The sequence below is a fragment of the Salvelinus alpinus genome, chromosome 7 (assembly GCF_045679555.1).
Source record: "Salvelinus alpinus chromosome 7, SLU_Salpinus.1, whole genome shotgun sequence".
NCBI lineage: Eukaryota > Metazoa > Chordata > Actinopteri > Salmoniformes > Salmonidae > Salvelinus > Salvelinus alpinus.
In genome coordinates, this window is record NC_092092.1 from 10,503,264 (window position 1) to 10,633,760 (window position 130,497).

The 130,497-nt window shown below is 42.1% G+C and overlaps 5 protein-coding genes across 7 annotated transcripts; 1 reads left to right on the forward strand and 4 right to left on the reverse strand.

Moving 5' to 3' along the window:
• Positions 1-13,966: 13,966 nt before the first annotated feature.
• Positions 13,967-49,439, reverse strand: LOC139580424 (tetraspanin-15-like). Its single transcript, XM_071409084.1, has 8 exons — positions 49,314-49,439; positions 37,149-37,334; positions 31,867-31,941; positions 28,985-29,080; positions 25,643-25,759; positions 21,253-21,303; positions 20,853-20,969; positions 13,967-17,244 (listed from the first exon to the last, which is right to left on the reverse strand). The coding sequence occupies exons 1-8, from the start codon at positions 49,395-49,397 to the stop codon at positions 17,071-17,073; spliced, it is 900 nt and encodes a 299-aa protein (XP_071265185.1). The 5' UTR covers positions 49,398-49,439; the 3' UTR covers positions 13,967-17,070.
• On the forward strand, positions 49,438-63,750 carry LOC139580422 (neuromedin-K receptor-like). Of its 2 annotated transcripts, none has more exons than XM_071409082.1 (5): positions 49,438-49,573; positions 56,459-56,653; positions 57,294-57,444; positions 60,064-60,260; positions 61,196-63,750. In XM_071409082.1, the coding sequence occupies exons 1-5, from the start codon at positions 49,539-49,541 to the stop codon at positions 61,353-61,355; spliced, it is 738 nt and encodes a 245-aa protein (XP_071265183.1). In that variant the 5' UTR covers positions 49,438-49,538; the 3' UTR covers positions 61,356-63,750. The 2 variants fall into 2 exon arrangements, with proteins under 2 accessions (XP_071265183.1, XP_071265182.1); XM_071409081.1 differs by lacking the exon at positions 49,438-49,573 and adding an exon at positions 54,116-54,740.
• Positions 63,620-84,712, reverse strand: LOC139580420 (hexokinase-1-like). Its single transcript, XM_071409077.1, has 18 exons — positions 84,453-84,712; positions 80,407-80,569; positions 75,389-75,537; positions 74,304-74,423; positions 73,987-74,082; positions 73,762-73,861; positions 72,667-72,850; positions 72,357-72,512; positions 71,984-72,217; positions 71,244-71,548; positions 70,145-70,293; positions 69,792-69,911; positions 67,715-67,810; positions 67,293-67,392; positions 65,881-66,064; positions 65,632-65,787; positions 65,293-65,526; positions 63,620-65,011 (listed from the first exon to the last, which is right to left on the reverse strand). The coding sequence occupies exons 1-18, from the start codon at positions 84,513-84,515 to the stop codon at positions 64,864-64,866; spliced, it is 2,757 nt and encodes a 918-aa protein (XP_071265178.1). The 5' UTR covers positions 84,516-84,712; the 3' UTR covers positions 63,620-64,863.
• A 21,962-nt stretch (positions 84,713-106,674) lies between these two features.
• Positions 106,675-114,387, reverse strand: LOC139580421 (ATP-dependent RNA helicase SUPV3L1, mitochondrial-like). Of its 2 annotated transcripts, none has more exons than XM_071409078.1 (15): positions 113,901-114,387; positions 112,218-112,295; positions 111,980-112,087; positions 111,746-111,860; positions 111,260-111,428; positions 110,988-111,096; positions 110,732-110,809; positions 110,478-110,569; positions 110,138-110,318; positions 109,828-109,921; positions 109,176-109,395; positions 108,972-109,052; positions 108,672-108,848; positions 107,467-107,615; positions 106,675-107,276 (listed from the first exon to the last, which is right to left on the reverse strand). In XM_071409078.1, exons 1-15 carry the CDS (start codon positions 114,184-114,186, stop codon positions 106,868-106,870), a joined length of 2,346 nt encoding a protein of 781 aa, XP_071265179.1. In that variant the 5' UTR covers positions 114,187-114,387; the 3' UTR covers positions 106,675-106,867. The 2 variants fall into 2 exon arrangements, with proteins under 2 accessions (XP_071265179.1, XP_071265181.1); XM_071409080.1 differs by lacking the exon at positions 113,901-114,387 and adding an exon at positions 112,746-113,200.
• Positions 114,388-116,219: 1,832 nt separating this feature from the next.
• On the reverse strand, positions 116,220-129,406 carry LOC139580423 (vacuolar protein sorting-associated protein 26A-like). The gene is made up of 9 exons (XM_071409083.1): positions 129,302-129,406; positions 122,809-122,958; positions 122,011-122,086; positions 121,345-121,501; positions 120,974-121,138; positions 120,678-120,784; positions 120,402-120,470; positions 120,080-120,222; positions 116,220-117,415 (listed from the first exon to the last, which is right to left on the reverse strand). The coding sequence occupies exons 1-9, from the start codon at positions 129,302-129,304 to the stop codon at positions 117,302-117,304; spliced, it is 984 nt and encodes a 327-aa protein (XP_071265184.1). The 5' UTR covers positions 129,305-129,406; the 3' UTR covers positions 116,220-117,301.
• Between the last annotated feature and the right edge of the window lie 1,091 nt (positions 129,407-130,497).

Sequence of the window (130,497 nt, forward strand, 5' to 3'; positions counted from 1 at the left end):
TGAATGTAGAAGTAAAAGTTGTCAAAAATATAAATAGTAAAGTAAAGTACAGATACCCCCAAAAACTACTTAAGTAGTACTTTAAAGTATTTTTACTGAAGTACTTTACACCAAGGTCAATAACTATGTGCATGTATGGCATTGCTCAGACAGGGACACAAAAGAAGACTGGTGGCTGGTATGACGCATTAGGTCCCAATTGGTTTAGTCATTATATTTCTGGGCACGCTCCATTGTCTCTAAATATGGAAATGTCACTGAGTGCAGTAATTGGTCTTTAGATAGACAGATTTGGTGTGCATATTCAAGTGGCAATACAGTGTGAAAGGAAAACAAAATGTCCCTTCTATCAGACATGATTATCTGTGTAAGACGTCAATACTGTAGAAAAATAGGCTCATATTTGTGATTGTGGTGATGCATTATATTCACATTTTTAGACATTAAACTGGTAATCCTCCCTCTCTCTGGGGTTTGTCTTAAAGTTGTGCTTTACGGAGAGTTAGACAATGCTAGTATAACAGTATCCATAGAGCCCTTTATAAGATGATTATTTAAACAAATACTGTTGATTCTGCTGATGTTTAACATTATTTCAGCTAAGAAGGCACCAGACAGATGCCAACTTGGGTATCATAAGTATTCAACCACCTTGTATTTTTTCCCACATTGCGTTATTGTGATTTTTTTTTGTTCATATACACAAAATAGTCGATAATGTCAAAGTGTAAAGCAAATTCAACTTTTTTCTTGTATTTTTTTTAGAAATTAATAAAAATGTAATATCTCAATTATAGTATTTTTATTTAGGCAACCTAAATTAGTTCAGGAGGAACATTTGGCTTTACAAATTACATAATAAGTTACATAGGCTCATTCTGTGTGAAATAATAGGGGTTGACATGATTTTTTTAAATGACTACTCCTTCCTCGATCCCCCATGCACACAACATCTGTAGGGTCCCTCAGTCAACTATTGAATTTCAAGAACAGATACCACTACAAAGACCAGGGAACTTTGCGAAAGCCTCATAAAGAAAGGCAGTGATTGGTAGATGGGTAACAATAACAAATCCGATATTGAATACCTATTTAAGCATGGTCAAGTTAATAATGATGCTGTGGATGATGTATTAAACCACCCAGACACAAAGTTGTCCTTCTGAACTGAGCTGCAGGATAGGAAGGAAACTGCTCAGGGATGTCACCATGAGGCCATTGGTGATTTAAAAAAACAGCTACAGAGTCCAATGGCTGTGATGGGAGAAAACTGAGGATGGATCAACAACATGGTAGTGACCTAATTGACGGAGTGAAAATCATCAAAATATATAGAATCTAAATATTCCAAAACATGCATCCTGTATGCAACAATGCACTTAAGTGATACTACAAAAAACATGGCAAAGGAATACACTTTTTGGCCTAAATGCAAAGCCTTATGTTTGGGGCAAATCCAACACATCACATCATTGAGTAACAGCCTCCTTATTTCCAAGCATGGTGTTGGCTGCATCATGGTATGGGTATGGTTGACATCAGCAAAGACTGGGGAGTTTTTCAGGATAAAAATAAACGGGATGGAGCCAAGCACAGGCAAAATCTTAGAGGAAAACCTGCTTCAGTCTGTTTTATCTCAATCTCTTCATTCAGACTCAATCATGGACACTCTTACTGACAGTTGCGGCTGCTTTGCGTGATGTATTGTTGTCTCTACCTTCTTGCCCTTCATGCTTTTGTCTGTGCCCAATAATGTTTGTACCACATTTTGTGCTGCTGCCATGTTGTGTTGCTTCCATGTTGTTGTCATGTTGTGTTGCTACCATGCTGTCTTGTCATGTGTTGCTGCCTTGCTATGTTGTTGTCTAAGGTCTATCTTTATGTAGTGTTGTGTTGTCTCTCTTGTCGTGATGTGTGTTTTTTTATTTTTTATTTAATTTTTTATTTTACCCCCTTTTCTCCCCAATTTTCGTGGTATCCAATCGCTAGTAATTAATATCTTGTCTCATCGCTACAACTCCCGTACGGGCTCGGGAGAGACTAAGGTCGAAAGCCATGCGTCCTCCGAAGCACAACCCAACCAAGCCGCACTGCTTCTTAACACAGCGCGCCTCCTGCACCTGGCCCCCTCGGTTAGCGCGCACTGCGCCCGGCCCGCCACAGGAGTCGCTGGAGCGCGATGAGACAAGGATATCCCTACCGGCCAAACCCTCCCTAACCCGGACGACGCTAGGCCAATTGTGCGTCGCCCCACGGACCTCCCGGTCACGGCCGGCTGCGACAGAGCCTGGGCGCGAACCGAGAGACTCTGGTGGCGCAGCTAGTGCTGCGATGCAGTGCCCTAGACCACTGCGCCACCCGGGAGGCTGTGATGTGTGTTTTGTCCAGTATTTTTTTTTTTTTTTTTTTTTTTTAATCCCAGGAGGCCTTTTGCCTTTTGGTAGGTCGTCATTGTAAATAAAAAATTGTTCTTAACTGACTTGCCTAGTTAAATAAAGGTTAAATAAAAAAATCTATATAAAAAAACTCCAGACACTGGGAGGAATTCACCTTTCAGCAGGACACTAACCTACAACACAAGGCCAAATATACAGTGCAGTCGGAAAGTATTCAGACCCCTAGACTTTTCCCACATTTTGTTACGTTACAGCCTTATTCTAAAATTGATTAAAAATAAATGTCCTCATCAATCTACACACAAGTCCCCATAATGACAAAGTGAATTATTTGGGAAAACTTTAGCAATTTTAGACTTTGCTATTAGACTCGAAATTGAGCTCAGGTGCATCCTGTTTCCATTGATCATCCTTAAGATGTTTCTGCAACTTGACTGGAGTCCACGTGTGGTAAATTCAATTGATTGGATATGATTTGGAAACGCACCCACCTGTCTATATAAGGTCCCACAGTTGAGAGTGCATGTCAGAGCAAAAACCAAGTCATGAGGTGAAAGGAATTATCCGTTGAGCTCCGAGACAGGATTGTGTCGAGGCACAGATCTGGAGAAGGGTACCTTAAAAAGGTCTGCAGCATTGAAGGTCCTCAAGAACACAGTGGCCTCCATCATTCTTAAATGGAAGAAGTTTGGAACCACCAAGACTCTTCCTAGAGCTGGCCGTCCGGCCAAATCGGCCAATCGGAACGGCCTTGGTCAGGGAGGTGACCAAGAACCCGGTGGTCACTCTGACAGAGCTCCAGTTCCTCCGTGGAGATGGGAGAACCAGAGGGACAACCATCTCTGCAGCCCTCCACCAATCAGGCCTTTACAGTGTAGTTGCCCAACAGAAGCCACTCCTCAGTAAATGGCACATTACAGCCCGCTTGGAGTTTGCCAAAAGGCACCTAAAGGACTCTCTTGAGAAACAAGATTCTCTGGTCTGATGAAACCAAGATTGAATTCTTTGGCCTGAATGCCAAGCGTCACGTCTGGAGGAAACCTGGTACCATCCCTATGGTGAAGCATGATGGTGGCAGCATCATGATGGGCGGCAGGTAGCCTAGTTGTTAGAGCATTGGGCCAGTAACTGAAAGGTTGCTAGATCGAATCCCCGAGCTGACAAGGTAAAAATCTGTCGTTCTGCCCCTGAACAAGGCAGTTAACCCACTGCCGTCATTCTAAATAAGAATTTGTTCTTAACTTTCTTATTTAACCTTAATGGGAATGGGGATGCTTTTCAGCGGCAGGGACTGGGAGACTAGTCAGGATCGAGGGAAAGATGAACGGAGAAAAGAAAGATCCTTGATGAAAACCTGCTCAGGACCTCAGACTAGGGTGAAGGTTCACCTTCCAACAGGGCAATGACCCTAAGCACACAGCCTTAGACATTAAATTATGTGAAATAATAGGGGTTGACAAGTCTCTGAATGTCCTTGAGTGGCCCAGCCAGAGCCCGGGGCTTGAAACCGATTGAACTGGAGAGACCTGAAAATAGCTGCGCAGCGATGCTCCCCATTTGTATTTGTATTTATTATGGATCCCCATTAGCTGCTGCCAAAGCACATAGCTACAGTACTAAATCCATGTGTATGTATAGTGCGTATGTTATCGTGTGTGTGTGTGTGTGTGTGTGTGTATATGTGTGTATGCATGTGTCTGTGCCAATGTTTGTGTTGCTTCACAGTCCCTCTGTTCCATCAGGTGTTTTTATCTGTTTTTTAAATCTAATTTTACTGCTTGCATCAGTTACTTGATGTGGAATAGGGTTGGCTCTATGTAGTACTGTGTGCCTCCCATAGTCTGTTCTGGACTTGGGGAGTGTGAAGAGACCTCTTGTGGCATGTCTTGTGGGGTATGCATGGGTGTCCGAGCTGTGTGCCAGTAGTTTAGACAGACAGCTAGGTGCATTCAACATGTCAATACCTCTCATAAATAAAAGTAGTGATGAAGTCAATCTCTCTTCCACTTTCAGCCAGGAGAGATTGACATGTATATTATTAATATTAGCTCTCTGTGTACATCCAAGGGCCAGCTGTGAGCCAATTGCAATTTTCCTAAGTCCTTTTATGTGGCACCTGACCACACGACTGAACAGTAGTCAAGGTGCGACAAAACTAGGGCCTGTAGGACCTGCCTTGTTGATAGTATTGTTAAGAAGGCAGAGCATCACTTTATTATAGACAGACTTCTCCCCATCTTAGCTACTACTGCATCAATATGTTTTGATCATGACAGTTTACAATCCAGGGTTACTCCAAACAGTTTAACTTGCTCAATTTCCACATTATTTATTACAAGATGTAGTTGAGGTTTAGGGTTTAGTGAGTGTTTTGTTCCAAAGACAATGCTTTTAGTTTTAGAAATATTTAGGGCTAACTTATTACTTGCCACCCACTCTGAAACTAACTGCAGCTCTTTGTTGAGTGTTGCAGTCATTTCAGTAGCTGTAGTAGCTGACGTGTATAGTGTTGAGTCATCCGCATACATAGACACTCTGGCTTCACTCAAAGTCAGTGGCATGTCATTAGTAAAAATTGAAAAAAGCAACGGGCCTAAACAGCTACCCTGGGGAATTCCTGATTCTAACTTGATTATATTTGAGAGGCTTCCATTAAAGAACACCCTATGTGTTCTGTTAGACAAGTAACTCTTTATCCACATTATAGCAGGGGGTGTAAAGCCATAACACATACATTTTTCCAGCAGCAGACTATGATCGATAATGTCAAAAGCTGCACTGAAGTCTAACAAGACAGCCCCCACATCCATTTTATCATCAATTTCTCTCAGCCAATCATCAGTCATTTGTGTAAGTGCTGTGCTTGTTTAGTGTCCTTTCCTATAAGTGTGCTGAAATTCTGTTGTCAATTTGTTTACTGTGAAATATCATTGTATCTGGTCAAACATCATTTTTTCCAGAAGTTTACTAAGGGTTGGTAACAGGCTGATTGGTTGGCTATTTGAGCCAGTAAAGGGGGCTTTACTATTCTTGGGTAGTGGAATGACTTTAGCTTCCCTCCAGGTCTGAGGGCACACGCTCTCTAGTAGGCTTAAATTGAAGATGTGACAAATAGGAGTGGCAATATTGTCTGCTATTATCCTCAGTAATTTTCCATCCAGATTGTCAGACCTCGGTGGCTTGTCATTGTTGATAGACAACAATACTTTTTTCACCTTTTCCACACTGACTTTACGGAATTCAAAAGTACAATTCTTGTCTTTCATAATTTGGTCCGATATATTTGGATGTGTAGTGTCAGCGTTTGTGGCTGGCATGTCATCCCTAAGTTTGCTTATCTTGCTAATGAAAAAGTAATTAAAGTAGTTGTCAATATCATTCAACCTGACAGAGCTTGAGAGGATCTGCAGATCTGCAGAGAAGAATAAGAGAAACTCCCCAAATACAGGTGTGCCAAGCTTGTAGCGTCATACCCAAGAAGACTCGAGGCTGTAATCGCTGCCTAAGGTGCTTCAACAAAGTACTGAGTAAAGGGTCTGAATACTTATGTAAATGTGATATTTCCATTTTTGTTATTGTAATAAATTTGCAAACATTTCTAAAAATCTGTTTTTGCTTTGTCATTATGAGGTATTGTGAGTAGATTGATGAGGGGGAAAAAATATTTTATCCATTTTAGAATAAGGCTGTAATGTAACAAAATGTGAAAAGTTAAGGGGTCTGAATACTTTCCGAATGCACTCTAGGTACCGGAGTGGTTTATACCTGACGTGGTCCAAAATCTATAAGTGGTACCATATCACCGTATTAAACAACATGATCAAATAAACAATTTATAAGTATATTAACAAATACTCTATTGTCAGATAACATTTTGCATGCCTTTCATTCACATATACAGTACTCCACAATCACCCAACCTCAACCCAATTGAGATGGTTTGGGATGAGTTGGAACGCAGAGTAAAGGAAAAGCAGCCAACAAGTGTTCAGCATATGTGGGAAATCCTTCAAGACTGTTGGAAAAGCATTCCAGGTGAAGCTGGTTGAGAGAATGCCAAGAGTGTGCAAAGCTGTCATCAAGGCAAAGGGTGGCTACTTTGAAGAATCTCAAATATATTTTAAATTGTTGAACACTTTTTTTGGTTACTACATGGTTACTCCGTATGCGTTATTTCATAGTTTTGATGTCTTCACTATTATTCTACAATGTAGAAAAACCCTTGAATGAGTAGGTGTGTCCAAACTTTTGACTGGTACTGTATTTACAGAGAATACATTAACATTTCAGTAATTTAGCAGACGGTGTTATTCATAGCGACATACAATGCATTCATCTTCAGTACTGTAGCTAGGTGAGACAATCACAAATCACAGGACGGACAAGAGACCAGAGGTGACAAAACGGATTGCTCAGGTTGGGGTGTAGGTTTTGAGCATAGCCTGAAGGTACGGAGGGTCTGCTCCGTAGGCAAGCACCATGGTCTTGTAGTGGATGCAAGATTTGACTGGAAGCCAGCAGTGTGCGAACAACCAGGGTGTCATGGGAGAGTTTGGGAAGGTTGAGCACCAAGCGGGCGGCGGCGTTCTGGGTGACTTGCAGGGGTTTGATGGCACAAGCGGGGTGCCCAGCCAACAGAGAGTTGCAAAGTAAAAAAAAACATTGGTTCCTATAAGTTAGAACAACTAACACCATTTATTGATGGGTGACAGTTGATGTTCTGGTTGTGGGGGGATAAGAGATGCATTACCCAACACAATCATCAACCAAAGGTGGTTATCTAAGTCTTGTTAGGTTTTCAAGGACATTTTAGTCTCTACTGTTGTCTGTCGCTGTTTTATCAAACAGCAAAATGCAGACCCTCGATTCTAATTTAACCACACTTGTCATGCCTCTTAATCTCCCAGTTCAAACAGTATGGGCCATGACAATCAAATGTGAAGCAGACAGAAGGCGCGTCTCTCGGTCCTTGGCATCTCGGGGTGACATTGGGACTGTAACGGTTTTCCTCCTCCTCTTCATCCGAAGAGGAGGAGCAGGGATTGAACCAAGGCGCAGCGTAGTGAAATGACATACTTTATTAACGAAAACACGAACTTGACTAAACTAACAAAAACAACAAACGGTGTAGACAGACCTAGACGACGAACTCACATAAAACAAGAAGAACGCACGAATAGGACATATAGACTACACAAACCGAACAAACCGTACACAGTCCCGTATGGTGCAAACAATTACACAGACACGGAAGACAATCACCCACAACGAACACTGTGACAACGCCTACCTAAATATGACTCTTAATTAGAGGAACGCCAAACACCTGCCTCTAATTAAGAGCCATACCAGGCAACCCAAAAACCAACACAGAAACAGAAAACATAGAATGCCCACCCAACCTCACGTCCTGACCAACTAACACACATAAACTAACAGAAATAGGTCAGGAACGTGACATAACCCCCCCCATAAGGTGCGAACTCCGGGCGCACCAGCACAAAGTCTAGGGGAGGGTCTGGGTGGGCATCTAACCACGGTGGTGGCTCAGGCTCCGGGCGAGGTCCCCACCCCACCATAATCCATCCTAGCCTCCATCTCCCCCTAAGAATGTCCACCCTCCTTTTACCCCCACAAAATCTTCTTAGTAACATCCCTGATAGGGACAGCACCGGGACAGAGAGATTGATCAAGACAGAGGGATAGCACCAGACAGAGGGATAGATAAGAATAAAGAGGTAGATCAAGATAGAGAGGGAGATCATGATAGAGGGGCAACTCCGGACTGAAAGGCAGCTCCGGACAGAGAGACAGCTCTGGACTGAGGGGCAGTTCTGGGTATATAGCCTTTTCTGGCTGAAGGGCAGCTCATGGCTGACTGACGAATCTGGACGCTCATGGCAGGCTGACGGCTCTCGACGCTCATGGCTGGCTGACGGCTCTCGACGCTCATGGCTGGCTGACGGCTCTCGACGCTCATGGCTGGCTGACGGCTCTCGACGCTCATGGCTGGCTGACGGCTCTCGACGCTCATGGCTGGCTGACGGCTCTCGACGCTCATGGCTGGCTGACGGCTCTCGACGCTCATGGCTGGCTGACGGCTCTCGACGCTCATGGCTGGCTGACGGCTCTCGACGCTCATGGCTGGCTGACGGCTCTCGACGCTCATGGCTGGCTGACGGCTCTCGACGCTCATGGCAGGCTGACGGCTCTCGACGCTCATGGCAGGCTGACGGCTCTGGCCGCTCATGGCTCGCTGGCGGCTCTGGCAGATCCTGTCTGGTTGGCGGCTCTGGCAGATCCTGTCTGGTTGGCGGCTCTGGCAGATCCTGTCTGGTTGGCGGCTCTGGCAGATCCTGTCTGGTTGGCGGCTCTGGCAGATCCTGTCTGACGGACGGCTCTAGCGGCTCCTGTCTGGCGGGCGGCTCTAGCGGCTCCTGTCTGGCGGACGGCTCTGTAGGCTCATGGCAGACGGGCGGCTTTGCAGGCTCATGGCAGACGGGCGGCTTTGCAGGCTCATTGCAGACGGATGGCTCAGACGGCGCTGGGGAGACGGATGGCTCAGATGGCGCTGGGGAGACGGATGGCTCAGATGGCGCTGGGGAGACGGATGGCTCAGATGGCGCTGGTGAGACGGATGGCTCAGATGGCGCTGGGGAGACGGATGGCTCTGGCCGGATAATGCGCACTGTAGACCTGGTGCGTGGTGCCGGAACTGGAGGCACCGGGCTAAGGACACGCACCTTCATACTAGTGCGGGGAGCAGGGACAGGGCACACTGGACTCTCAAAGCCCACTCTATACCTGGTGCGAGGTACCGGCACTGGTGACACCGGGCTGAGGGCAAGCACATCAGGATTAGTAGGGGGAGAAGAAACAGTGTGTACAGGGCTCTGGAGACGCACAGGAGGCTTAGTGCGTGGTGCCGGAACTGGAGGCACCGAACTGGATACACGCACTACAGGGAGAGTGCGTGGAGGAGGAACAGGGCTCAGGAGACGCACTGGTAGCCTAGTGCGTAGTGTAGGCACTGTAGGTACTAGGCTGGGGCGGGGAGGTGGCGCCGGAAATACCGGACCGTGCAGGCGTACTGGCTCTCTTGAGCATTGAGCCTGCCCAACCTTACCTGGTTGAATGCTCCCGGTTGCCCGACCAGTGCGGGGAGGTGGAATAACCCGCACCGGGCTATGTAGGCGAACCGGGGAAACCATGCGTAAGGCAGGTGCCATGTATGCCGGCCCGAGGAGACGCACTGGAGACCAGACGCGTTGAGCCGGCCTCATGACACCTGGCTCAATACCCAATCTAGCCCTACCAGTGCGGGGAGGTGGAATAACCCGCACTGGGCTATGCACTCGTACAGGAGACACCGTGCGCTCTACTGCGTAACACGGCGCCTGCCCGTACTCCCGCTCTCCACGGTAAGCCTGGGAAGTGGGCGCAGGTCTCCTACCTGCCCTTGGCCCACTACCTCTTAGCCCCCCCCCAATAAATTTTTGGGTGTTACTCACGGGCTTTTTGGGCTTCCGTGACAGACGCGTTCCCTCATAACTCCGGTTCCTCTCTCCGGTAGCCTCTGCTCTCCTCAGTGCCTCCAGCTGTTCCCATGGGAGGCGATCCCTACCAGCCAGGATCTCCTCCCATGTGTAGCAACCTTTTCCGTCCAATATATCGTCCCAAGTCCATTCCTCCTTCTTTTCCTGTCCCTTACTCCGTTTACTCCGCTGCTTGGCTCTGGAATGGTGGGTGATTCTGTAACGGTTTTCCTCCTCCTCTTCATCCGAAGAGGAGGAGCAGGGATTGAACCAAGGCGCAGCGTAGTGAAATGACATACTTTATTAACGAAAACACGAACTTGACTAAACTAACAAAAACAACAAACGGTGTAGACAGACCTAGACGACGAACTCACATAAAACAAGAAGAACGCACGAATAGGACATATAGACTACACAAACCGAACAAACCGTACACAGTCCCGTATGGTGCAAACAATTACACAGACACGGAAGACAATCACCCACAACGAACACTGTGACAACGCCTACCTAAATATGACTCTTAATTAGAGGAACGCCAAACACCTGCCTCTAATTAAGAGCCATACCAGGCAACCCAAAAACCAACACAGAAACAGAAAACATAGAATGCCCACCCAACCTCACGTCCTGACCAACTAACACACATAAACTAACAGAAATAGGTCAGGAACGTGACAGGGACAGCGAGTAGTGTGACTTGAGTCCTGCTTAATCAAAAGCGCAAGCTAGAGCGAGGACACCAAGTGAATCCACATTATATTACATTTTAGAAATGTACAGTTAGTGCATGCATCCTAAGGTAGCTGGGTGAGACAACCACCTATCAAATCAAATGTTATTTTTCATTTGCTTTGTAAACAACAAGTGTAGACTAACAGTGAAATGCGTACTTACGGGCCCCTCCCAACAATGCAGAGAGCAGAATCGATCAGGAGCCTGTAAAATGGCCGCTATCCACTGCAGTGGAATCTCACCATCTCAGTCATAGTACTTCAAATTTTTCCTCAATAGAGTCAGTGCTAGTAAGAAAAGACAAGTGCAGGTGTTATTAATCACACGATTCATCCCACATGCAATGGAGTTAATCACATCTTCTAGGGCAGTCGTTCTCAAACCTCTTCTCGGGGACCCCCAGCCGTTAACTATTCCACACCTAACACACCTGATTCAACTTGTCAACTAATCATCAAGCCCTTGATTAGGTGAATCAGGGTAGCTGGTTCAGGGCTACAACAACATTATAAAACATCTGGGGGTCCCCAAGAACCACTGCTCTAGGGTAGCCCCATCGGACAGAGCAATCTTGTGGAAAACCAAAGTTATAAGTCTCTTTTTCCTACCTGCAGGTCTAATATCTCCCCAGTTCCCTCCTCGTGTCAGAAGATATGAAAGAGGCCCCTTGAGTGAGCTGTGTCAGGAGGACCATAGGTTGAAACGGGTGTTGACTCACACATCCTGGTGCCTGGTGAGGGGGGGGGGGGGGGGGGGGGGCGTTATGGAAAGAGATCCTTGTGCTTGGTGAGGGAGGGTTGTTATGGAGAGAGATCCTGGTGCTTGGTGAGTGAGGGTTGTTATGGAGAGAGATCCTGGTCCCTGGTGAGTGAGGGTTGTAAATGGAGAGAGATCCTGGTCCCTGATGAGTGAGGGTTGTTATGGACAGAGACACAGTAGGTGGACTCTGGGATAAGGGCATTGTATTATCCCAGGTAAGTAGAATGCCACAATAGGACACAGGTAGAACACAGCAACGAGGTAGAACAGAGACTGTGCACGGAGGGCAGACAGATAAACCATCAATTTGAAAAGGCAGATTGAATGAGCCATTTGTCTTAATATCATACGTAGCTTCTACAATAATAACATTTGGTAGCATTGTACTATAAAGGGCCTTGGACAAACACAGAGAAACTGAAGAAACCAAAGAAAACTGAAAAGGATCTCTCGGCTACCAGATGATGTGCTTGATGTCCTTGGACATAAATTAACTGCTAATAGAAATAAATGTTGCATGAGTGAGTTAACCAATCAGTTTTGTGCGCATCTGTACATAGATGGGAAGTGATGGGCATTAGTCCAATTATGTGTAGAGGGTGAAGTGATGGGCATTCTGCCATCCATGCATCCTTTGACGTATTAGCCTCCCACTATTTGTTTTACAGTAGCCATAGCAACATCGCCACAGATGAAGATATCTCTTTTGGGGCACGTACAACATCATCAGACAAAGATCACAAATACGATGACTCCACCCCACTGAGTGAAAAACTCCAGCAGTACCATGGGGATATCAAGCTGTATCGCAACCGGTCGTGATTGGGAGTCCCATAGGGCGGCGCACAATTGGCCCAGCGTCGTCCGGGTTTGGCCGGTGTAGGCCGTCATTGTAAATAAGAATATCTCCTTAACTGACTTGCCTAGTTAAATAATGGTAAAAAAAACTCCTGATAAGAAATATCACATTCATTTATAGCCAATCATTTACATGTTATTTTTCAAGACATGACTGGGTATTTACAGTAGTATGACACACATTGGATACTTATATAAATATGTTAGATGTCATTCTACATGCTTTTTGTCCTCAATGCATTTGATGTCCTCTGAAAGCCCATCAGTATATCAGTGGTGGTTGAGATGAGGATGGGTGTCCTACAGACCGTAATGATGAATAGGAGTCCCCGGGAAGCAGAGCGGATGAGTGCTGTCAGATCTATAACAACCCCCAAAGAGGCACCAAATTTCCACTTTAAGAACCACTTAACTGCAGACAAAACAAGCCATTTGTTCCAACAAACTCTGTTGGTAATCTGGAAAACACCAAGGCTGAATATGATTGAGTGTGTGTAATTCTTAGAGGACACCTCCTTGATTGTGGTGTAAACAAAATAACAATTGTTTGTTGTGCCACAGAAATCCTGTGGGCACAGGGCACCATTTCTGAAATAAATAATTAAATTCCAAAGGAGTATCTCTCAAATGTGACAGCAGAAGGATAGCTTGAGGGCCCAATTCTTCCTCTGGAAAGAAGGGTACAGATTTTAGCTGCAGGCCATTTTCAGAACTTACCTGATTAAAATAGAACTTCCCCAGATGCTCCGTTGTACAAAATCCAAAACCTGACAAAATAAATGTTGTACATGAGAAATGTTCACTCTCATTTTACTGTTTTCTTTTGTATTTCTTTACTTATATATTGTTTACCTAATACCTATTTTTTACTTAAAAATTGCACTGTTGGTAAGTAAGCATTTCACTGTAAGGTGTACACCTGTTGAATTCAGCGCACGTGACAAACTTTGATTTTGAAATATTTTGCGGTTAAAATTGCAGTGTTGCTGGCAGGGCCAAATAATGACAGGCTATCACACACTTGTACAAACATTTGAATAAGTGTACCAAATCCCGATTCATACATTACGTAACATAAATATCAAGTGAAATGATCCTGTCGTTAAGGGGTCAAGTGCTGAATAGTGTCATCACAAGCTATAAAGTACTTTCTAGGTGTCCTTCATGGTCATTTAGATGTTTCATCTGTACTTATGGCCATTTGCCCATTGGAGCACTAACAGTACATAGCATTTTACCTCCAATGTTAATTGTGAGTGAAGGGTAAAGAAATAAAGAACAGTGAAAGACAAGGGAGAGCGAGTGAGGGTACTAGACGTGCTTTGATGTCATGACAAAGACCATGCAAGAATGTCTACAACAATAAAAAAAAAAAAGGCTCAGTACACAGGGCATCAGTATTTGTCTTGAGAAAAACTGAAGGCATCATGGAAAAAAACTAATATGGGTTTTGTGTTAGAAAGGTGTTTGAAAATGTTGAAGAGGGTAAAGTATACTCATGATGACTGTAATGGGTTTGTAGTGGGACAGAGAATAACAATTACACCAAGGGTTATTTTGGCTGGGCTGGGCTCCATGAAAGAGTAAACTATTTTGTGTCACAGCCGGACGCCCTCTGAATAGGCAGACAAACCAGCAGGACAGGAAGAGCAACGAAAAACGCCACTACAGAGGCTGCTCAACAGGACTGTAAATATGATTTATTCATTCACCAGATCACTATATAATGCTCAAAAGTATTACAGTGAGCTCACACAAAAAAATAAACAGCATAAGTTAAAAAAAGACAACTTTATAACCTCCACCACAACTGAACAGTATAAGAAGATTTCAAAGCAAGATCTAAAAACAAAAATCTGATGGCACCTTAAAAGTTTGTCACAAATAAATAATCAATAATGTAATAATGTAAATAATGTAATTTGAGTCAAAAATTAGTTTGAAAATAAGTTGAACATTTGTTTGACTTCCCATTTGGTGTGGATGGATTCAAATATGAAGTCATTCATTGTTCTGTCTCAGGAGAACCATCTCACTCCATGGAAACAGGCTGCGGATGGCACTTGTGGTCTGAATAAGTATGTAACAGTTAGCCTTTAAATCTAGGCATGCAATCCCATACGACCATGCTTTTAACAGACAAACAGTACCAGTCAAAAGTTTGGACACACCTACTCATTTTGAGGGTTTTGTGAAGACTTCAAAAAACTATGAAATAACACATATGGAATCATGTAGTAACCAAAAAGCGTTATACAAATCAAAATATATTTTATATTTGAGATTCTTCAAAGTAGCCACCCTTTGTCTTGATGACAGCTTTGCTCACGCTTGGCATTCTCTCAACCCGCTTCATGAGGAATGCTTTTCCAACAGTGAAGTAGTTCCCACATATGTTGAGCACTTGTTGGCTGCTTTTCCTTCACTTTGCGGTCCAATTCATTCCAAACCATCTCAATTGGGTTCAGGTCAGGTGATTGTGGAGGCCAGGTCATCTGATGCAGCACTCCATCACTCTCCTTCTTGGTCAAATAGCCCTTACACAGCCTGGACGTGTGTTGGGTCATTGTCTTGTTGAAAAACAAATGATAGTTCCACTAAGCCCAAACCAGATGGAATGGTGTATCGCTGCAGAATGCTGTGGTAGCCATGCTCGTTAAGTGTGCCTTGAATTTTAAATAAATCACTGAGTCACCAGCAAATCACCATCACACCACCTCCTCCATGCTTCATGGTGGGAACCACACATGCGGAGATGATCTGTTCACCTCATCTGCGTCTCACAAAGACACGGCGGTTGAAACCCAAAAAACTCAAATTTGGAGTCATCAGACTAAAAGGACAGATTTCCACCGGTCTAATGTCCATTGCTCATGTTTCTTGTCCCAAGCAAGTCTCTTCTTATTATTGGTGTCCTTTAGTAGTGGTTTCTTTGCAGCAATTCGACCGTGAAGGCTTGATTCACAGTCTCCTCTGAACAGTTGATGTTGAGACGTGTCTGTTACTTGAACTCTGTGAAGCATTTATTTGGGCTGCAATTTTTGATGCTGGTAACTCTAATAAACATTCTCTGCAGCAGAGGTAACTCTGGGTCTTCTTTTCCTGTGGCGGTCCTTATGAGAGCCCGTTTCATCACAGCGCTTGGTTTTTGCGACTGCACTTGAAGAAACGTTCAAAGTTCTTGACATTTTCTGCATTGACTGAGCTTCGTGTCTTAAATTAATGATGGACTGTCATTTCTCTTTGCTTATTTGAGCTGTTCTTGCCATAATATGGACTTGGTCTTTTACCAAATAGGGATATCTTCTGTATACCACCCGTACCTTGTCACAACACAACTGATTGGCTCAAACGCATTAAGAAGGAAAGAAAGTCCACAAATTAACTTTTAACAAGGAACACCTGTTAATTAAAATGCATTCCAGGTGACTACCTCATGAGGCTGGTTGGGAGAATGCCAAGAGTGTGCAGAGCTGTCATCAAGGCAAAGGTACTTTGAAGAATCTCAAATATAAAACATTTTTTGGTTACTACATGATTCCATATATTATTTCATAGTTGATGTCTTCACTATTATTCTATGATGTAGAAAATAGTAAAAAATTAAGAAAAACCCTGGAATGAGTAGGTGTGTCCAAACTTTTGACTCATACTGTATACAATCATTGGCAGGAAGACCAGGGACATGATGCTGCTCTGCGAAGAGCTTAAGAGGCTCACTAGCAGATCCCACAACAGGTAAATGTCACTGACTGAGCAAAGCCATAAAACGTAGCTTCCAAACCATTTAACAGTACAAAATCCTAATAAAATGTGGGCAACAGACCATGTGTATGCTGTACATCATTAACAACGTTGGTATTCCTAACTCAAATGAAGCCACATTGTGTGACTGACCATAAACTTACTGTAAGTTAATTAGATTTTTACTCACCTAAACCATTAAAGGGATAGTTCGTGATTTTAGCAGAGGCCCTTTATTTACTTCCCCAGAGTCAGATGAACTCGTGGAAGTCCAGTATAAAAGGACGTTAAAAGGTAGTTTCGCGAGCCAAGGCTAATTAACGTTAGCGCAATGACTGGAAGTTTACGCGAACAGCTAGCATCCAGTCATTGCGCTGACGCTAGATAACAATTGTGCTAATGCTAGTGAATAACTTCCTTAAAACTGCACGCAGGTACATACAAATGGTATCCACGAGTTAATCGGACTCTGGGGAAGTAGATGGAGGGCCTCATTGCCAAAATCCCAAACTAATCCTTTAATGTGTTGAACCCATGACATCTCCAATGATTATGAAAATCAAGGTAGGTACCCTCCATAAAATTCACCATAGAAAATATCTCTTTGAACAGCTAAAAATGTCCCATTTAATTGATTGGCATCAATACAGGAGTCTGAGGTAATAATGATTGAAATACTGGAATTCCTATGAGGGGCTGGCTAGTGAGCTACATATTTGTATTTAGTATGACAGAAAATGTTAAATGTTTTTGCTGTAAATCTATATATAAAATCGACACTTCAGGAGGAGGAAAAAATAATAATAATAAAAAGCGCTGTATTTTTTTACAGGCACACACTGGTATGTATAGCCTTCCATCCTAATAAAACCTTAATAAATGAACCCCTGAAAAAAAAAAAATCCCTGAATAGAACCAAAAACACACACTAAAAGGTCTCTGAACAGTGGTTGTAAAACTGGAGCTGATAGCTCCAGTGTGTTGGAAGGCTGAGGCAGGCACAGCAGTGTTTTAGGCTAATTAGATAACATGAGGCACGCTCAGTCGATCTCTGGCATGCACCTGCAACATTTGGCCATTCTGCCTTGCTTCTTGGGTTCCCTGAAGCCATCACCGTCTCCTGCGTCCAGCAGTCCATCCTGGTAGTTACCATACTCAGCAATGGCATCCTCTACTCGTGTGATGTAGAGCCAGCTAATGATCACGCCCAAGAACTGCAAACACAAGGAGATTCAGAGTCAGAGATGGGAAAGAGAGTCTTGAACTACAGCCTTGGGGAAGATGACCTTGCTTTAGCAAGCACTAGTTCAATGTCAAATCAAATTGTATTTGTCACATACACATGGTTAGCAGATGTTAAAACAAGTGTAGCGAAATGCATGTGCTTCTGGTTCTGACTGTACAGTAATATCTAACAAGTAATCTAACAGTTCCCCAACGACTATCTAATACACACAAATCTAAAGGGGTGAATGAGAATATGTACATATAAATATATGGATGAGCGATGGCCGAGCGGCATAGGCAAGGTGCAATAGATGGTATAAAATACACTATATACATATATGAGTAATGTAAGATACGTAAACATTATTAAAGTGACATTATTTAAAGTGTCATTGTTTAAAGTGACTAGTGATCCATTCATTAAAGTGTCCAGTGATTGGGTCTCCATTTAGGCAGCAGCCTCTCTGAGTTAGTGATTGCTGTTTAGCAGTCTGATGGCCTTGAGATTGAAGAACAACTTCTGTCTCTCGGTCCCAACTTCGATGCACCTGTACTGACCTCGCCTTCTGGATGATAACGGAGTGAACAGGCAGTGGATTGGGTTGTTGTCCTTGATGATCTTTTTTGCCTTCCTGTGACATCGGGGTGCTATAGGTGTCATGGAGGGCAGGTAGTTTGCCCCCAGTGATGTGTTGTGCAGACCGCACCACCCTCTGGAGAGCCTTGCGGTTGAGGGCGAAGCAGTTGCCGTACATCCCGACAGGATGCTCTCGATTGTGGATCTGTAAAAGTTAGTCAGGGTTTTGGGTGACAAGCCACATTTCTTCAGCCTCCTGAGGTTGAAGATGCGGTGTTGCGCATTCTTCACCACAATGTCTGTGTGGGTGGACTATTTGAGTTTGTCGTTGATGTGTACGCCGAGGAACTTAAAAACCCTCCACTTTCTCCACTGCTGTCCCTTCGATGTGGATAGGGGGGTGCTCCCTCTGCTGTTTCCTGAAGTCCACGATCATCTCCATTGTTTTGTTGACGTTGAGTGAGAAAGATTGGGGTACTTTGGATCTACAGTGCATTACCGACCACTGTCTTTTTTCTTTGAGGGAGGGGGTTGTCAATAAGCAATTTGTTCCGTTTCACATCATGACATTTTGTCCTTGATACAAAATACATTTCAAAAACTTTGTCTGAAGCATGCATTTAACCAAAAGCACAGACCTGAGACAGACGAGAGCTGATCTTTGAACAGACAGCCACAGCTTGTGCTGATTCTAGAGCTTAAGCTACATTATGTTCTTACTGCCAGCAGCCCCATAATTCCTATAGCAAATCACACTGCAGAGTATCTGACTTTACTGTTAAGAAGAACCGTGCAGAACGCATGAAATAACCCATACAGTACATCTGCACCATGTTGAGGTAAAAAGCTCAGGTTAAGAATGTATGAAACAATTACTTTCTTAGACGGTATCCTTGTGGGTGTATGTTGAAAGTATTCAACATAACATCAGTATAAGTGCTGTAGCCCGCAAGTCAAGTCAGCTATATCATTTTAGTTTCATAACTCATTGACTGAGGGGTCAAACTCAGACATACATTTTATTTTATTTTTTTAAGTGTCCCCCAAGTCTTGAACAGATAGCTAATTAAATCTAAAGGCTGTCTGTCCACTTGTTCGACCTTGGCCTGTTTCAAATAAACAGGTATCTGACAACTTCTGGAAAACGATGTCCACGCTTCATTAGGGCAGAAGGCCATGTGTTGTTGTGATTCTGGACGGCCAGACAGCTAGCAACAATGACAAGAAGCTGCCATGTGAGGAATCCTAGGTGCCTCCTTTCAGCTAGTTTTATCTTGTTGTTGATGTCTTGTTTTGAGGTGTTTTAACTGATTTTAGTTTTAACTCAAATTCACTAACTAACCACCAATTGTAACAATGTATTTGAGAGACAAGTGCTGATTTGTGCAAATGTATTTACATTGTCAACAATCTAAACCAACCCTGTCTGTTTAGCCCCATAGTCGCACATAAAACCCAACTTTTAACCTAAATCCAATGTCATGGTGACATTTTTTGTTGTTTTGACTTGAATTCAGGTTAGTTGACAACTCAACCAAATGTAAATCAAAAATAGACATCTGATAGACAAATGACATCTGTGCCCAGGGGGTTTTGTTTTGAAAAGGAGATCTGTAGTATTTTGTTAATTGGCTCAAATTATGGGGGTTGAGGGATGTAGCTACCAATAAAGAATTCAAATTATTTAATATTTATAAAAACAAAAGTCTTTCTAGATAAACTTAAAATTGTATTTGTTTTCATTGTTTTCAGAGGAACAGATTGCATTTGGACACATAATTAACATGTGACGTATTCTGCCCTTCACAACAAAGTTTCAAAGACACTGAAGCATACAATTTTCAAACTTATTAGTGGTAACCAAAGAACAATCTCCATCTTTAAAGATCTACAAATGTGTATCCCTGTAGCGCTCTCCATCCCTTTTTCTACAAGATACAAGTGGTAATATTGTTAATAAAACATAGCTAATACACAGGACATTTTATGGAGCATGTAGTGAAGCAAGGCTCGTGGGACCATTATGAAACACCTTCTCATCTGCATTTTCACTGGCTGCAGGAGAAACGGTTTCTTCCGGACTTAAGTACCTAACTAATCACAGCTATGGAAGATGAGCATGTACATTTCAAACAAGGAAGCCATTCAGGTTCACTTACTCATCAAGGTCACACTTCAACATCGAACCTACATGGACAACAATAGATTTCTTCAATGTATTCAGCTCAAGTCAGTTATTGAGAAGGTTCTTGCCTATGTACCCCAACCTCCCTTACCCCAAAACGGCCTCATGATTAGGTCACAGCTGTAAGGGTGGAGTTATGCACTCATCGAGACTCACTGCTGTGGAAATACTGCTCTGTCTCGGCCCGTCTATAGGACACTGTGGTAAACAACATAAATTAAAGCTATGTCTCCATAGGGAATTAATGTGTATGGGGAGATAAACCAAATATGTCTTCTATGCAGTGGAGAAGCATTCCTAACTGGGAGGCCCATCCAGCATGCCAAACCCACTCATATTCATAATGGATATACAGTGCATTTGGAAAGTATTTAGACCCCTTGACTTTTTCCACATTTTGTTACATTACAGCCTTATTCTAAAATGTATTACATTTTAAAACATATCAGACACATACTGACAAAGTGAAAACAGGTTTTTAGACAGGTGGACTCCAATCAAGTTGTAGAAACAGCTCAAGGATAATCAATCAATCTGCATTATAGAAACCGATAAACTCCACCACATAAATCTGTGTAATAGGATACATTTATGAACTAAAACAATTTCTAAAGTGATTTCCTAAATCAAACATGAAAGAGCTCACAATATAACTGAATACTTTCCATCTGTCAATAATCACTGGCCTTTTTTTATACCGTTATGTGGAAACCCGTACCTGCCTTCTGCTAAAGCCATTAACCAAAGTTCTGAGCCCACGACATCGCTGTGTTAATCATTGTGTAATATTGGTGGACATCAGATGTCAGTCTCACATGGTGGTTAACTCTTACCTGGGGGAATAAGATGCCAAGCAGCAAGCCAGCCATGATCTTATAGTTATCCATGAGCCAGATGAAGACAGCATCAGTACAACCTCTGATGTAGATGACTTCCTGCAAGGCCAGCCTCTGACAGGAGGGACAGAATGTACAGTGTAAACATGTAAAGGCCTTTATGGGGACAGGGGTGCTGCAGCATCCTCAGCACCACTACTTCCCGCGGCTATGAATACATGTGATATGGTCTTTCAGATATGTTTAAAAAGCAAAGATTAATTTGACACTTTGGTTATTGGTCGGCACTGTTCCTTTGTATGACAGCGGTACACATACATTTCACATTTAGACTTTCACATTTAGAAATTGAGCCGGTGAGAGACATTGAGACAACATTTTGATCAGACATTCTTACCTCATTTTGAAGGACCTTAAATCCACATAGTGTGTTGGCAACTTCATTAGGCTGAAAAGGAGCAAGATAGTACTATGTCAAAGGGATGTAACATATTTCAGAACATTATTGGCAGGTTACACAAGCATATTTGAAGTTAGGATATATCTTTTGACGAGGATTATCCAAATAATTCAGCATTTAAGAATCTCCTCTACAATCTCCACTTGCTTTTCTCAAACAGAGAGTCAAACAGCTTGATGCTTGTGTGTACAAAGTTGTGGGAAAGTTAATAAAATGTCTAAACGTGGGAACCCTTTGACTTGTCGATCTTCTAAACAGATGTTAGAAATATTAGATCTCATGTCAAAACAGGCTCAGAAGCCCTGGTCTAGTTGAACTATTTTAGAAGTTGGGCCCTTTGGAGAGTAGCCTGGGCAAACATTCCACTCCTTGTCATGCTAATTACACAGAGTACAAGGAGTGGAATGTCAGAAAAACAGGTTCTGGATTTCAGGCTACTTGGCTCGTGGGAGTTCAGCTAATAGCTACATACCCATTATCCCTCAGAGAGAGAGAGAGAGCTCACAAAAATCAGTTATCGCATTAGGGAACGCAAAACTCTGCATGTTCAAATGATTTACACAATGGATATGTAGGCTAATATCCAGCCAGAGGACAAGCTCAAAAGAGCAATCAATAAACCTAATTTAAAATATTAGCTAAGACCTTGATTTAAATATTAGTAAGCAATGTGACAGAATGCTCAGTTTTTCAACATTTGTGAAAGAAAAGGCAAATTGAAACAAGTTGTTAAACATTGCCAAAACCCCCGCCGGGCCCCACAATTTATTAAAAGGTACAAACAGTAGATGATAATAAGTGAGGGAAAACACACAACCCATCAATGCAGCCCTGAATGACCTACACCAGAGAAATCTACTGTCTTCAGCTTTTTTCTCTCAAAAACAGACACCTACCTCTTTTTATAGACAGAATTATGCTGTTAGAACTTGTCCATTATATTTTACTTGAATTAATTCCACTTGAATGATAAAAGGTATACATTATTCAGGGTATTTTGACGGAAATATCCCTGAGCAACTGTGCATGTTCAGAAAACAACAATAGTGGTCTTTCAATCTTTTTGCTCAATAATGACAGCTACCATGGATGAGAAAATGTGATATGATAGCCAACCCATGGGCATTTTGACAGGCATTTATTTATTTATTTTAAATACGTAAACTTCAGGAGAGTTGCCAAGTACAGGCATTTGAACTGTCAATAGACCGAATCTATGCTTGGCATAAAACGTCAAGAACTAAGACAGACATGTTCCAGACTGTTTTTTATTCCCTTCAGAAACCGGATTTTAATTGTGGACAAACAATGCAAGATTTTTTGTCTCACGCTTTTCTGTGAAGTCTTGTGAGGTGTCAATATCTGGAGTTTAGAGATAAGAGAATACATTAAGCCAGCTAGCTGGGGGATTTTCCCTGAAGGTTCTCTGCTACTATATCTCAGATCCCAGCGATTGACTGAATATATATTTATTTTTAAATGCAACCTTTATTTAACTAGGCAAGTCAGTTAAGAACAAATATATATGGAGAAAGGTCAGGGGTGCACAGCTGGAGAAAATCATGAGCTTGAATTAGAAAGCATGCACATTTTGACTTGCTATTTCGGCTACAGGTTAAGACTTGAAATCGTTGAGACAACATTAGACAAAAAGGTTTGCATGTCCATAAGCAGTTTAATAAAATAGACTGAGTCTTTTTTATCTTGCCATTTAAAATCAGGACAACATATTAGGATTGAGAGCCATCAGGACAACATATTAGGATTCAGAGCCAGATCCTCTTACAGCGGCATGGCAGCATAAGGCCCCTGTCCCCACCTGCCTATGTTCTCTTTGTACTTTTTAAGAGCACAAAGTGGTTGTCAGTTCTGCTGAGTGACACCCAGATGGTAAAGGCTCACATCTACAGACCCCATGTTTTGTGAGTGCTGCGTCTCCCCTCCCAGAGGGCCGGCGCACCGTGCCTGAGGACAGCCTGACCTGATGATTCCTGGCAGTTCCTGTTGCCAGTCCACCTGATGATCCAGTGCTCCTTTTCTGACTGCAGCTGTGCACCCCTGACCCAACTTCACATGGCGCGCTACCTTGTCCCGGACCCCTACTGATTGATGAATTGCGTGTACCTTACTTATACATGCAATTGCTTTCTCAGCAAATTAATAATGCAACGTTTTTTCAGTCAGATTTTTTTTGTCAGAGTTCACAACATTAATCTTTTCAATAAATGTTTATATTTAGCTATGACTGAATACAGAACCAAATCACAGCCCTGTGATATTGATTAACAAAGATCCCGACTAGCCTCTTTCCCCATGTGAAATGTTTCTGGCAATGGTTGATGACATAAAAGAAAGTAAATGTTGACTGCTGCCTCTCACCAGATAAATTAAAAGCAATACAATTGCAAGTATTGCAAGCTGTGATATTGAATTGTGATGGCATTTGAGCCCCTCAGCCTCAGAAACAATAAAAAACACTAAAATTACAAATAGTTGCACATCATACTGGTTTGTGTTTATATGGAACTGTTAATCAATAATAAAACATAATCCTTTATACTTCAAAACCTATATTTTGATGCATTGTTTAAAGGGCAAGCAAATTGGCTTGTCCCAGTAGTGATGAGTAGAGTTCTAATGACATATTTTTCAGATTTAGAGATATTTATTTTAAAATGCTAGAAAATAAACAATTAATATATTGTATAGCTCAATAAAAGCAAATAAGGCTATTAAAATAGTTTAAAACAAATATATATGTTTAAGTTGTCATTGGTGTTACCGGGGGCTCCCGAGTGGCACAGTGGTCTAAGGCACGGCATCTCAGTGCTAGAGGCATCCCTACAGACCCTGGTTCGATTCCAGGCTGTATCACAACCGGCCGTGATTGGCAGTCCCATAGGGTGGCGCACAATTGGCCCAGCGTCGTCCGGGTTAGGGTTTGGCTGGAGTAGGCCGTCATTGGAAATAAGAATGTGTTCTTAACTGACTTGCCTAGTTAATTAAAAGGTTAAATAAAATACAAAGTTATACAAGGACCTTGAGCATTCCCTCCAGTGGCAAAGTTATCAGGCGAGGGGTCTATATTAAAGAAATGTATGAGTTAATCAAACTTCTAGTAGGTCATCCATTTGAGGATTCCATTGATAATTTGGTGCCTAAATAGTGCTTTTGGTGTTATTCAATTTAAATGAAGAGAAATTACATTGTGAGAAAAATTATTAAATCATATCACTTTAGTAAATTATTTTGAAATGGATTGAGCATCTGTGGCCTCCATTTAAGAAGATCTTCAATTACCTATTTGTCATTGGTGTTTCTACTCCTACTGGTGGCACAATGTTATCATCATGATAACAATTATTTAAAAGTCATTAAGCTGTCATAGTTGATTTAGAATGGGAAGAGGTACCCAAATAAATTAAAATGAAAAGAATGCAATGCCAAAATGCCACCGCAATTCAAGAACGACCCTACTGTTGAATGTAGGGCTCAGAACAACACAGAGGGGAACAAATGTCATAGGAGGCATCTAGAGATACAGAGATAAAATCTAAGCTAGTGATGAATAGTTTTCGACAAGTATGCAAATGTTTTAGGGGACATGCAGTGCTGCTATGGATGTGGTCTCCAATAAGGCGGCAGGTCGCCTAGCGGTTAGAGCGTTAGGCCAGTAACCAAAAGGTCGCTGATTCGAATACCCGAGCCGACAAGGTGAAAAATATGTCGATATGCCCCTTGAGCACTAATATGCTCCAGAGGTGCCATATGACTATGGCTGACCCTGTCAAACACCACATTTCACTGCTCCGGTGTATGTGACAATAAAACATTCTCTGCTGAAACAATACAATGCTAACCAGTTCAGTTATGAGTGTAAATAACCAAAACCTGATGATTCAGTCTGCTTTCCACCAGACACTTGTCAGAAGAAAATGTGAACTTATGAAATGTTTTGTCACTTGGAGAAAACAGTAGCCTCGAGGTTAGAGAGGCGGGCCAGTAACTGGAAGGTTATTGGTTTGAAACACAGGGCTGATGGATAAAAGCAGGGCGGAGTGAACTGCAGTCGGGGGGTTGCTGGCATCATTATGCTACCTACTGCCGTTTTGTCCTCAAGCAAGAAACTTAAACCCCCAAAACTGCACCACGGTCACTGCTCTGCTGAGTTGACCCTATGTTGCTCCCAGCCTGTCATGTATGTTTGGTTGGGTACTGTGACAGATTTATTATTTATTTTTTCAAATTTGCATTAAAATGGATTTAAATAACAATCTATTATATTGTAATTTGCATAATGAGCTCTCAAAGGAAGAGCAGCAGAGACCTTGTTTTCGAGGCAGCAGGTGTAAGGCACTCCACAAGCCAGCGGTCCAGGAGCTGTACAGTTATGGTACATGTTCACTTCCCAGTCTTTGTACTCCTGCCCTCCACAACATTTGAACTGTAAAGACAGAACAGACAGAAACAAACATAGTTGTATTAACAATCAAAACAGTTATAGAATGGTAGGCCTATAGCAATATTCCAAAACATCCTGTTCGTAACAACACACTAAAGTAATACAGTACTGCAAAAAAAGTTTGTGTTATGTTTGGGGGAAATACAATACAATACTGAGTACCACTCTCCATATATTCAAGCATAGGGGTGGCTGCATCATGCTATGGGCATGCTTGTAATGATTAAGGACTGGGGAGTTTTTCCAGGATAAAAAATAAACAAAATGAAGCACAGGCAAAGTCCTAGAGGAAAACCTGGTTCAGTCTGCTTTCCACCAGACACTGGGAGATGAATTCACCTTTCAGCAGGACAATAACCTAAAGGTTAAATCTACACTGGAGTTGCTTACCAAGAAGACAGTGAATGTTCATGAGTGGCCGAGTTACAGTTTTGACTTAAATCTGCTTGAAAATCTATGGCAAGACCTGAAAATGGTTGTCTAGCAATGATCAACAACCAACTTGACAAAGCTTGAAGAATAAAATAATAATAATAATAATGTGCAAAATATTGTAAAATCCAGGTGTGCAAAGCTTTTAGAGACTTACCCAGAAAGACTCAACTGTAATCGCTTCCAAACTGCGCTACGCCACTGGCCTATACCTTGATCCCTCTTTAAAAACACACAACTTTAAAGGCTTAATTAAGCGGTCACAAACCCTTTATGCCTACACAGATACACACATCCAATACAATATGTTTTTAACAGGTCCTTACATCATGCACAACAAGTGGCATAACTCTTAGCTTTACCACACTCTAGCATGCCATTTGCTTATACATTATTTTTGAAGCATAGAACTATAGCCTTATAAAGGGCTTTAAATTGTTGTTAGTTTGAACTTCAAGTACAATTTCTAACTTTTCTGCTCTGGTACAGCAAGGTTGTTTACACGTTGAGCTTTTGCAATTACTACAATTTACAAGAGCTGAGATACACACTGTGGGTCTGCTTTGTCTTCAAATCTCATACCTTAAAAAGGCTCTTAAAAACACGTAGAGCAATTTGCTAGTATTTATTTCAATTAGCTGGATAGGATTCTCTGAAAGTTTTAAGTGTACTATGCCAGAAGCTATAGCATTATGGGTGTGAAACATCATTTGGTCATTTAGAACCCTGTAAAGTTTCAGTGAAGGGATCAAAATTAACAGTTATTAAGAATGTCCAGAGGTAAATTCCATATTTTACTTGAATAATATGGATATTCACTATTCTGCATTCATTCATTGAGCCAACTGCTCTCATGGGGGAATGTATGAATAAATATTAGTCCACTTTTTAAAATATTTTTTTTACGGACAGCAGGATTCCTATGCCAGTCCCCCAACTCATTTGAATGGCTCTCTGCATCTCAAATGCAGCTAGGGTAATTACTTCAGCATTTCGCTAGTTCCAGTAAACTAGACACTCTTAGTAGAGTGGCTTTTTAAATCGAGATTGTAAGAGAATCATTTAGAAATCTGGGCATCTTTACCTATGAACATATGTATTCCTGAAGAACCCCCCCTCCCGAAGAAACCATGGTTGTGATGATGGAGAACTAATGAGGTGGAGTGGCTCTGACATGATTGAGTTACAAACACATGAGATAGAGAGACCTTGTTTGTGCTTAGGGAGATTAGCAAGTAACCTTTTCTCCAGCAGATTCTACAAGCGCTATGCATGGTTCACCACAGAGACCATGTAGGCCAGTACAGACTAACATCAAAGTGTAAGAACTAACCCAAGCTAAAGCAATACTAGGCCTACTCTAGAGATCAATAAACAAAAACCGGGCCTGTGCTAAATGTTAAATGTTAGTTTTGGACACACACAAAACCTAGAAGCGAAATATCACACCACGAGCTAGAAATCTAATTCAGCCATCTAGTGTTCTGCAAAAGAGGCTTGAGATACGTGCATCCATTTGAGTGCTATTAAAATACCCTGCTATAATTACAGTCATTACATACACGACTTGGAATAGCAGAGACCTTTGCTTAAAAGCGTAAAGACTGTCATTGAACATTCACAAATGTTTTGCATGTGGTTGCAAACTCATTTTAATAGTGTACCTTTTCACAGTCCTGTGAAGTGAACGTTTTTTATGCAAATACATTTGCAGATGTCTCAATCCAGTGGCAGAAAGCCACGTCTCCCTAAAAAGCTGTGCCTCTGACGCCACTTAACCCATCATATGAAAGATATCCTACGGTACACAATACAATCTATCCCCCATAGAACCTGCTTCCATCTGAGTGACCACTTCCAGAGGCTGGCGAAACGCCTCCGAGTTAAAAGCAAATTGAACTACACTTACTCCCTCGCACTCTAAAAATAAGTCTGACGTAGACTCAAACACTGTCTAACCTGAAGCAGTTCAACATCTCACCATAAGCCTGCACTTAAGGGGGGAAAAAATCTGTGAAAACCCTGTCAAAGTACCTAGGGGGAAAGAGCTACAACACACAAACTCTTATTCAATAGTCAGTTCAGAGACAGTTTTCCTTTCTACTGATCTGGAAGGCTTTTCAAGGCTATAAAAAGGGGACAGCAGTATTCACTCAATGCAGTCGTATTGATTTACCTCCCATCAACAAGTCCAAACTAACACCACTACCTTCCTCAGTGGGGATTGTCAAAGCTCCTGTGTTTGATGTGGTTCAGGAAATGTCAAACACGTCAGTTGGAGAGAATTGAGACAGAATGACACATTAATATTCTATTATGGGAGACAGACCTGTCCTTCAACATTCACAAGTAGTTATTTCCTTCAACGTTTTCCATCCTACAAAACGGCTTGGTGTTGCTCATGGAATAAAATATTGTTAGTATAATTCTCAAAATAAATCCCAATGCTTGTGTCTGATTTGACGTTTCGATCATCAGTAGTCCTCCTGTGTAACAACTCAAAGCAGGGTCGCTGGTGAAAAGGAGTTCTCAATAACACATTTGGTCAAGGTTAGGTGTGAGAATGTGAACTCCAAATGATGTATGGACAGCATCCACCGCTCTCCAACCCAGTAGGAATCATCTAAATTACAAACTGCTCTTCGCCCTTGAGTTGGCCAACCACCATGTCACAAAGTGAATAATCCCAAATTACATTTGGTCAACAGCAATGGAGGGAATAGCTGGCAAACAGTTTCAAAGAAAATCCACTTATTTTTCAAACAGAAATCTTACCTTTCTCTGAACAAAGTCCATGATGTTCTTGAAATCCAGATCATCGTAGTAATTCACCATTCCTTTGCGAATGTTTTTGTTTAAGAGATCCACTGTCTATGGTGGAAAAGTAAAATAGAGGGTGAAATGTATTAAGACTGTAGGATTGAGATATTAGTGTGTAGGCAGCATTATAACAATTGAGTAATAAAAAAAAGGGGGACTCTTCACTGACCGACACTCTCCCTTTATTCCTCCTCTCAATAAAAATGACCTAAATTCAGTCATGAGAAATTCCTCAGAGACAAATGACTGTGTAACCTATTTTTTATTAAAAATCATCCTGACTTGAGCCATTTACATTAAATTCAAATCTTTCAATAACATATGCATTTGACCATTGGTGGATTAGTTACTGTTGAGATTTGAAAATGTCAATTCTCTCTACAGATTAGACTAGTCATTGCTGTTTAAACGTTTACCTTAAATATTTATGAAATTGTGAAATGCTGTGCTAATGTTTTTTTTCTATTGGTTCTAGAACTTTCTCCCTTCTTTTTCATCTTCTCCCAAAAAGACTCCTAGGTTTTCTACATCTAATCTTCAATACAGATCAAATAGAAGTGTGCTTATCAAGCTGATCTTGTTCTTGTCATTGACACAACAGGAAAGGGTCATTATGCAAGAAAAAAATGAATAACTCGTTGATTTTGTATTATTGATATCAGCATATCAAATTAAGGGTCTCACATTCTTAGAAGTTAGTGGCTTAACAATGTAAAGGCCAGAAATCTTTCACAAACTTCAAAACGCAATGGTAATTGGAATATCATAGACAATACATTTGAAAATGCCTACATGGAAACCACAAGTGGCAATCTGATATCAAATTTGCAGTTAATATCCATGCCTGATATCAACAACTGATTTAGTCCCACTACGTTGACATATTGTAATGTACACGTTTCATAAACTTGTTAGCTCTCCAATGTAAAGCGGCAACCAGCAGTAGAAACAATAACAAAGCGTCTCCCAGCCACCGTTTCGGTAAAAAGCTGAAGGATGGGGCTGGAAAAATGTAACCACACTCAAATTCATATAGACAGAGCCATGCAAGGATCCATGATATGAACATTATAGTTTTAACCATCTTGAGGCTATATAGTGTTCGTTTACATTTACTTTGTTTACAAACACTGGAATAAAACAAGCTTATATTTTGGGCTCTCATGAGGCATTTCTAAGTTATATTATTCAAGAAGAAATGTGTACATATCATTAATTTATATGTCCAGAAATGGATGTAGCAGCTGCTGATTGCCCCTTTAAAATCAGAACTTTGCACAAGCCCAGGTAAACGTATCCAATAAGAGACGGCATGTATATCAACTCAGCAAAAAAAAGAAACGTCCCTTTGTCAGGACCCTGTCTTTCAAAGATAATTCGTAAAAATTCAAATAACTTCACAGATCTTAATTGTAAAAGGTTTAAACACTGTTTCCCATGCTTGTTCAATGAACCATAAACATTTAATGAACATGCACCTGTGGAAAGGTCGTTAAGACACTAACAGCTTACAAACGGTAGGCAACTAAGGTCACAGTTATGAAAACTTAGGACACTAAAAAGAGGCCTTTCTACTGACTCTGAAAAACACCAAAAGAAAGATGCACAGGGTCCCTGCTCATCTGCGTGAACGTGCCTTAGGCTTGCTGCAAGGAGGCATGAGGACTGCAAATGTGGCCATGGCAATAAATTGCAATGTCCGTACTGTGAGACACCTAAGACAGTGCTACAGGGAGACAGGCCACGTGTAACAACACCTGCACAGGATCGGTACATGCGAACGTCACACCTGCGGGACAGGTACAGGATGGCAACAACAACTGCCCGAGTTACACCAGGAACGCACAATCCCTCCATCAGTGCTCAGACTGTCTGCAATAGGCTGAGAGAGGCTGGACTGAGGGTTTGTAGGTCTGTTGTAAGGCAGGTCCTCACCAGACATCACCAGCAACAATGTCGCCTATGGGCACAAACCCACCGTCGCTGGACAAGACAGGACTGGCAAAAAGTGCTCTTCACTGACGAGTCGCGGTTTTGTCTCACCAGGGGTGATGGTCGGATTCGCGTTTATCGTCGAAGGAATGAGCATTACACCGAGGCCTGTACTCTGGAGCGGGATCGATTTGGAGGTGGAGGGTCCGTCATGGTCTGGGGAGATGTGTCACAGCATCAGCAGACTGAGTTTGTTGTCATTGCAGGCAATCTCAACGCTGTGTGTTACAGGGAAGACATCCTCCTCCCTCATGTGCTACCCTTCCTGCAGGCTCATCCTGACATGACCCTCCAGCATGACAATGCCACCAGCCATACTGCTCGTTCTGTGCGTGATTTCCTGCAAGACAAGAATGTCAGTGTTCTGCCATGGCCAGCAAAAAGCCCAGATCTCAATCCCATTGAGCACGTCTGGTACCTGTTGGATCAGAGGGTGAGGGCTAGTGCCATTCCCCCCAGAAATGTCAGGGAACTTGCAGGTGCCTTGGTGGAAGAGTGGGGTAACATCACACAGCAAGAACTGGCAAATCTGGTGCAGTCCATGAGGAGGAGATGCACTGCAGTACTTAATGCAGCTGGTGGCCACACCAGATACTGACTTTTACTTTTGACCCCCACTTTGTTCAGGGACACATTATTCCATTTCTGTTAGTCACATGTCTGTGGAACTTGTTCAGTTTATGTCTCAGTTGTTATGTTCATACAAATATTTACACATGTTAAGTTGGCTGAAAATAAACGCAGTTGACAGTGAGAGGACGTTTCTTTTTTTGCTGAGTTTAGAGATTGAGAGAAAATCTATGATTATGAGTTTAATAACGTGATATAACAGGGGTTTACAGTACCTGATGCCTGAAAACCAGAGCCAGGATGCCACCGAGGAGCTCCAGAATAAGACAGACTGTCAAGGTGTAGAGAAACTAAAAAACACACATTTAAAAAAGGTTAATACACAGAACAGTCAAGTTTAAATGGTTTAATGGACATTTGGTTAGAGTCCTTTTGATCAGAATTTAATTTTTTAAACTTTATTTAACTAGGCAAGTCAGTTAAGAACAAATTCTTATTTTCAATGACAGGCTAGGAACAGTGGGTTAACTGCCTTGTTCAGGGGCAGAACGACAGATTTTTACCTTGTCAGCTCGGGGATTCGATCTTGCAACCTTTCGGTTACTTGTCCAACGCTCTAACCACTAGGCTACCTGCCGCCCATCTTTGATCGTATCTTGCTAACCCCAAAACCAACGGTTAGCTCTGACATCTAGACTGCTGCTGCTCTCTACCATTTTCATAGCAACTTTTTATATATGAAAACAAATGTATTGATCAATCATTGATGAATGCCTAATGTCTTTTAATATCAGGCTCAATTCAAACAGCCTGTATTGTAGTTTCCTGCACTGTAGCATAAAAAAAAGACGTGTTCCCCAATTAAACAAAATTGCAGAATTTCTTCAGGGTAAAAATACCTTGCTTTTAGTACAAGACAAAAAAACTCAAATATGTTCAAAAGTGAGTCAAACTATATAAAGGAATCAAATTCAATACGTTACAAGTACTGGTGTCTCATTAAAAGTGGTTGCAAGCATTTCAAATGTGATTAATATTCATTTGGTCATTAATTCATAAGAGCAAAGTGAAAAATGCAAAATGGATGAGGGCCTGCTACAGTACAGTTACATATTTCAAAATGTTGTCAACGCGGGTGGGTAAACTGTTCCAAATTAATAAATCAGTGATAATTATGGAGCTAGTGGACTTTCATTAGTGGTTGTGTCTTAATTACCGCTTGTTTGACTTTGCAGACAAATCAAGCTATAACAACCCAGCCAACGGTGATGCTATGCAAACATTTTCAGGTAACATTTATGGCTTAGCACATACTTTGCATACTGATATGAGCTAAATTGTCTCGTGCCACTAACACTGAAGACCTGAAATTATATTGAGAAAGACTGTTGTTTCAAGGAATGTACACAGTCACAGAAGCACATTATAAGGCTCATTCCAAGCCCATGCAGTCAGTGTTGCAGCTTGGAACTTCCTAGAATTTAACAACTGAAACCAATGGAATGGTACTGTAAAAAAGGCTGGCCCTCTTAACCTGACTGGCCTTCAGACCTGTCAATCATTTTTTTAAATCTTTATTTAACTAGGCAAGTCAGTTAAGAACAAATTCCTATTTACAATGACAGCCTACATCGCTCTCAATTCCAACCAATCAGTGTGCTTGGATGCAGTCCAGGTCTCCACCCCGCACACCTCAAGTCAGAGCATGTTCCCCTGCCGTCTCAAGAAGATTTCTATAATTAAGGACTCTTACATACTATTTTTCTATCTTGAAGTGTTGTGCACCACACCTACAGGGCATTTGGAAAGCATTCAGACCCCTTCCAACATTTTAAGTTACAGCCTTATTCTAAAATGGATTAAATACTTTTTTCCCCCTCATCAATCTACACACAATACCCCATAATGACAAAGCGAAAACAGGTGAAGATTTTTTTGCAAAAAAATGTAATAAACTTAACAGAAATATCTTATTTAAAAAAGTATAAAGGCCCTTTGCTATGAGACTCGAAATTGAGCTCAGGTGCATCCTGTTTCCACTGGTCATCCTTGAGATGTTTCTTCAACTTGATCGGAGTCCACCTGTGGTAAATTCAATTGATATGACATGATTAGGCACACACACCTGTCAATATTAAGATCCCACAGTTGACAGTGTACGTCAGATCAAAAACCAAGCCATGAGGTCAAAGGAATTGTCTGTAGAGATCAGAGACAGGATTGTGTCGAGGCACAGATCTGGGGAAGGGTACCAAAAAAAAATTCTGCAGCATTGAAAGTCCAAAGGAACACAGTGGCCTCCATCATTCTTAAATGGAAGATGTTTGGAACCACCAAGACTCTTTCTAGAGCCGGCCGCCCGGCTAAACTGAGCAATTGGGGCAGAAGGGCCTTGGTCAGGGAGGTGACCAAGAACCCGATGGTCACTGACAGAAATCCAGAGTTCCTCTGTGGAGATGAGAGAACCTTCCAGAAGGATAACCATCTCTGCAGCACTCCACCAATTAGGCCTTTGATGGTAGAGTGGCCAGACGCAAGCCCCTCCTCAGTAAAAGGCACATTACAGCCCGCTTGTAGCCCGCCACCCGGGTCTCCCAGTGGTCTAGGGCACTGCATCGCAGTGCTAGCTGCGCCACCAGATTCTCTGGGTTCGCGCCCAGGCTGGGCTGGGTTCGCTCCCAGGCTCTGTCGCAGCCGGCCGGGAGATCCGTGGGGCGACGCACAATTGGCATAGCGTCGTCCGGGTTAGGGAGGGTTTGGCCGGTAGGGATATCCTTGTCTCAGTATGTAAAAAAATAAAATAAAATAAAAAAAATGTTATAAGATGTATAGTGCATACATCTTATAACATTTTTTTTATTTTATTTTATTTTTACTGTAAGTCGCTCTGGATAAGAGCGTCTGCTAAATGACTAAAATGTAAATGTAAAGAATGTAGTTTGCCAAAAGGCACCTAAAAAGGACTCTCAGACCATGAGAAACAAGATTCTCTGGTCTGATGAAACCAAGATTGAACTCTTTGGCCTGAAAGCCAAATGTCACATCTGGAGGAAACCTGGAACCATCCCTACGGTGAAACATGGTGGCAGAATCATGATGTGGGGATGTTTTTCAGTGGCAGGGACTGGGAGACTAGTCAGGATCGAGGGAAAGATGAACAGAGCAAAGTACAGAGAGATCCTTGATAAAAACCTGCTCCAGAGCGCTAAGGACCTCAGACTGGGGCGAAAGTTCACCTTCCAAAAGGACAATGACCTGAAGCACAAAGACAACGCAGGAGTGGATTCGGGACAAGTCTCTGAATGTCCTTGAGTGGCCCAGCCAGACCCCGGACTTGAACCCGATCTAACATCTCTGGAGAGACCTGAAAATAGCTGTGCAGCGACACTCCCCATCCAACCTGACAGAGCTTGAGAGGATCTGCAGAGAAGAATGGGAAACTCCCCAAATACAGGTGTGCCAAGCTTGTAGCGTCATACACAAGAAGACTCGAGGCTGTAATCGCTGCCAAAGGTGCTTCAACCAAGTACTGAGTAAAGGCTCTGAATACTTATGTAAATGTGATATTTTCGGGGTTTGGCAACAATTTAAAAAAACGTGCTTTTTGCTTTGTCATTATGGGGTATTGTGTCAAAATCAAGGGGTTTGAATACTTTCCGAATGCACTGTATATAAAACCTTCTAATGGACGGAGCTGGTGACCAAGTTACAGTGATAGGCCTCAACATCATGTTCTAACTGAACAGCACTATAGTTGAAAGAACCAAAACTAATCAGCATTAAGTTTATAGCAGGTGAGGGCATATCCTGCCAACCGCTCAGACGAGCTCCAGCTAGCCATTTTTACATGGTCCTATTTCTCACCGGATTTAGCGACCAACCATTTTTTCCCCAGGTACAACGGAACCAATGAAATAGTCCCATAATTGTAAAGCCCAAGGTAAATAAAACACAGCTTAAATACATGAACATACTGTATTTGACATACAGTGCATTCAGAAAGTACCCCTTGACTTACTTCAGTTTGTTATGTTACAGCCTGAATTCAAAATGGATTAAATAAACCCTCCCCCCCCATCTACACAAAACACCCCATAATGACAAAGTGAAAACATGTTTAAACATTTTTTGCAAATGTATTGAAAATGAAATCTCTTTTACATAAGTATTCACACCCCTGAGTGAATACCTTTGGCAGAGATTACCACTGTGAGTCTGAGTAAGTTTTCGATACATGGATTGTACAATATTTGCACTTTTGTTTTAAACATTATTCAAGCTCTATCAAGTTGGAGGTTGATCATTGCTAGACATCCATTTAAGTCTTGCCATAGATTTTCAAGCCGATTTAAGTCAAAACTGTAACTAGGCAATTCAGGAACATTCAATAAATGTCGTCTTGATAAGCTACTTTAGTGTATATTTGGCCTTGGGCTTTAGGTTATTGTCCTGCTGAAAAGTGAATGTGTCCCAGTGTCTGTTGGAAAGCAGACAACCAGGTTTTGCTCTAGGATTTTGCCTGTGCTTAGCTCCATTCCATTTATTTTTATCAACAACAACAACAACATCTCCCTATCCCTTGCCGATGACAAGCATACCCATAACATGATGCAGCCACCACCATGCTTGAAAATATGAAGGGTGGTACTCAGTGATGTGCTGTGTTGGATTTGCCCCAAACATAATGTGTTGTATTCAGAACATAAAGTTCATTTCTTTGCCACAATTTTTACAGTTTTACTTAGTGCCTTATTGCAAACAGGATGCATGTTTTGGAATATTTTTATTCTGTACAGGCTTCCTTCCTTTCACTCTGTAATTTAGGTTAGTATTGTGGAGTAACTACAGTTTTATTCATCCATCCTCAGTTTTGTCTTATCACAGCCATTAAACCCTGTAACTGTTTAAAGTCACAATTGGCCTCATGGTGAAATCCCTGAACGGTTTCCTTCCTCTTCAGCAACTAAGTTAGGAAGGACGCCTATATATTTGTAGTGACTGGGTGTGTTGATAAACCATCCAAAGTGTAATTAATAACTTCACCATGCTCAAAGAGATATTCAATGTCTGCTTTTTTATTTTTACCCATCTACCAATAGGTACCATTCTTTGTGAGGCATTGGAAAACCTTATTGGTCTTTGCTATTGAATCTGCTTGCAATTCACTGCTCAAATGAGGGACCTTACAGATAATTGTATGTGTGGGGTACAGAGATGAGGTAGTCATTGAAAAATCATGTTAAACACCATTATTGCACACAGAGTGAGTTCATGTAATTTATTATGTGACTTTTTAAAGAACATTTTTACTTATTTAGGCTTGCCATAACAAAGGGGTTGAATAGATTTAAAAACATAATTCCACTTTGACATAATGGGGTATTAACACATTTTAAAAATTCAGGCTGTAACAAAACAAAATGTGTAAAAAGTCAAGGGGGTGTGAATACTTTGAAGGCACTGTATGTATTTGAACCAGGTCCTGTGTGTAGTGAACCTGATAAACCTCAAGCTTATATCCCAGTCTTGTATGCAATTGTGTGAGTCTACTACTCACCACTTTGAGGAGCAGCAGGTTGTCCCTGAGGGAGGCTAACACACCGATGAAGGAGACAATGAACATCACCACCCCCAGGACGATGAGGATGATGGCGGGGGCCAGGAACACCCCCTGCAGGGTTTTGTAGCGCTGCCGCTCCACCTCCGCATAGATACCGATGGCTAGGACGAACCCCCCAACCAGCTACCGGAAATGGAAACATGGAGATGAGAGAATTTAGTATAGGGGACAAAAGTGGTTACCTATACTGAAAGGTTACTTATAAAATGGGTTATTCCACTCCACCGGTATCCATGTTCCATGCCCTTTTTGAATAGTGTAACTTAGTATTATTTCACCAAATTTTAAACATTATGTCATAAAGAGCACATATGCAACTTAATAAAAAAGTTTTTTTAAAGTTTAGACCGTAGCGCAACTCTGGATGCCAATTTGAATTATTTTTGAATGACAATGACAGGAATATATTCAGCATGACATTCATGTGAGCATTATAATATAATTACACAACACAAAAGTAATGTGAAATGCAATCATAACTTGACAGCAATATATTTAGACTGCTTAGCGTTTGTCTGGGCTTGCTAGCAGTAGCCTGTAACAGCCAGAAGCCCTGGGCGGCGCATTGCACCCTGGGAAGTGAAATGCACTCTGGGAATCGTAGTATACTTTTCGTAGGCACTAACTCCGCCATGGTTCGTTGGACATAGGTACATTTATTTATTTAACCAGGCAAGTCAGTTAAGAACAAATTCTTATTTACAATAACGGCCTACCAAAAGGCAAAAGGGCTCCTGCGGGGGCTGGGATTAAAAATTATAGGACAAAACACACATCACAACAAGAGAGACAACACAACACTACACAAAGAGAGACCTAAGACAACAACATAGCAGCAAAACAACATGACAAATTAATGGCTTTTTTGGATAAATGCCAAAAATAAAGTCTGTGGTAAACAAAGGCTTAGGAGATTTTATACGTTTCGTTTAATGAGATTTAAAAAAGGCACAAAGGTGTCACAATATATATACAGTGGGGAGAAGACGTATTTGATACACTGCCGATTTTGCAGGTTTTCCTACTTACAAAGCATGTAGAGGTCTGTAATTTTATCATAGGTACACTTCAACTGTGAGAGACGGAATCTAAAACAAAAATCCAGAAAATCACATTGTATGATTTTTTTGTAATTAATTAGCATTTTATTGCATGACATAAGTATTTGATACATCAGAAAAGCAGAACTTAATATTTGGTACAGAAACCTTTGTTTGCAATTACAGAGATCATACGTCTCCTGTAGTTCTTGACCAGGTTTGCACACACTGCAGCAGGGATTTTGGCCCACTCCTCCATACCGACCTTCTCCAGATCCTTCAGGTTTCGGGGCTGTCGCTGGGCAATACGGACTTTTTTTCAATTCAAAGATTTTCTATTGGGTTCAGGTCTGGAGACTGGCTAGGCCACTCCAGGACCTTGAGATGCTTCTTACGGAGCCACTCCTTAGTTGCCCTGGCTGTGTGTTTCGGGTCGTTGTCATGCTGGAAGACCCAGCCACGACCCATCTTCAATGCTCTTACTGAGGGAAGGAGTTTGTTGGCCAAGATCTCGCGATACATGGCCCCATCCATCCTCCCCTCAATACGGTGCAGTCGTCCTGTCCCCTTTGCAGAAAAGCATCCCCAAAGAATGATGTTTCCACCTCCATGCTTCACGGTTGGGATGGTGTTCTTGGGGTTGTACTCATCCTTCTTCTTCCTCCAAACACAGCGAGTGGAGTTTAGACCAAAAAGCTCTATTTTTGTCTCATCAGACCACATGACCTTCTCCCATTCCTCCTCTGGATCATCCAGATGGTCATTGGCAAACTTCAGACGGGCCTGGACATGCGCTGGCTTGAGCAGGGGGACCTTGCGTACGCTGCAGGATTTTAATCCACGACGGCGTAGTGTGTTACTAATGGTTTTCTTTGAGACTGTGGTCCCAGCTCTCTTCAGGTCATTGACCAGGTCCTGCCATGTATTTCTGGGCTGATCCCTCACCTTTTTTTTTTATTTATTTTATTTAACCTTTATTTAACCAGGTAGGCAAATTGAGAACACGTTCTCATTTACAATTGCGACCTGGCCAAGATAAAGCAAAGCAGTTCGACACATACAACAACACATAGTTACACATGGAGTAAAACAAACATATAGTCAATAATACAGTGAAAAAAAAATAAAAAATAAGTCTATATACAATGTGAGCAAGTGAGGTGAGATAAGGGAGGTGAAGGCAAACAAATATATGTATAAATAAATAAAAATATAAAAGGCCATGGGGGCGAAGTGAGTACAACACAGCAAGTAAAATAAAAAATAAAAAAACAATGGAATGGTTGGTTTGCAGTGGAAGAAAGTGCAAAGTAGAGACAGAAATAATGGGGTGCAAAGGAGCAAAATAAATTAATAAATAAATACAGTAGGTAAAGAGGTAGTTGTTTGGGCTAAATTGTAGATGGGTTATATACAGGTGCAGTAATCTATGAGCTGCTCTGACAGCTGGTGCTTAAAGCTAGTGAGGGAGATAGGTGTTTCCAGTTTCAGAGATTTTTGTAGTTCGTTCCAGTCATTGGCAGCAGAGAACTGGAAGGAGAGGCGTCCAAAGGAAGAATTGGTTTTGGGGGTGACTAGAGAGATATACCTGCTGGAGCGCGTGCTACAGGTAGGTGCTGCTATGGTGACCAGCGAGCTGAGATAAGGGGGGACTTTACCTAGCAGGGTCTTGTAGATGACCTGGAACCAGTGGGTTTGGCGACGAGTATGAAGCGAGGGCCAGCCAACGAGAGTGTACAGGTCGCAGTGGTGGGTAGTATATGGGGCTTTGGTGACAAAGCGGATGGCACTGTGATAGACTGCATCCAATTTATTGAGTAGGGTTTTGGAGGCTATTTTGTAAATGACATCACCGAAGTCGAGGATTGGTAGGATGGTCAGTTTTACAAGGGTATGTTTGGCAGCATGAGTAAAGGATGCTTTGTTGCGGAATAGGAAGCCAATTCTAGATTTGACTTTGGATTGGAGATGTTTGATGTGAGTCTGGAAGGAGAGTTTACAGTCTAACCAGACACCTAGGTATTTGTAGGTGTCCACATATTCTAAGTCAGAGCCGTCCAAAGTAGTGATGTTGGACAGGCGGGCAGGAGCAGGCAGCGATCGGTTGAAGAGCATGCATTTGGTTTTACTTGTATTTAAGAGCAGTTGGAGGCCACGGAAGGAGAGTTGTATGGCATTGAAGCTCGCCTGGAGGGTTGTTAACACAGTGTCAAAAGAAGGGCCAGAAGTATACAGAATAGTGTCGTCTGCGTAGAGGTGGATCAGAGAATCACCAGCAGCAAGAGCGACATCATTGATGTAAACAGAGAAGAGAGTCGGTCCAAGAATTGAACCCTGTGGCACCCCCATAGAGACTGCCAGAGGCCCGGACAACAGACCCTCCGATTTGACACACTGAACTCGATCAGAGAAGTAGTTGGTGAACCAGGCGAGGCAATCATTAGAGAAACCAAGGCTGTCGAGTCTGCCAATGAGGATGTGGTGATTGACAGAGTCAAAGGCCTTGGCCAGGTCAATGAATACGGCTGCACAGTATTGTTTCCTATCGATGGCGGTTACGATATCGTTTATGACCTTGAGCGTGGCTGAGGTGCACCCATGACCAGCTCTGAAACCAGATTGCATTGCGGAGAAGGTGTGGTGGGATTCGAAATGGTCGGTAATCTGTTTGTTGACTTGGCTTTCGAAGACCTTAGAAAGGCAGGGTAGGATAGATATAGGTCTGTAGCAGTTAGGGTCAAGGGTGTCCCCCCCTTTGAAGAGGGGGATAACCGCAGCTGCTTTCCAATCTTTGGGGATCTCAGACGACACGAAAGAGAGGTTGAAGAGGCTAGTAATAGGGGTGGCAACAATTTCAGCAGATAGTTTTAGAAAGAAAGGGTCCAGATTATCTAGCCCGGCTGATTTGTAAGGGTCCAGATTTTGCAGCTCATTTAGAACATCAGCTGACTGTATTTGGGAGAAAGAGAAATGGGGAAGGCTTGGGCGAGTAGCAGAGGGGAGGGCAGTGCTGTTGTCCGGGGTGGGGGTAGCCAGGTGGAAAGCATGGCCAGCCGTAGAAAAATGCTTATTGAAATTCTCAATTATAGTGGATTTGTCGGTGGTGACAGTGTTTCCTATCTTCAGAGCGGTTGGAAGCTGGGAGGAGGTGTTCTTATTCTCCATGGACTTTACGGTGTCCCAGAACTTTTTTGAATTTGTGTTGCAGGAAGCAAATTTCTGCTTGAAATAGCTAGCCTTGGCTGTTCTAACTGCCTGTGTATATTGGTTTCTGGCTTCCCTGAAAAGTTGCATATCACGGGGGCTGTTCGATGCTAATGCAGAACGCCATAGGATGTTTTTCTGTTGGTTAAGGGCAGTCAGGTCAGGAGAGAACCAAGGGCTATATCTGTTTCTTTATCTTTCTCATGATCATTGATGCCCCACGAGGTGAGATCTTGCATGGAGCCCCAGACCGAGGGTGATTGACCGTCATCTTGAACTTCTCCCATTTTCTAATAATTGCGCCAACAGTTGTTGCCTTCTCACCAAGCTGCTTGCCTATTGTCCTGTAGCCCATCCCAGCCTTATGCAGGTCTACAATTTTATCCTTGATGTCCTTACACAGCTCCCTGGTCTTGGCCATTGTGGAGAGTTTGGAGTCTGTTTGAGTGTGTGGACAGGTGTCTTTTATACAGGTAACGAGTTCAAACAGGTGCAGTTAATACAGGTAATGAGTGGAGAACAGGAGGGCTTCTTAAAGAAAAACTCTCTTCTTAAAGGTCTGTGAGAGCCGGAATTCTTACTGGTTGGTAGGTGATCAAATACTTATGTCATGCAATAAAATGCAAATGAATTACTTAAAAATCATACAATGTGATTTTCTGGATTTTTTGTTTTAGATTCCGTCTCTCACAGTTGAAGTGCACCTATGATAAAAATTACAGACCTCTACATGCTATGTAAGTAGGAAAACCTGCAAAATCGGCAGTGTATCAAATACTTGTTCTCCCCACTGTATATATATATTTGTTCTACTAGTAATCAACACATTCAATATAAAAAAAGAAATATATATTCTGTCAATTTAGCTAATACACTTTCTTTTTTTGCCATGGTATCGTTTCAGTATCGAGTATTATGATACTAAATCTGGTATCGAAGTAAAAAAATCTGGTATCGTGACAACACTACCAAGTGGTGATGCAGCCAGTCAAGATGCTCTCGATGGTGCAGCTGTAGAACTTTGAGGACATGAGGGCCCATGCCAAATCTTTTCAGCCTGCTGAAGGGGAAGAGGCATTGTTGTGCCCTCTTCCAGGACTGTGTTGATGGGTTTGGACAATGATAGGTCCTTAGTGAAGTGGACACCGAGGGACTTGAAGCTCTCGACCCGCTCCACTACAGCCCCGGTGATGTGAATGGGGGCGTGCTCGGCTACTTTGTCTTGCTTACAATGAGGGAGAGGTTGTTGTCCTGGCACCACATAACCAGGTCTCTGACCTCCTCCAGCATCTAGTTGCAGAGGGAAGTGTTCAGTCCCAGGGTCCTTAGCTTAGTGTTGAGCTTGGAGGGCACTATGGTGTTTAATGCTGAGCTGTAGTCAATAAACAGCATTTTCACACAGGTGTTCCTTTTGTCCAGGTGGAAAGGGCTGTGTGGAGTGCAATAGAGATTGCATTATCTATGGACCTGTTGGGGCGGTATGCGAATTGGAGTGGGTCCAAAGTGTCTGGGATGGTGGTGTTGATGTGGGCCATGACCAGCCTTTCAAAACATTTCATGGCTACAGATGTCACAAAGGAGATTTTGTCCTACTTTACCCATATTTTCTATTCTTTATGCAGAAAAAAAAATTGTGTGTGTAGTTCCAGTAGTTAGTTATATTCTCGCCATGTAGCGGTGTAGCTAACTACTGAAAATACTACATAGATTAGAATTCAGTTCAACTACCACCCAGCTACTACAAAATGTAGTTCAATTACTAGTTGAACTACATGTAGTTCACTACTCCCCAACACTGGAATTTGGGTACTTTAGCAAGTCTTTATTCATATAAAATATGAAAATGTTATGTATGCAAGAATTTCTAAACATTGCATTGATTTGTTGAAATTATGTGGATACAACGTTGATTCAACCAGTTTGTGCCCAGTGGTGTGGATCCCTGCTGAGGGTAATTCAAGTAAATAACGTCGGTGATGCTGAATCAACGTGCAGTAATCAAATGATTGGATTTGCAAAAAAATCATCAACATAAAAGGATTTCCGGGAACTTTTATATATATTTTTTTTTCACCCAACTTCTAACCTACATGGAATTAGATTTTCTCCTGCATTGTTTGTTGAAATGACGTGGAAACAACATTGATTCAACCAGTTTGTGCCCAGTGGGATGGCTCCCTGCTGAGGGTAATTCATCAGTAAATAACATCTGTGCTAGGTAACAGTTTAGATGTAATAGAATACCCATTGATTCAGAGTTCTTAGAGTATACAGTTCAATGCAAAGATGAATTCTAATTTAAGGGATTAAGTTTATTGGCTGTCCATTTCCATTAGCTTGCTAAGCATTAGCAGAAGAGCAATATATCTGATCTTTTACTAAAAGTGTTAAAATAATTCTTCACTCTTTAAAAGTTAATAGGAAACAATCTATTTAATATCACTTATTCACAACACGTTAATGCAAACACAGAAACACATTGGTTTAACAGTAAGTGAAAGATAAAATGTTCTTCCAGCTTCACTATTGGTTGGAAAGCAACTGCGAGGTAGCGATAGTATTCATTTTCCTTTGGGAATAGTAACTCCTCCAGCACTAATGAACCAGTATGTAATCCTGATGTAGTATTACAAAGGTGACGTTACAAAGGTGCAGCAATTCTGGCTTTGTTAGTAATTCAAAGAAACTGGCTGTGCACATTATGCCAGAGGTTTTAATTGCAAATAAAACACTGAGCTCTGCTGTTGTGATTGTGACTGTTCTGGTGCTACAGGTGGTCGGTAATTGAAAGACACACCAAACAGCTATGAGCGGCACTGCGTTCTGAACTGAGATTGATACCACAATGTAGGCCTACACAGGAAAGTACAAGGCATTTCGATCCCTTAATACCAGTCAAAATGGAGGGCGCTATATGTGGTTGCTAGGTAAAACACCTAATCTACATGCAAACACCCAAGGGAGGAACAGAGTTTGGCAGTAAACAGGCCATAGGCCTATAAAGTACTGTATAATACAGTCACTATAGAAGCCATACAAAACACGATGGCTGTCATTCACAGTGCCTTTCCCTTACAAAGAAAATTGCAGTTTTGAAGCTGCAATAAAAGTGCAGTAACTGCAGTCGACTGTGGTATTTTGGACACAGTAATTGCAGAATAACTGCAGTGTGAAGCAGTTGAATTGCAGTTATACTGAACTGTAACTGCAGTTACACTGAAAAAAGTACTGCAGTAAAAAAAAGTTATTTTGGATGCAGGATTTGTATACTGCACTCTGACTGCAATTTTTTTCTGTAAGGGTTTGTATTTGTTTCTGTGCTCACAACACAATAAAATGCTGTCCTAATGTCAAACAGACCATGTGGAATTGTGCACCAAAGGGTAAGGCAGCTTGTCTGTCGGTCTAGACAGCAACAAGGGACCGTGACCTCAAGTTGTTGTGAAAGTTGTAAATTAGTGGTATCTAAAAGGCAGTACTCAAAGACTGCTCGTACGCATGAGTGTTCATCCAGGACAAAAGTAAAATATACCCTGCCCTGTCCTCTCACTGTCCTCTTAACATAAGCAATTTTAGTGGAACAAAATACCATCCTTGGTTCTATTCATGAACCTCTTGATAATAGCGACTTGTTTTCAATTACTTTATATGGCATGAAGGCAGGCTACTAAAAGCATCCAAGATGTAAGCATTGACGTCAGAGTCCGAACGTTTCAGTGACTGTGTGAGTGTATTAAGCATCACTACTAGATATATTTAACAGGACACTCAAGGCACATAAAATAACACAAATTATTCTAATTGCTGAGGACTATTTCTAATGATAAGAACCTATTGACTCGCATGTGCATCAGATAATCACGTCAAATCCTTAAATGAAACACCTCCGTAAAAGGCATTTAGCTTCTCTTCTTTGATATCTGGGTCGTAGAATAATATGTTTTGCTGCAAATACTAGATTTTTTCCCCAGGTCAAATACTGTAAAATAATAATAATAATATCCATATCTAGTTGTTGAGCAGAAACACACACTGTTGTTTAAAACAATACTGACAAATCCATAATCCAATACCTATCTGGTATTAAGAGGGGCTAGCACGTTGGCTAGCACGTTGGCATGGCACTGTGGATTCTCAACAACCTCCAGGGGTACACATTCATCAACATGATTTTGTGGTCTGACTCTCTACTTTACCATTCTTCCCTATGGCAAAGTACTCAGTAACTGTATCAACAGTGAGCAAAAATAATAAAACTAAAACTAATAAAGCATGTTTCTATTAAAGAAAATGGACATCAGCAGAACTCCCACTATCCATGCACACACCTTGTGACTATTGCCATAGAGTCAACGGACTGGAACACCCTGACAGAAATGCCTGCGAGGAGAAATCCAACAGATTGGTGAGAAAATAATGTGGGAGGTCCATGCAGCCTTTTGTTTATGTTCACAGGAGGTTGGTGGCACCTTCATTGGGGAGGACGGGCTCGTGGTAAAGGCTGGAGCGGAGTCAGTGGAATGGTATCGAATACATCAAACACCTGGTTTCCATATATTTGATGCTATTCCGTTCTGGACATTATTATGAGCCGTACTCTCCTCAGCAGCCTCCTGTTGAAGGCTCCTAACATGTGTATGCCTGCTCCCTGATGGCTCTGCCGTCAAGGAGCAGCGAGGGCAATCAAAATACCATTCCTGGCATTAACAAGCCCACAATACGAAACATGAAATTATAAATAATTATTGGACTATAGGCTTTTCGTGCAGGATTCCTGATGGATGACCTGCAGGATTTCCTGTCAATTTTCCAAACACTCAAAATCACAACAATGGGTGAATTCGTCACTGAATGCAGTCCCTTCTTTGAATAACTCTGTTTGATTGTTCAACATATAATCAACTGTGTGTACAATAAGTCAAAAGATATTTCCAACCAACTTTAACTTAAAAAATGTGTTATGTTGCCAGACTTGGCAGGTTGTTCCGAGCCAATAATAAATAAATAAAATATATATTTATATAGATATGTGTGTGAGAGAGAGAATGTGTGGTAGAGACAGCACTAAAGATGCCCACATTTGAATCCATTATGCCCAGTACTGGCCCACACAGCCATTATCAACAAAATACTGTGTAGAAAAATTGTTAACCCTAACAATGTAGAAACCTTGGTCTGTTCAGGCTCAAACCTACAGTTGAAGTCAGAAGTTTACATACACTTAGGTTGGAGTCATTAAAACTCATGTTTCAACCACTCTACACGTTTCTTGTTAAGAAATTATAGTTTTGACAAGTCGGCTAGAACATCTACTTTGTGCATGACAAGTAATTTTTCCAACAATTGTTTACAGACAGATTATTTCACTGTATCACAATTCCAGTGGGTCAGAAGTTTACATACAAGTAAGTAAGTTGACTGTGCCTTTAAACAGCTTGGAAAATTCCAGAAAATTGTGTCATGGCTTTAGAAGCTTCTGATAGGCTAATTGACATCATTTGAGTCAATTGGAGATGTACCTGTGGATGTATTTCAAGGCCTACCTTCAAACTCAGTGCCTCTTGGCTTGACATCATGAGAAAATCAAAAGAAATCAGTCAAGACCTCAGAAAACAAATGTTTAGACCTCCACGAGTCTGGTTCATCCTTGGGAACAATTTCCAAACGCCTGAAGGTACCACGTTCATCTGTACAAACAATAGTACGCAAATATAAACACTATGGGACCACGCAGCTGTCATACCGCTCAGGAAGGAGATGCATTCTGTCTCCTAGAGATGAACATACTTTGCTGCAAAAAGTGCAAATTAATCCCAGAACAACAGCAAAGGACCTTGTGAAGATGCTGGAGGAAACCGGTACAAAAGTATCTATATCCACAGTTAAACAAGTCCTATATCGAAATAACCTGAAAGGCCGCTCAGCAAGGAAGAAGCCACTGCTCCAAAACCGCCATAACTACAGTTTGCAACTGCACATGGGGACAAAGATTGTACTTTTTGGAGAAATGTCCTCTGGCCTGATGAAACAAAATAGAACTGTTTGGCCATAATGACCATCGTTACATTGAGCAAAAAGGGGGAGGCTTGCAAGCTGAAGAACAACATACCAACCGTGAAGCACGGGGGTGGCAGCATGTTGTGGGGATGCTTTGCTGCAGGAGGGACTGGTGCACTTCACAAAATAGATGGCATCATGAGGGAAAGTTGTGGATCTATTGAAGCAATATCTCAAGACATCAGTCAGGAAGTTAAAGCTTGGTCGCAAATGGGTCTTCCGAATGGACAATGACCCCAAGCATACTTCCAAAGTTGTGACAAAATGGCTTAAGGACAGCAAAGTCAAGGTATTGGAGTGGCCATCACAAAGCCCTGACCTCAATCCCATAGAAAATTTGTGGGCTGAACTGAAAACGGCATGTGCGAATAAGGAGACCTACAAACCTGACTCAGTTACTCCAGCTCTGTCAGGAGGAATGGGCCAAAATTCACCCAACTTATTGTGGGAAGATTGTGGAAGGCTACCCGAAACATTTGACCCAAGTTAAACAATTTAAGGGCAATGCTACCAAATACTAATTGAGTGTATGTTAACTTCTGACCCACTGGGAATGTGATGAAAGAAATAAAAGCTGAAATAATTCTCTACTATTATTCTGACATTTCACATTCTTAAAATAAAGTGGTGATCCTAACTGACCTAAGACAGGGAATTTTTACTATGATTAAATGTCAGGAATTGTGAAAAACTGAGTTTAAATGTATTTGGCTGAGGTGTATGTAAACTTCCGATTTGAACTATTTTCTTTATTGAAACCAAAGATGGACTTTACAGGGTGAAACATGGACTGTTTCACCCTGTACAGTCTATTTGAATAACTGAAAACCCCTGAGCAATGATTATTTCTTTACTCTCTATGCAAAGCATCAATTTAAGGATCACCAATAAATATTTTCCAAGTAAATTTGGATTCAGATCATCCATCAAGATCACAAAACATTGGTTCCATTGAACTGTTGAAGAAAATAACCATGAAAGACATGTATTGCTTGTTTAACTAATTTAAAATGGCAACCTTTTGAGAGTATAGGGGGCATAATGCACTTTGTGCACTAACAATTTATTCACAAGCCATTGTAGATCTCATTCTACTGACAGATAAAATAGGGTGGACTATAAAGATATCCTATGCACTAACTCTTCTCATGCGTAATCCTCTATTTATCCAAACATAACATGGCATTTATTAGCACTTATAATGTCAGTCACATGCCCTTCGAAGGCACACACTGTAAAATGTGCATTCCATTAGACTCAGGAGTGAGGCACCAGCAAAAACAAACAATATAGCAAATTAATACCCATGGCATTTAGTTTAGCAAATAGTATTTGCTGTATTGGCAAATAGCAAATGCTCTAGAAAATATGACATTCCATGAGACCATCTATAGGCCTACTTTTTTTGTTTGTTATGGTAACACGGTAGTAGGTAGGGAAACCTATGTGATGTTCCTTCAAATTAATAGCGTGTATCATGGCAACCGTAGCCAGTGTGCAAAATGTCACTTCCAGAGGGTGTGGTTACGATACGACGTTCAGATCCCTATCAAACCACCAGCCCCAAAATGAACAGTGTGTAGACTACAATATCGGACACCTGTCGATCCAAACTAACTTTTAAGTTATTAACAATCCTAATAGGCTATAGGACAATATTTTGTGTTTCGCAAACACCAGCAAGGGTGAATATTAATGTTTTTTTGCGGAATGCGCGAGTCGATTTTTTACGCCCTCTGTTATTTGCATAGAGTCTGCCTGTATTTGGCGACACAGGGGATATTAAGCATATACTACTCACCCAGAAGATAGTGGAATATACAATGAGGGCGAACTTTAGGAAGACGTAGGAGAACTTCTCACAATATCTGACATCATTGGACATGTTTGATCCCTCTTTCGATTCCGAATGATGAACTTCCTGTTTCTCGTCCCACACACCTGGAACTCTGTTAAAGCACCACCTGCCAGCAGTAAATATTTTTTTGACTGATAGACAGAAGCCCCAATTAGGACACTGCGAGGAATGAATGGGAGCACCGTGGCTTCTGTTTTAGTTGGGTAATTTAGTCGGTTTACTTCACAAGTTTCCATTTTTGCGTTTCCCTGAAAGTTCCTGTATTCCAGTTGTTAAGGCAACATATGACGTTTTATGTTGCACTGTTGGTAGACATTCAAAGATGTAGTCTAACGTTTCTGACATTACAGACCAAAAATATTTACTCTTAATGAACCTTTTAGTATTTTGTTATATGGATGTAGGCTACATTGTATATAACACCTGGTTTTAATATAGGCCTATACCAATATTATTGTTGCTTCCCCTGAGTTATAGTTCATATAAGGAAATCAGTCATCTGAAATGAATTAATTAGGCTTATCTATAGATTTCACATGACTGGGAATACAGATACACATCTGTTGGTCACAAATACCTTAACAGAAAGGTAGGGGTGTGGATCAGAAATCCAGTCAGTATCTGGTGTGACCACCATTTGCCTCATGCTGCACAACACATCTCCTTCGCATAGAGTTGATCAGGCTGTTGATTGTGGCCTGTGGAATGTTATCCTACTCCTCTTCAATGGCTGTGCAAAGTTGTTGGATATTGGTGGGAACTGGGACACGCTGTCATACACGTCGATCCAGAGCATCCCAAACGTGCTCAAAAGGTGACATTTATGGTAAGTATGCAGACCATTGAAGACCTGGGACATTTTCAGCTTCCAGGAATTGTATACAGCAGATCCTTGCAAAATTATCATGCTGAAACATGAGGTGATGGTGGTGGATGAATGGCACGACAATGGGCCTCTGGATCTGGTTACGGTATCTCTGTGCATTCAAATTGCCATCGATAAAATGCAATTGTGTTCATTTCTTTTTTCTTTTTTTTAACTAAATTTTATCCCCTTTTTCCCCCAATTTTTTCGTGGTATCCAATCGCTAGTAATTACTATCTTGTCTCAACACTACAACTCCCGTACGGGCTCGAGAGAGACGAAGGTCGAAAGCCACGCGTCCTCCGAAGCACAACCCAACCAAGCCGCACTGCTTCTTAACACAGCGCGCCTCCAACCCAGAAACCAGCCGCACCAATGTGTCGGAGGAAACACCTTGCACCTGGCTCCCTTGGTTAGCGCGCACTGCGCCCGGCCCACCACAGGAGTGGCTGGAGCGCGATGAGACAAGGATATCCCTACCGGCCAAACCCTCCCTAACCCGGACGATGCTAGCCCAATTATGCGTCGCCCCACGGACCTCCCGGTCGCGGCCGGCTGTGACAGAGCCTGGGCGCGAACCCAGAGACTCTGGTGGCGCAGCTAGCACTGCGATGCAGTGCCCTAGACCACTGCGCCACCCGGGAGGCCTGCAATTGTGTTCTTGTCGGTAGCTTATGCCTGCCCATACCATGACCCCATACCATAACCCCACCGCCACCATGGGGCACTCTGTTGACAATGTTGACATCAGCAAACCGCTCGCCCACACAACGCCATCTGTCCGGTACAGGCCATCGAAGGTGAGCATTTTCCCACTAAAGTCGGTTACAACGCCGAACAGCAGTCAGGTCAAGACCCTGGTGAGGACGATGAGTACGCAGATGAGCTTCCCTGGGACGGTTTCTGACAGTTTGTGCAGAAATTCTTCAGTTGTGCAAACCCACAGTTTCATCAGTTGTCCGGGTGGCTGGTTTCAGACATCCCACAGGTGAAGAAACCGGATGGGGAGATCCGGGGCTGGTGTGGTTACACGTGGTCTGCGGTAGTGAGGCCGGTTGAACGTACTGCCAAATTCTCTAAAACAACATTGGAGGTGGTTTATTGTAGAGAAATTAACATTACATTTTCAGGAAGCAGCTCTGGTGGACATTCCTGCAGTCAGCAAAGAATTTGAGAGAAATAAGCTTTTTGTGCGTATCGAACATTTCTGGGCTCTTATTTCAGTTCATGAAACACGGGACCAACACTTTACATGTTGTGTTTATATTTTTATATGTGGTTATTTGTATAATTGTCTATAGATGGGAAAGCAGACAATGTCACGCTAACGATGCACACGCTTCAATTGGGCAGAAGTCTGTGAGTTGTGATTCTGGATGGCTAGATAGCTACCAATAATGACAAGAAACTGCCATGTGGGGAATTGTAAGTAGCTAATTTCAGCTAGTTTCATCTTGTTCTTAATACCATGTCTTTTTTTTTGGTGTTTTGGCAGATTATGTCAATACTAATGTAACCGATGTGAAATGGCTAGCTAGGTAGCGGTGGTGCGCGCAAGCAGCCTTTCAGTCGGTGACGTCACTTGCTCTGAAACCTTGAAGTAGTGGTTCCCCTTGCTCTGCAAGAGCCGTGGCTTTTGTGGAGCGATGGGTAACGATGCTTCATGGGTGACTATTGTTGATGTGTGCAGAGGGTCCCTGGTTCGCGCCCGGGTCGGGGCGAGGGGACGGACGTAAAGTTATACTGTTACACTAATATGGCAAAAGTTCACTAGCTAGATAACCAACTGCAACGATATATTTGCAAGACAAGTGCAAATGTGTTTGTTTTCAATAAACATTGGAGACTAAATATAGTTTAGATGTTGTCAACCATCTAAGCCAACCACATCCGTTTTGCCCCATAGTTGTGCACGTATCGGTTTTGTTGCTAAACAACCAACCCATATATAGCGGGGATGGGCATCTGGGGGCCTCGCGGGCATCACTTTTGAAGGCCCTCTGATCAATTTCCTTGTAGTAATCCTAATCTAATTACCGCCTGGAGGGTCCCCATTGATTTTGTTAGTCAGTCTCACTCAGATATCATATTAAAAACTGCAAACATTTCTCTCCACCCTATGGCAAAATGTGTGGAATTGCAAAGAATTTACTGTAAAGCAGCTGGTGGCTCAAATGCCGCACATTATGATGAGTTCAGAATTATTTGTGGCCCCCATCCCAATCAAAGTTGCCTATGCCTGGTCTATAAGGTACTGTCAAATGCAAATGTGCTAGGGTAGAACTACTGTCAAATGTGATATGGTAGACCTACTGTCAAATGGGATATGGTAGGCCTACTGTCAAATGTGATAGGGTTGGCCTACTGTCAAATGTGATATGGTAGGCCTACTGTCAAATGTGATAGGGTTGGCCTACTGTCAAATGTGATGTAGGCCTACTGTCAAATGTGCTAGGGTAGGCCTACTGTCAAATGTGATATGGTAGACCTACTGTCAAATGTGCTTGGGTAGGCCTACTGTCAAATGTGATATGGTAGGCCTACTGTCAAATGTGCTTGGGTAGGCCTACTGTCAAATGTGATATGGTAGGCCTACTGTCAAATGTGCTTGGGTAGGCCTACTGTCAAATGGGATATGGTAGGCCTACTGTCAAATGTGGCAAAATTAGATACTATTATGAATTTAGACAAACCAAAACATGAAATTCATGCAGAAAGGTCTTGCCCATTTTTCAATAACATGTCAGCAGAGTTACTTTTCAGAGAAAATTGGGAATTTCACAACGTGGCTGAACAATATTTAAGGAATTTTGATCTATTTTAACCAAGGTATTCTGAAAGAAGTCTGCTGAACCACTAGACCATGTCAACAATTCTGTCCTTCTGTTTTGCCTGGATGGGAGGATTCATCACAGATCTATTTTGATTCATTTTGGCTGGCTGGTGTTTATCTCGTGCATGGATGGTACTTGGATGGTACCCAGACAGTGGATTCAATATTGTTGATTTCAGACAGTGAGTTGAAAGACACTATCATAAAACCTTTTCTAGCCAAATACTGTATTGATTTTATGAGTTGATTCAGTTCTGGCAAGCTACTTGAAATAGAATGGCACTTATCTGGTATGCTGAGCCTGAGGCATTGGGGAGTAGTTGGACTCTGTAGCCTCCTCTGCATTCAGATATCATGTTTGGCTTTTGAAAACAACCCGGACATAGCACTAATCCCCAGACGTGTATAATCTAATATCAATCAATATGATATACTATAAATAGACAGAGAGTTATGTTAATACATGCATGATGACCCCGGTCTGCTCTGTGGCTACCTCCAGAATTAATTCCATTATGTTAGTCAAACTCATAAAGGAATAAAACTACCAAATTGAGGCCCAACCCAAAATATTCTAATGCTATGCTACACTAATGCAATAAATCACTAATGGCTTTAACCCATTTGCAATGGAGAAGTTGATACCTGAAGAAATTGCCAAATGTCAGACTACATGGCATCAATAGTGCAATATTAACCCATGGGTTTGAGGATATTTGGCCACATGGTGTCATTGTGGTTAAATCTCTTCACCCCTATCACTTAGAATGAATGGAGCCATTTGGCTGAAAGAGCCCATTGCAGACTAATGCCACTCCTATCTGTGTGCCTGTTTTGCTTCATTGTGTTCTGCATGTTCCTGGACCTCTTTTGTGTGAGGCTATATTTGTAGGCTATATGTTATTGACAGCACTTCTAAAATCAGATGCTATTGTTGAAAGTGTGCATCTGTGCTATCACAGCTGTTGTATTATACTGAAACGTCAAACCCTACACTTTGATTACATTGTAGGCTCGTGCGCACATTCCGAACCGCTATCTCTCCAATCACCGCTGGCAGCTCAGCTTTACGCATGTGTCACTGGCAATGCTGACAAAATTCTGTGGCCATGAAGCGCATTTCAAAAATAGCAGGAGAGCCGGAGAGGGTCCTTGGACTTCACAACACCTGAATGGTTTTGAAATTGTGATTTTTGTTCAAGAAGCGGACATCGAAACTAATCATTCATTGCCCAAAACGCTCAAGGGATTTTGTCTAGTGTGATACAGAGATGGATACAACAACGTCGGAACCGGTCAACCTCTCAACAACCATATATTTTCAGGGTTATGGAAACAAGACGACAGACAATCGTTTTAAACAGCCGGATTGGCAAGTGGCATTGTGGGCAATTGCTTATTCACTGATAGTGATTGTGTCCGTCACAGGAAATGTCACTGTAATTTGGATAATTTTGGCCCACAAAAGAATGAGGACAGTGACTAACTATTTTATAGTAAATCTTGCATTCTCGGACTTTTCAATGGCTACTTTCAACACTGTCTTCAATTTTGCATATGCTACACACAACGACTGGTACTTCGGGTTGGGATACTGTAGGTTTCAGAACTTCTATCCCATCACAGCAATATGCTCAAGCGTTTATTCTTTGGCAGCTATTGCGGTTGACCGGTAAGAACATACAACGAGCCTTGCTATTACGTGAAACAGACTGCTCTAGTCGACACCTATTCTGTTGATATCGGGACAATTCGTATATTATTCTGCATATAACTATGGATCTATACTATTTAACTTTTGTGTTATACATTGGCTTAAAATCTCTCTCTGTTTCTCTCCCACTCGTGCGTGTGTGTGTGTGTGTTTTCACGATATTAATGACATTCAATCAGATATTTCGTTAACAGCCGGTTAATTCTGGTTGCAACATCACCTTGAAATCAGCACCACATCCTTTTTGTATTCAATTATAAATATGTTAATGAGTTCAAACTACGGTTGTATTGGAGACATTGCTGTTTTCAAAGCTCTCATGAACAGAAGTTATGTCATATAAACTCATCAAAAAAAGGAAACGTCCCTTTTCAGGACCCTGGTCTATCAAAGATAATTCGTAAAAATCCAAAATAACTTCACAGATCTTCATTGTAAAGGGTTTAAACACTGTTTTCCTTGCTTGTTCAATGACCCATAAACAATTCATGAACATGCACCTGTGGAACGGTTGTAAAGACACTAACCGCTTACAGACGTAGGCAATTAAGGTCACAGTTATGAAAACTTAGAACACTAGAGGCCTTTCTACTGACTCTGAAAAACACCAACAGAAAGATGCCCAGGGTCCCTGCTCATCTGCGTGAACGTGCCTTAGGCATGCTGCAAGGAGGCATGTAGATGGGCAATAAATTGCCAGGGCAATGAATTGCAATGTCCGTACTGTGAGACGCCTAAGACAGTGCTACAGGGAGACAGCCCAGATAGCTGATCGTCCTTGCAGTGGCAGGCCACGTGTAACAACACCTGCACAGGATCGGTACATCCGAACATCACACCTGCGGGACAGGTACAGGATGGCAATAACAACTGCCCGAGTTACACCAGGAACGCACAATCCCTCCATCAGTGCAATAGGCTGAGAGAGACTGGACTGAGGGCTTGTAGGCCTGTTGTAAGGCAGGTCCTCACCAGACATCACCGGCAACAACGTCGCCTATGGGCACAAACCCACCGTCGCTGGACCAGACAGGACTGGCAAAAAGTGCTCTTCACTGACGAGTCGCAGTTTTGTCTCACCAGGGGTGATGGTCGGATTCGCGTTTATCGTCGAAGGGATGAGCTCGAAGGGATGACCTGTTGGATCAGAGGGTGAGGGCCAGGGCCATTCCCCCCCAGAAATGTCCGGGAACATGCCTTGGTGGAAGAGTGGGGTAACATTTCACAGCAAGAACTGGCAAATCTGGTGCAGTCCATGAGGAGGAGATGCACTGCAGTACTTAATGCAGCTGGTGGCCACACCAGATACTGACTGTTACTTTGATTTTGATTACCCTTGTTCAGGGACACATTATTCCATTTCTGTTAGTCACATGTCTGTGGAACTTGTTCAGTTTATGTCTCAGTTGTTGAATCTTGTTATGTTCATACAAATATTTACACATGTTAAGTTTGCTGAAAAGAAACGCAGTTGACAGTGAGAGAGCGTTTCTTTTTTTGCCGAGTTTATTACAGAATGAGGACCCTCCCATTTATTCATCATGACAGTGAGATTCTGATGAGTGAGTCACCAGGGTTTTCAGAACATTTCAGTCTTCAGCGGTCTAAGCAGCCAATGACATGCACTGTTATAGGTCTCTTACTGTACATGACCTTTGCTTGGTTCTCTTCCACAGATACATGGCCATAATCTACCCTTTGAAACTAAGGCTATCCTCCACGTCTACCAAGATTGTGATTGGTCTCATCTGGGCGGTGGCATTCTCCCTGGCATTCCCCCAGTGTTACTACTCTGTCACCGAGTACTATCCACAACGGACTATCTGTGTGGTCAACTGGCCTGATGACTATGGTGGGAAACACCATCTCACGTGAGACACCCACAGTAGCGTTCTCAGTAATGTGTCTGTCTAGATCAGGGATGGGCAACTCCAGTCCTCGGGGGCCTAATTGGTGTCACACTTTTGCCCCAGCCCCAGCAAACACAGCAGACTCCAAAAATCAACTGATCTTGAGTTTAGAATGTAATCCGTTTAATTAGCTGTGTTTGCTAGGGATGGGGGGAAAGTGTGACACCACTCCAGACCCCGAGGGCTGGTGTTGCCCATCTCTGGTCTAAATGTACACTCTTAGAAAAAAGGGTTCCAAAAGGGTTCTGCGGATGTCCCCATAGGATAAGATAACCCTTTTTGGTGCCAGGTAGTACTCTTTTTTTGGGGTCCATGTAGATTAGAACCTTATGTGGAAAGGGTTCTATATGGAACCCAAAAGGGTTCTATATGGAACCAAAATGGGTTCTTCGAAGTGTTCTCCTATGGGGACAGCCAAATAACCCTGTTTGATTCTAGATAGCACCTTTTTTTTGTCTTCTTTTCATGGTTAGAAATACATGCTTAATTATCTTATGTTCAATACTTCAAAGTGTCTAATAGAAAGGGATGTTTAAAGCCCAAGCCCACATTATCACATATTTGTGTCTGTAATACTTGACCTTCAACATCTGTCTCACAGATACCAGATAGCTTTGATCATACTGATCTACCTGCTCCCCTTGCTGGTGATGTTGGTCACCTACAGCCTTATTGGCCAGACACTGTGGGGCAGTGAGATACCGGGGGAGGCCTCAGATCACTACCAGAACCCGATCCAGGCCAAACGCAAGGTCAGTTATGTCATATTGATGCAAAGCCTTGACTGAATAGTTCATAAGAACCTGTGTTTTTAAAAAGTGTATCTCTCTATTTACTGAAAGCACTGCGTCCAGTATTCTACCAGTATGGTCATTGCATTTGCATACCAAATAAAGACAAACACTTCAAATGCTTGAGCTGCACTAAATCAAGCGCTTAGACCCAGGTCTGGTGCATGTATATGCCAGGGTATCAGAGATGCTCTGCTGTCTCAGTGTGTTGTCTCAGTGTGTTGGGCTGTCTCAGTGTGTTGTCTCAGTGTGTTGGGCTGTCTCAGTGTGTTGCGCTGTCTCAGTGTGTTGGGCTGTCTTGTCTCAGTGTATTGTGTTGTCTCAGTGTATTGTGTTGTCTCAGTGTGTTGGGCTGTCTCAGTGTGTTGTGTTGTCTCAGTGTGTTGTCTCAGTGTGTTGGGCTGTCTCAGTGTGTTGGGCTGTCTCAGTGTGTTGGGCTGTATCAGTGTGTTGTGCTGTCTCAGTGTGTTGGGCTGTCTCAGTGTTCTGGGCTGTCTCTGTGTTCTGGGCTGTCTCTGTGTTCTGGGCTGTCTCTGTGTTCTGGGCTGTCTCTGTGTTCTGGGCTGTCTCTGTGTTCTGGGCTGTCTCTGTGTTCTGGACTGTCTCTGTGTTCGGTGCTGTCTGTGTGTTGGGCTGTCTCAGTGTTCTGGGCTGTCTCAGTGTGCTGGGCTGTCTCTGTGTTCTGTGCTGTCTCTGTGTTCTGGGCTGTCTCAGTGTGCTGTGCTGTCTCAGTGTTCTGTGCTGTCTGTGTGTTGGGCTGTCTCAGTGTGCTGTGCTGTCTCAGTGTTCTGGGCTGTCTCAGTGTTCTGGGCTGTCTCAGTGTGTTGGGCTGTCTCAGTGTGCTGGGCTGTCTCAGTGTGTTGGGCTGTCTCAGTGTTCTGGGCTGTCTCAGTGTTCTGGGCTGTCTCAGTGTTCTGGGCTGTCTCAGTGTTCTGGGCTGTCTCAGTGTTCTGGGCTGTCAGTGTGTTGGGCTGTCTCAGTGTGCTGGGCTGTCTCAGTGTTCTGGGCTGTCTCAGTGTTCTGGGCTGTCTCAGTGTTCTGGGCTGTCTCTGTGTGCTGGGCTGTCAGTGTGCTGGGCTGTCTCAGTGTGCTGGGCTGTCTCAGTGTGCTGGGCTGTCTCAGTGTGCTGGGCTGTCTCAGTGTGCTGGGCTGTCTCAGTGTGCTGGGCTGTCTGTGTGTTGGGCTGTCTCAGTGTGTTGGGCTGTCTCAGTGTGCTGGGCTGTCTCAGTGTGCTGGGCTGTCTCAGTGTGTTGGGCTGTCTCAGTGTGCTGGGCTGTCTCAGTGTGTTGGGCTGTCTCAGTGTGCTGGGCTGTCTCAGTGTGCTGGGCTGTCTCAGTGTGCTGGGCTGTCTCAGTGTGCTGGGCTGTCTCAGTGTGCTGGGCTGTCTCTGTGTGTTGGGCTGTCTCAGTGTGTTGGGCTGTCTCAGTGTGTTGGGCTGTCTCAGTGTGTTGTGCTGTCAGTGTGCTGGGCTGTCTCAGTGTGCTGGGCTGTCTCAGTGTGTTGGGCTGTCTCAGTGTGCTGGGCTGTCTCAGTGTGTTGGGCTGTCTCAGTGTGTTGGGCTGTCTCAGTGTGTTGGGCTGTCTCAGTGTGCTGGGCTGTCTCAGTGTGCTGGGCTGTCTCAGTGTGCTGGGCTGTCTCAGTGTGCTGGGCTGTCTCTGTGTGTTGGGCTGTCTCAGTGTGTTGGGCTGTCTCAGTGTGTTGGGCTGTCTCAGTGTGTTGTGCTGTCTCAGTGTGCTGGGCTGTCTCAGTGTGCTGGGCTGTCTCAGTGTGCTGGGCTGTCTCAGTGTGCTGGGCTGTCTCAGTGTGTTGTGCTGTCTCAGTGTGCTGGGCTGTCTCAGTGTGCTGGGCTGTCTCAGTGTGCTGGGCTGTCTCAGTGTGCTGGGCTGTCTCAGTGTGTTGGGCTGTCTCAGTGTGTTGGGCTGTCTCAGTGTGTTGGGCTGTCTCAGTGTGTTGTGCTGTCAGTGTGCTGGGCTGTCTCAGTGTGTTGTCTCAGTGTGCTGGGCTGTCTCAGTGTGTTGTGCTGTCCCAGTGTGCTGGGCTGTCAGTGTGTTGGGCTGTCTCAGTGTGCTGGGCTGTCTCAGTGTGTTGGGCTGTCTCAGTGTGTTGGGCTGTCTCAGTGTGTTGGGCTGTCTCAGTGTGCTGGGCTGTCTCAGTGTGCTGGGCTGTCTCAGTGTGCTGGGCTGTCTCAGTGTGCTGGGCTGTCTCTGTGTGTTGGGCTGTCTCAGTGTGTTGGGCTGTCTCAGTGTGTTGGGCTGTCTCAGTGTGTTGTGCTGTCTCAGTGTGCTGGGCTGTCTCAGTGTGCTGGGCTGTCTCAGTGTGCTGGGCTGTCTCAGTGTGCTGGGCTGTCTCAGTGTGTTGGGCTGTCTCAGTGTGTTGGGCTGTCTCAGTGTGTTGGGCTGTCTCAGTGTGTTGTGCTGTCAGTGTGCTGGGCTGTCTCAGTGTGTTGTCTCAGTGTGCTGGGCTGTCTCAGTGTGTTGTGTTGTCTCAGTGTGCTGGGCTGTCAGTGTGTTGGGCTGTCTCAGGGTGCTGTGTTGTCTCAGTGTGCTGTGTTGTCTGTGTGTTGTGTTGTGCTCCCTGTAGGTGGTGAAGATGATGATAGTGGTGGTGACGACCTTCGCCCTGTGCTGGCTGCCCTACCACATCTACTTCATCCTGGTCAGCTTCAACATTGAGATCTACATGCAGACGTATATCCAGCAGATCTACCTGGCCATCTTCTGGCTGGCCATGAGCTCCACCATGTACAACCCCATCATCTACTGCTGCCTCAACCAAAGGTAAAGCTAGGCCACATCACAACCAAAGGTAAAGCTAGACCACATCACAACCAAAGGTAAAGCTAGACCACATCACAACCAAAGGTAAAGCTAGACCACATCACAACCAAAGGTAAAGCTAGGCCACATCACAACCAAAGGTAAAGCTAGACCACATCACAACCAAAGGTAAAGCTAGGCCACATCACAACCAAAGGTACAGCTAGGCCACATCACAACCAAAGGTAAAGCTAGGCCACATCACAACCAAAGGTACAGCTAGACCACATCACAACCAAAGGTACAGCTAGACCACATCACAACCAAAGGTAAAGCTAGGCCACATCACAACCAAAGGTAAAGCTAGGCCACATCACAACCAAAGGTACAGCTAGGCCACATCACAACCAAAGGTAAAGCTAGGCCACATCACAACCAAAGGTAAAGCTAGGCCACATCACAACCAAAGGTAAAGCTAGGCCACATCACAACCAAAGGTAAAGCTAGGCCACATCACAACCAAAGGTACAGCTAGGCCACATCACAACCAAAGGTACAGCTAGGCCACATCACAACCAAAGGTAAAGCTAGGCCACATCACAACCAAAGGTACAGCTAGGCCACATCACAACCAAAGGTAAAGCTAGGCCACATCACAACCAAAGGTACAGCTAGGCCACATCACAACCAAAGGTACAGCTAGGCCACATCACAACCAAAGGTACAGCTAGGCCACATCACAACCAAAGGTAAAGCTAGGCCACATCACTACACTCATCTTGTGGCAGTGGTATGGTACTGTATCATAGATTCAACAACCTAAAACCCACATTCAAGTAGATTTTTTTTTTAATGAAGCAGAAATGCAAGAGATAATTCTGAATGTTTATCAAAGTTAGCTGGCTAACTTGCTGATCTTGCTTTTTGATATTCCCATTGGCATCTCTCTTTTCTAGGTTTCGCTCGGGGTTCCGTCACGCTTTCAGCTGGGTCCCTTTCATCAAGGTGTCGGAGGAGGACAAGATGGAGCTGCAGCACCCACGGACCTTCAGGATGACCCGCAGCTATCGCACTGACAACACCAACAGCACTGTGGTCCGCCACAACTCCACCTAACATGATGACCACACCCCAGTCAAGCTCATGAAAAGCTGAGGACATGAGGACATGCTAAAGCTCATGAGCTCAGCTGCTAGGAGAAGTGAAACAAATCATGTTATTATTGTGTACAGTCCGTCAGTCAGTCGCCCCAAACACCTTTATCGTCACACACACCAGATAGGTGCTGTGAAATGTGTTATTTTACAGGGTCAGACATAGAAGTACAGCCCCACTGGAGCAAATTGGGGATAAGTGCCTTGTCAAGGGCAGGTTTCGTTTACTGGCCCAACACTCTAACCACTAGGCTACCTGCTGCCCCAATGGGAAGGTAGAATAGGAAAGAGAACTCCCATGGTATAAGCACCAAGCCTTATCTGTTACAGTATTAAGGTAGTGTTATTATTTGTGTTGTTTTAGCGTAATATTGGTTCATGTTGTTTGTCACCTGACTTTGTAGACCATATTGTGAAATGGGCAAGTGAACCCAGTTTTAAGTATTCACTGAAATATCAATAACTGATGAAAGAGACAGATAAATTAACACACATCGTACTTTGTTAATAGTACAGAAATGAATGATGGGGTAACATCTGCTGCAATATGATTTGAGGACTGTGATATTTTTTTTAACTACACAGAATATCCACAACTGACTTCTGAACTATGAAACCACTATCTCCTGTGACTGTTCTTGGGGAAATGAAAGTTCTCCACTAGAATATACTGTGTTTGAGTTTATTTTTACAGGGACATTGCACATTAATAAACGTTTTAGTAAAAGTGCCAATTTTAGCCGGCTCATTGTCAACCGTAGTCTCTGGGCAGGTTATTATTCCAATAACAGTACAGGCAGACAATGAGCAGTGAGCACTTGCAGAGCAACATAGGACAAGCAACACGTAGCAGACAGACAGAGCAACATAGGACAAGCAACACGTAGCAGACAGACAGAGCAACATAGGACAAGCAACACGTAACAGACAGACAGAGCAACATAGGACAAGCAACACATAGACAGAGAAACAAGGACAAGTAACACATAGCAGACAGACAGAGCAACAAGGACAAGCAACACGTAGCAGACAGACACAGAGCAATATAGGACAAGCAACACGTAGCAGACAGACAGAGAGCAACAGCCCAAAAAGAAACAAAACAAATGTAATAAAAGCAACAAAGTGTTTCCACACCTCACAAGCTACAGACAACAGATATGGAAAGCAGCAATACACAGCTAGGGATTATGTTCACAAGTCGGATTGTCCTTCAGCCATGTCTGCAACCTCTTCTACAGCAATATAACTGTCACCAAAATCAATATAGCACAGAACTTGATTTGTTTCGACAACTTTTAAATAGTTTATAGATAACTTGAATTGGAAACTGTTTGACAGATTTTGTGGCAAGTAGATTGAAAGAGTTCTAAGGGACAGATGTAGTATCCCATAGAGCCCATGTTTGCAGCTATGGTGTAAAATGTTGAAATAAGCTTTTCAACAAATGTTTGTCAGTGCAAGGTAGTACAATTGAAATAGTCTTGGGGAGTATTCAATGGCGCAATGAAGTCAGAGAAAAAACATAAATAATTGTGTACAACATGAAAACAGCCAATCACAAAGCATGCGAATATAATAAGGATAATGTGATATTTGGTAACTATTGCCTTTGTTTGATGTCACAGTGTGTATTTAATTTTAGTTTTGTACCATAGAGTACTTTTAACGTGTCTTGCGATGTGCTCAAAAATGTAATTTACATTTATATCCCACTACATGTTTTGCTACTTATGTAAAATGATGTAAGTCTTGTTTTGTGTAGTTGATATTGATATAGTGTAATGTAGCATAGAAAAGTCACCCCACTGAGGAATTGCTAAATTTAAAGTATTGTAAAATGTTGCGCTGTGCATTACTATAATATGCTGGTGCTGGCATCTTTAGAAATTAATTACGGCTGTTGATAACAGACGATTTAAGTGAAATAACTTTCCACCTTAAGATAGTAGCATAATGCCAGTGTAATTCATAAATTACTTTGAGTGTTAAGTTCGTAAGTTATTTTTTCATAACATCTTGCTCATGTTCAGAATGCTATTTTAACGTAACCATAATTGAAAAATATATATAGCTTTACATGACTAGACATATTGTATGTGAAATTATTTCACAAAATAACAAAAATATGGTTGTTGCTAACATAGCATCCTTGTCAATGAGCTTAACTGTCTGTATTATATTATCAATGTCCTAACTATAACATCACTGGAACATTTCATGAACTAAAGCTCAGAATGGAAGTCGACCTTTATTGGAGAAAAGTATTGCCATGATAATTACCATAGATATTCAAAGAAAAGTAAAAGCTTCATATTTGCTTGCACATCAAAATAAAGTTTCATTTAATCCCATTGCATCATTTGGACCAGCTTTAGTGCATCTCTATAATTGTACAAAATAAATGTATTCTAGACATCTGACACCAAATAAGGCAAGCATTTATCATGTTCTATAATTTATCATGTTCTATGCATTTATCATGTTCTATGCATATATCGTGTTCTATCATTTTTGTACAGTAAGACTCAAACATTCAACTGCAGTATGCAAACGTATACTCCTATTTTGTTCCCTTCATTCTGTTATAAGCATCTTTTTTTTACATTGTACACTGTTGGAATTCAAGTCATTATCTTGTTCACAAAAGACACTTTTATTGATCCAGTTGCTTTAGAGCGCTGGTTTTCAGGAGGAGTTAGGTAAAAAGCATGATTTTTACATTTACTTAATATGACTAAACCTGAGAGGTTTCACAAAGACTGCCAAAGCAATGTATTAAGGAAAAATCCTACAGGGTGGCTGTATAGACGTTTGAACGAGCTTGTGAGCAGCCTGCCCTTGAGCAATGAAAATATACTCAAAGGTCAGGGAACAATGGTGCATTCATGACAACCATAGAAATTCTATCAAACAAAAGCAAAGTTGACATTTGACATTTTGGAAATACTTACAGTAAAATAAAACTCCATTTTGCAATAGAGATCTTTAACCTTACAATGATTATCCCCTACCACTCATTATGTCAAAACATCCACACTATAAAATAAATAACATTTAACAAACCTAGGCAAGGTATAAGACATTCAAAGCAGAAATATTCCCTTTCTTCTCTACTATACATTAGCCCCAAATACCTACAGCAGTGTTCTAACATCACAAACAAGACTAAATCAAACAGAGCCCAGTTCCTTCCATCCAGTACAGCAGACCAACACAAAGAGGAAAAAGGTTGGTAATAGCAGGTGTAGGAATTAAATGGTTTGGAAGCATGTAATGTTCCGTCACTGGTGCCCACAACGGGTTGTGTCTGAAGCAGAGTGGCGGATACTGTAGCAGCGTCATCGTTAAATCAAATCCTCAAATCAAATTGTATTGGTCACATACTGTAGCATACCTCTCTAACCATGTGTAAGGAGAGGAAGAAGAGGAAGTGAAAGAGGACGAGGAGGGGGGCAGGCCAAACAGACTCAGCTCTTCTCCTCCTGCTCACGCATGCGACATCCCACAGCGGTGATGAGGGCTGCACCCTTGCCGCTCCCGTCCTCAGAGAGAAAGAAGTTGACATTGCACTTAGGGGCCAACTCTTTCACTGTCTGGTGCATGATCCCCGAAAAGCTGTGAATGGATAGAAAAAAACACGGTTGGTCTCGTATAACACACTTGATTTTGTTCATGCTATTGTTACACTGAAAGTAAATCAATGAAGATGTAGAACTTGATAAAAGAGAATAGAACGAAGATGTGCTATACCATTTTTATAACTGCAATAAACTGCATACTCAACATAACTGCATACTCAACATTCACCATAATATCATTGTCAACTTGAATAACTCAGTCAATGACTGTGATACATGTTATTACAAGCCAATTGCAATCACATCATTATTACTCACTGTGGATGAAGCTTGTAGAGCGTTCCGTCCACCCCCACGGTGATGTCCATTTGGTCCAGCCCGCGGTTCTCACGTATTTTGTCGACGACGGCGGCCATTCCAGCTCCACAGAGCTGGGCCGCCCGGTGAGACACTGTACCGCACACCTCCTTGACAATGATACTGTCATCACATGTGCTGTCCAGACCTAGCTGCTGCAGAATGGACCTCACCTGCAGTAGCGCCAAGCGGTCACTGAAGGGAAAATTAAGACATTTTGTTGAGACCATTGCACAACAAAAAGGTAGTTATGACACAATCAGTTACCATTTCAATTGCAGATTCAATATGGCTGCCGACCTTTCAATCTGGGAGAGGAATTTAGTTTCGAAAATGCCTCTGGTCTTTAGGGTCTCTGATATCTGCCCTCTGAAGAGGAAGCCACGCTTCGTCAAGTCGATCAGGATGTTTCGCACAATCTCCCCTAGATACATACCGCTGCACATCTTCTCATACCTGAGATGAAAAAAAAAACAGAATAATTTACGTATATCTAGATCTCTAATAACAAGACTATTCCATATCAAATAAAGAGAGCAGCCCAGTCACCTCTGCTTGCCAGGGTTGAGTGATAAGTCATCCACAGCTCTGTCATATTCTGTCCTGATGTCATCCAGACAGCCGTTGTCCCCGAAGGCACCCCACTCCATGTTGACACACATCCTCCCCACATCTCCCTCCACCGTCTCAATGTTCCTCATCTCCTCCATGTAACAGGCATTGCTGCCAGTTCCTGAAACCACAAACCATACATGTTGTCATGACTGTCCTGTGATGATCACAATGGGTCAGATCAGCTTGGCAATGATTGACAATAACCAGACCTTCTCTCACCCACAGAATAGGGGAAGAGGGAACTGGGCCGGTTTGACAGGTCACACCCTGTGGTAAATTGCAGGAAGAAGGGGGGCTCTGTCTCCCCTTTTAGTATCAACCGAAGGAATGTCTTTGTTTCACAGACAGTTTTCCGCCAAAATTCGAACACGGTCAAAAGTGGATACTGGAACAATATTTCTAACATAACAATGTGGGGAATGGTCAGTAATTCCATAAAAAAAATTGTATGGACGAAATTGTAACTTGGAAAGTGTATCCCCTTGATCTGTCAAGTTTCCATCCAATACGTTGTGCATATAATATGAAACATTTGTTAAGATTAGAATGTGATTTTAGGAGGGATAAGAGAATCTATCTCCTATAAACTGTTCATAGTAAGTAGCCACGCCCCGAATGAGGTCAGAGAGCGTGTCAGACTGACAGAACCGTCCCCTTTTGACGAGAGTGTATAAAAGGATTGGCAACAGAAAGTAACATTAGACCAAGAACGACAGGGAGTTGCAGCCCACGTCTAAAGTGGTTTAAACGCTGAATCTCAGAGACCAGGAAATGTGAGCCAGGAGCTACATTTTTGAAATGGTTGGAAATTTGAACCTCAACACGAGGTGAAGAAATAAACTCACGAGCTGCAACTCTTGTCCATTGTGGTCCAAATCCTGAATACCAACACAAGGGGTAAAACAAACTCCCGTCTCAGACAATCACTGGTACAGCTGATTAGCTGAGTCAAATATCTCAGCCTTTCAGAGGAGTGCTGGTTCCGACCAAACACAATAATTATAATGTTCTGTAGTTGTCTAGATATAGGGACATTGTTACTCTCGCAATCAGCTGTTATTCTGATCATTCCTACTTTCACTTGTCCTCTCCGTCGCTCAAATCTATATTGCCATGGTCTAGAATTAGTTTTGAAAGTACTGCACTTTGCCAGGTGCAGGAAACAAAATGTACATCATAGAAAATAAATCGATACACCTGGACACTGTTGAGTGCTCCACTATACTTTGCGAAGACACAGGAACATTCAACAGTGTGTGGGTGTCCATTTCCTGCCCATGCTCTATCATTAGGCAGAAACCATTTTGAATCAGCATTATGGAGGTGTCTGAAAACAGATGACCAACCTGCAATCAGGCCAACCTCACAGGTGGATTCTTCATATGCACATGTCATCATGGTCCCAACTGTGTCGTTCACTACTGCCACTACGTCCAAGTCAAACTCCTGAAGTAAACACAGATATAAAATCACATGTGCAGGACGTCTTTGGGAAACATATGCAATGGGGAGATGACAAATGAATTTATAGAAATACCACTGACAAATATTGTATCACAACTTTCTATATCATGGTAAAAACAAACAAAAAGAGCAGCCTCCAGCGACTTTTGATTGTCAATAGACGCCCATAAGATCTCAGCTTGTATATATTATATACCCAAAGATCAGCCACTTACAGCAGGGGCCTTCGTTATATCTAGGGCCAAGAGATTTTCCTGCTCAGGGCCGGGCTCAGGTTATAGAATCATGCCATCTCTCCACTTACCTCTCTCCGTTTAATCCCCTCTCTGAGAAGCCCCACAACATCCTCCCCTTCACAGTCAGTGGCCTTGAATCCTTTGGTCCAGGTGACCAGGATGCCCTGAACAAAGACACAGTGATGTTCTATTAGTGATTCACACACACACACACACACACACACACACACACACACACACACACACACACACACACACACACACACACACACACACACACACACACACACACACACACACACACACACACACACACACACACACACACACACACACACACACACACACACACACACTGACCCCTGTTTTAGGTCAGTTAGGATCACCACTTAATTTTAAGAATGTGAAATGTCAGAATAATAGTAGAGAGAATGATTTATTTCAGCTTTTATTTCTTTCATCACATTCCCAGGGGGTCAGACGTTTACATACACTCAATTAGTATTTGGTAGCATTGCCTTTACATTGCTTAACTTGGGTCAAACGTTTCAGGTAGCCTTCCACAAGCTTCCCACAATAGGTTGGGTGAATTTGGCCCATTCCTCCTGACAGAGCTGGTGTAACTGAGTCAGGTTTGTAGGCCTCCTTGCTCGCACACGCTTTTTCAGTTCTGCCCACAAATTTTCTACAGGATTATGGTCAGGGCTTTGTGATGGCCACTCCAATACCTTGACTTTGTTGTCCTTAAGCCATTTTGCCACAACTTTGGAAGTATGCTTGGGGTCATTGTCCATTTGGAAGACCCATTTGCGACCAAGCTTTAACTTCCTGACTGATGTCTTGAGATGTTGCTTCAATATATCCACATAATTTGCATCCCTCATGATGCCATCTATTTTGTGAAGTGCACCAGGCCCTCTTGCAGCAAAGCACCCCCACAACATGATGCTGCTACCCCCGTGCTTCACGGTTGGGAGGATGTTCTTGGTCTTTCAAGCATCCCCCTTTTTCTTCCAAACATAACGATGGTCATTATGGCCAAACAGTTCTATTTTTGTTTCATCAGACCAGAGGACATTTCTCCAAAAAGTACGATCTTTGTCCCCATGTGCAGTTGCAAAACGTAGTCTGGCATTTAATGGCGGTTTTGGAGAAGTGGCTTCTTCCTTGCTGAGCGGCCTTTCAGGTCATGTCGATATAGGACTCGTTTTAATGTGGATATAGATACTTTTGTACCTGTTTCCTTCAGCATCTTCACAAGGTCCTTTGCTTTTGTTCTGGGATTGATTTGCACTTTTCGCACCAAAGTGGAGACAGAACACATCTCCTTCCTGAGCGGTATGACAGCTGCGTGTTCCCATGGTGTTTATACTTGCGTACTATTGTTTGTACAGATGAACGTAGTACCTTCAGGCATTTGGAAATTGCCCCTAAGGATGAACCAGACTTGATTTTCCCATGATGTGAAGAAAAGAGGCACTGAGTTTGAAGGTAGGCCTTGAAATACATCCACAGGTACACCTCCAATTGACTCAAATGATGTAAATTAGCCTATCATTTTCTGGAATTTTCCAAGCTGTTTAAAGGCACAGTCAACTTAGTGTACGTAAACTTCTGACACACTGGAATTGATACAGGGAATTATTTGTGAAATAATCTGTCTGTAAACAATTGTCTGTAAACAATTTAAATTACTTGTAAATAACAATTTTAATTTAAACAATTTAAATTACTTGTGTCATGCACAAAGTAGATGTCCTAACCGACTTGCCAAAACTATAGTTTGTTAACAAGAAATTTGTGGAGTGGTTGAAAAACGAGTTTTAATGACACCAACCTAAGTGTAGACTGTAAACTTCTGACTTCAACTTTATACACACACACACACACACACACACACACACACACACACACACACACACACACACACACACACACACACACACACACACACACACACACACACACACACACACACACACACACACACACACACACACACACACACACACACACACACACACACACACACACAGCAATGAGCAAGCTGTGAACAATATGTCTGAGATGTAAAAAGCTGATGAATGGCTGATTACTTTACACCTCACCCGACCCATAGTTTAAGAAACCTTGCAGTCAGCTCACCGCATCCAGGCTGGTTTGTCTACACGGGAAGGAGAAGGTGAAGCCCAGAGGCAGGCGGGTGTTCTTCATGCCCATGTAGTCCAGGAAGTCAGATATGCACTGGACAATGTGGTCAAACAGCTAGAGGGGGGGAAATGGAGGGTATGTTTCAACAAGCACATGTAACATTTACTTAAGTTACACAGGTAACAAAGGTTGGCTGTTAGAATGTGCTTAATGTGTGTTCTATTGTTTCTATGGAAATATAATAGAAGCTGTTGCATTTACCTTTTCTAATATGTGAGAAAATGTTTATTGTTTTGGTACAGAATGAGATAAGTCCATACTCAGATGAAACTCCCAAACTAACTCACCTCCTCTCCGGTCCCCTGCATCACCTCCATAGGAATGGCATATATTTTGTTATGCATCTCTACTGTCCGCCGCTTGCCACTACGGATCTTTACTAACAGAACTCTAAAGTTTGTCCCTCCTAAATCCAAAGCCAAGAAATCACCCTTTTCTGGAAAACACAACATAAGAATACTATCTTTAATTAAACAAAATATTATTTGATTTTCCATTTCATTATGAGGTGATTAGAAAACATAGGTGATTATAAAGGGTTCATAAAAGCTTATGACATGTCTTACAATGCACTGTACTTGTTCACTTTATGTAAAGTGTTACCACTGTCATAGCCATTTGAAATTAGGGCTCAGACAAGCAGTGTGTTATCAGAGTTTAATCTATCATTAGAATTGGATTGACTTACATCAAGGTGTGGGAGTGTTGTGCAGTAATTGTGCTAGTCTTAGAAACACATTGACCTCAATCAGGGCACTGCAAGAGGTGCTGAGCCAATAAAATACACAATGTAATGTCCTTACATGGAAAGAGGCCATCATTATACAGCAGTGTAGCAAAGCATTGAGGATCTGACAACCTGTTAATGTGGTTTTATACAGCAGGTGGATCTGTCAACCTGTTGATGTGGTTTATACAGCAGGGGGATCTGTCAACCTGTTGATGTGGTTTATACAGCAGGGGGATCTGTCAACCTGTTGATGTGGTTTTATACAGCAGGGGGATCTGTCAACCTGTTGATGTGGTTTTATACAGCAGGGGGATCTGTCAACCTGTTGATGTGGTTTTATACAGCAGGGGGATCTGTCAACCTGTTGATGTGGTTTATACAGCAGGTGGATCTGTCAACCTGTTGATGTGGTTTTATACAGCAGGTGGATCTGTCAACCTGTTGATGTGGTTTTATACAGCAGGGGGATCTGTCAACCTGTTGATGTGGTTTTATACAGCAGGGGGATCAGAGGAAGTGTAAAATTCCCATTGAGTTATAACGCATGTCAAATGGAATTCCTCTCTAAATGTTTTGTCACAGAGCTAAACCACTGTGTTCAACAGGTAGAATCACAGACCGGCTAACTAGTTTCAATCCCAGTTGAACTTTCTTACCTGATCCATCCGGTGTGCTGCGTACATATGTGGGCCACATCTTGACGGTGGAGCTGTCATGGGTATTTTTCCCCAGGCCGTTCTGGATCTCCGTCCTCATCCTCTTCTTCACCTCCAGCAGCTGGTCATTGGTCAGTCTGAACTCAGCCAGGGTCTCTGTGATCTGACGACGCTGATCAGCCAGCCGGTAGGCCACGGCGGTCACCATGGCAGCGCCCTTGGAGCTGCCACTCTCTGAGAGCAGGAAGCGGACGTCTGACTCGGGAACTAGGCGGCGGACGGTTTTGTGGAGACGCCGGGCATATCTGAGGAGATGGGCAGGGACATTCTTAGTCAGACCAAAATCCTGACCTTAGACTCTCACGTGTAACTCAACCTTTCATGCAACTCAACAACTCAGACTTTTTGCCCTGGTACCTAAAATATAACGTTGATATCTGTATCAGTGTCTCTTTTTTCAAAGTCCATTATAGTATACCCCTAAACCATTTGACAGAATCACAGCTTCAAATCAAGATACACAATTAAGATTCACAATAACATTATGCCTTGTATTCAGGGGGCCCTCTAGTGGTATAGGCTAATCACTGTATCCACGGGGCCCTCTAGTGGCACATGCTAAACACTGTATCCAGGGGGCCCTCTAGTGGTATAGGCTAAACACTGTATCCAGGGGGCCCTCTAGCATTATAGGCTAATCACTGTATCTACGGGGCCTTCTTCTGGTATAGACTACTCACTGCGGGTGCATCTTGTAGAGAGAGCCGTCGATGCCCACAGTAGTGCGAAGACGAGGATTCCCTTTGTTGTCCTTTAGCCTGGAGAGGATGCCACCCAGAGTGGCAGCAATGAGGTTGGCTGATCTGTGGGAGACTATGGTGCATACGTGCTGCACGGCGATGCAGTCATCTGCAGATGGTTCTACACCTAGGCGACCTAGGATCTCCTTGGCTTTGGTAAGGCCTTCTTTACTCCTGGACAATGACAGGTACCGAGAAGGGATGAGCTCAGTGGTGGTAAATAACATTAAAGGTGTACAGTAGTAGTGTGCAGACTTAAAACATGACACAAGTCGTCTGGACCCGAAGGAAAATAAAACTGATTGACACCTACTTTTCAATGGCAGAAACATGTTTTGTTTCAATTGTCCCTTTGGTAAGAAGTTCAGGGGTTATCCGACCCTCAAACAAAAATTCTTCTTTGGCCATCTTGACCAAGATGAGTCGCACAAGTTCGCCCATGTACATCCCACTGACCATCTTCTCAAACCTGGAGAGAAAAATATACAATACATTACTAAACACTGAGAGAAAAGGTAACACGTAAGACAACAACTACTACCAAAACACTAGACTGATCTTTTCATGTCTTCAAGTCACTCGGTAAGATCTACTTTATAGTCTAATAATAACAGCAGACATACAGCTGTTTCCCTGGATTCAGAGATCCCCGGTCAATCTCTCGGTCAAACTCTGTGCGAATGTCCTCCAGCATCCCATTGTCCCCGAAGGCTCCCCACTCTGTGTTGATGCACATCCTGCCCTCGTCTCCCTCCACCAGGTCAATGTGCCTCAGCTCCTCCATGTAACAAGCATTAGTACCTGTGCCTGAGATGACATACAGAAGCAATGGTGAGGAAGAATCTGCCTTCAACTATTTGCAACACTGTTTGCAACACTGATACACAATGTTACAACACTGTACATAGCCAATAATATAACATTTGAAATGTCTCCATTATTTTAAAACTTTGGTAATGTTTACTGATTGTTTATTTCCCTTGTGTTTGTTGTCTATTCCATTTGCTTTGGCAATGTAAACATATGTTTCCTATGCCAATAAAGCCTTTGAATTGAAAGACTGTTGGGTAGCTAGAGGTAAAGACTCATGATACTGACAATGAAACAGCCATTCTGAATGAAGGATGCAAATGAATGCCAGGCTGACCTATGACAACCCCCACTTCACAATGCTGGTCGTCATAGCCACAGGTCATCATGGTTTCCAATGTGTCATTAACAAGGGCCAGGACATCTACATCAATTCCCTATAAACAGTGTTGGCTGCAGTTTTAATTTACAACTGCATTTTTTAAAATGCTGTTGTATATCCAGAAACAAAGGAGAATGAGGAAACACCAAGAGATAACATATTAGTAGCGAGAGTACTACTTCCTGTATATACAGTGTAGCTCTGTATATACATGACGCTCCATTCTTGTGCGTTTTATTTTATTACTTGTGTTACTCTATTGTTTTTTTAATAAAAAATATATATAATTTAAACCTTTAAAAAACTTTTTTAAGTGGAATATTATTTTTTTAATAAGCAAGCATTTCACGTTAAAGTCTACACCCGTTGTATTCGGCACTTGTGACAAATAACATTTGATTTAAGAGTGTAACCAATGAGCTTCAGCCCGGCTTGAACAAAACTGGGGTAAAAGGATGATAAGAAGGGAAACATTGAAATCCAACAGCACTGTATCTGTCTGTTGGGAGGTAAGTGGATGTCCTACCTATGATGATACCAACTTCACACCGCTGGTCATCAAAGCCACAGGTCATCATGGTTCCAACTGTGTCATTGACCACTGCCATGATGTCTGCGTCATAGTCCTGAAAAAAAGCACAGGGTTACAATTATACAACCATGGTGCAACAGATTTCTTTCTAATCATTGCTTATGACTGAACTTCATTGTCATTGCATCAGGCAAGCATGCTTGAAAACATCAAACCTACCCCACGCTTTTTGATGGCCTTGTTCAGAAGTGCCACAACGTCCATTCCCTCAACTCCACTGGCTTTAAAGCGTTTAGTCCAATTGAGCAAAAAACTCTGCAACAGACAAACAGGAAGTTAGGCTACAGATGAATGAGCTATAATATATGAACAGTCTTTGAAACTGATACTCTTAGGTGTACTGTCCTATTGGTGTGATCATTTTTAATCCCAGCCCCCCGTCCCCGCAGGAGGCCTTTTGGTAGGCCGTCATTGTTCTTAACTGACTTGCCAAGTTAAATAAAGGTTAAATAAAAAAATAAAAATGATTCTCTTACCTCATTCAGTTTGGTTTGTGCACAGGGAAATGAGAAGGTGAAGCCGACTGGAAGCTTCTTGTCCTTGATATTCTGCTTCTCCATGAAGTCACCCAGGCACTCTGCAACATGGTCAAACAGCTGCAAAAGGAAAACAATTTAGTGAGGGATAGTTATCTCGAAAGCAATGTATGGACAAGGAGAGACTGCAATGCACACTTTGGTTGTGTTTCCCTTGCCACTAGGCTTTTAGGGCTATCACTGACGCACTGAAAATGATTAAAATCATTGAATAACGAAGTAAGCTTTAAGCGGCATTTTTTGTTCTTGTGCGAACCCCTTACACCTTCTTGTTAATTTTAATCCTGCCCACAGCACCCAAGTAATCATTTTGTAATGCCCATGTTCAACTTGGTTTGACACTCAATATCTCTATGGGGCTAGTTAGGGACAATCAGTAAATTACACATTGTACATGGGACAATATTTTAAAATGTCAATAGCTTCAAATGTCAATGACTTAAAAACCTCAAACCAACTATAAATTGTAGAAATTCATATACAAATATTGAAAGCATTTAATGAGACTGCTAGAAGGTGTGCAACCTGAAATGATTGTCTCATTTACATTGTGCAATTTATTGACGGTCCCAAACTATCCCCAGGGATAGGCTATCCACAGTCAAACTAATTTTCGCACCCCGGCCGGCTGAAGCTAATTGGAAAAAGAATTGGGCTAACTCTTCCCACCTGCGAACACACACAAGAGACACCGACATCAAACCACACCCCGAAATCACCGCTGTGAAATATATTTTCAATAACAACATTTTCCCCCAGCTGTTTGAAGCTGGTGTACAAAACCGAAAGTAAAAGACGCAAAAACAAAACTTAAGAACTAAGCATAGAAATAGCACACAAAGAACATATCTACAGCTGCTTAGACTTGCTTTCAATGCGAATGACATATCTATAACATATTTCTGTGTGAATTTGATCAGGTTGCCCAAAAAGTTACATATTGCAGTTTTAAGTCTATTTATCTCAAGTCTGAATCGGGCCCTTGGACATTTATATAAGGTCTGAGTTTGAAAGGTACCCCGTACCTGAGTGCCGCTGCCATGGATGATGTCCTCAGGAGTGTCATAGACCTGGCTCTCCATCTGAACCGTCTGCTTCTTCTCATGGGACACCTTTACTCGCAGGATGCGGAAGGCCGAGCCTCCCAGATCCAGAGCAATGAAGTCCCCCTTCTCTGTAACAAGCAATAACAATATGGATGTGTAGCCTTCGTCGCACCATCAAATGCATTTTAATGCGCATTATTATTCTGTGTACCTCTGTTTTATGTACAGACGGAGTATCTTAATTTGAGCCAGTTTGCTACAGCTGGAAAATAATCCTGCAGCAACAGGAAATGTGAATTATTGTGTGGATTATAATGAATCGACATTTCTGTAGGGGTTGATGCATTGCAGGAAAGTTCTCCTGCAACAGGGTGTTTAAATTAAGATCCTATATCTGTACTTTGTCTTTTTAGGAACACAACCAAATAAATGTTACCCGGGTGGGATAATAAAGTTAATCTAATCTAATCTAATGTGGACGCAGCAAGAACATATGAGCCACTGGCACATAGTACTGATAGAGGTATGTAGATTATAAATGTAGTTATACAGTCACATTTCACAGAGACTGAACTCCTTGTGTTGCCCATGCCTGGGTTGACTATCCTTGTGTTGCCCATGCCTGGGTTGGCTATCCTTGTATTGCCCATGCCTGGGTTGGCTATCCTTGTATTGCCCATGCCTGGGTTGGCTATCCTTGTGTTGCCCATGCCTGGGTTGGCTATCCTTGTGTTGCCCATGCCTGGGTTGGCTATCCTTGTGTTGCCCATGCCTGGGTTGACTATCCTTGTGTTGCCCATGCCTGGGTTGGCTATCCTTGTGTTGCCCATGCCTGGGTTGGCTATCCTTGTGTTGCCCATGCCTGGGTTGGCTATCCTTGGCATTGCCATGCAAGAGTATATCAGTTTGGCTAAAGCTCCTGGCAACTCTTGCCAAAAATCCACTCTACTGGGAATTAAAGACTGTTTGACAATGTCTTGAGAACATGTTACAATGAAAGCAGTAGTACTTTATGGGCATGACAACTTCTCCTTTGAAAACCAACAGAACTGAAAAGTAAAAAAACAAAACGAGGAAATGCAACATTTGAACCCTAAAGGCCTACTGCATATATGATCTCTTACTCCATTCACGAGCTAATACCCTGACAGTGTGATGTATGCCACATTTTCTGTGATTTACTTCAAAGTGATTGTTTGACAGGAAATGCTTTTTCTTAATTATTTTTTTTACATCCAATCCTAAAACACTGAGTGCAGACAGATTAACAACCTAATTCACCCTACTGCTGTCGCCTGACAACAATAAATCATTGCTAGGTTGGCTATCCGCTAGTATTCACACTCTGACAAATGGGTCTTCTAATGGGAGAAAGTGAAAAAGCTTCACCGAAAACTCGTCTCTGAATTGCGCTTTCCTGATAGGATGTTAATAGATACTGTTTTAGCCTACCAGTAGTTGATTCATTTGGTCATGATTGCACTACACAGTTGCACTAACTTCAGTCAGTGTAGGGTTGCAACATTAGGCTATGTCAAGAGGCAGTCAAACCCATTAGACTTCCTTCACTGCTGCCTTGTTAATAAATTAACAAATATTTAAAGTGTGAATGACAGCAGAATTCAGCAGCCTGGATGTTACTTATTAACACAGTAACAGTAAAGGAGCAACTATACTGAATTTACAATGTCCATCTTTATTAGTATCGTATTTCTTACAAATGACGACGCTGAAAATCACATGAAAGTATAGATAGCCTAGTGAAAACCATTGTTTGAAATCTAATTATCCACTCCCTTCCACAATTCCTTATGGAATAACTCATTGAAGGAATGCCAGGGGGAGGATTCCTGGTCAACAATACAAGGACATTGCAGGTCCTCAACCATCTTCATAGTGTACTATGTATTAATTACAATCATGGTACAGGGTGATTTCAGAAGTTTTACTGTGTTAAACAAGAACCAAGACATTCATAGCAATGCTTGTGGAGCTAAAAGATCATTGTGATACAGTATCATGTCACTGACCTTAGGAAACATTTGTGTTGCCGTAGCTGATAGACGTATTCCATATAGTTGATAACACATAACACATATAGTAGATAACACATAAAGTTGATAACACATATAGTTGATCATGTTGACCATGCTCACACATAGATCACCAAACTAATGCCTATAGACTTTAGCTCAATGGCTTACCACAATCTTGTGCCACACAGGAGACCCGGGTTCCAACCCCGCCAGTCACACACATAACACAGCCTTCCACCGAGTACAGACGGTAGATTCAGACACCGACTGCCTATAAAAATCTGGAGGTGGGATTATGTGTAATCTATGATGTAATCACAGGCTTTTGATAGGGTGCTGGAGGGCTTGAATATGGAATGCTTACACGCTGCAGCAAAGGCAGATTCTACCATGATTACACGGCAAGCTTGGCGCTGCAGTAGACCTACAGCCATTCAGACGACAACAGTTCATTCATCATTGAATGAATGCATTGATGAATCCACTGGATGCTTCATTTGTCCATTTGAAACACATGTTCAAGTTAGTTGATCAAAAAAAGTACCAACCTTCTGCTACTATTGATTAAGACACACCAGTTGTCACCAAATTCTAGCAAAAGTTTACAAGTGTTGGACACAATAAGATGCAATTCTTCATGAATCAAACATTATTTCAACTTGCTGTATCAGGAACATCAGATAACCTTTTTCATTCAAATGGTTTGATTTGAATGTTGGCAGATCGAATGTGCTGCCAACTCATATTGACCTGCCCTGAAAGATAATAGGAGAATTGATGAGGTGAGATGTATGAGATTGTGTCCTTTAATATTGGTCAAATTAAATGTAGGTTGTGTACTCAGGAAATCAGATCCTCAAATTTTTATTGTGACTGTAACTCTAGCCAATGGGAGAAAAAAACTGAAACAATGCCACTTGACTAACTGGGGTGTAATCATTCCGCCGATTCTGTTGCAAAGCGTTTCTTAAACGAAAGCAAATGGAATGAAATGGGACTTATCTGACTTTGTCCAATAAAAACTCTAATTTTAACATCTCAGGCTAATGATTACACCCCAGGTGTCTTTCTCACACCTAGATGTGTAGAGATGTACGACCTTCATTTCAGCAGTTTCTCACAGCAGGAAAATAATCCTGCAGCAGAGGAAATGTGAATTATTAATGCACATTTTTGTAGGGGTGTATAAATGTTTTGGTAGAGCTAACCTAACATATAAGGCGTAAAATAAATGCCCGAAAATAGATCCCTTACATACTGGTCTTGACAAGAAGAAGAAAATAAGAAAAAAACTGTTAGGGGAAGTTCTCTTCTGCACTGTTCAACCAATCCAGTAAATGTGGAGGAGGAGTTAAGATGGAGTGTCACCTTGTTAACGTCCAAAAGCTGAAGTAGCGTCACATGGGCTGCGTTTCAAACTCATAAAAGACAGACCCTCCTCCACTTACCCTCGCCTTATGCTCTTTGGGGAATCCCCGCGGCCATCTTTGTCGTTGGGCCAAATGATTAGTGTTAATGGGATTTATCTGTTAATTGAATGATTAGAATATTCCACCCTGAAACCATATAATTGTATGGAATTGATTAGAATGTATAAAATTATAATCAATAAATGTGTAGTTCTAGTTAGAATTAGGGTAAAACAATATAGCTAATGTTTATCTTAAAAACAGACTGTCTGAGCAGAATTCGGCGCCGACCTTGGCTGGGGCCACAGAGTACTTCCCAGGGTCTCCCTATCTTGAGGGAGGATGGGGAGTAAGTCTCACGGTCCCTAATCTTTGTCGGCTGGGTAGCAGGACAGTGTGCGCATACCTACTGTTTGTGTGCAAATGTGTGTGCGTGAGAAGCCAGTATAAAATAAATTGTCTTGTACAACAGACCAGAGCTCTCGTAAATAAACATGCTGACTATTGTAGACTGGCCTCTGTCTGTTTCATTTCAACAAGAATCTTACACATTTTTGGTAGCAGACCGAGTAGTTTAATTGAAGTTCAGTTTATGAACTTTGAGAACATAATTCTCTTAACATTAGCCAAGCAAGGGAAGTTGGCAACGCAAGCCCCTCAGCCCTCGTTTTTGATCGAGTTTGCGAGTGTACAATTACGTTCGCTCCGGGCCTGAAACACCCCATAATTCAATTCATGATGATTGTACATCCGCGAAGAAAAGTCAGCCAAAATGTAAAACCAACCATTAATATGGAGAAGTCAACATACAAGTGTAAATAAGTTAGAAATTGTGCTACTAATGCAAACACGTATCATAAAAGTAATGATGTTTTTGTTTGGTTAGCTTTTGGAAACGTTAACTTGCGAACATAACTTTCCCTGACATCACACTCATCCATCGATTTACCTGATATAGTAGGATGGCTAACATTCGATGTCTGTGGATGCGTTGTCTTCTAGCCAAGATATGAAATGTAATCATAATTGACTGTAGCGCACATAAGGCACACACAACAGTTCCATAATGACTGAAAACACAACCGTGGGATGAACGAGTGACACATTTCCGGGCAAGAGTGGGCCATTTAAAATGTATTTATTCTTCCCTCGCTCCTTGCCCTGCAAGTGTCAACTCGTCAGACGTCATGATACGTTATCAGAAGTGTCCACTTAATTTGAGGGCTGAGGGGAAGGTGTGTCTTAAGTGTTTGAAATGCAGCCAGGCTCTTTTTCCATTTCCCCTGAAAACCGGAGCTTCCGGTTGTTGGGGGACTCAGCAGAGGTCAAATCAAGTCTGACATTCTAAAGTGGAAATGACGAACTTCAGAAGCCTTTTTTAAAGTTTGAATACACTACAAGTTTGTATTTCCTGGTGTGCAGTAAGTTTCCTGAAACTAATTAAGATCCTACACCAGTAACTGTACAAATCTTTAACATGTTACATCTTGTCCCTTTTAAAGAAAGGCATACATTTCCCACAACTCTTATTCATCTGAATATCCATGCTCACCTGAACCGTCAGGAATGGACCTGACGAAGGTGGGCAGCATCTTGACGGATGCTGTGGGATTGGTGTCCTGGCCCAGCCCATTTCCCAGCTCAATCCTGAAGCGCTTCATGATGTCCACCAGCGTCTCGTCGGAGAAACGCATGGCGTACAGGTACTTATCGATCTGAAAGACATCAACACATCATCATCATTGATCACTCAGGGCTCACATCAACACCATTATCCCAGAAACCCTAGACCCACTTAATTTGCATACCGCCCCAACAGATCCACAGATGACGCAATCTCTATTGCACTCAACATTCACTCATGACTATTCACTCATGACTGCACGGCCAGGCACAAGTCCAACACCATCATCAAGTTTTCCGATTACACAACCTGATCACCAACAATGATGAGACAGCCTATAGGGAGGTCAGAGACCTGGCCGTGTGGTGCCAGGACAACAACCACAACCAATGTGATCAAGACAAAGGAGATGATTTTGGACTACAGGAAAAGGAGGACCGAGCACGCCCCCATTCTCATCGACGGGGCTGTAGTGGAACAGGTTGAGAGCTTCAAGTTCCCTTGGTGTCCACATCACCAACTAACTGTCCAGGTCCAAACACACTAAGACAGTTGTGAAGAGGGCACGACAAAGCCTATTCCCCCTCAGGAAACTGAAAATATTTGGCATGGGTCCTCAGATCCTCAAAAGGTTTTACAGCTGCACCATCGAGAGCATCCTGACTGGTTGCATCACTGCCTGGTATGGCAACTGCTCGGTCTCCGACCGCAAGGCACTACAGAGGGTAGTGCGTACGGCCCAGTACATCACTGGGGCTAAGCTTCCTGCCATCCAGGACCTCTATACCAGGCGGTGTCAGAGGAAGGCCCTAAAAATTGTCAAAGACTCCAGCTACCCTAGTCATAGACTGCACGGCAAGCGGTACCGGAGCGCTAGAGTCTAGGTCCAAAAGGCTTCTTAGCAGCTTCTACCACCAAGCCATAAGACTCCTGAACAGCTAATCAAAGGGCTACCCAGATCCCTCTTTACGCTGCTGCTACTCTCTGTTTATTATCTATGCATAGCCACTTTAACTACATGTACATATTACCTCAATTACCTCGACTAACCGGTGCCCCCGCACATTGACTCTGTACCGGTACCCCGTGTATATAGCCCCGCTATTGTTATTTTACTACGGTTGTTGAATTATTTGTTCCTTCCTATTTTACATTTTTTTACTTAACACTTATTTTTATTAAAACTTAATTGTTGGTTAAGTGCTTATAAGTAAGCATTTCACTATAAGGTCTACACCTGTTGTATTCGGCGCATGTGACAAAAACAATTTGATTTGACAACCACCTTCTTCTTGAGGGAAATGTTTCATTCAATTTAATCCACTCATCATTCATACATCAACATTCAAAACATTAAGATTATTTTATCTGCTTTCTCCTTGAAAGGGAACACAATGGGCTCACAAACGACACCAAAAGTTACAAAACATTCAAGTAATACTAGTAATTCAGCCGTCCTTTGACATACTGGGCCTAGTGACATGAAGGCCACACCTCTGACCCTTAATCTTGGGAGAGTGAGCCGTTCTCTCTAAAGCCTTTCCACATCTGTCCATGTGAATGAAGGCAGCACTAGTGAAATAAAACAGGAGTTCATTTGAGGACAGAGCTCTATTGAACTGCCTCGAGACATTCCAGTAACGAGCTAGACAGTACAGGTCTGTAATAAGAGGAATAAAACTGAAAGGAATTTATGTGAGATATAAAATGATTGGGTTAGCACTAACTGTATAAACTTTATTATTCCAATGCAGGAAACATAAAAAGCAAGTCACGATGATTGTCATACAGTACATACAGTCAGCATTGCTATAAAAAAATTAGGAACACACACCATACAGTGCCTTCACACCCCTTGACTTTTTACACATTTTGTTGTGTTACAGCCTGGTTCAGATTGAGGAAAAAATGTAAAATACATATATGCAAATATTGTACAATCCAGGTGTGCAAAGCTCTCAGAGACTTACCCAGAAAAACTCAAAACGGTCATCGCTGCCAAATGTGATTCTAACATGTCTTGTCTCAGGAATGTGAATCCTTAAGTAAATTACATATTTCTGTATTTCATTTTCAATAAATTTGCTAAAATGTATAAAAACATGTTTTCACTTTGTCATTATTGTGTATTGTATTTAATACATTTTCAAATCAGGCTGAAACACAACAACATCGTGGAATAAGTCAAGAGGTATGAATACTTTCTGAAGGCACTGTAAATATCCGTCATTTATGAAGAATGCGTGGGCTTCCTGTTCCAGGGGTTAGATATTACACATATTTCCTGTTCTAACCATTTCATCAGCCTTGAGATTAGGCTCATGAAATTTGGTAATAAGTTTTTTTACAAACATGTAGTATTATTTATAGTAGTTTTGTAGACACAATTAACCCTGTAAGCAATGCTTAGTATTGACTGAAAATGGCTGCCCGTTGAACCTTCATTGCATTGTGTTCAGAACACCGTTTGAGAGTTTAACCTGATAACCAAATGTAATATGGGTGTGTTTCTCTAGCCACAAGCTAAAAGCCTTCGAGTATGCCAAACAAATATTTCGATATGTCAATGTTTTTTTAACTACCACAGCACACAACGCAATAAAGGACTGAGGATATGTAAACTTAGCTTTCACTGGTGTCTTTTTACAGTCATTTCATTGTTTCCTGTTTCCTAAAGATGTAGAATGGGAGTGTGGCATATTAGCACGTCCCTCCCTGATGGCCACCTAGGGCTAGTTGTATGACATATTAATCACATAAATGAGTCAGTACAAATACACACAATCTATGTGATACCTATGTCACATTCCTTATCCTTGATCATATTGCACATATTGAAAAAAATAATAACAATTATGGATACTACTCAGAGAGGATATTGCACAATTAAGGAAGATTGGATTGTACAACACCTAAACGTTTTAGATTCCTTTTTAGAGTTGCGTCAATTGAGAACACATGGGTTCTCTTTCTAGCAGTTTCCTACATTAACTGAGTTGATGACCAAAACAGCAGATTTAGGGGAGGAAATAACTAAAAAAAAATGTACTTGCAGCTGACCAAACAAGTAAAAGCACATACATCTTTCAATCGCTGTTTGGGCCTGTTACAAAACACTAGTTGAGCCCAACAACTTGCAACTGAATGTTTCATTCATTAGCATTACAAGTCATTCAGCAGCACATCTCAGACAACCACACAAATAACCTTCAGAGAATAAATAACCTGTACCTCGCTGTAATTTGTTTACATGGCTGTGCCAGAGAAATCTAAAGATGTTTGATACTTCTGAATAATAGCTGGTTTTAATCTAGTGACATAACATTTACCTCAAGGATATAGGCCTGCCAGCTAGAGTATGTACTTGCTAGCTTTTCTTTAGGCACATTTGCCACTAACACACCCTAGCCAGTAGTCCTACAACAGCCAGGAGAGGAGGTATGGGGCAGTTCCAACATGCACATTCTCAACGTTTGCATTCCTTTCTCTCTCAACAATGACAGAGTGAAATCATTACAGCAAGGGCCTCCAGGAAGCGAGTGGAGGCAATGTCATTCAGCAGCTGAAACCTGACCCTCTTCTCATAAGAGGTGGGTAGCTTTAGATGCTCCTGACCTCTCACAGGGTTAGTTACCACACCCTACACATTCATTCACAACAGACGTGGAAAAACCCGTGGCCCACTGCTCAGGGCAGGCCACATCCTGGTTTCAAGGACATTGCAGTGGTACACACAAGATGCCCTGACCAACACTGTAAACGCTGCTGCACGCTATCACAACACAGGGAAACGTAACCATGACTCTAGTCAGAGAGAATCTACCAACTTCGGGGCACTCGATAAGCCCAGGGCTTCAGATTATGTCACATTTTGTCACATGGCCCTGAGCTCTGTGCCTCAAAGCTGTCCTATTTTTAGGAGGAAGGTAGCAACGACTCTGCTTGCTGTAGCAAGGTCCCTACAGAGCACTCACCTTTTTGACTTTATCATCCTTCAACTCAGTGAAGAAGTAGGCCAGAAGCTGTGCTGCTATCATCCTGTCCACCGATGTGGTGAAGGAGAAATGGAGAGCTAAAAAAAGGGAAATCCCTATAGTCTCTTCTCACTGGTAAGGAGGTTAAAAAAAGCTCACAGTTTCAAACAAAGCAGTCATGTATGGGGCTCCTACACAGATCAGTACTATCGCAACACTCTCTCCCTGGGTCCAGGAAGTCAGACTATGTGGAGTAAGTTTAGCTTGCATGAGATGCACGCAGTAGGGGGGCTGGGATGGGGACTGGTTTAAGCCCTTCCTTCTGCCTGTGCTCTGATTGGCTGAACTGCTGAAGCCGGAGCCTCCCGGGCAGAACCCAGCCGAAAGGTTGGCTGGCTGGCTGCCTGCAGTACACACTCTCTTTCACAAGAACATCGGGTGGGGGAGGAAACAAGGAAGTAGAGGAGAGAGGAGGAGGGGAAAAAGAGAACCGGTCTCAATCCTTTTTTTACTGTGAAGAGGAAACCAACAGGCATGTTCAGCACGTTGCTGTGGTGATGGCTCATAGGGGTTAAACAGTAGGCAGAGAGAGGGGTTAGGTTACGCTGAATTGTCCTTGCTCTTGGGTTGAGGCTGTGTCACTCGAGTGTCCTCCTCTGACCCCAGAAGCGCTTTTTCTCTGGGGGGGGGGGGGGGGGGGGGTCACTGCATGTTGTCAGGGAGCTCATTAAGCTGACTAATATATTTATCTGTGGGGGCGGGGGGGGTGTCACTGCAAATTGTCAGGGAGCTCATTAAGCTGACTAATATATTTCTCTGGGGGGAGGGGGGGGGGGGTCACTGCATGTTGTCAGGGAACTCATTAAGCTGACTAATATATTTCTCTGGGGGGGGGGGGGGGGGGGTGTCACTGCAAATTGTCAGGGAGCTCATTAAGCTGACTAATATATTTCTCTGGGGGGGGGGGGGGTCACTGCATGTCGTCAGGGAGCTCATTAGGCTGACTAATATATTTCTCTGGACTGCCCCTACTGGAGGCTGCTGCTGTCTGTTACCTCACTGCTGCCTACAATGGGCAATGGTACAAGCTGCCTGAAGGACACTTGTAGGGTGTTGTAAAGGTTTAGGACGTGGCTTAGAGGTCCAGTTGTGTTGCAATGGCAAAGCAACTGACTGTATGACCACTCCAAATTAATAATACGTTTGATTTTCAAATACACACAAAACAGAAAAAAATCTAGTTTTGTGTATTTTGGTAAGTCTGTTGTTAACAATTTAGAACGTCCCCCTGCTAAATAAGGAATTCATGCTCAATCCAGGTTACGTTTTGTTCTCTGTCTCACACACAGGGAGTGGTGTGTATAAATGGACGTGGTTCAGCTCACGACAGTCAGATGACACACCCCTGACGTGTGCTATTCTCTGAAACACGAGTCCTCTATCCAACCTCTCCCCCACACCTCCCTGCTCCCCTCCCAACTGCTGTAATTGAGCAGGAGGGATTGTCACTGCATTTGTCTGGTAATTCCAGAGCTACCAGGGGAAGTTAAGTCATCAGGGGAAGTTAAGTTCTCTCTTACTCACTTCTTTTGAACAAGGTTCGGGGTTTTTGAACAAGGCTCAGTTTGCTCACACACTTTCTTTGGACACTGTGACAAACCTCCATACAACACTCCTTCCGTGGCCTCCAACTACTCTTAAATGCTAGTAAAATTAAATGCTCTTCAACCGATGGTTCTGACTTAGAATATGTGGACAACTACAAATATCTAGGTGTCTGGTTAGACTGTAAACTCTCCTTCCAGACTCACATTAAGCATCTCCAATCCAAAATTAAATCTAGAACCGGCTTCCTATTTCGCAACAAAGCATCCTCCACTCATGCTGCCAAACATACTCTGACCAAACATACTCTGACCGTAAAACTGACTATCCTACCGATCCTTGATTTCGGCGATGTCATTTACAAAATAGCCTCCAACACTCTAATCAGCAAATTGGATGTAGTCTATCACAGTGCCATCCGTTTTGTTACTAAAGCCCCATATACTACCTACCTCTGCGACCTGTATGCTCTCGTTGGCTGGCTCTCGCTACATATTCGTCGCCAAACCCACTGGCTCCAGGTCATCTATAAGTCTTTGCTTGGTAAAGCCCCACCTTATCTCAGCTCACTGGTCACCATAGCAACAGCCACCAGTAGCACGCGCTCCAGCAGGTATATTTCACTGGTCATCCCCAAAGCCAACACCTCCTTTCGCCGCCTTTCCTTCCAGTTCTCTGCTGCCAATGACTGGAACAAATTGCTAAAATCAGAAGCTGGAGACTTATATCTCCCTCTCTAACTTTAAGCATTTGCTGTCAGAGCAACTTACCGATCACTGTACCTGTACACAGCCCATCTGTAAAAAGAATACCCAACTACCTCATCCCCATGTTTTTTGTTGTTGTTGCTCTTTTGCACCCCAGTATCTCTACTTGCACATCATCATCTGCACATCTATCACTCCAGTGTTAATGCTAAATTGTAATTATTTCACCACTATGGCCTATTTATTGCCTTACCTCCCTAATCTTACTACATTTGCACACACTGTACATAGATTTTTCTATTGTGTTATTGACTGTACGTTTGTTTATCCCATGTGTAACTCTGAGTTGTTGTTCTTGGTCGCACTGCTTTGCTTTATCTTGGCCAGGTCGCAGTTGTAAATGAGAACTTGTCTCAACTGGCCTACCTGGTTAAATAAAAGTTAAATAAAAATATATTTCAGAATTTAGAAATAGTGAAAGAAGAACAGGTTGACGGGGAAAAATGTGTGTGTGTGTGTGTGTGGGGGGGGGGGGGGACGTTAGAGAGAGTGTGAGAGAGACAGAGACTGAAAGCAGGATAGAGAGAGGGCTCCAGCACACCTGCTGAACTCAATCATCGCTTTACAATTTTAAAGACAATGAAAGCAGATCTGTTACCATGTAGTTAACGCTTCACTATTCACAGAAACCTAAATCCACTAGGCTTGGGTTTTCCATCAATACTAATAAAACAGGGAATTCATTCAAAATGTTAAAACTTGGTATTACTCAGCTATAGTATACTATAGAGGCTGAGGTGTGATTGCATGCATATCCAATGTGTAACAAACACACAACCAATCAACACAGACTTCACAAACATAAAGCGATTTCCTGTCAGTGGCAGTTTCAGTTAGAATCACCATGGTGACAACATAAATGATGTTTACACAGTAGATAACGGAGAGGAAACGTTCCTCCAAGGAGCTGGGATGAGTAGGAATTCACACTGAGCAATAGAATGGGATTTTGATCATGTGCAATGTATGAGTCACGTTTTATGAGGTGACCATTCAAATATTCCCTTTATTTTAAAGCCACACATAGAGTGAACAGTTTGAACCTAGTGGGGAGAATATCACAATAATATGTGTCCTTTAATGCTGGGGTATTCATTCATTAGAGTTTAAAAATATATATATATTATTATAATATTTTTTATTTTTTACAGAAACGTTGAAATACGAGAAGTAATACTGTAACACAAATCATTTCATTATACTTGTATTGTCTATTGTCACATAAGTGATTCAGTTGGAGTGGTCTACAGAAGAAAGGTCAGTGGTGTTCATCAACAAAACCTCTTCAGGCAATGTTGTGAATAAGCCATGTACATCAGTTTTCATACAAATTATCCAGCTCCCAACTTTTCTATCTATCACACAGCTAATGCCTTATGTTCCTGTCCAAGAATCTAATTAACAAACACTCACTACGATATTAAGCAATGGCATCAGTTGAATTTGCTTTATTCAGCTAACTATAATGCACATTCGTGATAAGCCTAGCATATCCCTCCAGTTAATGAGATAGTTCAGTGATACGTACAGTAGGATGTGGTAAAATATCTTCATCATCTCTCACTTCGTCTATCCTCAATCTCTTCATGTTCTCCGTGGTTGAAGGAATAGGGAAAGTCTTCTCCTCAATAAGATTAGGTAATCTCAACGTAAATCAGTGCTACCAACTTGTTCCTCCAGATAGGATTGGCCGGGATTTGAGAGAGGGTGATTCATTATATAATCAAATGGTGACTATGCTACTTTGCTGGGCCCAGTGTGTCTGCAGTCCTTCAGAATCACATATCTATGCTGATTCCCCTTGTGATACTGTATTTCTGACTGAAAGCTCTTATTGTTACATTAAAAAAACAAGAATACTGAATGAATGCACCCAAATATCTTCAGCCAAAGGCACAACAAAGGCTTCATTAAATCTGCCAGACACCTTGCCTCTCTTTAGAAATGCACAAAGAAATCACAGGTTGGCCCAATGCCCTCTAAGGGAATATCACAATTCTTAAAATAGTCATAATCATCCTATACATTGAGGGGGGCATGTACAGTATGTCAGTACATAGTGCTGTTTATATGCTGGTTGTGACCTACAGCATGCAGCAGCCCCTAAACCTGAATGAGCTGAATCATTAACCTAGGAGTCTAGGTCACTACTAGGACAGAGAGGGATTACCGTGAGCAAAGTTTTCCCTCTACTACTGTGTATGGTCTTATGACGTATCATGCAGCAGCCCTGGTTTAACTCTTCCATTTAATCCCACTAGGGGTCTAATTTAGCCAACATCCAGTTGAAGTCATAAGTTTACATACACCTTAACCAAATAGATGTAAACTCAATTCACAATTCCTGACATTTAATCCAAGTAAAAATTACCTATTTTAGGTCAGTTAGGATCACCACTTTATATTAAGAATATGAAATGTCAGAATAATAGTACATAAAAGCTGAAATAAATCATTCTATTTCTTTCATCACATTCCCAGTGAGTCAGAAGTTTACATACAAACAATTAGTATTTGGTAGCATTGCCTTTAAATTGATTAACGTGGGTCAAACGTTTCGGGTAGCCTTCCCCAAGCTTCCCACAATAAGTTGGGTGAATTTTGGCCCATTCCTCCTGACAAAGCTGGTGTAACTGAGTCACGTTTGTAGGCCTCCTTGCTCGCACATGCTTTTTCAGTTCTGCCCACAAATTTTCTATAGGATTGAGGTCAGGGCTTTGTGATGGCCACTCCAATACCTTGACTTTGTTGTCCTTAAGTCATTTTGCCACAGCGTTGGAAGTATACTTGGGGTCATTGTCCATTTGGAAGACCCATTTGCGACCAAGCTTTAACTTCCTGACTGATGTCTTGAGATGTTTCTTCGATATATGCACATCATTTTCACGCCTCATGATGCCATCTATTTTGTGAAGTGCACCAGGCCCTCCTGCAGCAAAGCATCCCCACAACATGATGCTGCCACCCCCATGCTTCACGATTGGGATGGTGTTCTTCGGCTTGGAAGCCTCCCCCTTTTCCCTCCAAACATAACGATGGTCATTATGACCAAACAGTTCTATTTTTGTTTCATTAGACCAGAGGACATTTCTCCAAAAAGTATGATCTTTGTCCCCATGTGCAGTTGCAAACCGTAGTCTGGCTTTTTTATGGCGGTTTTGGAGCAGTGGCTTCTTCCTTGCTGAACGGACTTTCAGGTTATGTCAATATAGGACTCGTTTTACTGTGGATATAGATACTTTTGTACCCGTTTCCTCCAGCATCTTCACAAGGTTCTTTGCTGTTGTTCTGGGGTTGATTTGCACTTTTCACACCAAAGTACGTTCATCTCTAGGAGACAGAACGCGTCTCCTTCCTGAGTGGTATGATGGCTGTGTGGTCCCATGGTGTTTATACTTGCGTACTATTGTTTGTACAGATGAACATGGTACCTTCAGGCATTTGGAAATTGCTCCCAAGGATGAACCAGACTTGTGGAGGTATACCATCTTTCCTGAGGTCTTGGTTCATTTCTTTTGATTTTCCCATGATGTGAAGCAAAGAGGCACTGAGTTTGAAGGTAGGCCTTGAAATACATCCACAGGTACACCTCCAATTGACTCAAATTATGTCAATTAGCCTATCAGAAGCTTCTAAAGCCATGACATAATTTTCTGGAATTTTCCAAGCTGTTTAAAGGCACAGTCAACTTAGTTTGTGTAAACTTCTGACCCACTGGAATTGTGATACAGTGAATTATAGGTGAAATAATCTGTCTGTAAACAATTGTTGGAAAAATTACTTGTGTCATGCAAAGTAGATGTCCTAACTGACTTGCCAAAACTATAGTTTGTTAACAAGAAATTTGTGAAGTGGTTGAAAAACTAGTTTTAATGACTCCAACCTAAGTGTATGTAAACTTCCGACATCAACTGTAATAGGGGACATTCCAATGTTGTAACACAGGATATGAATAAAAATGAATCACTTTACCTGACTGGGTAATTTAATTCTACAGGAGGTGACAATTGAATATAGATTTGGAAACCATTGGTAATTGTCAATATGTCTTACTCAGCACATGCTAAATACTAAGAAATTAGGTTTCCTCAAGGGTTCTTTGGGAAGGGTGATGGTTCGAAGTGGAACCACACTGACGCAAAGAACCCTTTGAGAACTTGAATGGTTCTTTGCAGTTCAAAAAAATATATATTTCCTCTTTTAGTGATAATTAAAATGTAGGGGTGGCGGCTCATTGGAATATTTTGGGGCATGGTTTGAGCACTGCTCGTTTTGTGCAACCATGAGTGAGCGTGTCATTCCAGTTTTTCAATTCTGTTGTGTTATGCAATTATTACATGTTAGATATAAGACAATGGCCAGTAATGGTGTCTTGTGAAAGACTCACTCACACATGGCCTTGTGTCACTTGAAAATGGTTGACTACTGTAAATCTAATTCAGCAGTTCTCAAGTCTCTCTGTTCCGGAGCTAGCACAACTGATTCAACTTGACAGTAAACACAATAATAAAACCTATGGAATTTTAACAATGTAATAAGGCTATTAATCCAGAATAAAAAACTTGTATTGTTCTTCAAAAACGTTTTAGATTGAGAATGGTTCTATAAATAACCTTTCTCCATAAAGGTTCTATAAAGAGCTATAAAAAGGGTTCTATATAGCACCCAAAAGGGTTGTAACCATAGCGGAACCCTTTTTTGGTGCTATATAGAACCTTTTTTATGGTTCTTTATAGAACCTTAGGTAAGTGTTATTTATAGCGCAAAACAGGTTCCATTTAGAACCTTATGCGAATGGTTCTTTACAGAACCTTAAAAAAAGGTTCCATATAGATCCTTTGATAGGACAAACTTCACGACACACTGCGGCGCCAGAGCCTTGACTGTGTCCTTGAGGATTCTGGAGAAGCTGGACAGTTCAAGAGGTACTGTGTTAGATGTGTTCTGTTGTGCTATAAAACTCTTTAAAACTGTGCCAAAGTCTGGACTAGGTGTGCGTTTGACTCCTGACTACATGCTGTCAATGTCTGGACTAGGTGTTAGTTTGACTCCTGACTACATGTTGCCAAAGTCTGGACTAGGTGTGCGTTTGACTCCTGACTACATGCTGTCAATGTCTGGACTAGGTGTTAGTTTGACTCCTGACTACATGTTGTCAAAGTCTGGACTAGGTGTTAGTTTGACTCCTGACTACACGCTGTCAAAGTCTGGACTAGGTGTTAGTTTGACTCCTGACTACACGCTGTCAAAGTCTGGACTAGGTGTTAGTTTGACTCCAAACTACATGTTGTAACTGGCTACGAGACTATTGCAGCTCTGTGCGTGTAACATTTATTGACAATATAGATAGCTTCTGGAAACAAACCTTGTTTTATAAGGAGGATGGGATCCACCCAAATCATTTGAGTTCCTGGATCCTTTCACAGCATTATAAGGCTGTGTTGAGACAATGACTTATCAATGACCCAAGCCCAGCTCAGTTAATCCCTGCCATTGTGTCACTGAGTTGTCATAATGCTTCAGCAAATGTACATTATCCCAGGGGCGTTGGAAGACACAATGTATGGAACCTAATTTGTCCCCCTAACTGCACTGAATGCCTCTGCTAATCCTACAGTTATTGTAGGCAGTAATCATGTGCTTATGACCCAGAGTTATACTGTTAGCACTGAGGCGGTGTGCCCTAGTAGGAAGTCCACTGTGTGCAGCTCACCCTGCACTAATATAAATAACATCAGCATGTCTACTCCTACTAAGCTTCCCAGTAAAGCAATGAAAACAATCAAGCATCCCAGAAAAGCTTAAGAAACAAGAATAGCTTAAGAAACAAGGCTCATGCAATAATACTTTGCTAGTAACAGATGACATTCATATTCTGACAATCTCTGAAACTAACTTAGATAATACTTTGATGATACAGTGGTTGCAATACATGGTTATAACATCTACAGAAAAGACAGTAATGCCAAAGGTGGAGGTGTTGCCGTTTATATTCAGAACCACCTTCCTGTAAAGCTTAGAGAGGATCTCATGTTAAATACTGTTGAAGTAATATGGCTACAGGTTCATCTGTCTCACCTAAAGCCCATTCTGGTGGGAAGCTGCTATAGACCACCAAGGGCTAACAGTCAGTATCTGGATAACATGTGTGAAATGCTTGATAATGTATGTGACATCAACAGCGAGGTATATTTTCTGGGTGATTTAAATATTGATTGGCTTTCATCAAGCTGCCAACTAAAGAAAAAAGCTTCAAACTATAACTAGTGCCTGCAACCTGGTTCAGGTTATCAGTCAACCTACCAGGTTAGTTAAACAGCACATGAATGAAATCATCAACATCACATCTTTACAAATGCTGCAGAAATTAGCTTTAAAGCAGTATCCAAATCCATTGGATGTAGTGATCACAATGTAGTAGCCATATGTAGGAAAACCAATTCTCCAAAGGCTGGACCTAATATAGTACATGAGAGGTCATACAATACATTTTGTAGTGATTCCTATGTTGTTGATGTAAAGAATATTTGTTGGTCCGTGGTGTGTAATGAGGAGCAACCAGACGCTGCACTTGACACATTTATGAAATTGATTATTCCAATTACTAATAAGCATGCAACCATTAAGAAAATGACTGAAAAAACTGTTAAATCCCTGTGGAGTGATGAGGAATTTAAAAATGGTATGGTTGAGAGGGAGGAGGCAAATGGTATGGAAAATAAATCTGGCTGCACAACCGATCGGAAAACGTACTGCAAATTGAGAAATCATGTGACTAAACTGAATAAAATGAAGAAGAAACTACACTATGAAACAAAGATAAATTACATAAAGAATGATTTTAAAATGCTTTGGAGCACCTTAAATTAAATTTTGGACAAAAAGGCAATCTCAGCTCCATCATTCATTGAATCAGATGGCTCATTCATCGCAAAACCCACTGACATTACCAACTACTTTAATGATTTTTTCATTTTTGCCATATCTTCAATCTAAGCCTACTAGAAAGTGTGCCCTTAGGCCTGGAGAGAAGGAAAAGTAATTCCGCTACCCAAGAATAGTAAAGCCACCTTTACAGGCTCAAATAGCCGACCAATCAGACTGTTACAAACCCTAAGTAAACTTTTGGAAAAAACTGTGTTTGACCAGATAAAATTATATTTTACTGTAAACAAATTGACAACAGACTTTCAGCACGCTTATAGGGAAAGACATTCAACAAGCACGGCACTTACACGAATGACTGATGATTGGCTGACAGAAATCTATGATGAAAAGATTGTGGGATCTGTTTTGTTAGCCCTCAGTGCAGCTTTTGACATTATCGATCATAGTCTGCTGATGGAAAAACGTATGTGTTATGACTTTACACCCCCTGCTATATTGTGGATAAAGAGTTCCTTGTCTAACAGAACACAGAGGGTGTTCTTTAATGGAAGCATCTCCAACATAATCCAGGTAGAATCTGGAATTCCCCAGGGCAGCTGTCTAGGCCCCTTACTTTTTTCAATCTTCACTAATGATATGCAACTGGCCTTGAGTAAAGCCAGTGTGTCTATGTATACGGATGACTTAACACGTCAGCTACTACAGCGACTGAAATCAATGCAATACTGAACAAAGAGCTGCAGTTAGTTTCAGAACGAGGGGCAAGAAATAAGTTAGTCCTAAATAAATACAAATGATATGCTAAACCCTAAACCTCAACTAAATATTGTACTAAATAATGTGGAAATTGAGCAAGTTGAGGTGACTAAACTGCTTGGAGTAACCCTGAATTGTAAACTGTCATGATCAAAACATGTTGATATAACAGTAGCTAAGATGGGGTGAAGTCTATCCATAATAAAGTGCAGCTCTGCCTTTTTAACAACAGTATCAACAAGACAGATCCTACAGGCCCTAGTTTCTTGCACATGGGCTACTGTTCAGTCATGTGATCAGGTGCCCAAAAGAGGGACTTCGGGAAATTACAATTGGCTCAGAACAGGGCAGCACGGCTGGCCTTTAAATGTACACGTAGAGCTAACATAAATAATATGCATGTCAATCTCTCATGGCTCAAAGTGGAAGTATTCAGTATTTTATTGGGATCCCTATTAGCTGTTGTAAAAGCAGCAGCTACTCTTCCTGGGGTCCACACAAAACATGACATAATACAGAACATTAATAGACATGAACAGCTCAACAGGACAGAACTACATACAGTTGAAGTCGGAAGTTTACATACACTTAGGTTGGAGTTATTAAAACTCGTTTTTCAACCACTACACACATTTCTTGTTAACAAACTATAGTTTTGGCAAGTCGGTTAGAACATCTACTTTGTGCATGACACAAGTAATTTTTCCAAAAATGGTTTACAGACAGATTATTTCACTGTATAAAAATTCCAGTGGGTCAGAAGTTTACATACACTAAGTTGACTGCGCCTTTAAACAGTTTGGAAAATTCCAGGCTTTAGAAGCTTCTGATAGGCTAATTGACATAATTTGAGTCAATTGGAGGTGTACCTGTGGATGTATTTCAAGGCCTACCTTCAAACTCAGTGCCTCTTGGCTTGACATCATGGGAAAAATCTAAAGAAATCAGCCAAGACCTGGTATACCTCCACAAGTCTGGTTCTATCACATCTGCTCCCACTACGCCCTCTGGTGTCCATCTGGTCTTGTCCTAACCTTAATCTCTCTCTCTCTCTCTCTCTCTCTCTCTCTCTCTCTCTCTCTCTCTCTCTCTCTCTCTCTCTCTCTCTCTCTCTCTCTCTCTCTCTCTCTCTCTCTCTCTCTCTCTCTCTCTCTCTCTCTCTCTCTCTCTCTCTCTCTCTCTCTCTCTCTCTCTCTCTCTCTCTCTCTCTCTCTCTCTCTCTCTCTCTCTCTCTCTCTCTCTCTCTCTCTCTCTCTCTCTCTCTCTCTCTCTCTCTCTCTCTCTCTCTCTCTCTCTCTCTCTCTCTCTCTCTCTCTCTCTCTCTCTCTCTCTCTCTCTCTCTCTCTCTCTCTCTCTCTCTCTCTCTCTCTCTCTCTCTCTCTCTCTCTCTCTCTCTCTCTCTCTCTCTCTCTCTCTCTCTCTCTCTCTCTCTCTCTCTCTCTCTCTCTCTCTCTCTCTCTCTCTCTCTCTCTCTCTCTCTCTCTCTCTCTCTCTCTCTCTCTCTCTCTCTCTCTCTCTCTCTCTCTCTCTCTCTCTCTCTCTCTCTCTCTCTCTCTCTCTCTCTCTCACACTCATATGGTGTGATTGTGTGGGTCCGCTCATGGGTTCTCCCCCTTCGCTCATCGTAACAGGTTCATCCTTGGGAGCAATTTTTCCAAACGCCTGAAGGTACCACGTTCATCTGTACAAACAATAGTACGCATGTATAAACACCATGGGACCACGCAGCCGTCATACCGCTCAGGAAGGAGATGCATTTTGTCTCCTCGAGATGAACGTACTTTGGTGCAAAAAAAGTGCAAATCAATCCCAGAACAACAGCAAAGGACCTTGTGAAGATGCTGGAGGAAACAGGTACAAAAGTATCTATATCCACAGTTAAACAAGTCCTATATCGAAATAACCTCAAAGGCCGCTCAGCAAGGAAGAAGCCACTGCTCCAAAACCGCCATAGAAAAGCCAGACTACGGTGTGCAACTGCACATGGTGACAAAGATCGTACTTTTCCGAGAAATGTCCTCTAGTCTGATGAAACAAAAATAGAACTGTTTGGCCATAGTGACCATCGTTATGTTTGGAGGAAAAGGGGGAGCCTTGCAAGCCGAAGAACACCATCCCAACCGTGAAGCACGGAGGTGGCAGCATCATGTTGTGGGGGTGCTTTGCTGCAGGAGGGCCTAGTGCCCTTCAAAAAATAGATGGCATCATGAGGAGGGGAAAATTTTGTGGATATATTGAAGCAACATCTCAAGACATCAGTCAGGAAGTTAAAGCTTGGTCGCAAATGGGTCTTCAAAGTGGACAATGACCCCAAGCATACTTCCAAAGTTGTGGCAAAATGGCTTAAGGACAACAAAGTCAAGGTATTGGAGTGGCCATCACAAAGCCCTGACCTCAATCCTATAGAAAATGTTTGGGCAGAACTGAAAAAGCGTGTGCGAGCAAGGAGGCCTACAAACCTGACTCAGTTACACCAGCTCTGTCAGGAGGAATGGGCCAAAATTCACCCAACTTATTGTGGGAAGCTAGTGGAAGGCTACCTGAAATTTTTGACCCAAGTTAAACAATTTAAAAGCAATGCTACCAAATACTAATTGAGTGTATGTAAACTTCTGACCCACTGGGAATGTGATGAAAGAAATAAAAGCTGAAATAAATCACTCTCTCTACTATTATTCTGACATTTCACATTCTTAAAATAAACGGTGATCCTAACTGACCTAAGACAGGGAATTTTTACGAGGATTAAATGTCAGGAATTGTTAAAAACTGTTTAAATGTATTTGGCTAAGGTGTATGTAAACTTTTGAATTCAACTGTACATATTTAGGCATAACCATTACAAAGGTTCAGAAGTCTAGAAGCTTCTCTGGCTACAGAGGGACTTATCTTTAAAAGGAAGAGTCCTAATAACCAAGGCCGAAGGTATCTCTAGACTAACATATGGCGCTCTATCTTTATATCTTGACAGTAAAATAAGCAAGGAGATAGACCAGATGCTTTTCAACTTTCTGTGGAGAAACCGTACCCATTACATTAGGAAAACTGTTGTAATGAACACTTATGAGAATAGTGGGCTGAATTTTCTGGACTTTACTACTTTACTACTTTTTAAGATCAATTGGATAAAACAATTCCTAAGAAGACCCACTTCTATCTGGAATTGTATTCCTCATCATGTCTTCTCTACTTTTGGTGGCCTTAACTTCATGTTGGTTTGCAATTATAATATTGACAAAGTTCCAGTGAAACTTTCTGCTTTTCATCGGCTGGTTTTCTTGTCATGGTCCTTAATTTATAAGCATAATTTTTCTCCACACAGATATTATATATGGAATAATCGTGATATACTGTATAAAAATACTTATTTGGTTTTAGAATATTGGTTCTGAAATAATATCCTATTGGTGAGTCAACTGGTAAATGCAGAGGGTTTTTTACTTAGTTATAAGGAATTCTTATCACTTTACAAGGTCCCCGTAACACCTAAAGATTTTGCAATTGTTTTAGATGCCATTCCCTCAGGTGTTGCTTTATTATTCAGGAACGTGTCAAGACCTGACCCTCATAGCCTACCTTCCGTTGACCCTGTTGACTCATCAGTAGGAAAGATTTGTTTCTCTTTTGGTCCATTCAACAACAGAGCGATATGAACCTTGTTTCAGCAGGATGTATACCTTATGTCATGCCTTATTGGAATGGATTTATTGATAATATCTGTTGGGAAAAAGTTTGGATGTTGCCACACACATACCTACTTGTTAACAAAATTAAGGAAGTTTCCTTTAAAATTGTTCATAAATATTATCCTGCCAACCACTATATGAAGAAGTTTAAGGAAAACAAACTCAAATTGTACCTTTTGTAATGACCACCCAGAAACAGTGTTGCATCTTTTTTGGCATTGTATTCATGTAAGGAAACTGTGGCAAGACATCAGTAGATTTATAATTGAACACATTTATGAAGATTTTATACTATTGTGGAGAGATGTACTGCTTCGATTATTTACCTACAATAGAAATAAGATGAAACAATTTTATGTAATTCATTTCATTTTTCTTTTGGCCAAATTTCATATCCACGAATGTAAATTTACAAAAAAACACCACATTTTTTACCTTACAAAAAGAAATGGAACTATATTTTAAGACAATTAAATACTCTACTAACAAAAAAGCTGTTAGAATTATAAGTATATATATGTCCCTTAAGGTCCTTATGTAACGTGATATTGTACCCCCTAGCCCAATTGTCCTTTGTATATTATTTATATATACTTGTGTTCGCACTTGTACTTCCTGTATTGATTTGTTGTTAAGAAAAATATCAAATGGACCACACCACCTTGACGATGACGCTGTCATCACGTATGCTGTCCAGACGCAGCTGCAGCAGAATGGACCTCACCTGCAGTAGCGCCAAGCGGTCACTGGGGGGAGATAGAGGAGTCTCACACTTGATATCCTTGTACGCCTGGGGTGTATTCACTACATTTTACATTTTAGTCCTTCAGCAGATGCTTTTATCCAAAACGACTTACAGTTAGTGCATTCATTTTAAGGTAGCTAGGTGGGACAACCACAAATCACAGTCATAGTTAGTCATCTTTCCTCAATAAAGCAGCAAAGTCTATGCTAGTAAGAAAATACAGTTTACTCACCTCAACTTGCTAAATTTCCACATTATTAATTACAAGTTTTAGTTGCGGTTTATTGTTAAGTGAATGATTTGTCTCAAATACAATGCTTTTAGTTTTGGAAATATTTAGGACTAACTTATTTCTTGCCACCCATTCTGAAACTGACTGCAGCTCTTTGTTAAGTGTTGCATTGATTTCACTTGCTATAGTAGCAGACATGCATTGTGTTGAGTCATCCACAGGCTTTATTCAGAGCCAGTGGCAGGTCATTAGTAAATATGTTAATGAAAGAAACGCAGGGGGTAGGGTTGAGGGTGTGTTGTGGGATTCATCAAGATACTTTGTGAATAGGTAGGTTTCTTAGACATTTTTGGAAGACTCAGAACCAAAGTAACCAAACTGAAGCAGCAAACAGAACAAAACGGGGAGGCAGTGTTTCCAACTCCTTAGTAAGGAAAGTAGCTATTGGCTGTCCTAAAAGTCGCTAGTACATACCGCTGGTCATCTTCTCAAACCTGGGGGAACAGGAAATGACATGAATTAGACATGCAAAAAAAGCTTAAATTGTTCAATATTTCACTGTATTGCCAGGGCAATAGTCTAGACCTTTTTATTTACTAATATGGGGACATTGTCATGCAGAATTTGAATCAAGCCTTTTTAAATGATTATGGGTTAGGGAAAATTCCCATAAGCATAATGTATCTCTCTTTAACATGGTTGAATAACTCACTTGTATTAGATTTAGACTGAACTATGGATAAGAAACTAATTGAATGACAATCCCTGGCAGCAGGGTGTCCTCTAGTAGCACAGAAAGTTATGATATATTATTATTATTATTGTTGTTATAAAATGATTATTATAAAATCATTTTGGTGCATGAAGTGTTCAGTCAGATCTGGTACCAGGGTGTCCTCTACATCAGGGGCTCTTAAACCTTTTCAGCGCGAGACTCAAATGAGAAATTGACCTTCGTCCCGTGACCTAAATCGTCCTCCAACAACCCAAATGAAGAATAACTCGCGACCCACCTCTCACATGCCCAGGGCCCACTTTGGGTCCTGAACCCATAGTTTTAGAAACCCTGCTCTAGTGATACAGTGGTCAGTCTGATCTGGATATTAACAACTTGCCTTTGTTTGCCGTTGTTCAATGACCCCTCATCTACTTCTCTGTCAAACCTGGTCCAGATGTCCTCTAGGGAGTCATTCTCCCCTAAACCGACCCACTCTGTGTTCACACACGTCCGTCCCTTGTCCCACTCCACCATCTCCATGTTTCTCATTTCCTCCATGTAACACACGTTACTCCTCGTCCCTAGGGGGCAGCATTTCACTCTGAGATCATACACATCTCACTGTTTTGTTAGTGTAGTGCAATATAAAATCACCAGGGCTGAGAATAGCTAGGCCCTACATACCAGCAATGAGTCCTATCTCACACTTGGGGTCTTCATATGAACACATCATTGTGCACGCTGTGTCATTCACCACAGCAAGAATATCCAGATCAAATTGCTACAGGAAACAAAATATTACATTTGGCCTATGGATACTTTTATAATTGGCGATAGTATAGTTATTTCCATCCAGACTAGCTATTACAGAGCACAGTAGGGCTTGTTCCATTTCACTCACATTCCTTGTTCTTATAAGCTTCTCGCAGCATTTCCACCACATCACTTCCTTCACCGTCTGTGGCTTTGAACCCTTTGGTCCAGCTAACCAAACTTCCCTAAGGAAGGAAGTATTACAATGGAGAGCGGTTACATACTCGAAAAATAATGGAATGTCTTACCCTGATTAAGCAGACAGGGCATTGAAATAACTGCCATTCTTTGGCATTAAGGTTGCTGATCTTTATCATGACGATTCTACTTTTACCTTATCGATTCCTGACTGTCTGCAGGGGAAGGAGAAGGTGAAACCAAGCGGGAGGCGAGTATTCTTCATTCCCATGTTGTCCAGAAAATCTGAGATGCACTGGAAATTGTGGTTGAACACCTGGAAACAGAGAATTTGTTTGAGTCAGGTTAAGGTTAGGCACCACAGGGCTATCCTACAAAGCAGGATAAATGAGTTAGCCAGCTAACTTGCCTAAATATTCTGAAATAACTTATTACTTTTTAGAAAGATAAGCTCGAAATGGGCATGGGCTGATCGACTCAACAATCAAAACACATATCTACGTTTTGATTTCTTAATGAAGCAGAAAATCAATAGTTATTTCTGGTTGTTTATCAAAGTTAGCTGGATAACTCATTGATCCTCCAGCACACTCCTCAGTGGGGCAGTGGCAGCCTCGCCTCCTCTGTGCCCTGTATGATCTCCAGAGGGATGGCGTAGATCTTGTTGTACATGCGGACAGACTTGCGTATTCCACTCCGGATCTTCACCACCAGCACCCGGAAGTTAGTTCCTCCCAGGTCCAAAGCCAAGTTCTTTCCTCGCTCTGCAATAATAAACGTTGGAATCACCCGAATTTGAATGAAACAACTTGAATCTAATTATATGATTTAAAACGGCAACATCTCAAACTGTTTTGGTGACAGTTCAGAATAAAGTGTGATAAAGGGTATTAGCATGGTATTAGTGTAACAGTATAACTTTAGTACGTCCCCTCGCCCCGACCCGGGCGCGAACCAGGGACCTTCTGCACACATCAACAACTGACGCCCACGAAGCATCGTTACCCATCGCTCCACAAAAGCCGCGGCCCTTGCAGAGCAAGGGGAAACACTACTTCTAGGTTTCAGAGCAAGTGACGTAACTGATTGAAACGCTATTAGCGCGTACCCGCTAACTAGCTAGCCATTTCACATCCGTTACACTCACCCCCCTTTCGACCTCCTCCTTTTCCGCAGCAACCAGTGATCCGGGTCAACAGCATCAATCTAACAGTATAACTTTAAACCGTCCCCTCGCCCCGACACGGGCGCGAACCAGGGACCCTCTGCACACATCAACAACAGTCACCCAAGGAGCGTCGTTACCCATCGCTCCACAAAAGCCGCGGCCCTTGCAGAGCAAGGGGAAACACTACTTCTAGGTTTCAGAGCAAGTGACGTAACTGATTGAAACGCTATTAGCGCGTACCCGCTAACTAGCTAGCCATTTCACATCCATTACATTAGCATGGTAATAACATGATAATGTTCCGCATTATGAATAACAAGATAAACCTTCAATCTGTAGCCAGATTGAGAGAGGGGGGGGGAGAGGGGGGAGAAAGAGAGAAAGAGCTAGGGAGATTTAACTATTATTGTTCACAGGCAAAGAGGAAAACTGCCACTCTGAGCAGAAACTTTACACTCTGAATATATAGTCACACAATGACCATGTTTGTCAGTGCAGTTCACACCTACTGTTAAGTCACATGTAAGTGGCTTTGCAGGTAGCTAGTTCTATTGATAAATCATTGGAGACTGTCTGATGTTTTTGGAATGATAATACTCATTAAGATAAGACTCCCATTTAAGGTGTCTAGAGTAAACAGGGATTGAATCATGAACCTAGGCTGCATTGCTAAATACCTCAGGTACTTCGAACTAAATACCTCAGCTACTTCGGACTGTCCACAAGTGAAAGAGAAGGTGAAGCCCAAAGCTTTCGTCTTCTGATTAATGTACTTCTTTTGCAGGAAGTATTTCAGAGACTAACATCGTCAAACAGCCGTAAAAGAAACATGGTTGGGCAGATTGATTAAAAATTGTTTTTTTAAAGGAATCGATGACTGATTACAGATTACATGACAATAAAGGTAATTAGTAATGGAATTTGTTAACTCGAAAAGAGTAACGCAATCTGATTCCTTTTGCATTACATTTCCTAGGTTAGACAGAATCTGCCTCCTCCGTTTATGCTGCAGACCTATACGTGTTGTCTCTAACTCTGCCCACAGAACTGCCCAGCATCCTTGGGAAAGTACAGGCTCAGATGCTTGCTGCATGGTATTGATGAAATGGCATCACTGCTAAAAAGTCAGCTTCACAGTCAAGTTCAATTATCATTCTTTGATTGTGCAATTATAGGCTTACTCCACCCAGCCACCAGCAAGCAGATTGTGGCCAGGAAGTGGTCATTTTAATGTCTGACCCACCCTTAACATAACAGTCTGGAATGATGAAGACTTCAATAGACAGATTTAACGGATCCAAGAGAAATCGGATTATTGCATGAGTTGGATGATAAACTATGCCCATACTCTGAATGTAGATTATTTAAAGTTTGTAAAAATGTGCAACTGACCTTTAGCCAAATAAGTGACCAATGAACCTACAAAGCTATAGAAAGACTTGACTATCTCCAAATAAAGGACCTAACATACTGTAAATATTGTAGAGGTCTAGATAAGAGCCTTGCAAGTGTGAATGATTCAAAATAGTATGACTAAACTATTCCATGCTTTATTCTCAGAGGCCCATTTGTGGGGGGGGGGGGGGGGGTACAAAGCTGTCCTCTTTAGTTTCCTGTATCCACACTTCAAACAAAACTAAACAGACAGTTGAAGATAGAGCATGAAAGAGTCTTAAAAAGGACTCAACTGTTGCTACTGCACTGGGCCGGGAATTGACTACAGTATTTATGTTGAAAATTATGTAAAAGCCATCAATTATGGGGATAGTTTCAGAACCAAATAATAATTCAACCCCTGATGAGAACCACACAGCTGACTACTTGAAATTACAACATACTGTAGTTAATGTACACTACTGTTCAAAAGTTTGGGGTCACTTAGAAATGTCCTTGTTTTTGAAAGAAAAGCAAATTTTTTGTCCATTAAATTAACATCAAATTCATCAGAAATAGTGTAGACATCGTTAATGTTTAAATGACTATTGTAGCTGGAAACAGATGATTTTAAATGGAATATCTACATAGGCGTACAGAGGCCCATTATCAGCAACCATCACTCCTGTGTTCCAATGGCATGTTGTGTTAGCTAATCAAAGTTTATCATTTAAAAGGCCATTTTGAGCCTGTAATCAAACCCACAAATGCTGATGCTCCAGATACTCAACTACTCTAAAGAAGACCAGTTTTATTGCTTCTTTAATCAACAGTTTTCAGCTGCGCTAACAATAGCGTAAGGATTTTGTAATGATCAATTAGCCTTTTAAAATGATAAACTTGGATTAGCTAACAACGTGTGTAACGAGTGCGCTGAGTTGGGAAGCAAGTACAGGGAGTGGAGTGTTTCAATAAATAAAACAATAAACACAAACAACGCACTGACATGAAACAGTCAATAACACCTGAGGAAAGAACCAAGGGGAGTGACAGATATAGGGAAGATAATCAAAGAGGTGATGGAGTCCAGGTGAGTGTCATGAGGTGCTGTTGACGATGGTGACAGATGTGCGGGATAATCAGCAACCTGATGACCTAGAGGCTGGAGAGGGAGTAAATGTGACAACGTGCCATTGGAACACAAGAGTGATGGTTGCTGATAATGGGCCTCTGCACGCCTATGTAGATATTCCATGAAAAAATCTGCCGTTTCCAGCTACAATAGTCATTTACAACATTAACAATGTCTACACTTCATTTCTGATCAATTTGATGTTATTTTAATGGACAAAAATGTTTGCTTTTCTTTCAAAAACAAGGACATTTATAAGTGACCCCAAACTTTTGAACGCTAGTGTATGTATTGTATGCCCTCTACATATATCAGTAAACATGTTAGACTGTGTGATTACAAATCCCATTCCAATAAACATGGTTTCAGAGGACAAGGTCCCCCTTTTCCTCACAATCTTAACTGTGTCTCCGTGGAAACGAATAATGCAACAAGGTTAAGCAATCCTCAAGCAACAGTGTGAAATAAATGTAGCCACATTAAGCAACCACGACAGCCAGGGTTTCATCCCTGAATGAAGGGCCTCCTCATAGAAAGGCTTAATCTGTCTCAAACAGGTATTTCACATGCAGGTATGAATGAAATAAAATGACAGTGATCCTGTAAACTGCACTAAATCCTGCTATGAACTATTTGGAAACTAACATTAACATTTTTGCCAAGAAAATCTCCCTCTAGAAATAGTTAACCATCCTTTATGTTGTTTGTCACAAACAAACTTGGGGGAAATGACTATGATTGTTTACTTTGCTTCCAACGTACATAAATCAAAGCATCCATACAAATGACAAAAATGTAATCCTGTACAGTAAATGTATGGCACACAATTTACATGTTTTGTGTCGCCAACATCCGTATTTCTATAGCAACTAGGCTACTTACAGTATGTACATATAACCAACAAAAAAAAAGGTTTCTGATCAAATACGATCCTTCACACATCAGAAATGTGTCACATTCTTGATTTGGTCCTCCTGAGGCTTGGAGGAATGGAAAGAGAGGAAGTGCACAGCAAACATGTTCACTTCTGTTACCTGTAAATTCTATCCTGCAACTACAACTGTGTCTTCTCAAAGCAATACAACCTTAATCAGAACAATCTCATAAACTTCGAGAGGAAACTGTTTTAGTCCTTGAGCTTGTGGCTCTGTGTCCCCTCAGCTACAATGTGAGTGTTGTATGAGTGTTTTTCTTCCTCAACTAGTTGTTTTCCTAATCCATGGCCCCTCCATTGGCTCAGTAATGAGTAGCCTAGCTCTAGTCTTTCTCTCTCACTACTCCTAGCAATGCCTTGGCTCTATTCCAAAGAGCACTTTCCTTTGGAACCATGGGACCTTTTAACTGTGTCCAATTCAAAAGAAAATAATGGGTTCAACAACAGAAATGGAAGCCTAGATCTATATACGGTATCAAGCCCATGTTTTTCCTAGGACCTTGGTTGGAGGATCCAGGGTCATTTCAGTCACAGTATCAGAGTGCGCACTGCTTTAATTTCTAACAATTCAGAAGGTTGAAACATATCCCCTCTCTCAAATAACAGCTTCAAGCAGTTCACAAATGTGATTGTTTTGTAACAAATTAGGAAATAATGAAATTCTGTCTCCATTCACACTCCCAGTGGCTCTTGGGTTTTGAAAGTGGCTAAAACTATTCCCAGTTCAGAAAGAACACTTAGACCATGCTGAGACCTTGTGCTGCGTTCTAAGTGTCACATAACCTTTATCATGTGGTATGAAGTGTTCATTATAAAGACATTATAATCAGTGTCATAAGGCAAGAAAATCACCGACATGACATTTTATAACCATTTGTTATAAAGCTTGAGGACATGTTTACATTGTCGTTACGAGTAAAATAAAGAATTCGAGATTTGTCACCTTACGTCTCACATAAAATAAATACAAAAACCTTGTCAAAAGAAAAATGTTACTTTTATTTTATCAATCACATATACTGTCAGTTTCGCAAATCATACATAGGAGAATATAATTAGTGGTGTAAAGTGCAAGAGACGATGTCTCATAAAACATTTAAGTTTATGTTACAGTAGTCTAGCCCAAGCATAGGATGGGCACAAATTGCTCAAGGAATGTTACCTCAGTGTAAAAATGAGTCATTGCTTGCTGCATGAGACGGACTATCTACGTGATGCAGTCAACCATTTTACTTTAAGTGATAAAAATAAAATAAGACTACAAAATGACTTTGTAATAAGATATTTATTTACCCTATGGCCCACAAAATTACTGTTTTTGAGCAGTTATAGACAGGAGCTGGGACACACACAGTCCAATTGGTCAACAGCTGCATAATACAGACTGGTATGAAGTCCCGTCAAAATAACAGGAAACAGGTCCTGTTTTTCACAACAACTAAGTCAGAGACTAGAGCGGTCACTTTTTCTTCCTCCCTTTAATTTTATTATTCAAAGTTTCCGCAACCAGTTTGACTCCTCCTTCCTCTTGACGGTGCTCCTTGGACCACTCCTTCTGCAATTGCCTTAGGAGGTCGGGAGTCAGTAAGCCCTCCTGCACTAGGCGGGAGCCTAGGGACTTGTCCAGCTGCCCAGCCTCTATTCCACTGTCCTGGGCCTTGGGAGCTCCTCGAACCTTCCTTGGGGATACTGGGCTGGGCCCCGGCCTCCTCTGGTTGGAGAGGGGGTCTGTCCCAGGGGTGGCGCTGGTCTCCGTTGCTCGGATAAGCCGTGTGATGTTGCGCACGCCCAACTGGATGATGCTGTCCAGCTCCTGCTGGATCTCTCGGACGTGATTGGCATCTGGGAACATGTCCATGAAGCGGTAGCTGGAGAGAAAGTCATAAAGAGAGTATTATTAATATCTGATTGAGAATAATTGCAATAAAGACAACCAATGACCTCATTAGGCACATTGTGTTACTAAATACTGTGATGACCTTTAGCACAACAAGAACACTTGGTCATTTTGATTGGTGAATGGTTTTGGTAAGGTAGAGTGGTGAGAGACGGGATCACCTGAGCCAGAGGTAGAGGTCTAGCACATCATGGACAGCCTCCAGGTGCACCAGGTCCTTGATGTTCTTCGGTGGAACCAGGGGCCAGCTAACGAGCCGACACACCCAGTCAAAGGTCAGAGGCTCATCTCTGCTGAACTGTCTGGCAAACTGGAGACGGCGAGAGCGTCACCTCACAAACACTCAGTGTCTCATCATCCAGACCCAATTACCATAGGATTACCTTTAGACCATAGTCGCCGTAATGTTTCACCCAACCCACAATAGATCTTATCAATACTGCTGCCGTAACAACACTGATGTCATGTTCCTTGAAGCCCAACAACTAACAAAAGCTTATCAATGTTGCTATAGTTACTGTACGACCGGAAGACGGCTCATATCAGAGGCAAACTGGCAACATACTGATCATGCCAGAATATGAACCAATGGAGCGACTCATGCAAGGATGTGTGCTTCCCATGACAAATTCTATATTCCAAACAGTAGACCCATCACTGAATGACAGGACAATTCAGAGGTTAGAGCCCGTATTCACAAAGTGTCTCAGAGGAGGAGTGCTGATCTAGAGTCAGGTTCCCCCTGTACTTTACTGTACTTTTTGCCACATTTGATAATGAAATCTGAAAATATGCTGGATACATGGAGTTACATAACAACAATATCCATGACAATTTTGGGGTAGGTGCAATATAAGACAAAATAATTACAAGAGTTTGAGTGTGAGATCTAACTGGTGTCTCCAAGTGGACACACACCTCTCCAGACTGGGCACAGTTCATACGGAATTTAAATGTACTTTTATGGCTCAAGAAAAGAGCCTTCAACTATAAGGTGCTTTTTTGATCTCTCCTAGCTTTGCCGTTGAGGAACTGAAGCAAACACATTTGTGGTTGTTTGTTTGGAACACAGCCCTGCATCCCCACCTTTACACAATTACTGTTGTTGTTTAAGCAATCCCAAAAAAGTCCATTATAAATAGCATGTTACTGTACAGCCAATGCGTTCCAATTTAGGGCACTTATCAGTGTCCAAATCTGCCATGTTCAACCTGTATACGGGTACGAGTGTAAAGGGTTGATAATGGCCTAAAAAGGCGATACCGTTTATGACCATTCCTACAATGTGAATGCGGGCCCAGACGTTTTAACCAGTGTTGCTAATGGAATGGGGATGATTCTGCTGTAAAGAGGTCTCTGCTCCTACCTTCAGGAAGGAGGTGCACACAAAGGGCTGCTTCTTGTTGATGGGCGCAGTGCAGAACACATATCGAGAGCGCAGGTTGAGGGGAATGTGCTGGATCATGTCAGCCAGGAACTTGAAGTCATCGATGTTGCACACAAAGTACATACCATCAACTTGCGAGAGGCTCACAAAAATATCCTGGGGATAGAAAGAAAAAGGGTTACTTTTAAATTAACACATAATTCTATACTAATCTGTGAATTTAACAGTAAATCTTAATTCTCATTACAGAGTAATTTGTATTGAAGTAAAGTTACTTACTATCAGATTGGACAAGGTGGCATCAGGTAAGTGGTAGGCAAACATTTCAATCTGCTCTGCTGTAGGGTGCAGCCCAGCTATCTAGGATTCGGAAAATTAACATAATATCATACTTCATTGTCATTAAATTAAATAAAGGATATTAAATAGTCAGATATACCACACACAGGAGATCAAAGGTCAGAAACGGTCCATATTCCTCACCTCGATGGCGTGGATGGTCCTGCTGAGTATCTCCTTGAGGATAGGCAGGTCGTCGCGGTGCATGGTGGTGACCTCACCCTCTTTAAAGATGGAGCTGAAGCGTCCGGCCCGCCCGGCGATCTGGAGAGCCTGAGACGTGGAGATGGTGTCCAGCTCCTTCTCACCCTTCTCATTGATGTTGGGTTTCACCAAGGAGTTGAAGATGATTCTCTTGATACTCCTAATGTGGGAGGGGCATGGTAGACAGAGCTTATACAGCTGTCGGATCTTAATTTGAGCCAGTTTGCTACAGCATGCAAAATAATCCTGCAGCAAGAGGAAATGTGAATTATTACGTGGACTGTAATTAACGGACATTTTTGTAGGGGTTGATAGATTTTTTGGTAAAGGAAAAATAAATTCAAATTCAAAGTAAAAATTACAAATGTCGGAAGCCTTTTTAAACCTATAATACAATACAAGTTGTACATTTCGTGCATTGCAACAACTACAACAAACTGAAATCAACTAATCATGCAAGAAATGTGTAGGTTTTTTTCTGTTTAGTAGTTTTATGACAATGTGTAGAACAATGTACTTCAAACATAATATGGATTGTCAGAGGTCAATTAAAACAATAAGCCAACAAGATCAGCTTCAATGCTCAACTCACAGGTTTAGTCCCATCCCGATGGCATCCGTTGCAACCAGGATCTTACATGGGTCCTCTGGGTCATTGAACTTCTTTGCTTGAGATAGCTTGGTCCCTGTTGAGCAGATGATTGACAGTGCTTTAATGTTACACACTATTACACCTCAAGGATTGTGTGATGTCACAGCGGGAGTATATCAGCCATTTAGTTTTTCTGTACAGCACCCGAACAAGTTGAATGTCCATATTTTACATTTTTCACACCATTCTAAATCTCCATCACCTCAATCACTGTGCTCTGTGGACATCTAAGAACAGAGGAAAGCCTTACCGGGTGGAAGGCTTCCATAGATGACTGCACACTCCAGGCCTCGGATCTCGATCTGCCTACTGATGGAGTAAATATCGTTTTTGCTGAAGCAGACGATGCAGTCGCCTGGTCTCAGGTTATCCAGAGACTCCACAGCACGGTCCAGAATGGAGCACGGAGTGAGCCTCTTGTAGTTACGAACCTGCCAGTAGAATGTCAACTGTAAGACACTTGGCTTTTCTTTTTTTAACACTAGAATTCACAGTTTTTAATTGATATTCAGCAGAATCATGTAAATGACAAGCAGGCTTCTACCCCAAATGACTGACAGTCTCATTAGAAGACAACTGGCCAGACTCACCTCCACCTCTTCACCTGTTGTGTACATGAGCTCTGTGACAAAGTTAATCGCAGCAGGCTCTCCGCACACATGGATCTCCTCAGCACACAAACCTATTCCCAAACAGAGAAAAACAAATAATCCATTAGTTATTACTGTGAAATTATAATTGTACAATATTGTTATTGACCTAGTAAATAGCTGGTCATTTCTATACAATAACAATACTCCAATGGTCTGTAGTTTGTCCCAATGGTCACAGTGAAGTTACTGACCGAGAAGAGCCCTGGTCCAGGCCCATCCCCTTGATATGTCCCTAATCATCTGGATCTCATCAATAACCGCTACTTCATCTGGACAGAACACACAAGAAGACACATTTCACATGTTAGTGAACACAGCAGGTAATAACCAATGTCAACAAATATCTAGCTCTAGCAGAACATGAACCCAATACTTACATTGAAGTGATAAAAATAAACATATTTCATGTACATGAGGTTAAGTTGAGAGGTAAGATAAGACACTGACATGGAGTTGTGACACTGCACATCTCGATAGTACAGGCCACATGCTCAGCTTGTCTCTCCGCATCCACAAATGTTCTCTCTTCTCCTGTCACCAAATCACATGGCACGCCCTGGGGAGAAATAAACTTTGATTTAACGTCCTCCTTCTACATAGTGCTCTGAGAATTAAATTAAACATTTTTGCTTCAATTGTTTCAAGGTATTAGCTACACAAAAAGCCTTCTTAATGTCTTCTCTATGGAGGTTTACTAGTGAAAGAGGGGTCATACTAACAGCAGTGTTGCTCTTTTCAAAGATCTCGTGGGCCAACAGCTTCAGCGGTCCACAGTAGACACCAGACTTGGCAGCCAGGTATCTCTGAATTGCATGATGGGTCTTTCCACTGTTGGTCGGACCAGCATGGAATATCACCTTCCTCTGGATAGCTCTAGCCTCAGGGTACCTGGGAAACATTCAGGTGCATGGCTGAAAGACACTTGTGTGGAGTATTGTGTGAACACAGCGCTGTATGTGTAAATATCTTGAGCGTTGGGCGTGTAACCGAAAGGTCGCTGGTTCGAATACATGAGCCGATTTTGTGCACTTGAGCAAGGCACTTAACCCTAATTTGCCCTTGGGGCACCACATTACTATGGCTGACCCTTTAAAAACATCACATTTCACTGGACCTATCCCAGTGTATGTGACAATAAAACCACAAAAACTATTGTAAAATGTGTTTAATGTTGAGATCACATGAAGATGAAGTGTGATACTTACCAATTAGCTGGTACACGCAGATCACTGATTTTTCGTAGATCCTCCATGCAGTCCAGCATGGGGAAAATCTGCTTTGCATGTCTCATGAAGTAAGGATAAAGGTCATCTATGTGGCCTGGTGAACACAAGCAAACACACTCATCAGTTGACAGGGTGTGAGGGGTTCTCAGTTCCAGCTCACAGTTGCTTTCAATCACCTGATTCATTACATCATAAGCAGAGTGTTGAACTCACCTGCTCCACAGCATATATCATTGAGGATGATATGAAGGTCTGCACTGAGTGTAGAGATTTCCAGCACATACTTCCGAAAACTGATGAAGGCTTGGTGAAAGAGACGAGCTAACAACATAGAGATGAATGTTTTGGTATGCCCATGAGGCTTGGTTGGAAGAGTATGATCACTAAACATATATTTGATGAGGGTACCATACCAGTAGGCCAACTAGTTGAAAATGATTGTTGTTCTCACCATCGAGACCTTGATCCGCAGCAATTTTTTGCATCTCATTCCTCTTGTAGAACTTATTCAGTATTTTTAGAAGTTCACCTGTTATGAGAAACCACATAGTAATGACTGATAAAACAGCCATGTACCAGGCCTATTCTTGAAGCTATAAACATTATAGGAAGAGAGTCCCAGCAAACAACCTTTTCAAAATATATATTGACAGGGAATGTGACCAAACGTTCACAAGTCTCAGACTCATAGCGAGCTGTCACTGAGACATGGCTGGCTGTAAGACATAGTATACCGTTAGAATACAGCCACCATGTCTCAGGGCCATGGCTGCCCCAGTATCTGTGCGTTAGAGATGTCGAGGACATCACACTCACTGTTGACATTTCTAATGGACAGATACTGGGGCAGGCCATGGCTTGCCCAAATATACCGATTCTACCTTTACGCTTGTTTACACTGAGCTGCACTTGGGTCGGAAAGTAATCATCGTTACATTTAGCCCAATATTGGACTAAAGAAGCCTAATGTTACTCTTACCCAAAGGACCTTACATGTTCTGCTTAAAGGCGAATTGGCTCTGGAAGCCAGACAAATATTGCATCCAAACATGACACCATTCTCAATTGCAGCACAGTTCTAGAAACATAAATCCCTCTACTTTCATATCACATTGTTACAGGTTTTGGTTTTCCCATTTAGATTTCGAGGTTGGATGTTACCAGGTTGGGTGCACCGATTGGTGTCACCTCATTAGTCAGTATGTGTTACACCTGTGCTGGCTTGTCATCTCGTTAGTCAGTATGTGTTACACCTGTGCTGGCTTGTCATCTCGTTAGTCAGTATGTGTTACACCTGTGCTGGCTTGTCATCTCCTTAGTCAGAAGGCGTTTCACCTTTGCTGGCACTGAGGATATTTAAGAGCACCTGGTACAGTGCTCCAGTTGGCTTGAGAGAGGTGGAGGGTTAACACATTTAGTTGACTCTCCCTATTAGATTTTTTAAAGAATATCTTTATCAGATCTTCATTAAGACAGTGTGGAGCCGGTGCTAGATATGGGTTGGGAAACATACCTCAATGCAGGGATGGGATATGCCACTGAACTCAATTGTACCTTTATCCACACTGCTCCATCGAGAAGATATAAGTACTGCTAGTTTTCCCAGACAACTGTCCTTTTCATCCTCATACTAGTTAGCAGCAGCCATTATGGAATGGCACGTTGCATTGAACAAAGGAGTTGGTTGGCTGTCACGGCCATTCCAAAATGGCCCCGGTGGCTACTGCTAACTAGCATGAGGGCAAAAAGGGTTGATTTCTGGGAAACTAGCAGTATGTCAATCTTCTTGATTGTAGTGTGGATAAAGGTACAATGGCCTATCCCATCTCTGCATTGAGGTACGTTTTCCCACCCATATCTCGTGCCAGCTCCACGGTGTCTTCATGTAAACTTGATTGCCTTCTGACCTCAGTGCAGCTTATTGTAAACAAGCATAATGGTACATGATCTTCCAATATTGTGTATAACCCTGGAAGACAGACAGGGGGTGCTGTATTGAAGCCACCTCGCAGCCATCTTGGCACTAAATGACAAAAATAAGTCAATTTCTGCTATACTAACAGCTCATCTGTCTAATTGGCAATCAACAACATTAACATATAGCGCAACAATATAGGTGTTAAAAATACAGTACTTCTGTCCAAAGGTTGCGTGAGCTCAGCTCCCACAGCCCAACCATCGCCGACATCACTCTTGATGTTGAGAGGCACAAATAGTGAGGTGTCTGGTGATCGTGACGAGCTGTTCGAATAAACACCTCGTCTGGAGGTCAGAAGACCAGACCAGGGGTCATTCAATGACGTTGTAGATCCAAAGTTTCCACAAGGACTGTCCACCAGAGCGTTTTTGTTTCGTACAGATATGGCGCATATTCTGTGCTGTACTCTTGAGAATAACAACATACAGCGGTTTACTGACATCCTTGGTTGCTAGATACAGTCCGCGATTATGTTGCCTTGTCTGGTGTGTGTCAATAAACACTTTTCAATGTCCCATTTTATGCAATGTGTCATAATCTTTTGCTGGTAAGTCTTTTCACAGTATTGTAGCAGACTGTCTACATGGGCTTCATTCTGTGATACAACGTGCAGGAGGACCCTTGTTTGCTTTGGAGTCCAAAAATATGCCTGTAGCAATATGTCAAAATATATATAGTAATTCCGGAAATGCGTTGAATTAATTAGAAAACATAATTGTTTCTATAAAAATACCGTGATTATACGTTGAAATTATATATGTACTATATGAGCACATATCTACTGATAATACTCTGGCATGTCTGTGGTGCCTACATTTCACAAATCAAAAGGCCCTTGAAAAGGTCAAAGCCGGATCAAAGGTTAAAGTGCGCATTGCTAAAAACCTGAAAACAAATGTTAGTTATAAATTATGATCGCGTTTGGGGAGGTGCTGCCTTCATATTCATACCTGAACACAATTCATGAAAATAAAGCACACAAAAAAACAACACATTTCTGGGATTCAGCGTGATATAAGAGGTGTAGCGTGAGTTTGCGTGATCAATGTCAATTGCATGTGTCTCACGGTTAATGCGTGAGAGTTAGCAGCTCTAGTTATGCACAAATGCACGAAATTAAAATGCCTACTATAACTCAGCATTTGAGTGAGATCAATGGAAAACAATATTCTTGTGATAGTTAAAAATTTTATGCATATAACCAGGTAAAATCCAAATGTGCAAATCCCTGTAGGTCCATAGGACCAGGATTGAAACCCCTAATATACTGAACATAAATATAAACGCAACGTGCAACAATTTCAGTTCATATAAGGAAACCAGTCAATTGAAATAAATTCATTAGGCCCTAATATATGGATTTCACATTACTGGAAATATAGATATTGATCTGTTTCTGAAAGGTAACTTAAAAAAGGTAGGGGCGTGGATCAGAAAACCAGTCAGTATCTGGTGTGACCATTTGCAGCACAGCACATCTCCTTCACATAGAGTTGATCAGGTTGTTGATTGTGGCCTGTGCAATGTTGTCCCACTCCTCTTCAATGGCTGTGCGAAGTTGCTGGATATTGGCGGGAACTGGAATACGCTGTCATACACGTCAATCCAGAGCATCCCATACATGCTCAGTGGGTGACATGTCTGGTGAGTATGCAGACCATTGACATTTAAAGGTAAATCGCACAACCTCAAAAGCTAGCTAATGAGGTGACTCATGCAGGACACTTAAGGCTGATGAGTAAGTGTCACATCCCAATGTGCTACAGAATAACTGGGACATTTTCAGCTTCCTGGAACTGTGTAAAGATCAAGTTCAATCAATCAAGTTTATTTTATATAGCCCTTCGTACATCAGCTAATATCTCGAAGTGCTGTACAGAAACCCAGCCTAAAACCCCAAACAGCAAGCAATGCAGGTGTAGAAGCACGGTGGCTTCTACACCTAAAGATCCTTGCGACATGGGGCTGAGCATTATGATGCTGAAACCTGAGGTGATGGCAGCAGATGAATGGTACGACAATGGGCCTCAGGATCTCGTCACGGTATCTCTGTACATTCAAATTGCCATCGATAAAATGCAATTCTGTTTGCTGTCCGTAGCTGGTAGGGGCACCTATAATAACCCCACTGTCCCCATGGGGCACTATGTTCACAACGTTGACATCAGCAAACTTCTCACCAACACGCCTTCTCTGGCAACAGCTCTGGTGGTCATTACTGCAGTCAGCATGCCAATTGCACACTCACTCAAAACTTGAAACATCTGTGGCATTGTGTTGTGTGACAAAACTGCTTTTTTGTCCCCAGCACAAGGTGCACCTGTGTAATTATCATGCTGTTTAATCAGCTTCTTGATAATGCCACACTTGTCAGGTGGATGGATTATCTTGTAAAAGGAGAAATGCTCACTAACAGGGATGTAAACAAATTTTTGCTCAAAATTTGAGAGAAATAAGCTTTTTGTGCCTATTGGACAATTTCGGGGATCTTTTATTTCAGCTCATGAAACCAACACTTTACATGTTGCATTTATATTGTTGTTCAGTGCATAAGTAATCAGAACGTATTAAAGACATCACTCCAACACATACAAGTCTAAATTCGCATTTCCTTTAAATCGATGACGGATGGATATAGACAGGTTGGATATATACACAAATGTTCAACGTCCACACAAGTCTGTTACATTGGACCCAGTATAAAAATGAACATGCAGTGGTGGGTCAGGGCAGTATTTGGCATAACAGTTTCTTCATGACCTTACAGGCACTTAAAAAAGATATTGCCTGTATAGTGTTCAGATGTAGCACAGCCCCATCTGAGCTTAAATATTTAACCTTAGAGAAATTATGTAAAGTGGTATTTCCCTAAATCTAGAACCCCCAAAAATGTAAGTACCCATTAAACAGCATTTTGTGTCACCTCAATCCAATGCCACTAGCAAAAGCATTTATTGATATATAATATATTTGAAGAAAGCGCAAATTACAAGAAAAAGTGAAGTGAAAAAAAAGAATCAAACTACAGGTTGTAGCTACACTAAATGACTTAAGATGTAAAAGATTTCTAACTCTTAAGGTGAATTATAAACAAGGTACTATTTGAGCTCAAATAATAACTATTGTCTTACAGCTTGACCTTAGAAACTGACCCGACTGCCAGCATTGACATGATACTAACCCATCACATTCAATTTGACCTGCTTACATGCACTGGAACGTCTTTTGAAATATCTAGTAGTGAATTGTATGCCAGTGTTGAGCCAATCCACGTGCCTCTTTTACAGAAAGGATATGTCCCAAAAAAATGTGATGGTAGCTCCCATTCCAGTGCTATTTATTGTGTGTCAAAGAGACGAGTCCATACATTACGCTAACAGAGTAGACCCAGCACAGTCAGTTGCACCAGTAGGTCACTGTCACATTGCAGAAGGTAGATGTATTAAATGGCTGACTCTTTATTTTCTCTTTGCGTGTCGAGTGGCGCCCCCTCTCTCTTCTCATTTGCTTTAAGCTATAATCAGAAGCATTCTCAGCATTTTTTTTCTCAGCAGCTTTCACATTTCGGGTTGCTGCTCAGCAGTAAGGGTCGGCCGTGGCTCCGGCGACTCGTAGCGTTGGAAGTTCCTTTTCCTTATTTTCTCAGGAGCTTTCCTCCAGAGAACGACCTCCTAGTAATAGAGAAGAATTACATCAACACTAGTCACAGTGATCCTCTCATAGGTTATTGTAAATGTGCATATTGAGATGAGTCGATCGCTTTCAATAATACTATAGGCCTACTTCCTTGTTTTGAGTTCAAACTACTGTAATATTTAACTACTGTAATATGTTGCTGCCACAGATATACACTACATGACCAAAAGTATGTGGACACCATCGAACATCTCATTCCAAAATCATATGTATTAATATGGAGTTGGTCCCCCTTTGCTGCTATAACAGCCTCCACTCTTCTGGGAAGGTTTTCCACTAGATGTTGGAAGATTGCTGCGTGGACTTACATTCAGCCACAAGAACATTAGTGAGGTTCGGCACTGATGTTAGGCGATTAGGCCTGGCTCGCAGTCCGCGTTCCAATTCATCCCAAAGGTGTTCGATGGGGTTGAGGTCAGGGCTCTGTGCAGGCCAGTAAAGGTCTTCCACACCGATCTCAACAAGCCATTTCTGTATGGACCTCGCTTGGTGCACGGGGGCATTGTCATGCTGAAACAGGAAAGGTCCTTCCCCAAACTGTTGCCACAAAGTTGGAAGCACAGAATCGTCTAGAACATAATTGTATGCTGTAGCGTTAACATTTCCCTTCACTGGAACTAAGGGGCCTAGCCCGAACCATGAAAAACAACCCCAGACCATTATTCCTCCTCCACCAAACTTTACAGTTGGCACTATGCATTGGGGCAGGTAGCATTCTCCTGGCATCCGCCAAATCCAGATTAGTTTGTTGGACTGCCAGATGGCGAAGAGTGATTCATGGCGGCGAGCTTTACACCACTCCAGCCGACGCTTGACATTGTGATCTTAAGCTCGTGTGCAGCTGCTCGGCCATGGAAACCCATTTACTAAAGCTCCCAACGAACAGTTCTTGTGCTGATGTTGCTTCCAAAGGCAGTTTGGCTGTGTGCTCGATTTTATACACGTGTCAGCAATGGGTGTGGCTGAAATAGACAAATCCACTAATTTGATGGGGTGTACACATACTTTTGTATACAGTACCAGTGAAAAATGTGGACACCTACTCATTCCAGGGTTTTTCTTTATTTTGACTATTTTCTACAATCGTAGAATAATAGTGAAGACATCAAAACTATTAAATAACACATATGGAATCATGTAGTAACCACCAAAAAAAAAAGTGTTAAATCAAAATATATTTTGTATTCTTCAAAGTAGCCACCCTTTGCCTTGATGACAGCTTTGCACTCTTGGCATTCTCTCAACCAGCTTCATGAGGTAGTCACCTGGAATGCATTTCAATTAAAAATGTGCCTTAAAAGTTATTTGTGGAATTTCTTTCCTTCTTAATGCAGCTGAGCCAATCAGTTGTGTTGTGACAAGGTAGGGGTGGAATACAGAAGCTAGCCCTATTTGGTAAAATCCCAAGATCAGCTCAAATAAGCAAAGCGAGATGACAGTCCATCATTACTTTCAGACATGAAGGTCAGTCAATCTGGAAAACTTCAATAACTTTGAACGTTTCTTCAAGTGCAGTCGAAAAAAACCATCAAGCGCTATGATGAAACTGGCTCTCGTGAGGACCGCCACAGGAAAGGAAGATGCCGAGTTACCTCTGCTGCAGAGGATAAGTTCATTAGAGTTACCAGCCTCAGAAATTGCAGCCCAAATAAGTGCTTCAGAGTTAAAGTAACAGACATCTCAACATCAACTGTTCAGAGGAGACTGTGTGAATCAGGCTTTCATGGTTGAAATGCTGCAAAGAAACCACTACTAAAGGACACCAATAATAAGAAGAGACTTGCTTGGGCCAAGAAACACAAGCAATGGACATTAGACCGGTGGAAATCTGTCCTTTGGTCTAATGAGTCCAAATTTTAGATTTTTGGTTTCAACCGCAGTGTCTTTGTGAGACGCAGAGTAGGTGAACAGATGATCTCCGCATGTGTGGTTCCCACCGTGAAGCATGGAGGAGGATGTGTGATGGTGCTTTGCTGGTGACTCAGTGATTTATTTAGAATTCAAGGCACACTTAACGAGCATGGCTACCACAGCATTCTGCAGCGATACACCATTCCATCTGGTTTTCGCTTAGTGGGACTGTCATTTGTTCTTCAACGGGACAATGACTCAACACACCTCCAGGCTGTGTAAGAGCTATTTGACCAAGAAGGAGAGTGATGGAGTGCTGCATCAGATGACGTGGTCTCCACAATCACCCGACCTCAACCCAATTGAGATGGTTTGGGATGAGTTGGACCGCAGAGTGAAGGAAAAGCAGCCAACAAGTGCTCAGCATATATGAGAATTCCTTCAAGACTGTTGGAAAAGCATTCCAGGTGAAGCTGGTTGAGAGAATGCCAAGAGTGTGCAAAGCTGTCATCAAGGCAAAGGGTGGCTACTTTGAAGAATCTAAAATCGAACACTTTTTTGGTTACTACATGGATTCCATGTGTGTTATTTCATAGTTTTGATGTCTTCACTATTGTTTTACAATGTAGAAAATTGTGAAAATAACGAAAAACCCTTGAATGAGTAGGTGTGTCCAAACTTTTGTCTGGTACTGTATATAGTTTGTCTGGTACTGTATATAGTGTATCTGCAGTCTTGGAACAATAACGACAGACTGGTAAATGGAGGTTGGCTTTGATGTTCTGTACCTGCTGTTTGAAGTATCTCCTGTCCTCCTCATCCACCAGCACCAGGTTGAGGAAGTACCGCACAGAGAACTTCTTGTTGACGTCCCTCATGGTGGCTGTCAGGTCGTAGCCAGCCAAAAACAGACGGATGGGAATGGACTCTCCTAAGAGCGAAAGAACAGGCATGAAGAGGATTGTGAAACAAGTTCCATGGCAAGAAGAGACAGATGTACACTAGTCCTGAAAACATTATGCTGCTTTGGTGAGGCGGATTAACAAAATAAAATAGACAATGAAATAAAAATCATAATATTGGGACAAATCAACACCATATTGTGCTTACCTTTCACAGGGGCGCCATCCATTATGTCATACTTGGCAACAGTGTCCGTCTCTGTAGTTGTGCTAGGCCCTGCGAAGTAATGTCACATGACCAAATACATACATTTCACACTGTTCTTAAAGCAAACGCAGAGACTACAGGGATGTTTTAGGTTCACAAAATTTGAAATCTGAAGAATCTGGAACATTCAATAATTTTAAATAAAAATGCTATTTAAAAGAGTAACATCTTATGCCGTTTTAAGTTAACTTTCTCTTTAAGTAAACCTCATCTCACCTATTCCAGTCATCTCCTTCTTTATCAACTGAAGTTCCATGTGCTGGATTTTGATTCTCACCAGAAGGAAATAGATTTTACCCACAATGACATCTTTCAGGTGGTATCTGAGAAGACAGTTGAGGTCAGGTCAAGTTATACATTTATAATAATGTATATATAAATTCTAATCATTTATTACATTTATGACTTCTAAATTCTGAATCTGAAACTGATTGACATGTATTTGCTACTGTGCTATGGTTTGAATGCATGCATGTCTTATAGTGGTATATATATATATATATATATCTTACTTGGACTTGTTGTATTCAAACTCTATGTGTAGACAGTCTTCAATGCCAACTTCCATTTTAATGGAATTATTCACATCAGGGTAAGTAGCCAGCTGATGGACAATGAGCTCATACTCTTTCACCAGATCAGACAGTCTCCTCATTACTGTCACTTTGAGGAAATATCTACAGGAAATAACAAAAGGAGAGTTATGGATGGCTTACAACAATGCAAATTACATTCAACCGACACACTGCTTATATTCATAAGGTGGATGCAGCAATGACAACAAGAAGCCATCAGATGCAGTTTCACAGATCATCTCAAGCTGTGCCAATAGAAAGGGACGATGCAGAGTACATCTGGTTATGACAGAGTCTTGTGCGCTAACCTCAGTCGAACATTGGTTCCAACGTAAGATTCATAGGGCTTCTCCACCTGCGTGAACTCAAAGTCGTAGCTTCGGTTCTGGGTCAACTCCCCTGGCAGGGCAAGCTCCTTCACCAGGTTCACAAACTCATGTGTGTTGCTTTTATCACTGAAGAGCTCTGAAAGAAATAGACCACAAGTTTAAACACCTCTGTTAGGGTCATCACATCATCACACACAGGAACCTCACATTTCCAGTAAGCACATCCGTTGTACCGAGGGAAAAAAATTTTTTAACAAAAGTATAAATAGAGGAGTCCTAAATCTATTAACCTAGATTGTCCTGTATTACATTTTAACTTTTGTCCTATGATCAGACATTCAGATATTAATATGTTATTTGTAGGCTTCCCAAAATTCCTCAGTCAGTTTGACAACATTGAACCAACACTTAGTAATGGTCAAGGAATCCTCACAGAAACACTTTGTCATCAGGCCAGAGTGTGTGCTGTGGACTGTGGACAACTGCGGTTTTCACATGACAAGCACATGCTTTGCTAAGCGGTTTAGCATAAATGAGACTGATAGCGCACTTGGTTTGTGAACCAATGAACAATGCATGGTTGGTGTTTGAGGTGGGCGCTGTTGTTAGGTTACAATGTCAAAATATCAATTTACACAAACTCACCAATCTGCCCAACAAACTCAATTCGAATCCCCTGGTGTTCTAGTCTCTTGCCTGTCTGCCTCACATTGAGATTCACCTTACAAGAAAACACAAACAAGTTATGGGGTATTGACATAGGACACAGTTGCTATGTTTCCCTTAACTTGTCAACATTCAGAAAGTTTGCATAAAAAATAGATGTGACAATTGCCTGCTACGGTGCGTTTCCATTTAACTATCCCGACGATAAAAACACCTTGACGTAATGTCATCACACCTAAAGAAAAAAACTATTTTTCACAACCTACAGTGTCGAATAAAAATGAAGTGGTTAAAGTGTTTCCATTAGCCATTTACGCAAATAACCTAATAAAGTGGCGACAGCCTGTAGCCTATGCCCTCCCACCTATCTGTTACATGTCTCAGGTAGCCCCGGGAAAACCAGCATGGATAGAATGCAATAACTGACAAATATTTGCCACATTCTAATAATTCTCGTCAACATATCACCACGGCCGGCCTGTGCCATGTTGAAACTTCAACTGTAATAATTATTGGATGGTGAAACTTGCCAACCAACCAGAAAAGCAAGGCGAAGCAATTCAGGCATTCCTGAAAGTCAGGACAATCACTGTGCTGCAAAAAAACATCACTTTTCTAGTTGAACATTTTTATTTTGAAAGCAGTAGGCATTTAGAATTACATGTGGAATGGCACTTCAGAGTTGAGCGATGAGGTCACGTGCCCCGCGTACCTTCAAAAGTATTTGTTGCAATAAAGAAATGTCATGTCAAATGTGTGTATGTGCGCAACGCTCACCTTCCCAGAGACTGATTCTCCATCATAAAAAAGGTAGTTCTTCTCCACTTTTCCATCCTCTGTTTTGAGTTCTGCGGTCTTCCTAGTCTCTGCATCATTGAGTAGGACATCAATTTCACACACAGGACCAAATAAACCACCCAGGAAACTCTGAAACACAGGAAGACTTAATAAGTATACAATCATCTCAAAAAGGCACATACAATCGCATAACGTTACACAGGCACAGAATCTGCTAACCTGACAGCTGACGTTAACACAGTCAACATTTCTAGTAGTTTTGACTGGATTGAGCGCTCCGCGTACCCTCGATAAAGATGAATGGAGGATTGTTCATGCATTGTGTGCAAACTGACGTTTTTTCGAGCTGACGATTGTATACTAGCCATGTCCAACTCTGATTGTGAGATGAAGTTACGTCAGGATGCCACTGGGCCGCTAGCAAAGCCGGGAGAATAGGAATGCAGGGAAAGGGATACGGAAAGGTGGATTTCGAGGGAGGAATGGGGGAAGAAAATTAGAAGGAAGAAGTAGGTTGAATAGAATGAGGCAGAGGTTGAGTGTGAATCTGTTGAACGATGGCGGAAAAGAGGGAAATGGTGTATGGAAGAAGATTGGGGTCAAATACAAAGAGTGAACTGTGCCCCCAGACCGAGTTCTGGAGGTGAAATGGAAGTGAATGAGGGAGATTTAAGTTAGGTGGAAGGTGTGGTGAGGAGTGCAGAGCCCGAGCCTTACATTGATGGGCATGGTTATGATGAAGACTAGTTTGGTCCAGTGGGAATGAGATTTTGAGAGAAAGTGGAGCCAGGCCTTTTGACTGATTCACTACATGGAACAACAGATCGTTCCACACAAAAAATTAGTGGTATCAGGTTGGGCGGAATATATGTTGGTTGCTGAAGGTAACCCGAAGAGGACTTGTGATGTTTGCTTGTGTTTTTCCCCCCCAGAGGGAGTGAGCACTCTGTGCGACGTCGCACCAAACGGCAGACCCGGTGGGGAGCGTGGTGAAAGAGGTAACACAGTCTGTTCTTTTTGAGATTTGTATCAGCAGGGCATGGAACAGAGGGATGTGTAGTTTCGTGGCCATGATCCCTGTGCGTACACTGAACAAAAGTTAATGCAACAATTTCAAAGATATGAACTGTAAGGAAATTAGTCAATTGAAATAAATAAATTAGGCCCTAAATCTATGGATTTCACAAGTAGGAATAGAGATATGCTTTTATTTTTTTTATTTTTTTAAAGGTATCTCATGTAACTAGCATTTGCCTCATGCAGCGCAACACATTTCCTTCGCATGGAGTTGATCAGGCTGTTGATTGTGGCTTGGGGAATGTTGTCCCACACCTCTTCAATGGCTGTGCAAAGTTGCTGGATATTGGAGGGAACTGGAACACACTGTCATAAACGTCAATCTAGAGCATCCCAAACTGCTCAATGGGTGCAGTGCATTCAGAAAGTATTCAGTCCTCTGGACTTTTTCCACATTTTGTTACATTACAGCCTTATTATAACATTTATTAAATTGTTTTCTCCCTCATCAATCTACACATAATGACAAAGCAAAAACTGGTTTTAGAAATGTTAGTACATTTATTAATACAAATTTAGAAACAATACATTTACATAAGTATTCAGACCCTTTATTCAGTACTTTGTTTAAGCACCTTTGGCAGCGATTACAGCCTCGAGGCTGTAATCCTGATTATTATTTGACCATGCTTGTCATTTATGAACATTTTGAACATCTTGGCCATGTTCTGTTATAATCTCCACCCGGCACAGCCAGAAGAGGACTGGCCACCCCTCATAGCCTGGTTCCTCTCTAGGTTTCTTCCTGGGTTTTGGCCTTTCTAGGGAGTTTTTCCTAGCCACCGTGCTTCTACACCTGCATTGCTTGCTGTTTGGGGTTTTAGGCTGGGTTTTTTGTACAGCACTTCGAGATATTAGCTGATGTACGAAGGGCTATATAAAATAAACTTGATTGATTGATTGATTGAGGCTTGGGTATGACGCTAAAACCTTGGCACACCTGTATTTGGGGAGTTCCTCCCATTCTTCTCTGCAGAGCCTCTCAAGCTCTGTCAGGTTGGATGGGGAGTGTCACTGCACAGCTATTTCCAGGTCTCTCCAGAGATGTTCAATTGGGTTCAAGTCCGGGCTCTTGCTGGGCGACTCAAGGTCATTCAGAGACTTGTCCCGAAGCCACTCCTGCTTTGTCTTGGCTTTGTGTTTAGGGTCGTTGTCCTTTTGGAAGGTGAACCAGTCTGATGTCCTGTGCGCTCTGGAGCAGGTTTCATCAATGATCTCTCTGTACTTTGCTCTGTTCATCTTTCCCTCGATCCTGACTAGTCTCCCAGCCCCTGCCGCTGAAAAACATCCCCACAGCATGACCACCATACTTCACCGTAGGGATGGTGCCAGGTTTCTTCCAGACGTGACGCTTGGCATCCAGGCCAGAGTTCAATCTTGGTTTCTTCAGACCAGAGAATCTTGTTCCTCATGGTCTGAGAGTCCTTTAGGTTCCTTTTGGTAAACTCCAAGCGGGCGGTCATGTGACTTTTACTGAGGAGTGGCTTCCGTCTGGCCACTACCATAAAGGCCTGATTGGTAGAGTGCTGCAGAGATGGTTGTCCTTCTGGAAGATTCTCCCATCTTCACAGAGGAACCCTGAAGCTTTGTCAGAGTGACCATCGGGTTCTTGGTCACCTCCCTGACCAAGGCCCTTCTCCCCCGATTGCTCAGTTTGGCCGTGCGGCCAGCTCTAGCTGGAGTCTAGGTGGTTCCAAACTTCTTCCATTTAAGAATGGAGGAGGCCATTGTGTTCTTGGGGACCTTCAATTTTTTGGTACCCTTCCCCAGATCTATGCCTTGACACAATCCTGTCTCGGAACTCTACGGACAATTCCTTCGACCACATGTCTTGGTTTTTGCTCTGACATGCACTGTCAACTGTGGGACCTTATATAAACAGGTGTGTGCCTTACCAAATCATGTCCAATCAATTGAATTTACCACTGGTGGACTCATTTGTAGAAACATCTCAAGGATGATCAATGGAAACAGGATGCACCTGAGCTCAATTTCGAGTCTCACAGCAAAGGGTCTGAATACTTATGTAAATAAGGTCATTTCTAAAACTTGTTTTCGCTTTGTCATTATGGGGTAGTGTGTGTAGATTGAGGAAAATGTTTTCTTTAATGCATTTTAGAATAAGGCTGTAACATAACAAAATACATTTGCCAAATGCACTGCATGTCTGGTAGTGAGTATGCAGGCCATGGAAGAACTGGGACATTTTCAGCTTCCAGGAATTGTGTACAGATCCTTGCAACATGGGGCCGTGCATTATCCTGCTGAAACATGAGGTGATAGCGGTGGATGAATGGCAAGACAATGGGCCTCAGGATTTCATCACGCTATCTCTGTGTATTCAAATTGCAGACGATAAAATGGATGTGTTAGTTGTCCGTAGCTTATGCCTTCCCATACCATAACCCCACCATGGGGACCTCTGTTCAAAGTTGACATCAGCAAACAGCTCGCCCACACGACGCTATACACGCTGTGAAGAAACTGGTAAGTGTCTTCACTGACATTTTCAACCTCTCCCTGACCGAGTCTGTAATACCAACATGTTTCAAGTAGACCACCATAGTCCCTGTGCCCAAGAAAGTGAAGGTAACCTGCCTTAATGACTACCACCCTGTAGCACTCACGTCGTTAGCCATGAAGTGCTTTGAAAGGCTGGTCATGGCTCATCAACACTATCATCCCAGAAACCCTAGACCCACTCCAATTCGCATACCGCCCAAACAGATCCACAGATGACGCAATCTCAATCGCACTCCACACTGCCCTTTCCCACCTGGACAAAAAGAACACCTATGTGAGAATGCTGTTCATTGACTGCAGCTCAGCGTTCAACACCATAGTGCCCATAAAGATCATCACTAAGCTAAAGACTCTGAGACTAAACACCTCCCTCTGCAACTGGATCCTGGACTTCCTGACGGGTCGCCCCCAGGTGGTAAGGGTAGGCAACAACACATCTGCCACGCTGATCCTCAACACGGGGGCCCTTCAGGGGTGTGTGCTTAGTCCCCTCCTGTAATCCCTGTTCACCCACGACTGTATGGTAAAACACAACTCCAAAACCATCATTAAGTTTGCTGACGACACAATGGTGGTAGGCCTGATCACCGACAACGATGAAACAGCCTATAGGGAGGAGGTCAGAATACTGCCAGGACAACCACCTCACCCTCAACATGAGCAAGACAAAGGAGATTATCGTGGACTACAGGAAAAGGAGGGCCGACCACACCCCCATTCACATCGACGGGGCTGTAGTGGAGCGGGTCGAGAGTTTCAAGTTCCTTGGTGTCCACATCACCAACAAACTTTCGAGGTTCAAACATACCAAGAAAGTCACACCAAAACATCTGGCATGGGTCCCCAGATCCTCAAAAAGTTATACAGCCGCACAGTTGAGAGCATCCTCACTGGTTGCATCACCGCCCGGTATGGCAACTGCTCGGCATCTGACCGTAAGGCGCTACAGAAGGTAGTGCGTACAGCCTAGTACATCACTGGGGCAAAGCTTCCTGCCATCCAGGACCTATTGTCAAAGACTCCAGTCACCAAAGTCATAGACTGTTCTCTCTGCTACTGCACGGCAATCGGTACCGGAGCGCTAAGCCTAGGTCCAAAAGGCTCCTTAACAGCTTCTACCACCAAGCCATAAAACTGCTGAACAATTAATCAAATGGCAACCCAGACTATTTGCATTGACACCCTCCCCCCTTTGTTTTTATACTGCTGCTACTCGCTGTTTATTATCTATGCATAGTCATTTTACACCTGCCTACATATACAAATGATTTCGACTAACCTGTATATAGCCTCATTGTTTTTGTGTTACTCTTTTATTTATTTTTTAAACTTAATTTTGTAAATATTTTCTTAATCCTATTTTCTTAAAACTGCATTGTTGGTTACGGGCTTGTAAGTAAGCATTTCACAGTAAGGTACCTGTTGTATTCGGTGCATGTGACAAATACAATTTGATTTGTCTGCCATCTGCCCGGTACAGTTGAAACCTAGGATTAATCCGTAAGGAGTACACTTCACCAGCGTGCTAGTGGCCATCAAAGGTGACCATTTGCCTACTGGAGTCTGTTACGACGCCGAACTCCAGTCAAGTCAAGATCCTGGTGAGGACGAGCATGCAGATGAGCTTCCCCGAGACGATTTCTGACAGTTTGTGCAGAAATTCTTTGGTTGTGCAAACCCAGTTTTTAACGATCCCGCAGATGATAAGGCCGGATGTGGAGGTCCTGGGCTGGCATGGTTACATGTGGTCTGCTGTTGTAAGGCCGGTTGGACATACTGCCAAATTCTCTAAAACATTGGAGGCAGTTTATGGTAGAGAGATGAGCATTACATTATCTGGCAACAGCTCTGGTGGACATTCTTGCAGTCAGCATGCCAATTGCATGCTCTCTCAAAACGTGAGAAAATTGATTTTAGAGTGTCCTTTTGTCCCCAAAACAAGGCACACCCCTGTAATGATCATGCTGTTTAATCAGCTTCTTGATATGCCACACCTTTCAGGTGGATGGATTATCTTGGCAAAGGAGAAATCCCCACTAACAGGAATGTAAACAAATTTGTGCACAAATTTGAGAGAAATATGCGTTTTGGGAGTATGGAACATTTCTGGGATCTTTAATTTCAGCTCATGAAACATGGGACCAACACTTTACATGTTGCATTTATATTTTTGTTCAGTATAGATTTGTGCCAGCACAGAGGGATAGGCCAACGAGTGATATATGCTTCAGTAAAGTTGGATTCTTAGCGTTCATAGCCATGGTTATCAACTGTACCGCAGAGATGGGACGTAAAGTCACAGAAAATAGATGTTGTGGCAGCTGCAGAGAAGTACTTGGGTGTACTAGATTTTACTTCAGAAGAGTTACAGGGTGTGCTGAGTGGTGGCGTCCCGTCCTCCCAAGACATTGGCATAGTGCAGGACAATATGGCGTTAAATATTGGAATAGGGTTTTAACTTGTGTAGAATTACAAAGTATAATTGAGTTATACTCCAGTCTAGTTGGTGGCGGTAATGCAACCGCAATTAAACCTCATAGAAAAATAAAATTTCTCGAGACATCCAGGAATTTTGTGTAGCTTTCATCGATAATCACCACAAAGTGGGAAATTATATAACTGCTACATTAGCCAATTGACGCCAACTAAAACGTGTTAGCTATCTAGCTACAGTTGGAAGAACACAGTGGGCCTCCGACCCCTGTCTGTCTGTGTTGATACCGAACCTAACGTCGTTATGCTAGGCTAGCTAGTCGTTAGCCAAGCTAGCAAACGAATTAGAAAAAAAAACGAAACAAATGGTCAAAGGATGACAATACCTTTAGCACATCTCTTTATGTATGTGTTGCTACTTCTTTCATTTTGAACTCACCATTTCAGCTGTTTAAACTGCTGTGACAGCTAGCTAGCCTCCGTGTTGCTAATTCCTGTGGTGATACACAAAACAGAGAAGCAGTATATCTGTGAATACAGAAGCAATGGCAACACATACATTTCAAAATAAAGGTCCAACGTCTAACGATGTAATTTTTTTAACCCACTGCTGCTGCAAATTTTCACATTCACTGTTTGCAGATGATTGAGTACTTTTCTGAAGGTTTTGGCAAAATCTCTATTGTCTACAGTAACTTTCTTTAGAAGAGGCAGTTTATATGTAATATCTTTTGACTTTGATATAGCAGCACTTTGTATCAAGCCAGCGTTACTTGGGGTGCATTCATAAATTCACTCTGGTTATCCACTCCAATTTCAGAGCACTCTCGTTTGAGTGTGCCTGAGCGCAGAATAACTGATGAATTTACTAACCCACAACACCCTTTTAATATGACCAGTGTCAGTAAACTTCGGCAACAAAACGCAATTCAATTGTTGCCAGCAGCACAGTTAGTGTACCGAGCGCAGTGGCGATTTTAGTGTGCCTGAGCGCAGTGACCAACAGTGGCGATTTTAGCATGTAAATCTCAGTGCCAGCAAAGCCACTACGCAATACAACACTAAACAATACATTAATTGCACTATAACGTTGACAAACAGTGCCCACAAAATGTTAAGACCAACAGCAGAGCTTTCTTTTCAGCATAATGGAGTGAATCCTTACCCCCGCTACACCTGGCTATCAGCAGAGACTTGTCTGGCAGCAAAACAGTTAATTCAGCCTTATTTACTGCCTTCTTAAAAAACATAGCTGATATGGCTGAATTGCTTAAACTAATGTGGGTTCTACTGACAATTGAGATGTACAAATATGGCATAAGAGGCAATCCATCATTTCAATTAAGGAATTAATGAGCGAGATAAGACGGATGTAGTCAATATAACTATTTGTTCAGCACTTTTGAAATGTAAAGTGACAGAATTCAGAACATGGGCTGTTTTTACAGTATTCTCCCTGTACAGCAAGTCAGAACCGTAGGATAAATAAAGGGGGCATAAAAGCAGACAATGTAAGTTCTTACAATATTAGATCATGACATTTCTCTAAAACAGGCTATAGGCTACATGTGCACCACCAAGTCAGAACAGTAGGCTAAGTTATGAGTAGGAAAGGGACCAAATTATTAGGGGAAG

Coding starts and splice junctions, on each gene's coding strand:
- LOC139580424 (XM_071409084.1), bottom strand. CDS start 49,397: ATGTCCAATGATGTCAGATATTGTGAGAAGTTCTCCTACGTCTTCCTA. Junction 25,760..28,984: donor TGGACTTTGTTCAGAGAAAG/GTAAGATTTCTG, acceptor CTGTCTTTACAG/TTCAAATGTTGTGGAGGGCA. Junction 21,304..25,642: donor CCTGCTGCCTCGAAAACAAG/GTCTCTGCTGCT, acceptor GCTCCTTTTCAG/CCTAATGAAGTTGCCAACAC.
- LOC139580422 (XM_071409081.1), top strand. CDS start 54,340: ATGGATACAACAACGTCGGAACCGGTCAACCTCTCAACAACCATATAT. Junction 56,654..57,293: donor GGTGGGAAACACCATCTCAC/GTGAGACACCCA, acceptor TCTGTCTCACAG/ATACCAGATAGCTTTGATCA. Junction 57,445..60,063: donor CGATCCAGGCCAAACGCAAG/GTCAGTTATGTC, acceptor TGCTCCCTGTAG/GTGGTGAAGATGATGATAGT.
- LOC139580420 (XM_071409077.1), bottom strand. CDS start 84,515: ATGATAGCAGCACAGCTTCTGGCCTACTTCTTCACTGAGTTGAAGGAT. Junction 71,549..71,983: donor CTCTACAAGATGCACCCGCA/GTGAGTAGTCTA, acceptor CCATCTCCTCAG/ATATGCCCGGCGTCTCCACA. Junction 67,393..67,714: donor AGGGGATTAAACGGAGAGAG/GTAAGTGGAGAG, acceptor TGTTTACTTCAG/GAGTTTGACTTGGACGTAGT.
- LOC139580421 (XM_071409078.1), bottom strand. CDS start 114,186: ATGTCAGTAAACCGCTGTATGTTGTTATTCTCAAGAGTACAGCACAGA. Junction 112,296..113,900: donor CACGCAACCTTTGGACAGAA/GTACTGTATTTT, acceptor TTCTCATAACAG/GTGAACTTCTAAAAATACTG. Junction 111,861..111,979: donor TGATATATGCTGTGGAGCAG/GTGAGTTCAACA, acceptor TGTGTTCACCAG/GCCACATAGATGACCTTTAT.
- LOC139580423 (XM_071409083.1), bottom strand. Junction 121,139..121,344: donor GGAACCAATGTTCGACTGAG/GTTAGCGCACAA, acceptor TATTTCCTGTAG/ATATTTCCTCAAAGTGACAG. Junction 117,416..120,079: donor GGAGATACTTCAAACAGCAG/GTACAGAACATC, acceptor CTCTATTACTAG/GAGGTCGTTCTCTGGAGGAA.